We start from the raw sequence: 144179 nt of genomic DNA, 5'->3' as shown, positions 1-144179 counted from the left end.
GTCAGACGAGGTCGGCTCGACAGGTTCATTCGACGCCGGCCTGAGGGTAGAGAGGATCGACCAAGGGCCCTACCGCAGCCTGAACCGTCGAGGAGGGAAGAGCAGCCCAGAGATCGACCTCCAATTGGGATCATCAACTCCATCTCCGGAGGACCTTGACAGGAAGCTGACCTTCTACAGCCCTGGGATTTGAAAAACTTGTAAATGTATTGCGAATGATCCCGCTTTAAATCAAGATTCCTTTCAAACTTGCACATCTTTCCCTTTTTGGCATAGACTTGTAACGACAGGGGATACCCCATCGGACAATGAAAACAAACCCTAATATGGGCAAAGTTGAAAGTCTGATTACTTTTAGATCGAATGGGGGGAGAGGCCACACAGCGCCCATATGCGCCCCAACAGCCATGTTAGGGACAGGAGGAGAACCTCGCCCTAACATGAGCAAGGTCGAAGGCCCGGTTACTTTTAGATCGGATGGGGGGAGAGGCCACACAGCGCCCATATGTACCCCCACAGCCATGTTAGGGACAGGAGGAGAACCTCGCCCTAACATGAGCAAGGTCGAAGGTCCGGTTACTTTTAGATCGGATGGGGGGAGAGGCCACACAGCACCCATATGCGCCACCACAGCCATGTTAGGGACAGGAGGAGAACCTCGCCCTAACATGAGCAAGGTCGAAGGCCCAATTACTTATAGACCGGATGGAGGGAGAGGCCATATAGCGCCCATATGCGCCCCCACAGTCATGTTAGGGACAGGAGGAGAACCTCACCCTAACATGAGCAAGGTCGAAGGCCCGGTTACTTGTAGACCGGATGGGGGGAGAGGCCATACAGAGCCCATATGCGCCCCCACAGCCATGTTAGGGACAGGAGGAGAACCTCGCCCTAACATGAGCAAGGTCGAAGGCCCGGTTACTTGTAGACCAGATGGGGGGAGAGGCCACACAGCGCCCATATGTTCTCCTATAGCCCTGTTAGGAACAGAAGAAGAATCTCGTCCTAACCTGAGCTGAAACCGATCACATCAAAAATAGGGGAAGGACCTCGTCCTAACACCAATTAAGGTCCGGCCATTCGAGACCCTGCAAGAAAGAAGAAAACCTTCTCGGCGACCCTTCTACGCTACCGCGACTCCGTAAAAAGCTAGGGAGAACCCTTGCCTAAAAAAAAGGAGGAGAATGTGAGGGAACAGTGGCGGGCTACCCCAATAAAAAATGGAGGCCAAACTACACTAAAAGCACAAAGGACCTCATCTCCATGAAGGAGGAAGAGAAATTAAGATCTACGGTCACGAACAAAAAGGCAAATCAACACGGCAATGGCTAGAAACCTCCAAGTGGTGTCGATGCCGAACCAATCAAAAGCACAAGAAACTCGGTAATGACGACCTAATACAAAGATGAACAAGAAACCTTCGAACAACATCGACATCGCACGGGACAAAAATAAAAAAAGTCTGGTGCACGATAATTCAACACGACGTACGGGTAAGATAACAAAGACCTTTTCATTTCATTAGCAAAGTGTGCGTTACAGAGCCTGAAAGGCCAAAAAAAAAAAACAACAACAACAACGACAACAAACAGACAAGCGGCAAAAGAAGACACCTAGAAAGATGAAAGACAAAAAGAGCCCTAAGGGGGCCCGACTTCCTCCGACTTCAAACTTTCGGCTTCGACCCTCATCAGGGAGTGCCTTAAGCTCCCGACTTCTTCTTTCAATTCCTTCTCTCTCATTAGCATTTTCATATATCTCTGATGAAGCTGCTGGCTTTTGTTCTCCGCCTCTCGGTATCTTTTTCTCAGGACCTCAGATTCTGCCTCCGCATCCTTGACTGCCCGCTGCTCGTATACCAGCTAGATCTTCAATTGCTGCAGTTCGGCCTTCCCCTCTCCAAGGGCGACAGATAGCTCTTCTACGGTTCTTCTCAGGGATCGGAGTTTGTCGGGATCCTGAACAAGAGCAAACTGAGCTCCTTTAGCTAGCTGCCTTTGAAGGCGGGCAACCTCGTCGGTTGCCATCCTGAGCTTTCCCCTATAGTCATCCATCTGCTTGCACCCGCCGGCCCGGTATGTGTTATAGCTCACCTCGGCATCCTGGAGCTGTTGCTGAAGGTCGGAGAACTTCTTCAACCATTTCCGATCACAGTCGACTCGAGTCGAAAGCTGGGACGAGCTTCCTTCCAACTAGCTAATCCTCTCCTGTGTAGCCGACAGCTCCACTCTGAGAGAGCTGATCTTGGCAACTTGGGCCCAGGATCGGTCGCTGGCGCGCTTCTTATGTTCCTCGAGCTCCTTCTCAAAGTTTGCTTTTCTCCGGCTGTACTCCATGATTTCCTTCACGTGGAGGTTCCGAAAGTAGGTGGCCTCCGCGGTGGCCTCAGAGTGGCTCTCCCTCAACCTGCGAAGTTCGCCCTCCATCTCCTTTGACCCTTTTGTTAAATGATGAACTTTCTTCTTCAGACGTTGGATCGTAGACTTCAGTGGAATCTCCTGTGGCAAGGGAAGCGCTTCGACAGGACACTGCCATTGAGAGACAAAAGCGTCAAGGCGCGTCTCATTGCAGAAAAAAAAACAAAAAAAAAGGGGGAGCAAAGTGGAGAAGCCCTCCATAAGGAGGAACCCAATTTTATAGATTGAGTGTTTCTTAAAGACAAAAGAGAAAAGAAAAATTGCAATAAAAGAAAAATACAAGGTCAGAGGTCTCAGACCTCTGAAATAGGAGTTAGGGAGCTCGGTGTTCTTGGAAGGGGTGCTGCGGTGGCAGTGGCAGTGGGAGAGGGCCCGGCTTCGTCTGCAGATGCCTCATCCAAGAAGCTGAGGTCAAGCTCAGAAAATTTCTTGACCACCTTCTCTTGACAGAGCTCGAATCCTTTGATGAATGCTTCTTGGCCGAACTTGATGTTCAGGTCCCTCATCTCTGCAGAGGCCTTGAACTCCTTCACTGCTAAGACCCTAGCCTCCGAGATCAGAACCAAAATCTGCTCTGTCAAATTTGCGACCTTGACCTCCACCTTCCTCACCATCTCCTCCGAGGTCTGCTTTTCTTTCTCAAGGACCTCTTGGAGGTTGGCTAGCTCGGCAACCTTTTCTTTGAGGCGGGCGGCTTCGGCCCGATGACCGTTCTCCGCCTGGATGGCATCCCTCCTCACCCGATTCGTTGCCTCGATGTTGGCAAGGAGCTGGTGCCCGATCTACAAGGACGGCTAGGAGATCAGAATGAAAGTTGAGAAGCTAATTGAATGAAGGTGCGAGGGGAAGAAGGAAAGTGAATCTGTTCACCTCGAGGAAGGACCCTAAGGAGTCCCAAACCCACTGTTCGGGATCGACGCGAACGATCCTCTGGACGACTTCAGGCAGGATGCAGCCGTTGACCAATCGCTTGATTAGGTCCCTGTCATTAAAGGGATTCTCCCCCGGCTCTTCCTCGAAACCGTGGGACTCTTCGATGGTGGCTCGGTAGCTACTCACCCTGTGGGCCACCGACTTCCTTCTCCTCCCCCTCTTAACCCCTGGCACCTCCTCGAAGCGGGCCCCTGAAGCGGGAACCTCAGCGGGGGAACTCCTTGAAGAGGCCTGGGGGGCCGAAGGTTCAACGTCTGAAGGAACGTCGACCGTGAGGGCCGCTTGGGCAGGCGTGGCTGAGCTCATCTCCTCCGTTCTGGCATTCTTTGCCGATCCAGAGGCCGCGGTGCCTTTTCTTTTGTGAGCCTTGAGGCCCCTAGCGAGCATCCATGCTGCTTCGGAGTCCATTCCTAAAAAAAAAAAAAAAAAAAAAAAAAAAAAAGAGAAGGAAGAGAGAAAGGAAGAGATTAGTAATGGGGTGAAAAGGGAAGAAGTGACATGCAAAAAAAAAAAAAAAAAAATAGAGAAGCAGAGCAGGAGAAAAGAAGAGGAAAGGAAAGATGGGATACTCGCAGGATCCAGGGGGCTCAAGCCGATGTTGAACAAAAACTGCTCCTTCAGAAGGTTGGGAAGAGAAGGAGTTGAATAACTAAGAAGCTTTCGGGTGGCCTGAAGGTCATCCTCCCCCAGGCTAGGAGCCCGACGAACAGAGTCCCTCAGGGAGCCCCAAGGGGGCAATCCCAACCTCAAGGTCGGGCATTGGATGAAGAGGTACTTCCCCTTCCAGTTATGGATTGAAGAGGGAGCACCTTTCAGCAACCCCTTCTTGCCAAACTGGGGGGAGAAATACCACCAGTCCTTTGCCGAGGGGTGGTGCTTGAAGGTGTAAAAATACCTAAACAAAGAAAGAGATGGCTAAACTTCGACTACGTGGCAAAGAGAGAGGAACCCTATCAGAAACCTAAAGGAATTCGGCGTGACTGAAGCTAAAGAAATATCTAAAAAATGGAAAAGAATGACGACGAAGGGCGGAAGCGGAAGACGGAGCTCAGCACGGAAGGCCTCCTGATACAGGCAGAAACGGCCAGGTGGGGGGGTGCTAGCCCAATCGACGGGATCAGGAAGCTCCAGATCATACTTCGGAGGAACTCCATACTGAACCCTTAGCAGTAAAAGTTCATCCGGAGTCAGAGAACAAGGAATGGCACTCGACATAAAAACCGGGTGAGGCCCAGCCCTAGACGAAGGTTCGTCTACAGTATGGGGGTTCTGGGGGGCTGAGGCGGATGAACTCCTGGAACCACTAGAGGCGGAGGTGCCAGAAGATATTTCAAACAAGGACCCTAAAAATTCTGGAGAAAGCAGGCGAAATAAGAGGCGAAGGGTTCGCAGGAGACCAAACCAGGGGAATGTGGCGGAAGGAAAATGGAGGAGAAAGGGCACCTAGATGGCAAGAAGAGAAATGAAAGTTCCAGGACTAACCTAAGTCGCTCCGAAGGATGCAGAGGTGTGAGGACAGGGATGACTCGAAGAATGCTTAGGGCCAAGGGGGACGCCAAAGATGGTCAGAGCTCTCGGAGAAAAGGCAGACACCGACAGAACTTTCAGGCAGAATGAGGCTCCTGAAGGTGAAAAGGCGGGTTTAAATAGACCCTGGGATCCGGCGCTATAATGATCGCGAATCTCCCCAGGCCGACCCATGCTCGCCATGTATCCCACTCGCCACGATAGGCGGCTAAAAGCGGCTGACAGCTGACAAAGCCATTACTGCACCATACCTGGGCCAGCGCTCCAGTGGAAATTCTGAAAGGTCCCTTCGGATCGCCCCGATTTGAAAAGGCTCCAGCACGCGCGCATTAAATGCCAGAATATCTGAGGGCGACCGTGCACGGGGTTCAAGGGGACAACTTCGACTGTGAAAATCTCTCTGTACTTCCTTCATTCGAAACTCAAACTCGAAAGTAGGGGGACTGGTGTTGGGTATAAAATACACCCCAGCCAAAGTTCGTGACAAGAATGACCCTCCGGAGATTCTACCGACGTCCGACCTTCGACGACATCTTTCCGAACCTCTCCGACGATCGAGCCTCCGCAACGTTCCCTAGCTCTGTCGACGGATAAACCCCCACCAGTGTAGGCTGGATTCTCCATGACGGGCGGACTCCACCCAAGTTTCGGTGGTGGTCGACCAAATGTAGGTAGACTTCGTCCGGACTCCTACGGGAGCCAGACTTCGTCCCCGACTTCAACTGCAGGAAGACTTCGTCCGGACTCCTACGAGAGCCGGACTTCATCCCCGACTCCGGCTGCAGGAAGACTTCATCTGGACTCCTACGGGAGCCGGACTTCATCCCCGACTTCAACTGCAGGAAGACTTCATCCGGACTCCTATGGGAGCCGGACTTCGTCCCCAACTCCTGCTGCAGGAAGATTTCATCTGGACTCCTATGGGACCCGGACTTCATCCCCGACTTCAACTGCAGGAAGACTTCATCCGGACTCCTACGGGAGTCGGACTTCATCCCCGACTTCAACTGCTAGAATACTTCATCCAGATTCCTACGGGAGCCGGACTTCGTCCCTGACTCCGGCTTCAGGAAGATTTCATCCGGACTCCTACGGGAGCCGGACTTCGTCCCCGACTTCAACTGCAGGAAGACTTCATCCAGACTCCTACGGGAGCCAGACTTCATCCCCGACTTCAACTGCAGGAAGACTTCGTTCGGACTCCTACGGGAGCCAGACTTCGTCCCCGACTTCAACTGCAGGGAGACTTCGTCTGGAATCCTACGGGAGCCGGACTTCATCCCCGACTCCGGCTACAAGAAGACTTCATCCGGACTCCTACGGGAGCCGGACTTCATCCCCAACTTCAACTGCAGGAAGACTTCATCTGGACTCCTACGGGAGTCGGACTTTGTCCCTGACTCCGGCTGGAGGAAGATTTCATCCAGACTCCTATGGGAACCGGACTTCGTCCCCGACTTCAACTGCAGGAAGACTTCATCCGAACTCCTACGGGAGCCGGACTTCATCCCCGACTTCAACTGCAGGAAGACTTCATCCGAACTCCAACGGGAGCCGGACTTCATCCCCGACTCCGGCTGTAGGAAGATTTCATCCGGACTCCTACAGGAGCCGAACTTCGTCTCCGACTTCAACTGCAGGAAGACTTCATCCGGACTCCTATGGGAGCCGGACTTCATCCCCGACTTCAACTGCAGGAAGACTTCATCCAGACTCCTATGGGAGCCAGACTTCGTCCCCGACTCCGGCTACAGGAAGACTTCATCCAAACTCCTACGGGAGCCGGACTTCGTCTCCGACTTCAACTGCAGGAAGATTTCGTCGGGACTCCTACGGGAGCCAGACTTCATCCCCGACTCTGACTGCAGGAAGACTTCGTCCGGACTCCTACGGGAGCCAGACTTCATCCCCGACTTCAACTGTAGAAAGACTTCATCCGGACTCCTACAGGAGCTGGACTTCATCCCTGACTCCGACTGCAGGAAGACTTCATCCAGACTCCTACAGGAGCCAGACTTCATCCCCAACTTCAACCACAGGAAGACTTCATCCGGACTCCTACGGGAGCCAGACTCCGAGCTCCTGCAAGCGGTCTACTTTAAACTCCCACTACGAGCGGTCCGCATCGGATTTTCACGGCAGGCTTCGGCCAGACCCCTCGACAAATGACCCCCATCCGGGCTTTTACGGAGATCGAACTCTGACCGAACTCCTATAGCGGATAGATCCCGGATGAACTCCAGTAACCGGATCCCTCCAACGGACGAACCTCTTCAGCGCCATTCGACATCCACTGACCGATCGACCCCCCATCGAATTCTGCGTAAGACCAAGCTTTGTCTATGGAAAGCCTCTGACTGAGCTCATACAGCGAATGGCCCTCGCCTATAGTATTAACGCTCAATAGCACCCAATGATAGAAGGCTCGCCAGCAACATCCGAGCTCCTCTCAGATAGACAGCTACCCCTCTCCGCCAGACGCTTCAACCGAGCTTCGGCCGACAGGCCTGGACTCCCTGACAGGCCACGATAATGGCCACAACTCTGCTCCACTTCCTGCGATGGGTACCGTGCGGCTCCACCACTCCCTGGCAGGCCACAGTAATGGCCACGACTCTGCTCCACTTCCTACGAACAGATTCCACGTGGCTCCTCCACTCTCTGATAAGTTGCGACAACGGACGTCACTCCACTCCCCACGATAGGTTCCGCGTGGCAGGCCACGGTGATGGCCATGATTTCACTCCACTACTCTTCGTGACAAACTCCTCCTGACCCCGAGCGGCCCACTGCCAGACGGTTACAAACGTCACTATCAGTCTGTTGCACCCTCCGCCTATAAAAGGGGGACCCCAGATACGTTATTCTCTAAGCTCTAATTTCTATCCCAAAACTCTGCTAAAATTTTCGTTCGAGCACTCCATTCTTGTTGAGGTAGAGAACTGACTTGAGCGTCGGAGGGTCTTGCCGGAGTAACCCCAACTCTGGTTTAGACTTCCTTTGTAGGTCCCGACGGCGACCGTGACTCCCTCGACTCCAGCTTCTCCGATGCAGGCGGATTTTTGCACCAATATCTCCTATCTCCAATTTTTCATAGACCAAATAAGGTAGGATATTCACACTAGTCCCTAAGTCTAATAAGGCCCTGTCAATGATGGTTTCCCTAATAACATGAGATCATAAGAGTCTTAGATCTTTGTACTTGACAGGCATGTGGCTTGATAGATATGAGCTTACACTAGCCACCAAGAAGGCTTTCTTGGAAACATTGGTGGTCTTCTTCTTTATGCATAGGTCTTTGAGAAATTTGGCATATATGGGAACTTGTTGGATCATATCTAATAGAGGGATATTCACTTTCACTTATTTAAACATCTCTAAGATTTGATCCATATGGGCTGAGTATTTGTTGGACCTAAGTCTATTTGAAAAAGGAGCTACAGAATTGGTGGGTGATGTCTCGAATTGCTTAATTCCTGATGTGGATTCTTCAAGTGGCTTAGGTGGTTTGTTAATCTCTGTTGACTCCTTAGACTTATCTGGATCCTCAAACTCGATCTGATCGATCACTTGCTCATGAGGTGGTTTAGACAATAGTTCATCTTGATCTTCAGATATATTGACATGGTTGTCTACTTATTTTTCAGACCTTAAAGTGTGAATTGCATTTAATTGGTTGATCTGGGCTCCTTGTTGTGGTCCTTGATTATTCTGGGTCCTAGGATTAGCCTCGGATTGACTCGATAGTTTATCTTTTTCTCTTTCACTTACAGTCATGGCTAATTGACCTAATTGCATCTCTAAACGGATAATAGCCTGGGTGTTGGAAGTTAAAAGCTGGCTTGTGGTATGCATGAAGTTGTTCAGTGTAGTGTTGGTGCTAGCAGGTGATTTTGTTAGGATTTCCAGACTCTTTTCTAGCGAGTTAAGCCTTTGATCATTGCTGAAACTTGATGGGATATTTGATGATTGAGTGGGTCTGGGGTTCGGTTGAGTGAAAGCAGGTCTAATTGAGTTTGACCCTTGTGACCAAGAAAACTTGAGGTAGTTCCTCCATCCTGGATTGTATGTTGGTGTGTAGGGGTCATTTGTTGATCTTTGATAGGCTACGTTCATCTGTGCTACTTCATTCTCGGCTGGACCCATTATGAAAGGATATTCTTCCATCATGTGGTCTGTGGTATTACATCCATTGCAAGTTGTTGTTGCAACTTGGTTCACTTGGGTGTGTTCCTTGAGTTCTAGAGCCTCTATCTTATAGATCAAAGATGCGAATTTAGTCTCTTTAGCTAGGAAAGGTTGAACTTGATATACACCCCCTCTTGAAGGTGTATGTCTATCGGGTTCTGTAGTAATCTCCCATTGTAGGCTCTTTTCTGCTAGGTCCTCTAGAAATTGTCAGGCTTCTATGGGTTCTTTATTCATGAATTGATCCTAACACATTGATTCTAACATGGTTTTTGAGTTTGGGTCTAGTCTTTCATAAATGATTTGGCACAGCCTCCAAGTTTCTATTCCATAGTGTGGGCATTGACTCAAAAGATTCTTAAAACGATCAGAGCACTTCCAAAAAAACTCACCTGGTAATTGATAAAATTGATTAATTTCATTCTTAAATTTGGCAGTCTTATGGTGTGAAAATTTTTTTTTCAGAAACACTCTAACAAAACCCTCCCATAATGCGATGGATTGATTAGGAAGACTGTATAACCACTTTTTGACACTATCCTTGAGAGCAAAGTTGATCAACCTAAGTTTTACAGCATCCTCAGTGAGCTATTGAAGCCACATTATGGTGCATACTTTCTCAAATTTTCTCATAAAAATATATGCATCCTCGATTCTGGTGAATTTGGGAAGCATATTTATGATCTGAGGTTTAATTTCAAAATTAGCATCAGTTTGTGGCAGTTGGATACATGAGGGTTGGGCTGTCCCAACTGGATAGCAAAGATCTTTCAAGACCCTAGGTTCATGTTCGGGTTCACCCATGGTGGGCTTAAGGTCTACTGGACTCGATGCAAAGTTTGGATCTATGCTCACTAATCGACCAGATAACCTTGTCCACGAAGAAATTTGAGAATTTTTAGTTATTTTTATAATTTATTTTATTTTATTTTTTTTAAAGAAGAAAAAATAGATGAGAAAAAAATTCTAAAGATGGGGGCCTAGGGAGTCATAAATCTAGAGACGATAGAGAAGAGCATTTTAATTAGGGTTAATATTTGTAGGTTAATAGTCACGTTATATAATCAATGTTAGCTAAGGGTAACTCTAGATCTAGACAGCTCCTAGCTTGTTAAGGTTGCCTTTGAGCACTCCAGGTAAAAGACTAGCCACTCAACTGGCCAGATAAGTGTAAGGTCGGTGGGGGTCCCCCCGTTGCTTTTCTTAGACACCAATTGAGTTGGCCAGCTAAGTGAACGAAACCAATTAAATAACCATCTTCCTTCAGGATGTAGTCTTTGAACCACTTTTTTAGACACCAGTCAAACTGACTAACCCTAACCCGATCTTACTCTTAGGATCCCTTATCCTATTGAGCTCAAAAGTCCTAAGGGGCCAACGTCTAATTAGATTTAAGTTAAGGTTTAGGTCAATGCAATATGCAGGATGGTGGTTTGTGGGCCAAAGAAGGATGATAAAATCCCTACCTTATCTTGTTTAGGGTTTATGCCCTTAAGATATTTTATGGACTTATGTAATGCAAGAAGAAAAGATGACCATATTTGATAGTTAGTTAAGAGTAAATTGATTTGTTTTATTTTTTAGGTTTGGTGATTAAGTATCTAATTCCTTAAGTAGATTATAAGGCGTCAATGTAGAGATTTTTTTTTTTGAAAGAAAGTAAGTTTGACTAAAGAACTAGATAAGTTAGAAAGAAATTAAAAAGAAATTAATTTTTTTTTTTAAATAATCATGCCTAGATCCCTGACAACGGTGCCAAAATTTGATCGCTATCATAGGCGATCAAAAATAAAAATCAACTCAAATTATATAGATAGGGTGAGTCGGGATCGTCTCTATAGGGATTTAGGATGATTATCTTTTTCTTTCTTATGAAGAAAAAAAATAAAAGAGAATTGATTGCAGAAGGATTAGCAAGAAATAGAATAGTAAAAAATTAAAAGTATAAATTAAATTATGAAAAAAGATAATTTAGAGAAATAATCCAAAAATTTTGAATCCACCATGCAAAAAGATTTATTTTCTTCTTTTTTTATATTGTAATATTTAATTCTTATAATTATGGTATTAGTATAGTTTATCTCTAAGGGATACAAACTGTATCAGTAGATCACAGCTCGTCCTATTGGAGTATAAACTATCTAAACTCAATTACAGGATATAAGATTTAATCTGGCATACTATGATCTATCTTTTCTAAGCACGTACCGTATCCAGAGATCATGGCACATCAAGAGAAGGTATAGGCCGTGTAGGCTGGATCAATACCTCAGAAAAAAGTAAAAGGATATGAAATAAAAGTAAAATTTTATTACATAAAAATTAAATACAAAAAATAAAATATAAAAACCCATTTACAGATTCCTGGATTGAAGGGATTTAGCCACGCATCAAATTCTCTAGCTCCATAATCTCCCAATAATTGATCCCTAAAGCTCCTTGAATTTTTTTCTTTATTTTTTTCTTGCTTTTTCTCTGATTTTTTCTCCTCTCAAAGCTTATTCCTGGACCTCCTATTTATAGATAATTTTTTTATATTTTTTTGATAGGAAAAGGAGTCCTAAAACCTTTAGAAATTGTATAAAAATTCTTAGGAATTTTTCTGACCATCAGATTAGGCTTGGACCACCCAAATCTGATCAAAAATTAATGTTTTAATCCTTATCAGGGTCGAATTCAACCACAACCATTCAATCACACTTCAGATGAGATCTGGGCCATCGATCAGTGCTTCTGATCTCTTATTCAAAGTCAGGAGCATCCTCAGCCGTTGGATCTCTTGATGGATGAATGTGGATTGTTGGATCACATAAAATAGGCTTCCACCATCGTGGACCGCATCTGTGGACCACGTAACATTCCTATGGATCGTACCCTGGCTCTGTGGATCGATCGGTCTGTCCATCGTGCATCGGAGGCTATTTTTAAAATTTTTTTAAAGGTATTTTGGCTCCGTTTTTGCTCTGGTTTTCACCTGAAAAATTAAAAAAAATATACATTAAATTTTTCAAAAATTTTTCTTCATTTTGGTGCTTAAATTGGTTAATTAAATTAACATCTTATTTTTCATAAATATATCTAATTTTATATTTTTTTAAAATTAATTATTTTTCAAAAAAAAATAATAAATTCATGAAATTAGATTTTTAAAAAGATGTTAACATCATAAATTACTAAAATATCTATAATAAATATAAAAATATACCACTTATCAATTATTCATAGTATAAATATATATATCTTATGAGATACAAATTTGAAGTCTTTAAAAAGTTCCAATAATTCAAATATGAGGTAGAAAAATGAACTGAAAAATTCTTAAGATTCTTCGATCAGATTGAGAAGGTGAACATCTTAATAGAGAATTCTAGAATTATCTAAAAAAAATGACATAGTCTTACAATAGACTCTTCTAGGACAGCTCAACTCAAGAGGTGTCGGAGTGAAGAAATTGAACCCTATTGGATATGGTTCAGTCCATAATGAGCTTCACTAGTCTTTCTTTATATCTTTGAGGATATGCTTTACTTATTTATATTTATCTATTGAATAAAATTTTCTCTAAATCTATTCTTATCATGCCATATGAGATGTGGCATGATAAGAAACAAGTCTTGATCATCTTAAGATTTGGAGATATTCGGCCTATGTCAAGCAACTACAGATAGACAAGTTAGAGCCTAGGTCCTAAAGGACTCATTTCATTAGATATCGTGAAGAGTTTATGGGATACTACTTTTACTTCTCAGAGGATCACAAAATATTTGTGAGCTAACATGCTATCTTATTCAAAAAATAGTTTATCCAAAGTGGAGGTAGTAGGAGAAAAATTGAGCTTGAAGAGAGTCTCTAAAGAGCAACGAGTCATAGAACTTATAGAACCTGTTTAAGTTGAGCTAGTACATGCACTTTTTCTTCTTCTTAATAGATCAACTAGGAATTTTCATCCTGCTAAAAGATACTTAGGTATTCTGATAGAAAAAGTAGAGAAAATGCTCCTCATGGGAGATTGAAAAGATGGAGATGATCCCAAAAATCTACAACGAGGTGCGTCAGGCATCGACTTCGAGAAGTAGTTGGATGCTATGAAGTCAAAAGTTGACTCAATGCATTCCAATCAAATTTGAATTTTATTGGATCCACTAGAAGGTATAGAACCTATTTGATGCAAATGGATCTACAAAAGAAAGATAGGTTTGAATAAAAAAGAAAAAGACCTATAAGGCAAGGCTCGTGGTGAAAGATTATAGTTAACATGAAAGCATTGACTATTAGGAGATTTTTTTGCCTGTGGCTATGCTAAAGTCTATCCAAACACTGCTTGTTATTGTGGCATACCATGATTATGAATCTGATAGATAGATGAAAATATTATCTTTCTAAAGGATATCTTGAAAAAGATATCTATATGAAATAGCCTCTGGGTTTCACTTTCAATGATAAAAGTTACAAGGTATCAAGCTGCAAAAGATTGAAGCAAGCACCTCGGAGTTGGAATACTCATTTCAAGGATATGATCAAATCATTTGATTTCATCAGAAATGAGGAAGAGTCATATGTTTGTAAGAAGATCAGTGGGAGTACTCTCACATCCCTCATATCGTACATAGATGACATCCTCCTATTGGAAATGATATTTTCATATTGACTTCGGTTAAGATATGATTGTCTAAAGAATTATCCATGAAAGATCTTTGGAGAGCATGCTATATTTTAGAAATAAAGATCTATAGAGATAGATCTAAGAGGATGTTGGCCTCTTATAGAAGATGTACATAGAAGAGGTGCTGAAGAGATTTAGTATAAAAAACTCTAAGAGGAGATTGTTACCCCTTAGGCATGGGATTCATCTCTCCAAGAAGATATGCTCCAATGCATCTAAAGAGATTCAGCACATGAGCTAGATCCCTTGTGTTTCAGCTATAGGGAGCCTCGTGTATGCCATGCTATGTACACGACTTGATATAGCCCTTGCGATGATTGTTATGAATAGATATTAGTCAGATCCAGGCTAGAAGTACTAGATATCTCTGAAGAACATTCTTAAGTACTTGAGAAGCACTAAAAATATATTCTTAGTCTATGGAGGAGGAAAAGAGTTAAGGGTACAAGAATTCATAGATACAGACTTTTATGTCTGATGTTGCTAATAAAGAGTCTACATCAGGATTTTTTTTTGTGAAATGAGGTTCATTCTATTGGAAGAGTTCAAACAATCGATTATTGTAGATTCTACTATGAAAGCTGAGTATATCGCCGCTTTTGAGGTTGTAAAGGAAGCCTTCTAGTTCAAGAAGTTCATTGCAAAATTTGATGTCATGTCATCAGATGCCATGATACTATACTATAACAATAATAGCACCATAGCTCTAGCTAAGGAGTCCAAGTCTCACCAGACATCCTAAGATATAGAGTGATGATTCCATAATATACACGGCTATCTCGAGAAGAACTACATCAAGATGCAGAGAGTAGACTCCATGGATAACATGGTAGACCCACTAACTAAACCACTTTGCCAGCAGTTGGCTGGAGCATATCTTGAAAAGATGGAGCTTAGGTATATGTGTTAGATGTATACCCTAAAAGTCAATTGGACTGACATATTAATTATTTCTAAGACATAATTTCATAGGCAGCTCATTTTTATTCATATAGTATATGTGTCCATGAATCATCTAGAGAATTAATAAGATGATGATACATATTTTCAAGAGTTGAAAATTTGAAGCATATATTAGTGGTGGTTAATTCTTAAATTGCTCCTGATTGATAGATCATCATGAGGATGGTGATTGATCTGATTAAATTAGTGCACGAATCATTTTTCTATGGGTAGATGAGTCTCGAATCTATAGTGTGAGGATATTGAAGTGTGAGTGTAGATGTTTGTTAGAGAATAAATGTACTGAGTATGACCAATACGAGAAGTCACATAGATGTCTACTCACTTATCAGTGATTTTCTCAATAATGTAGTAGTATGAATAGTTCTTTGACCTGCGGTGTCTCGACTATTCACAATGAAGCCACTGTAGTTTGACTATAGTATAACTCGATCTCCTAACTATATGAAACTTTGAGGTGTATGTTGGCTGCAGTAGGTTAGTTGTAAATGTAGGGTGTACACTTAGATAGGATCTATCAATTTTGGTAGATAAGGAGTAGTCCTATGTGATTTATGAGACTGAGTTCAAAAGATCTTGGTCAGAACAGAGTGAATGATAGAAAAGTATTTTCATAGTTGTCATATAAGAACTCAAGTTGAATAAATCTTATATATAATAAATGATGGGATTTGATGAGTTTTCCATAACTTCCATCTTGTTGAAACTCATGATAGAAGAATTGAATCACACGATAAATACACTTAGAGATTTATTCCTTTTGTTCTGTTGGATTATCACTACATACTACTAGATGTCACTGATGGATTGTGGGATCGATGAGAATTATTTAGATAATCAAGAATTCTCAATTGGCTGAATTGAAAAGTGTTTCAAACCATTGAAAGGAGTTTTAATGATATTTTGATAGAGATTAAAATATATCTCACTATCAGATCGAATAGAACTTACGGGGTCTCACATAAAAGAGATACTGACTGATTGAATTGTTGAATTATGATTTTGAATTACAAAAAGATTCAATTATCAATATGATTGATGATCGGACTAATTTGTAAAAGTTACATGAGGACTTGCTAAGAGTTAGTAGTTGTAGGAGGACTTAATTATAATTATTGTTAGATTATTTGATCTGATCAAATAATAGGGTTGAGTCCTAATCAAATTAAATTTAAATTAAATTTAATTGATTTTGATTCAATTTTGAATCAGATTGGGTTTCATTGGTCTAAAGGGTTTAGAGAAGATCAATTGTTACTTATTATAAAACCTAAGTTAATTTGGATTTGGACTCAAACCAACTTGGGACTCTATTTGAAAAAGATATTGAGGAGTAGAAGGACTCTCCCTAACAAGTCATGCCTCATATGGGAATTAGCATGGAGAAAGGAGGGTGCACAAAGAGATGGGGCTACACTCTATCTCCAAGAGTCCATGCACCTCAAAACACTCAACCACAAATCCTAGGTTATTGGTTTAAAAGGTGATAAGAGGGGGCACCTCCACATGATAAGATCAAGAGAGATTGGAACAAAAAAGGTGGGGCATGAGAGAAGTGTTCAATGCACAAAAAAAAAAAAGATGAGGGTGCGGGTTGTTTGATGCCTCCTCCTTTCTTTCTAACATCCAAGAGTTGGTTGTTGAGGGGACACCTCCCTCTCTCTCTAGTCCAAGAGTTGGACATGACTTTTCTTTCTCTCTCTCTTCTCCACAAATGTCCAAGAGTTGGTCAAAAGAAAAGAGATTTGATCTCTTAATTTCCTTCTTCTCTAGATTCAGTCCAAGAGTTGGACGAAAGGAAAAAAAAAACAAAAAGGTGGGGCATGAGAGAAGGGTTCAATGCACAAAAAAAAAAAAAGATGAGGGTGCGGGTTGTTTGACACCTCCTCCTTTCTTTCTAACATCCAAGAGTTGGTTGTTGAGGGGACACCTCCCTCTCTCTCTCTAGTCCAAGAGTTGGACATGACTTTTCTTTCTCTCCCTCTTCTCCACAAATGTCCAAGAGTTGGTCAAAAGAAAAGAGATTTGATCTCTTGATTTCCTTCTTCTCTAGATTCAGTCCAAGAGTTGAAGAAAAAATATTTGATCTTTTTTTCTTCTCTAAATCTTCTTATTTTTTTGGAGAAGAGAAAAGGAAAAAGAAATCAGATTAGATCTGATTTCTTCCTCCTACTATAGATCTATTTGGTTCCTTTGAGAAGAGAATCAAAAGAAAAAAAAGATTCGACAATCTAAGAAACAATCTCTGTCAAAAAACTAGCACCCCGATGAGATCGAAATCTCTGGATCAGATCAATCTCGAGTGGATACTTGTAGAAGTCGGATACTTGTGTGGCTTTAATGGACCTTGAAGATATCTACGGATCATCAGATTGTGGCTTCAACAAATCTTGAAGATATTCACAGATCATCAGATCATAGTAAAGATCTATCCGTGTAAAGATAAAAATTATATTTTTATTTCTGTATAGATCTTAATCTTGTATGTATGATGATGCCTAATTTTATGTTGAGATATGATCTCTATGCATGCTTGATTAGATTAGATCTAACTAATAAAAACTCTTAATATCATTTTGACATAAGGTTGTCCTGACATAATGTTGATACGTTATGTTGTATGGTTATCTTAAAATGATGTTGAAAGTTTTTGAAAATTCTCTTTCACTGCATAATTAGTTTTTGAAATTTCTACATGCAATCAAAAATCCATATGATAGATTTTCTAATAGTGGTATCAGAGCCATCTTCATTATTGTAAGATTAAGATCTAGATTTTAGATTTAAAAATTATTTTCAAATCTACAATTATGAATCCTTATGGAAAGGAGATGGATATCAAGATCTAAATATTTATATTTAGATCTAAAAATTTGAATAATTAAAATTCATGTATAGATTTCATGATCTGAAAATTAATTTTTAAATTTGAAATTTAGATTATTTTATGTTCATGTATTATTTTCAAGTTCTAAAATTGTTTTAAGATCTGAAGATTTTGATTTCTTATGTTCATGCATCTAAAATTTGATATATACTTTTTGATGTGATGTGAATCTTGTTAGATCTAAATTTTATCTATATTATAATCATGCATGAGATGATATTCATAGATAGAGATTCATCTTGATGTGATCTGTGATGATATAGATATTTTCAAATTTGAAAAATTTGATTGAACATAAGACAAAGTTTTATAAATCAATCTAAGATAATTTTGATATAAGATTGCCCTAGCATGATGAGGCTCATTATGTGGTATGGTTGTCCTAGGGTGAAAAGAGATTGATACATAATACACCATAAGAAATTTAGCGTGAACATAAGGACTATATGATAGTTATGTGTGTATTTTTTATGGATACATGTAGTGATCTTCATGAATCACTACAAATCTTTGGAAAGGATTGTATCATGAATACACTTTAGATTGGTTTGTAATTTTGCAATATGTGGTGGTGGAAACCAATGGACTGAATCAATTTGAAACTTATTAATCAATTGGTGTCTAAGACAAGTGATAAAATGGTGATTACTTAATTAGGACTGTTACTTATGCATGGAGAGCCTCCCATCAATCTTGAACTTACCTGACCAATTTGATCGATTAAGTTTCTTTTGGGTGCCTAACATTGAGTTCACTACACATGTTGCATTTGCACCATGATTCCGATGTTGGTGAACCAAGTGAGGATCTTTCAATTGGATCCTTTGTAATTATAGATTTATATAAGATATAAATTAAAATAATTAAAAAAAGAGATCTAAATTAGATCTCCTCACATATTTAAGTCCAGCAATCTTCCACCGTTGTAGCTATATATATATATTAATTGATGTATAATCCAGGGGTGGTTATCTTTACTTCATTACTTTTTATCGATGATTTTTTACGGTATGGGTATATGTGTGAGACACAAATCTGAGGTCTCAAAAAGCTCAAAAAATTCAGATATGAGGTAAAGATGCGAACTAGAAAATCCTTAAGATTCTTCGGTGAGATCGAGGAGGTGCATACCTTAGTAGGAGTTTCTAACCCATCTTAAGACAAATGGTATAGCCATACAATGGACTCTTTTTGGTATACCTCAATTCAATCGGATGTTGGAAAGGAAGAAAGGGATCCTATTTGATATGGTCTAATCCATGATGAACACCACTGATCTTTTCTTATTTCTTTAGAGATAAGTTTTACTACTGAATAGTTTTCTCTAAGTCTATTCCTATCACACCGTGTGAGATGTGGCATGATGAGGATATCCAGCCCATGTCAAGTGATAGCAGGTGAACAAATTAGAGGTTAGGTCTATGCGAGCTCATTTCTAAAGTGTCCTAAAGAGTTTAAGGGATACTACTTTTACTTCTCAAAGGATTACAATATGATTGTGTTCCGACATGCTATGTTCTTGAAGAAATAGTTTATCCAAGATAGAGATAGTGGGAGAAAAATTGAGCTAAAAAAAATATCTCTAAACAGCAACAAGACATAGAACCTATAGAACCTATTCATATTGAGCCAGTACATGTAGTGCCTCCTTCACCTCATAGCTCGAGTAGAATCTTTCATCCTACTAAAAGATACTTAGGTATTCTAACAGAGAATGTAGAAAAAATATTTCTCATGGGAGACAAGGAATATGGAGATGATCCCAAAATTATTATGAGGTGATGTTAGGCATCAATTTTGAGAAGTGATTAAATATAATGAAGTCAAAAATTGACTCGATGTATTTTAATCAAATCTGGATCTTAGTAGATCCACTAGTAGGTATAGTACCTATTGGATTCAAATAGATCTACAAAAGGAAGAGATATAAAAGTAGAGACTTTTAAAGCAAGCATCTCAGAATTAGAATACTTGATGTGAGCAAATGGTTTGATCTCATCAAGAACGAGAAGGAAACATATATTTATAAGAAGGTCAAGGGGAGTATTGTTACATTTCTCATATTGTATGTAGATTTCATCTTCCTAATTGGGAATATGGTTTCCATACTGATTTTGGTTAGAATATAGTTGTTTAAAATAATTCTCCATGAAAGACCTTTGAAAAATATCTTATAAAAGTCTAAGAGATAGATCTAAGAGGATGCTAGATCTTTCACAGAAGATGCACAAAGAGAAGGTGCTGAAAGAGTTCAGCATGAAAACTCCAAGAGAAGTTTCTACCCTTTAGGCATGAGGTGATATCTCCAAAAGGTGTGTCCCAACATATTTGTGGAGATACAGTACATGAGCTAGATCTCTTATGTTGGGAATAGTGTCCCAAAGCCAATCGTCAGCCTGTTGACGGTTGTGCTCATTTTTGTATTTGTACATGAATTATGAATTAATAATAAATATTTTGATATTTTTCATCATAAAATATTTCATCTTCTAATGAACTCCTATGTTGTGGTGAAGTCCTTAGGACTATTTAGACTCGACAAAGGAGGATTTATCATTTAGTCCTTAAATCTGTTCGCGACCAAATGATACGTTGTTACCAAGGACGATAACATTTATCAAGCATAGGTCGTTGTGTGCCATATAGGTTGGTTGTCTTCTTAACCAATGAGTGTGGAGACACTGGTATGGCATACAGGTGAGATGTAAGGATACATCTGCACTGAATGTGACCAACTCCGGAGCTATTTCTGCTGTCAAGATTTGCTCCGATGGAATATGGGTATAAATATCCCTCCGATCTGAGACTGCCATGGTGACTTGCAAGAAACTCACTGCACTTAGGCACTGGACTACCTGAATTTTTAATTCAGTGACGGAAGGTTGCTGGGTGTAGTCAAGTACTTGACTTGTCGGTGCGTGTGTCAAGATGGGATTGACCACTCCAATTTAGGAGCTATGTATAGTCGTGTTTCAATTTAGTAAAATCTTAGCCAGGGTAGTCCTTGTGAGGAGTCACAGGACTGTTTGAGTTGAGCACGATTCGGATGATCCGATCAGGGTTGACAGTTTAATCCTGAGTCATCCTAAACACAGAGGTCAAAAGAATGAATTATACAGTAACCATATTCATGTAGGTTTTGAGTGTTGCGATTGTGACTCTTCGACCTATCAGGACGTCGGGTACCATTGCTAGATGGTCACTTCGATTAGTATAGAAATTGGTTCCTGTGCTACCGGCTTAGGTTCGAACCTGCGGGGTCACACACATTAGAGGTTCCTATCTGATCTGATGGCTGGTGTAGAATCCTACATGTTTGGGACTCAGTGATCGAGAATCAGGATTCTCTGATCATGAGTTCCACACATTATGGGTACTGGGGTCAAGAGTCCCATTGGTTGGGATTCTTCGATCAGGGTTACATATCGATGAATTCTGATGCCCGATTACCCATCAAATTTGGACTCAATATTTATGAGAGATTTTATTAGTGATTTGATCACTAATTAACTCAATTTGATTGATTAATTATTTTTGGATCAAGTCCAATTGAATTAGATTCAGTTGGGTTTGACCCGATTAGGTTAAGAGTTGATCTAATCATCGAGATGGTTTGGTCTCTGATTTGATCAGGAGTTGGGCTTAGTCAATTTTTGATTTGATTAGGATTTTATTGAGTCTAATTAAGCCTAATTAAGTTGGGTTTAAATTAGTCTAATTGGACTTAACTTATTTGGTTCAATTAGGTTGCTTTAAATATTGAAACCACCTTGATCCAATCTCCATGCGCCACCTCACTTCTATTGCACCCATTTGAATTCATGAGAAGGAACTTCTCATGAATTTTTTTCTCATGCCAAGCCCTCTCCATGCCCCACATTAATGTGCCAAATGAGTGGATAAGGATGATTGGTTGGCCATTCAAATTCAAAATAAAGTTTGAATTTGAATGGGCAATCAATCTTTGCGCCTTATCCCTTTTTTTTATGCCCCATTTATTACATGAGAAAAATATTTCTCATGAAATCACTCCATACATAATTTTAGCCATGCCTCACACCTTTAGTGGATAAGGGATGAGTTGGTATCCATTTGAATTCAAAATTTGATTTGAATTCAAATGTGTAATTACTCATCTTTATCTTTTCTTTTGGATAAGACGTTTGAGGTTGTTATAAAAGGAGGAGAAAAGTGGGGCGTGTAAGAAGAAGAATATTTTTGGAAAAAAAATTTTAGGGTGTGAGGAAGTCTTGTGCATGAGAAGAAAGTCCATATCCTTCCAAAAAAAAAGAAAGAAAAGAAAGAAAAGTGGGTGCAAGGTTTCCAGTGAGTTCCCTAGAGTTTTAACCTGGGGTTCGAAAAGTGAGAAAGTGAGCTACGAGTGTCGTGAGCCCACAAAATTTCAGAGAGATCTTCAACATCCTCTCAAACATGTCTGTTGATGATCCGAAGCATCCGAAGAATTGACAGACATCGATCGAAGGAGTTCGATCAGCATCGGCCGTCAAAAGGGCTCTACAACGAGCTAGCACTCGTGAGGAGTCGATCAGATCGGGAGCTTCATGTGGATGATCCACAAAGGTCAGACACGCTGTGTGGCTGTATCACGATGATCAGATTCTCCCAACGGCGATCAGCTTGCAGCGATCTACAATCCGCACAAAGGTATTGTGTTCTGAACACATTACAGTAAAGTATTTACTGTTCGAATTTAAATTTTAAATTTAAATGAATGCATGATATATATCATATTTAAATCCTAGTGTAGGATAAATTTATATTAATTAATTAGATTAATTAATATTTTTCTACTGTAAAATCATAATTTTGAAAAAGTTTTAAAATTACCATTTTATCCCTGCACTGATTTTCCCCACAAATGGTATCAGAGCTAGGTTCTTAGATATGATATATATATTTACATGCATAGATTAAGTTATAATCTAAAAGTTTAAATTTGAAATTTAAAATTCAAAATTCAAAATTTGAATTTTAAAAATTGTTCGAAATTCAAAATTCAAAAATTTAAAATTTAAAATTTGAAATTTAAATTTTGAAATTTGAAATTTGAAATTTGAAATTCAAAATTCAAAAATTTGAAATTCAAAATTTGGTTGAAATTTTAAATTTAAAATTCAAAATTTAAAATTCAAAATTTGAAATTCAAAAATTTGAAATTTGAAATTTGGAATTTATTTGAAATTCAAAATTTAAAATTTGAAATTTAAAATTTGAAATTGGTATATTTAGATATACTTGATCCAAGTAGCAAGTAATCGAATTGGGTTGGTTGCCATGGCCGTCCGGTCATAGGAGAAAAGCAGAGTTTAAAGGCCCTCTCCTCCCATTCGATGGGGTCTCCTATAGCGGTAGGGGTGCCGCTGCAATTATATCCCATACAGATGAAGCAGTGAAAGGAATTAATTGTAAAGGTTTAATTATAAAATTTATCATGAATGTATTAGATTAGATCTAAAGGAATATTCATGATTTATTTTGATTGAGTTATTTTCTGTTATGTAATTAGCAATAGGATTGTTATTCATGAAATGTGCTGATCTATTTGTGAAATGAGTTAACATATTTGGTGAACAGAAAATAAAATCTTTCAAATTTGAAAATTATTTTCGAAATGCCAAACCCTGACCCATCAGCCCAAATACTTAATTAAAAGAATTAAGTGTTGTCTAGTAGGTCTAGAATTGTGAATTAAGACCTAAGACAATTGTATAAACTTGTGGGTCAATGGGTTAGATGGATTAGGTCCATAATTGAGTTAGACCTAAGGTTAGCTTAAAGAAATAGACTAAATTAGAGTAATTGATCAAATCTAATCAAAAGTTGAATTAGATTAGGTCAAGGATACTCTAGACTCAACTCCAATAGTTGTAGTTGAATAGGTCCATGTCTTTAACTAGACCAAGATGGACTTAATTCATGGCTACACGGTGGAACCCTATTTACTAAGTTGATCAAATTAAAACTAATAAATCGGTTGGTGTCTAAGGTAAGTTTGGCAGTTTGACCAGTGGCTTTTAAGCGGGAGATACTTGTAGAGATTCGATCTCTGATGAGTTAATGGCTTATCCCCACCACTGATCTCACTTACCTGGCTAACCTGGTGAATTAGATTTTGATTAGATCACTTGGTGATTAGGGCTCACCCATGTTATTAGGTAAATCAGTTTGACTGATCTAGGTACTCCTAATGCCAGCTTTAATTAAACTCTTTTTAATCTGACTTGGTGAAGTCAGTGGGAGGATTGAAATTGATTGGATATTTTCTTCTCATCTATCCTTTAATAAAATCCTCAAAAATTATTAGGTCCCTAAAAATGATTAAGTTATATTGATAACTAAGTCATAGCCTCCCATTAAGTGAGTGATAATGAGTCCATTAGTTTAATAATCATTGGAGGCCCAAAGGTCTGGTGCTTATTGACTAATGAAATTATCATTCATAATATGATAATTTGGTTTGAGTCTTTCTGATGGTGGTTAGGTTGGCTGGCCAAAGTCGGGCCTGATCATTTATTGATCTGATTCACCAAATCAAATCATGTTAATGGTTGGACCTAACCAGATCTTTTCAGTGGAGGCCAAAGCCTACTGATTAGGTTCTGGGACAAAATCAATTACTAGAAGTTGTTTAGAGAAACAACTAGTTATGAACCTATCCATAGATGCACATGGGTTGACCAACCAAAGTTGGGCTCGTGTGTAGTCTGTGTGGATTCTAGTACCCACTAAGAAATTAAAGTAATTCTTCGAATTGGAGGTTGAGGCTACCAGTTCGTAAAAATACTGGGAGAAACTTTAGACTAAAGTTCAAGTCTTTAGTATTTATAATTTATGTACTAATAAAGGTCTGGTTTTCCTTTATGCAGCTATGGCCACTATCCTGTCGCTCCGGTCATTATTAGATAATGACAAGCTCATGGGATCTAATTTCGATAGCTGGTATCGAAAATTAAAAATCATCCTTGAGCATGAACGGATCCTTTATGTAGTAACGGATCCAGCACCTGAGGAGCCAGCCCCGAACGCTATAGGGACGGTCCGAGACACTTACCAGAAGTGGCTCAACGATCGCACCACCATTCGATGCATTATACTGGTGGCAATGAATGATGAGTTCAGTCGTAGGTTCGAGAACGCCCAGCCACAGGAGATGCTTCAAATGTTGAACGACTCCTTTGGCACGCCTGACGATGTTGAAAGGCACAAAGCTAGTTGTGCCATTTTCAATGCTTGGATAAGGGATGGAGCCTCAGTCACTGATCATGTACTATACATGATCGAAATGATTGAGCACCTAAGTAAACTAGGCTTTCCCCTGCATGAGCAGCTCGGTAAGGATGCGATCCTTAATTTATTGCCCAAGTCCTTCCTCTCCTTCCTTACTCATTTTCGGATGACAAAGCCTGCAGTGAACTACCACGGCTTGTTGGGGTTGCTGCAGAACTTTGAGAAGGATCACCAGCTCCATAAGGAGTCGGTGAATGTTGTGGGAGGGTCTTCTTCTGGTCATCGACCCTTTAAGAAAGGGAAGAAGAAGAACAAGAAGAAGAAGAATAAGAAGGTGCAGCTGCATGCTGGGATATCTGCACAGGGTCAGACCAAGAAGCGCAAGCCCGATCAGAGCCAGGTGGAGTGCTTCTTTTGCAAGAAGCAGGGGCACTAGAAGAGGAACTATCCTCTATACATTACCTCCCTGGACCCGAACAGGCCAAAGAAGAAGCAAGGTACTTATATGATAACACCTTCCAACTTTTTTATTTGTGATACTACTGCCTGGGTATTGGATACCGGAAGCCCTTATCATATTTGCAATTCGATGCAGGGTCTGCAGGTCAGTAGGAGATTTGATGAAGGCGAGAGATTTCTGAACGTTGGAGATGGAAGCAAAGTTCCAGTTCTAGCATTAGGAATCATGAACCTTGTAATCAATTCTCGAAACGTAATTCTGAGTGAATGTCACTATTGTCCAAGTTTTTTATTAAATATTATTTCTGTAGGCCTTTTGGCCATAAACGGTTATCAATTTTTAATAAAAAAAAATATTTGCAATATCATTTTGAATGGTGTTACAATGTTTGTTGGACAACTTAATAATAGAATTTACTTTCTATCACAACCTATTAATATGGTTCAAACCTCCGGTAAATGCCCTAGAATAGATAATGTGTCAGAAGTCTACCTTTGGCACTGTAGGCTAGGTCATATCAATAAGAACAGGATAACCAGATTGGCTCAAGAAGAAATTCTTGAAGTAGGTGATTGTGAATCACTTCCAACCTGTGAGTCCTGTCTTCTTGGTAAAATGACCAAATCACCTTTTACTGAAAAAGGTGAGCGAGCCAGTGAACTCTTGGGTCTGGTACATTCTGATGTATGTGGACCTATGAGCTCAAGTGCAAGAGATGGATATTTCTACTTCATAACCTTCACAGACGACCTATCGAGGTATGGGTATGTCTATTTAATGAAGCATAAATCGGAGTCGTTTGAAATGTTCAAACTATTTCGAAATGAGGTAGAAAAATAAACTGGGAAGTGTATTAAAACTCTTCGATCTGATCGAGAAGGTGAATATCTTTCCAATGATTTTCTGACATATCTTGGGGAGAATGGGATTCTCTCTCAGTGGACTCCTCTTGGAACACCACAACATAATGGTGTATCTGAAAGGAGGAATCGGATCTTGTTGGACATGGTTCGATCCATGATGGGGTTTGCTGGTCTATCGATCTCTCTCTGGGGATATGCGCTCGAATCGGCTTGTTACCTTCTAAATAGAGTTTCGAGTAAATCTGTAACCAAAATGCCATATGAGATATGGATAGGACGTAAGCCAGTACTCTCGCACCTTAGGGTTTGGGGGTGTCCGACTTATGTTAAATGTTTAATTACGGAGAAGCTTGGACCTAGGTCTGACAAGTATAATTTTATAGGGTACCCAAAAGAGACCAAAGGATATTACTTGTACCTAGCTGATGAGCAAAAAGTATTAGTCAGTCTTAAGGCAATCTTTTTGGAAAAGGAGTTCCTTGGTGCAGTGATTGTTGCCTCTAAGGTCGAACTTGACGAAGTTCGGCAGGTGAAAAAATCGACATTAGTTGCTGAACCTGAATGGGATTTGGTTAGAACAGATCCGGAGCCCATTGTTCAAGCACCCTTAAGGCGATCTGGTAGAGTACCACGTCAACCGGACAGATACTATGGTTTCTTGATCCGAGATGATGATCCTATCGAACTTGATGAAAACGATGAGGATTCGATCACCTACATGGATGCAATGCAGAGACCTGACTCTGAGAAATAGCTAGATGCCATGAAATTCAAAATGGAGTCCATGAAGGTCAACAATGTGTGGACATTGGTTGACCCACCCAAAGGAGTAAAACCCATAGGGTGTAAATGGATCTTCAAGAGGAAGAGAGGCACGGACGGAAAGGTGGAAACCTATAAAGCCCATCTATTTGCCAAGGGATATCATCAACATTATGGTATAGACTATGATGAGACATTTTCTCCTGTGGCAATACTCAAATCCATTTGGATTATGCTTGCGATAGCTGTCTATCTGGACTATGAAATCTGGCAGATGGATGTGAAGACTGAAGGAACCAGATCTAGGGTTTCAGGGTTAGATCTTGAAAAAGAGGATTAGATCTTGAAACTTTTTCAAGATCATACAGCGGAAGACTAAAATAAATCAAAATTTTTTTTTCTAAGATCAAAAAATCCCTAGATCTAAGATCCTATTATATGATTATTACATGGCATTAAATTAGAAATTAAAATATATAAATATAGCATGAACTACATGTTGATCATATCAACATATTTCTATACTACATCTAATGTATGTATTAAACCATAGATCAGATCTATTACCTTGCAAGTTAGACATTCTAACCTTGTTGATCTGGGCTTGAGGATGATGTTGCAAGCCGCACACGCATCCGACCTCTAGAAGTCGTCCACACGAGCCCACGAATCTCGATCAGAAGTCCTGCTTCAGGAAATCAGCACAGTATGCTAGTACTGCGCTGATCCTTCTTTGATGGTTGATCAGGTGCCTCCTTCTTCTTGATTTGGACTCTTCCAAGGATGGAAAGTAAAAGGAGGAGTTTCAGATCTGAGACACTCTCAGGAAACTCAAGATGGAGGGAGGAAAGATATGAAAACAAAAACCCAAGAAGAAGACCCTCTTCTTCTTCACGTTTTTCTCTCTAGACACCCAAACTTGTGTCTTTTATATCTCCACGACCCAAAGGTATTTCTCTTTGATTTTTGGATGAAACAAAGGTCTCTCAAATTTCTCATTTCTCCTAAAATTTTACGAAGAAACTCATCTTATATAGAGAGATATGATAGAGTCCTTGTCTAGGTCAAACACCTAGTCAAGGCTTATCCAAACATGGCAAGTTAAGGGACGCCCAACTCTTGAGCACCACCTTCATATTTTTGTGTATAGATCAATAGAAAAGGATGCACAATGTATATCCTAAAAGCCACAAAAATTCTAAAAAAAAATTGGATAAATTCGGTGCAAAATTGAAAGAGTTTTGGATTTCTAAAACTCTATCTCATAGAATTCGAAATCCAAACTTATTCCTTTTAGATTTGATCCAAACCACCTTCCATGTAAGAAAGAAGAGAGGAGACCTTTTGTGAATGTGGGAGAGATCTGAGAGAGGGCTTTTGTCGCACAAAATAAGTGGAGATTGGCGTTGAATAAGAGAGAGGGCGTGGAGAAGGCTTATGTGGCGCAAGGTGGAATCCTAGTCTTACTAGGATTCTGTCTTATGACTTGTTTTAATTTGGTTTCCCAAACCAAATTAAATCAAAATTAGATCAACCCAATTAAAATAGGTCTTAACCCAATTAAGAACTTAATTTAATCAGATTAAATTAGATTTAAATCTGATTTAATTTTCTAATCAAATTAGAAATTAGATTGACCCAAGTCCTAGTTGAACTAGGACTAGTTTTTCCTTGCACTTGGCTTATCCAATAAATCAATTGGACTTGATCCAATCAAGCCCAAAATAAATTTAATTAAATTATATTTAATTAGACTTAATCTTAGCCCATTGGCTTAATCAAATTAAGTCAATTAGCAATCGAATTGCTAATCGATCCTCCTGCAACACTTGCACTGGGTTAAATGTCAATCGTATTGATCATTTAATCCTAGAACGATTCTTAATCGTTGATCAACCATCTGATCGGATCATGAACTCTAATGTGTATGACCTCATAGGTCCGAACCTAAGCCGGTAGCATAGGAACAAATTCTTATACCAATTGAAGTGACCATCTAGCAATAGTACCCGACGACCGGATAGGTCGAATGTGTAGAACAACATCCTTAGAACCCATGCGGATATAGTTTTCATATAATTCATCCCCTTGACCAAAATGATCATAGGACACCCCAGAGTTCAACTGTCAACTCTGATCAGGTTGTCCACATTGTATTTCAAAATATCAAATCCATCTGATGGATTACCCTGGCCAAGGTTTTGCTAAATTAAAATACAGCGACTCATTCTTCTCCAACTCTTGGAGTGGTCAATCCCATCTCGATCACACTCTGACTTCGTAAGTACTTGACTGTGCCCAAAAGCCTTCCATCCCTGAATTAGAAATTCAGTTAGTCCAGTACTAAAGCACAGTGAGTTGCTTGCAAGTCACTGAGGCGATCTCAAGTCTAAGGGACACTTATACCTATATCCCATCAGAGACATTCTCGAGAGCAGAATAATCTGGAGTTGGTCACGTTCAATGACGATGTACCCTTACATCTCACCTGTATGCCATACCAGTGTCTCCACACTCCTTGGTTAAGAGGACAACCAACCCATTTGGCCTACAGCGAGCTATGCTCGAAAGAAGCTGTCGTCCTTATTAACAGCCTATCATTTGGTCGTGAACAGTTTTAAGGACTAATCGATAAATCCTCTCTTTATCGAACTTAAATAGTCCTAAGGACTTCATCATAACAACGGAGTTCATTAGAAGATGAAAGCTTATGATGAAAATGCCAAATATATTTTATTTATTAACAAATCAATTACAATACTTGGTTGCTCAACCGTCAACAGCTTGACGATTGGCTTTTTGGGACACATTTTCCAATAAAGACAGCTTTCCTAAATGGAGAGCTGGATAAAGAGGTGTATATGATACAACCTGAAGGATTCACATCCACAAATAGGTCTAAGGTGTGCGGGCTACAGAGATCCATTTATGGACTTAAGCAGGCATCACGGAGTTGGAACATACGTTTTGATAAGACGATCAAGACGAATAGCTTCGTTAAGAACAGAGAAGAGCCCTACATTTATAAGTGGGCTAATAGTCCAGTAGTAGTATTTCTTGTATTGTATGTGGATGATATTCTCTTAATCGGGAATGATGTCCCTGCGTTACAGGGAATAAAGATTTGGCTATTGTCACAGTTCTCCATGAAGGATCTGGCAGAAGCTTCCTACATCCTAGGGATGAGGATCTATAGGGATAGATCTAAAAGGTTGCTTGGTTTATCTCAGTCCACGTACATTGATACTATGCTGAAGAGGTTCAGCATGGAGAATTCCAAGAAAGGCTATCTTCCGATAGGCCATAGAATTTCTCTCTCGAAGAGGGATTGTCCGACAACACTTCAAGAGAGAGAGTATGGGTAGGATTCCATATGCTTCGGCAGTGGGATCTATCATGTATGCCATGACATGTACACGACCAGATGTGGCATACTCACTAGGGATAGTGAGTAGATACCAATCTGATCCAGGGGAGAATCACTGGAAGGTTGTTAAAACCATCCTGAAGTATTTAAGAAATACTAAGGACCAGTGGCTTGTTTATGGTGAATTGGACTTGAGACTTATAGGGTTTACAGACTCTAGTTTCCAGTCTGATCATGATGACAGCAAAAGTGTGTCGGGATTTATTTTTACCCTTAATGGTGGGGCTATCTGCTGGAAAAGTTCCAAGCAGCACACAGTGGCTGATTCAGTTTGCGAGACGGAGTATGTCGCTGCATCAGATGCTGCCAAAGAAGCAGTGTGGCTGAGGAAGTTCATCACCGAGCTCGGAGTAGCACCCTCCCTTGTTAGTCCAGTTCTGCTTTACTGTGACAGCTCTGGAGCCATTGCTCAAGCGAACGAACCAAAGGCACACCAGTGGACGAAGCATATTATGCACCGCTACCATCTCATCCAGAAAATTATGGATCGAGGCGACGTCGATCTTCAGAAGATCGATGAGAAGGAGAACTTGGCCGACCCATTCACTAAAGCCATTGCGGTGAAGGAGTTCGACAACTACAAGTCGAAGATGGGTATTAGATACTGCATTGATTGGCTTTAGGCCAAGTGAGAGATTGTTGGGAATAGTGTCCCAAAGCCAATCGTCAACCTGTTGATGATTGTGCTCATTTTTATATTTGTTCATGAATTATGAATTAATAAAAATTATTTTGATATTTTTCATCACAAAATATTTCATCTTCTAATGAACTCCTATGTTGTGGTGAAGTCCTTAGGACTATTTAGACTCGACAAAGGAGGATTTATCGTTTAGTCCTTAAATCTGTTCACGACCAAATGATACGTTGTTACCAAAGACGACAATATTTATCAAGCATAGGTCGTTGTGTGCCATATAGGTTGGTTGTCCTCTTAACCAATGAGTGTGGAGACACTGGTATGGCATACAGGTGAGATGTAAGGGTACATCTGCACTGAACGTGACCAACTCTGGAGCTATTTTTGCTGTCAAAATTTGCTCTGATGGAATATGGATATAAATATCCCTCTGACCTGAGACCACCACAGTGACTTGCAAGCAACTCACTACACTTAGGCACTGGACTACCTGAATTTTTAATTCAGTGATGGAAGGTTGCTGGGTGTAGTCAAGTACTTGACTTGTCGGTGCATGTGTCAAGATGGGATTGACCACTCCAGTTTAGGAGCTGTGTACAGTCATGTTTCAATTTAGCAAAACCTTGGCCAGGGTAGTCCTTGTGAGGAGTCACAGGACTGTTTGAGTTGAGCATGATTCGAATGATCTGATCAGGGTTGACAATTTAACCCTGAGTCATCCTTAACACAGGGGTCAAAAGGATGAATTATATAGTAACCATATTCATGTAGGTTCTGAGTGTTGCGATTGCGACTCTTCGATCTATCCAGACGTCGGGTACCATTGCTAGATGGTCACTTCGATTAGTACAGAAATTGATTCCTGTGCTACCGGCTTAGGTTCGAACCTACGGGATCACACACATTAGAGGTTCCTATCTGATCTGATGGCTGGTGTAAAATCCTACATGTTTGAAACTCAGTGATCGAGAATCAGGATTCTCTGATCATGAGTTCCACACATTATGGGTACCGGGGTCAAGAGTCCCACTGGTTGGGATTCTTCGATCAGGATTACATATCGATGAATTCTGATGCCCGATTACCCATCGAATTTGGACTCAATATTTATGAGAGGTTTTATTAGTGATTTGATCGCTAATTAACTCAATTTGATTGAGTAATTATTTTTGGATCAAGTCCAATTGAATTGGATTCAGTTGGGTTTGACCCGATTAGGTTAAGAGTTGATCTAATCATCGAGATAGTTTGGTCCCTGATTTGATCAGGGGTTGGGCTTAGTCAATTTCTGATTTGATTAGGATTTTATTGAGGCTAATTAAGTCTAATTAAGTTGAGTTTAAATTAGTCTAATTGGACTTAACTTATTTGGTTCAATTAGGTTGGTTTAAATATTGAAACCACCTTGATCCAATCTCCATGCGCCACCTCACTTCCATTGCACCCATTTGAATTCATGAGAAGGAACTTCTCATGAATTTTTTCCTCACGCCAAGCCCTCTCCACACCCCACATTTATGTGCCAAATGAATGGATAAGGATGATTGGTTGGCCATTCAAATTCAAAATAAAGTTTGAATTTGAATGGGCAATCAATCTTTGCACCTTATCCCTTTTTTTTACGCCTCATTTATTACATGAGAAAAATATTTCTCATGAAATCACTCCATGCACAATTTTAGCCACGCCTCATGCCTTTAGTGGATAAGGGATGAGTTGGTATCCATTTGAATTCAAAATTTGATTTGAATTCAAATGTGTAATTACTCATCTTTATCTTTTCTTTTGGATAAGACATTTGAGGTTGTTATAAAAGGAGGAGAAGAGTGGGGCATGTAAGAAGAAGAATATTTTTGGAGAAAAATTTTGGGCATTAGGAAGTCTTGTGCGTGAGAAGGAAGTCCATATCCTTCCAAAAGAAAAAGAAAGAAAAGAAAAAAAGTGGGTGCAAGGTTTCCAGTGGATTCCCTATAGTTTTAGCCTGGGGTTCGAAAAGTGAGAAAGTGTGCTACGAGTGTCGTGAGCCCACAAAATTTTAGAGAGATCTTCAATATCCTCTCAAGCATGTCTGTTGATGATCTGAAGCATCCGAAGAATCGATAGACATCGATCGAAGGAGTTCGATCAGCATCGACTGTCAAAAGGGCTCTACAACGAGCTAGCACTCGTGAGGAGTCGATCAGACCGAAAGCTTCATGTGGATGATCTGCAGAGGCCAGATACACTATGTGGCTGCATCGCAATGATCAGATTCTCCCGACGGCGATCAGATTGCGGCGATCTGCAACCGGCACAAAGGTATTGTGTTCTGAACACATTACAGTAAAGTGTTTACTGTTCAAATTTAAATTTTAAATTTAAATAAATACATGCTATATATCATATTTAGATCCTAGTGTAGGGTAAATTCATATTAATTAGTTAGATTAATTAATATTTTTTCATTGTAAAATCATAATTTTGAAAAAAATTTAAAATTATCATTTTACCCCTGCACTGATTTTCCCCACATCTTTTACTTTAGCTATAGGGAGACTCATGTATGCCATGCTATGTATATAGAATGATATATCTATTGCTGTGAGTGTCACAAGCAAATATCGATTAAATCCAAACTGACAGCATTGGATAACTATGAAAATATTTTTAAATACTTGAGAAGCACTTAGGATATGTTCATGATCTTTAAAGAAGAAAAGTTGAGGATATCAAGATTCATAGATTCAAACTTTATGTCTAATGTTCATGATAGAGAGTCTACATTAGGCTGTATTTTCTTATGCAATAAAGATCGATAAATTGAAAGAGTTCAAACAATCGATCATTACAAATTCTAGAAGCTGTATTTATCATTGCTTATGCAGTAACTAGGGAAGCCTTCTGGTTAAAATGGGTTTATTGTAGAACTAGGTATAATGTTATCAGATGGTACAATATTGTACTATGACAACATAGGCACCATTGCTCTAGCTAAGGAGCCCAATGTTAGATGTATGATCTGGAAAGCCAATTGTTGGCTGATATATTATAATTTTTCAGGATATAAGTTTGTACTTGATTTTTTAAAATTAAAAATTATGGATAATTATTTTTATTCTAGAGTAATGTGTCCTAGAATTGTTCAAGGAGTTAATGGTCAATGACACATATTCTCAAGAGTTAAGAATTTAAGACATATATCATTATAGATTAATTTTCAAATTATTTTCAATCGATAATCATCACGGGGATGGTGATTGAACCGACTAGACTAGTGCATGGATCACTTTCCTTTTTGATAGATGGATCTTGAGTCTACAGTGTAGAGATATTGGAGCAAGAGTACAGGTAGTTGTTAGAAAATAATGATACTGAGTGTGACCAAGAACGAGAAGTCACATGATAGCTACTCACTCATCAGTGACTTTTCGATGCTGTAGTTATGTGAGTGATTCTTTGACCTATGGTGCATCAATCTTTCACCTTGATAGTACTATAGTTTGACTATACCATAACTCAATCTTTTAACCATATGGAGTCTTGAGATATATGTTGGCTACAGTATGTTCATTATAGGAATTGGGTTGCAGTAAGATAGGATCTATCGGCCTTAGTAGTTGAGGAGTAGTCCTATGTGACCTAAAGAGACTAAGTCCATAAATGTATAGCCATAATTACGTGATTATGAAAAAAAATTTTCATGAGATTTATGATTAGACTCAAGCTAACTAAGTCTGACATATGACGGATGCTTAGAGTTTGACGAAATTTCATGACCTGCATCCTGTCGGGACTCTCGATAGAAGAATTTGATCGCACAGTAACTATACCTAGGGGTTCATCTTTTTGTTATATTGGGTTGCCACTACATACTATTAAATATCACTGATGTATTATGAGAACTTACTAAGATCATGTTTGGATCAACTATCCTTTTTGGGGGTGAGTTGGGTATGTTCCAATCCATCGAAAGGAGTTTCGGTGATACTGTGATAGAGATCACGATATGTCTCACTATCAGATAGAATAGAATCTGAGGGGTCATATATAAAAAGATCATGACCTGATTAATAGCTTGAATCATAATCAAATTATTAAATGAATTGATGATTTGAATCTAGAAACTGCTAATTTGTAAAAATTACAAATTTAGTAACTATTAATTGTTAGCATAAGGGACTTAATTGTAAGTATTGCAATACAATTGGATCTGATTAAATTATGGCTCAAGTCCTAATTAATTTAAATTAGATTTAATTTAATTGGGCTTGAATTAATTTAAGGCTTATTGGGTTTAATTATCTAAGTAAGGTTTGGATTTCAATCCTGATTGGATCAAGTTTGACAGTCTTTTCAAATTTGATTCGAATCGGGCTTGAATTTGATTTGAATTGAATCAAATTTGAAACCAAATTAAATTAGGAGCTTAAACCCATGTTTGATTGGGTTTCTTTCTCTTATCTGGCTGACTAAATGAAGATAAGGGTGTTGAAAGTCACGCCCCCTTCTCTCGCATGCATGAAAGGGTGAGAAGGCACCTCCCCTTGGGTGTTGGGCCTGTTCTTGATGGGGTTTGATCATAATTTTATTTTAAATTTAAATTTGAATAGATTAGGATCAGATCCTATCAGGTTGAGGCATTGAAAATTGAATTTTGTGTGACAAAATAAAAGAAGGGCCTGTGCATGCATGAGATACTTCTTGGGTGGTTTTCTGACTTGCCGCAGCATCTCAACGCCTCCCTCCTTTCTTCCACATCCCAACGGCCCACTTATTCTCAGATCTGATCTGAGGTCTAGAGAGAGAGAGAAATAGAAGAAGAAGGATTCTTTTTTCTCTTCTTAGCATCTGGTTCAAATCCAGATAGATCAGCATGAAGAGCTCGGGTTGCAAAGTTTTTTTTTCTTCAAGTTTCAGAAGAGGATCTAGATCCAAGTAAGGAGTGAGGCTTGCAAGGTGCTAGCACTTTGGTGGCCTCGGTGCTCCGATTAGATCATCTCCATGTGGATATCAGCAGAGGCCGAGCACTTGCACAGCTACATCAGAAATCCCAAGCATCCATAGGATCTGATCCAAGTAAGACAATGGAAAGCGATAAACATAACCAATTTTCTCTTCTAATTTTTATTTTTTAGATCTAATATATGTGATTTTATTTCATGCATAAGAACTAGATCCAGATGTTTTATGTTTTATATTAGATCTAAAATATATTAGATTAAATTATTTAATCTACGCTTTCACTAAAATTTTATTTTTGAAAAATCTACATGCAAGCATATAAAATACCTAAGCAAATCTAACAGTGGTATTAGAGCCAGATTTTCTTTTGTATGAAATAAAATCATTAGATCTGAAATTTATGATCGTGTATGTGATACATGTGATAGATCTGAATTTTATATATATGATACATGTTGTAAATATATATTTTTATGTATGTAATGCATGATATAAATCTAGATTAGATTGCCATCTTAGTAGCCTAGTACTCAAAATGAGTACATCATCATGGCCATCCGGTCATAAGATGAAGCAGGCATTAAAATTTTTCTCTTACCCAATCGATGGGTTCTTTTATGACGTGTAGAGGTGCCGCTTATGATGTCTCATGAAGAAGAACCGTGAAAAGAAAAGAACTTAATTTTCTGCAAAATTCTAGATCCAAAAATCTTAGGATCTTTTGTATTTGATGCATTTTAAGTTGTTTAGATCTGAAAATTATTTTCATGTCTAAATTAAAACTTTTAATAATCTATATTTGATTTGAAAAATTGAATCTGTGGCTTGCACGCCTGATGAGTCAACTCAATTTTTGTTGGAGTCGACTCGAGATCCTGATGAATCAGCTCAGTTTGTAAGTGAGCCGATTCAGTTGTGCAGGCTATGGCTATAAGGTTTCTGTTCGTCACGGTGAGCCGACTAAGTCTCAGAGTTGAGTCCACTCACTGTGATGAGTCGACTCAAGTCCAGAGTGAGTCGACTCATTTTTGTGGATAGAATATTGTATGAGATACAATCTAATGTAGTTTAGATATGAAATTATTTCAACATCTAAACTAAACCCATGTTCATAATGCACTTAATTAAGAATTAAGATATGAAATTAAGAGATCTAAAATTGAGAATTTATGATCTAAAATTCATTGCATAAAATATGGGATTTAGGGTGTGAGTTGAATAAATTAGGTCTAGTGATTGACTACTATTAGGTTCTTTGATTAGATCAGATTAGAACCCTTACTGATTTGAGCAGTTGATCAAATTTGATCAATTGTTTATCAAGATTAGGTCAAAAGGGCTCAAAATTGAGCTTGGTTGTAGTTGATCGTATCGATTCATATTTTGATGTGAATTGATTGACTCAAGACCAAATTTGGTTCAGTGGATTGAGCTCGATTAGCTAGGCTGACCTATTTGATTTTGATTGATCAATTGGTATCTAAAGTAAATTTGGTATTTTGATTGATGGTTTTTAATTAGGATCATGCTTAGTTGGCCAATTCATTGGTATCTAAGGCAAGCATCAGTAGACCCTTCCATCGATCTCACTTATCTGGTCAATTGGTTGATCATGTCTTGAGTAAGTTTGCTTGGTCATTCGAGTTCACCCATGCCAACTAGGTTGGATCAGACATGAGATGTGCTAACCTCAATCAAATTGATCAGGCATGAGATGTGCTGATTTGAACTAGGATAGATCAGACATGAGATATGCTGACCTAAACCAGATTAGTTAGTCATGAGATGTGCTGACATGAACCAGGTTAGTTAGTCATAAGATGTGCTGACCTGAACCAGACTAGTCATTTACATGAGATGTGTGCGACTTTGTAGAAGAGACCTAAATCAAATCTCCTTACTGAATATTAAGTCTAGTGGTCTTCCACTACTATAGATGTGTCGGTCCTTCTAGGTGTTGACTGTTCTCGGTCGGTTATAGTGGTTCAGTTGCATCGAGGAAGATGCAACTACTTTAGAGTATGAGATGCTCCAGGTAAGGATGGGGTTGGATCCAATAACTATTAGATGAAGAACTCAATAACGGCTTTATACCTGCTAGTGAGCGGTGGGTTTGACTTAACTAAGAAGTGTGGTCAATAACTGTTAGTTGAGCTCACATAACTTAGAGATTGAATCGCTGCAACATGCATGAGATGCATTGGATAAGAGTTATCCACCTATTGGTTTAGTATACCACCAACAACTATTAGGTGAGGTGCATACAAATCGGTGGGACCACAATACCCACTAGGAACCCTAGTCGCATAGGGGTTTTCACTTTTCAATCTGAGGAGTGTTGGGATCCAAAGAAATAATGGGAGTCTAATTTGCTTGTTAAAATTCTTAGAATAAATTTTAAAATATAGTACAAACATCCAACTAAAATCCTCTTCTCTCTTCAGTTCATTACTCAGCTTCAAACCCCATAGTGCGAACAGAGTCCAAATGGACTGGGACTCTCTCAAATTGCAATAGTTGCTAAATTATTTGATTTGATCAAATACTGGGATTGGATCCTGATCAAGTTAAATCGATTTAATTTGATTAGATTCAAGTTTGATTTTGACTTAGTCTGGGTTTCATTACTCTAATATGATTGGACTTAATAAGTGTTTGACTTATCTTGAAACCCAAATCTAATTTGATTGACCAAGTCCAAGATACAACTAATTGACCGAGAAGAGCTACAAAAAATTGGCTTAGGACTTTAGAATGGTTTTGAACTTTGGAATGGATTAGGAAACGTTCTAGACCAAGATTTTCTTGTGTTACCAAACCATCCTACCACTGAAATGTTCAGTACTTGAGAAACGGATGGATGATATCAATTAGGTTAGGCATTATATCTTGGTCTTAGTGCCAACATGAGGACATCAAGAATTTAAGGCTATGATAACTCACCTACAATAGTTGGATGGTGAGCAGAGCTGGATCGCACGTTGAATAGTCCATCCATGATCATTATTTGACAATGGTTAAGGACCCTATGAACTCAAGATGATGATGGGTGAGGAACTAAGTAGATTTATTCCAGTAGTCCTTAGTGGTTTATTTGGTTAGTTTATAGTAAATTGTCATATGAACGAGAATGATAGCGCATTATCGAAATTATTGAATATGTTGGTGATTGTGGGAAATTGTGTCCTAAAGTCAATTATTTGATGATTGTGCTAATTATAAATTGTATATGAATTAAACAATAATAAAAATTATTTAGCCTATTTATCATAAAGTTACATCTTCTAATGACTCCTATATTGTGATGAAGTCCTTAGGACTACTTTGATCGATAAAGAAGAATTTATTGTGTAGTCTTTAAACTGATTCATGATCAAATGATACATTATTACTAGGACGATAGCGATTATCTAGTGTAGATCGTTGTGTGCCATATGCATTGATTATCCTCGTAACCAAGTGGTGTGGAGATACTGGTATGGCATATAAGTGAGATGTACGAGTACATCTAATTAAATGTGACCAACTGCAAAGCACTCTGCTATCAAGAGTAGTTCGCAAATTGTATGGGTATGTGCCTCCGACCTGAGATCACTATATTGACTTGCAAGCAACTCAATATACTTTGGTGTCGGACTATCTAAATTTTTAATTCAGTGATGATAGATTTTTAGTTGCAGTCAAGTACTTATCAAGTCGATGCATGAGTCAAGATGAGATTGACCCCTCCAAATAAGTAGGAGTTAACACATCAATATATTTCAATTTAGTAAAATCTGGACTCGGATAACCTATGTGATGGATTTGAAAGATTGAAATATAATATTGATGACTATTTCAGGATTGAAAGTTAAACCCTAGGTCTCATTGAGCATTAGGATCAAAGGGATGAATTATATAGTAATCATACGTCAGTAGGTTCTTGAATGTTGCTTCGCCATCATTCGATCTATCCGGACATTAGGTCCCATTGCTAGATGGTTATATTGATTATTTTAAAAATTTATTCTTGTACTACCAGCTTAGGTTCGAGCCCACAGTACCATACTCAAAAAAAGTTTTTGACTAATCACATGGCTGATCAATGATGAAGAATCGTTCAATGGTGTAATCATCAATTCAATTGATGATTAACCTTAAGCAAAAATTATGATGAAATAATTTGCTAAGTGTTAGTGAATAAATAGAGGATTAGTTAACAATTAGATTGTTGATTAGCTCAATTTGATTGAGCAAAGAGGATTAGATCAAATCTAATTGAATAAGATTCAATTAGGTTTGACCCGATTAGGTTATGAGATGACCTAATCGATAAGGGTGAATTATTCATGATTTGATCAGAATTTTGGCTCAATTAATTTTTAATTGGATTAGAATTTGATAAAAAATTTATGAATCTAATTAGATTAGATTTCATCTATTTATTTGGGCCTAACCAAATATGATTTGATTTGGAGTCAAATAAGAAAACCAAGAGTCCATAAAAGATTGGACTCCTCTTCCCTTGCGCCACCTAATTTTGGACTCCATAATTCCTCATGCTAAAAGAAGTTTTGCATCAGATTTCTCCATGCCAAAAACATCAGATGTCACCCCTTCCTCTTAACGCCATATATGGATAGGTTTTGATAAGGGAAGTTTGAATTTGATTTGAATGAAACTCCTTATCAAGATGAGATTGGATCTTATCCCAACCACCTTCATGCCATGCCTTGTATTCCCTCTTATTTTGTGTGACATTTTGAGAGGGTTTTCACCATGAAAAATTAGATAAGATCTAATTTAGCATTAAGGGATGTGCATGAGAAATTATTTCTCAACGCAAGCATCTTAAACTATTTGGATATGGGCTTTTACATGTTACGTTATCTCCTAAAAACCTAACCACTTGTGGATGCCCAAATAAAAGAAATTTTTTCCTTTGTGTGTGCATCCAAGAGAGAGATCTAAAAGTGGTTTCCACAATGGGAAGGGTTGGGGTGTGACTTCTTGGCGTGAGAGAAAGAGGAGAGCCTTCTTCTCTTTGGGTGAGCAAAACCTAGGATTCTTTGATTTGTTCCTAAGGGTTTGGGAAGAGAGAAAAATAAAAGAGAAGAGTTCTCTTGTGTTCTTATTTTTTCACATCCTTTTATTCCTTCTCAGATATCCTTCTTCAACTTTTTAAAAGGTTCAGGAGATTTGAAGAAAGGATCCAGATCAATTAGCAAGATGGTCTTCACGCGAGCTAGCATTCCCGAAGAGACCAATTAGATTGGGACTTCGAGTGGACCATCCGTAGAGGCCGGACATGTTTGCAGTTGTGAGCAATCTGTGAGGACTCTCTTTACCATATTGATCAACAGCAACGATTGTCGACCCATACTCAAGTATCAAGTTTTAAACTCAAATTAGAAGTAGATTTGATCTACTGCTCACTTCTATATATGCAGATTTTATTTTCAGATTTTATGTGCCACATATCATATCATAGATCCTAGAGTAGATTAATTTATTGATCTAATCATATGCATGTTAGATTAATAAGATTAATTTAGTTGCTTTTCACTGTAATTTATTTTAAAAATTTTTAAAATAATATATGAAATCGCCTATATTTTTCAACAGTGGTATCAGAGCCAAAGTTCTTTATGACATGTTATATGTGTATATTAGATCTGAAATTAAATTTTATTTAGATCTGATATGTGACATCTTAGATCTGAATTTAATTATTGATTGATCATACAAACTAAAATAAAATTATCCTGCTGTAGGGTTTACCCATTACAGTAAAAGGGTTGTCCTAGTTTGTGCTGATCTTTGATAAAATCTAATTTTATATGATGTCTGTAATATTTTTGATCTGATTTAGATATGATCTAATATTGAAATCAGATCTGATATGATTTAGATTTGATATAAATTTTCTCATATGTGATATGATTTGATTACATGCCTAGTAGTCAAGTAATCGGATTGGACATTCTTAGCCGTCCGATCATAAGAGAAAGGAGGGTTTTAAGATCCTCTCCTCTCATTCTATGGGGATCTCTTATAGCGTGTAGGGTGCTATTTGTTCATGAAGATGAATCATAAAAAGAAAATAAATTATTTTTCTGCAACATCCTAAAATTAAAATCTTAGGATTGTAGTATGTGATACAAATTGTATGAAAAGTAGTAACATTTAATCTTAGTGATTAAAATTATTTTAATCATGAAAAATAAAATATAGAATCATAAATAAATTTAGATGAGATCTAAAATTGATTTATGATTGATTTTATTTCTGTTTACGTAAAATTATTTAGATTTAAAAATTTTACAAGCGTTGCTGTTTCTGTCTGCTGACTCGACTCATTTTGATTTGAGTCGATCCAATACCCTGGTTGGTCAGCTCAGCTTCCTACTAAGCTGACCCAGTTTATAAAGATAAAAAATAAATGTTATTGCTTATCTCAATGAGCTAACTAAGTTCAGAACTTAATCGACCCATTGTTGTGAAGTCAGCTCAGTCTAGGGGTGATCCGACTCAATTTTCAGAACTAAATGTTTATGCATAAAATTAATGTAAAGAAGTTTACAAATTGTAAAGAAGTTTACATATTAAAATTGATTCAATTAAAAACTTTGACCCATGTTAATGCTACACTTAATTGAGAATTAAGAGATGAATCTTTAGATCTAGAATTATGAAGTAAAGATCTAATGATATTGCATAAAACATGGGATATGGGTTAGCTCAGATCAGGTCCTTTCAATTGGGCTAGACCTAAGATTAGAATCAAAGATTTAATGGACTAAAAGAGTAGTTGATCGAATCTAACCAAAAATTGATTTAGATTAGGTCAAGAACACTCTAGATCAAATACAATAGTTGTAGTTGGTCAAGTCGATGTCTTTGGTTAGACCAAATGGATCTTGATCAACGGTTGAACCCAAGTCTATAAGCTGATCAAATTGAAACTAATTAATCAGTTGGTGTCTAAGATAAGTTTGGCAATCTTGATCAGTGATCATTAATTGGGAGCTATTCGCATAGATTAAGTCTATGGTGAGTTAATGGCATATTCCTCCCACCGATCTCATTTATCTGGCCAACATGGTGAATTATGTTTTGATTAGATCACTTAATAATTTGGGTTGACCCATGCTAACTAAAAAATCAGTTTGACTAATTTAGATATTCCTATTATGACTTGTCTGTATTCTCCTCATGACTTGATGAAGCCAGTGGAAGAATTTTGTGACTTGTCAGGTTGACCAACTTATCTTAGTCCTCTTCATGATTTGGTGAAGTCAGTGGGAGGATTTATGACTGATTGGATGGATCAGATGAAGCCTAATCTTCTTTGATCTGACTCGATGAAGTCAGTGGGAGGATTAAGAATAACTGGTCAAGTCTTTTCAATTAATTAAATCTTCTAAAATTATAAGATCTCTAAAAATGAAATAGTTATGATGATGACTAGATCATAGCCTCCCATTAAGTTGGATGATAATGGGTCCAATAGTTGGATGATCATTGGACGGCCCAAAGACCTGGTGCTCATCTGCTATTAGAATTATCATTCATAATATAACGACTCAGTCGAGTCTCTCTTATTGATGATCAGGATGACCAACCAAAATCAGGCCTGATCATTTGTGGTTTAATTCCTGAGTATGATCATGTTAATGGTTGGATCTAACTAGACTTCCAGTAGAGGCCAAAGCCTACTATTAGAATTTTAAGATAAAATTAATTACTAAAAATTATTTGATGAAATAATTGGTTAAGAACCTATCCATAGATGTACATGGGTGAGCCGACCAAAGTCGAGCTCATGTGCAATTGTGTAGATTCTAGTACTCGCTAAGAAATTAGGATAATTCCTCAAATTGGAGGTAGAGACTATCAATTTGACTAAAATAATAAGAGAATCTTTAGACTAAAGTCCAAATCTTTAAGCTTAATCAATTCATAAATATAGAGATTTTGTGTTTTTTTTTTAGTTATGGCTAGATGTCTGTTGCTCCATTCACTGTTTGACAGTGACTAACTTATAGGACCCAACTTTGATAGTTGGTATCGAAAGTTGCAAACAGTTCTAATGTACGAATGAATCTTATATGTGATTACAGATCTAGCACATTATATTCTCACGCCCAACGCACATGATGAAATCAAAGACACTTATCAGAAGTAGCTAAATGATCGAATCACGGTGCGGTATATTATAAAGGCAGTGATGAATGATGAATTTAGTTATAAATTCATGAATGCTAGCCAAAAAAAATCTTTCAAATATGGAAGGAGTTCTTTTGTCTTCTGCAGGGCGTTAGTCCTTGGAGAAAGGAAGGAAAATATAGGTGCAAGCATGTCGTGCTTGGGCTATGGAGTTTGAATTGACAAATGAGTCTTAGGTTAACCCGAGTCTAGTAGAGTACTTCATTTAGAAGAAGCTGGGATACTAGAAGAAAAATTGTTCTCTATATCCAGTTTTCTATCACCCAACAAGCTAAGGAAGAGAAATCAGCAAATGGTTGCTGCATATGGTGCTTATGTGATAACATCTGGTGATTTCTCTATCCATGATAATACTACCTGGGTATTATATATCAGAAGTTTGATTCATATCTGCAAATTATTTTAACGACTTCAGGTTAGTAAAAAGATTGAAAACAGCAAAAGTTTTTTGAATGTTGGAGCTGGAAGTCATGTTCCAGTTCTGACTTTAGGAATTGTTGGTGCAAAAATTTGCCTGCGTCGGAGAAGCTGGAGTCGAGGGAGTCGCGGTCGCCGTCGGGACCTACAAAAGAAGTCTAAACCGGAGTTGGGGTTGCTCTGGCAAGACCCTCCGACGCTCAAGTCAGTTCTTTGCCTCAACAAGAATGGAGTGCTCGAATGAAAATTTTAGCAAAATTTTGGGATAGAAAATAGAGCTTAAGGAATAACGTATCTGGGGCCCCTTTTTATAGGCGGAGGGAGCAACGGATTGATAGCGACGTTTGTAACCGCCTAGTAGTGGGCCGCTCGGAGCCAGGAGGAGTTTATTATGAAGAGTAATGGGGTGGAGTCGTGGCTGTCACCATGGCTCACCATGTGGAATCTGTTGCGGAGAGTGGAGCGGCGTCCGTTGTTGCGACTCGTCAGGGAGTGGTGGAGCCGTGCAGTATCCACCGCAGGGAGTGGAGTAGAGTCGTGGCCATTACTGCGGCCTGCCACGTGGAGCCTATTGCGGGGAGTGGTGGAGCCGCACAGAATCCATCGCAGGAGGTGGAGCAGAGTCGTGACTGTTACTGTGGCCTGTCAGGGAGTTCAGGCCTTTCGACCGAAGCTCGGTCGAAGCGCCTAGCGGAGAGAGGTGGCCATCCATCTGGAAGGAGCTCGGATATTGCTGGCGGGCCGTCTACCGTTGGGTGCCTTGAGCGTTAGTACTATAGGTGAGGGCCATCTGCGGTAGGAGCCCAGTCAGAGGATTTCTATAGATGAAGTTCGATTTTCGTAGGGGTCCGGACGAAGACTTCCTGCAGCCAGAGTCAGGGATGAAGTCCGACTCCCGTAGGAGTCCGAACGAAGTCTGCCTGCAGTAGAAGTCGGGAATGAAGTTCCGCTCCCGTAGGAGCCCGGATGAAGTCTCCTTGCAATCGAAGTCGAGGATGAAGTCTGGCTCCTGTAGGAGTCTGGATGAAGTCTACCTGCAATTGAGGGCGAGGATGAAGTTCGGCTCCCATAGGAGTCCGAACGAAGCCTACCTGCAATTGAAGTCGAGGATGAAGTCTGGCTCTCATAGGAGTCTGGGCGAAGTCCTCCTGCAATTGAAGTCGAGGATGAAGTCCGGCTCCCGTAGGAGACTGGGCAAAGTCTTCCTGCAGCCGGAGTCGAGGATGAAGTCTGGCTCTCGTAGGAGTCCGGACGAAGTCTACCTGCAGTTGAAGTTGGAGATGAAGTCCGACTCCCGTAGGAGTCCGAGTGAAGTCTACCTGCAGTAGAAGTCGAGGACGAAGTCCGGCTCCCGTAGGAGTTCGGACGAAGTCTACCTGCAATTGAAGTCGTGGATGAAGTCCGGCTCCCGTAGGAGTCCGTCTGAAGTCTACCTGTAGTTGAAGTCGGGGACGAAGTCCGACTCCCGTAGGAGTCTGGATGAAGTCTACCTGCAGTAGAAGTCGGGGACGAAGTCCGGCTCCCGTAGGAGTCTGGATGAAGTCTACCTACAGTAGAAGTCAGGGACGAAGTCCGGCTCCCGTAGGAGTCTGGGCGAAGTCTTCCTACAGCCGGAGTCGGGGACGAAGTTCGGCTCCCGTAGGAGTCTGGACGAAGTCTTCCCGCAGCCGGAGTCGGAGATGAAGTTCGGCTCCCGTAGGAGTCCGGACGAAGTCTACCTGCAGTTGAAGTCGTGGATGAAGTCCGGCTCCTGTAGGAGTCCGTCTGAAGTCTACCTACAGTTGAAGTCGGGGACGAAGTCCGGCTCCCGTAGGAGTTCGGATGAAGTCTACCTGCAGTAGAAGTCGGGGACGAAGTCCGGCTCCCGTAGGAGTCCGGATGAAGTCTACCTGCAGTAGAAGTCGGAGACGAAGTCTGGCTCCCGTAGGAGTCTGGGCGAAGTCTTCCTGCAGCTGGAGTCGGGGACGAAGTCCGGCTCCCGTAGGAGTCTGGATGAAGTCTTCCTTCAGCCGGAGTCGGGGACGAAGTCCGGCTCCCGTAGGAGTCTGTCTGTCATGAAGAATCTAGTCGATGCTGGCGGAGGTTTATCCATCAGCAGAACTTGGGAATGCTGCTAAGGCTCGATCATCGGAGAGATGTCGCCGAAGGTCAGACGCCGGTAGAATCCCTGAGTGGTCACTCCTGACACGAACTTCGGCTAGGGGAGATTTTATACCCAACACCAGTCCCCCTACTTTCGAGTTCGAGTTTCGAGCGAAGGAAGTGCAGAAAAATTTTCACAGCCGAAGTCGTTTCCTTGAATTCCGCACACGACAGCCCTCAAAAATCTTGGCATTCAATGCACGCGTGCTGGAGTCTTTTTCCGATTAGGGCGATCCGAAGAGTCCTTTCAGAATTCCCCCCGGAGTGTAGTCCTAAGCGCCACACCATAATGGTCCCACTAGCAGCTAGCTCTACATCACGGTGAGTGGGACATGTGGCAAGCGCTGGTGGACTTAGGGATATCCGCCACCATAACTGTGCCAGGCCCCGTCGCTTATTTAAGCCCCCTCCTTCCCTCCAGGGGCTTCACTTCGCCTAAGAGTTGACACCTTTCTTCTACCTGAGAGTTTAGTCACTCCATCGGTGCCTTTTTCGACTCTAAGCACTCTTCGCACCAGTCTTCGCCATCTCCACCGGCTCCCCGTCGCCTTCAGTCTTTCGAGCCCCTTCGAGGGGTTCTCCCACCGGGGCTTCTGCCCTGGAGGCCAACCTCGAGAGGATGCCATGGATCAAGAGGAGTAGGAGGGGGAAAACAGCGGCCTGCGAATTCTTCGACTGTCGAACTGTCACTGAGGGTTCCCACCGCCTCAAAAGGTGCTCGAGGGAGAATTCTTTCAACAACAGGGATTTAATAATGGAAACAATCGGTGAGCGCTTTCCTCTCGAGAATTTCGAAGTAGTTGAACGGGGTGACACCGGTCAAGGGGGCAGAGTTGTCATCACAAACTGTAGCGGGATTCTTGATGTCATCGGGGTCAAGGGACCAGAAGCGATCGGCGCTGACGGTGGGGCAGTAGAACTTATTGCGGGGATGGTGGAAGTAGCGCATGCCGACCTTGCCGAAGTACCTAGGATGGTGGTTGTCGTGGAGCACACGGTGGTGGTGCATGCCTCCGATGTCATCGCGGCCTCCGGGATGATCTTGTTCTTTCTGATGCAGGTTGTTGTCGCCGCTGCTGTCGCCGTCGCTGTCCTTTGAATTCTATCCCCCCCTTTTCCCCCTAGGGTTGGGGTTTCGGCAATGGAGCAGAGCGAGGTGGGGGGCGAGAGCCGAGCGGTTTATCACACGCATTGGAAAATACTGCTGAAAAGGATGGAGCCAGAGGGAGAAGTCGAGAGCTTGAAGTGGTCCCCAATGTGTTCCTTTTGAGTCTTGTAGTAATGTTCTTTTTCCTCGGCCCCCAGGGCCTTGTAACGTACACCTTGTTAATCAAGAATGAGAAGGAGATTTTGTTACTTCATCCGCACTTTGCGTCGAATTGCTGCCTGTCGAGCTTCTTTCATTTACCATTGTTATTGTTGTATTCCCTTCTTTTTCTTTTTCCTTTTCTTTTTTTTTTTTGACATCGTCCGGAGGTTACTGATCGTTGCCGCATCGGCTCGCTTTTCCAGTCATCCTTCTTCTTCAGCCTTAATGGCTCTGTAATGCATATTCAATAAATAATATGAGAAGAGAATTTTTCGCTACCTCTTTTACTCATGTGTTGAATTGTCGCTTGTCGAGCTTCTTTCGGCTTTTGCCTTGCTCGAAATCGATGCCGTTCGGAGGTACCCGATTGCCGTCGCATTGACCCATCCTTTCATCTATGGCTGTAGATTTATCCGGGGTCACTCGGGTTTGATGCCCCCTTTTAGAGTTCGAGCTCGGAGGTCTGAGCTTCTCGTCACCCTGAGGAAGTCATCTTATCTCGGACTTGCATTGAGAGCTTTCTTGAAGGCTGGGGATTTTGATAAGAACCCCAATCCTTGCTGGAACGAGGTTCTCTATATCTTTGATGCTGTTTGTTTTTCATTCGTCGCTGATGCAGTCCGTCGCTTTCCTTTTTAACTCCCCTCCCCTTTCTCCTTTTTTTTTCGAGTGAGGGTTTTCCTTCTGCTCTTGGTGGGGTTGCGGGAGCGCGAAGGGGCCACTGAGAAGGTCCCCTTTTTCCCATCCGATCTTGAATGACCAGACCTTAATTGGTGTCGGGATGAGGTTCTTCCCCTATTTCTGACGTAATAGGTTTCAACTCTGGTTAGGATGAGGTCCTCCTCTTATCTCTAACAGGGCTATGGGGGCATATATGGGCATTGCAGGGCCTCTTCCCCCATCCGATCTAAATGTAACCGGGCCTTTGACTTTGCTCATGTTAGGACGAGGTTCTCCTCCTGTCCCTAACGTGGCTGCGGTGGCACATATGGGCATTGCAGGGCCTTTCCCCCCATCCGATCTAAGTGTAACCGGGTCTTCGACTTTGCTCATGTTAGGACGAGGTTCTCCTCCTGTTCCTAACATGGCTGTGGGGGCACATATGGGCATTACAGGGCCTCTCTCCCCATCCGGTCTAAATGTAACCGGACCTTCGACTTTGCTTATGTTAGGACGAGGTTCTCCTCCTGTTCCTAACATGGTTGTGGGGGCACATATGGGCGTTGCAAGGCCTCTCCCCCCATCCGATCTAAATGTAACTGGGCCTTCGACTTTGCTCATGTTAGGACGAGGTTCTCCTCCTGTTCCTAACATGACTGTGGGGGTACATATGGATATTGCTGGGCCTCTCCCCCCATCTGGTCTGAATGTAACCGGGCCTTCGACTTTGCTCATGTTAGGACGAGGTTCTCCTCCTGTTCCTAACATGGCTGTGGGGGCACATATGGGTGTTGTAGGGCCTCTCCCCCCATCCAGTCTGAATGTAACTGGGCCTTCGACTTGGCTCATGTTAGGATGAGGTTCTCCTCCTGTTCCTAACATGGCTGTGGGGGCACATATGGGCATTGCAGGGCCTCTCCCCCCATCCGATCTGAATATAATCGGGCCTTCGATTTGGCTCATGTTAGGATGAGGTTCTCCTCCTGTTCCTAACACGGTTTGTTTCGATCGTCCTGTCGATATAGGCTCCTGCCAAGAGAGAAGACATGTGGATATAAGACTTTTATTAAAAATGAAGTTACCGGTAATACATTCGTAAATTTTCAGAGATCCATGGTCGTGGGAGGTCTGCTCCTCCGAGCTCCTTGAGGTAACAAGTTTCGGGTCGGACTACTTCTTTGACTTCGTATGGGTCTTCCCAATTTGGGGCGAGCTTTCCTCGATCTTGAGGTTGCGAGACGGTGGCTCGTTGAAGTACTAGATCTCCTGCTCTGAAGACTTTATTCTTGACCCGGGAGTTGTAATAGCGGGCAACTTTCTGTCTGTAGGCTGCCATCCGAACTTGAGCTACCTCCCACTTTTCTTCCAGCAAGTCGAGGTTGGCTTTAAGATCTTGCGAATTGTGATGCTCGTTGAATGCCACGACTCGTGCCAACGGGAGCTTGAGCTCAATTGGGATAACAACCTCCGTTTCGAAGGCTAGAGCGAAGGGGATCTCCCCCGTGGGCAGTCTTTAGGTAGTTCGGTATGCCCACAACATATGATAAAGTTTGTCTGCCCAAGTTTCCTTCGCTTTTTCGAGCCTTGTCTTGATCCCTTGCAGCAGAGTTCTGTTGGTCACTTCAGCTTCGCCGTTCGCCTGAGGATGGGCTACGGACGTGAAGTTGTGGGAGATGTTTAGGTCCTCACAAAATTCGATGAATCTCGCTCCCGCGAATTGCCACCCATTATCAGTAATTAGGGTTCTCAGTAGGCCGAACCTGCAAATGATTGACTTCCAGATGAAGTCTTGCACTTTAGCTTCTGTAATTTTCGCCAGCGGTTCGGCCTCAACCCACTTGGTGAAATAGTCAATCGCTACCAGGAGAAACTTCCTCTGCCCCAATGCCATGGGAAAGGGTCCAAGGATATCCATCCCCCATTGCACAAACGGCCATGGGGCACTCAAGGGTGTAAGCTCAGTGGCGGGCTGTCTCTGGATGTTAGTGTATCTCTGACATCGGTCGCACTTTCTGATGTATTCAATTGAGTCACGATGCATAGTCGGCCAGTAATATCCTTGGCGAAGCAACTTGTGGGAAAGGATCTAGCCCCCAGATGGCTTCCGCAGATTCCTTCATGCACCTCCCACAAGGTGTAGTCAGCTTCCGAAGGCCGGAGATATTTTAAAAGGGGCAAAGAGTATGATCTCTTGTACAACTTGCCCTCATAAAGGATGTATCGGGAGGCTTGATTTTTGAGCTTTCGAGCTTCTTTTGCATCATGAGGGAGAACCCCATCTCTGAGATATGCTATCAGTGGGTCGATCCAACTGGGCTCGTGGTCAATTTCCATCACGGGCCGCGATTCTTCCGTACTTGGGCACTTCAGAACTTCAAAGAGAACACCCTTGGGCAATTCAGCCGGAGCCAGCGTAGCCAGCTTGGAGAGAAGATCGGCCCTGGTATTTTTCATCCTTGGAATCTGCCTGATGTTGAAGCTACTGAAGGCGGGGACAAGCTCCTTTACCTTTTCAAGATACTTAGCCATGCTGTCCTCCCGTGCTTTGTAGTTTCTACTGACTTGTCCCACTACCAGTTGAGAGTCGCTGTGAACTTGGAGCCGATCTACTCCCAACTCTTTGGCGATCTTCAATCCTAGATCAGAGCTTCATATTCCGCTCCATTATTTGTTGTGGGGAACTCGAAGCGCAGAGCGTACTCCTCGATGATTCCCTCTGGACTGATCAAGATTAGGCCCGCACCTGTGCCTGACATGTTGGAAGACCTGTCCACGTAGAGGGCCCAAAAGCAACCAGGGGGGTCTGCTTCTTCTTCGGGGGAGTTCGGTTGGGGCTCCAGGCCGTCAATTTCGCCCTGTTCAGATTCGGCCTCCTCCGGGATAGTGCACTCCACTATAAAATCTGCCAATATCTGGATTTTCACTGCTGGTCTAGGTCAATAGTTGATGTCAAATTCTGTGAGCTCGATCGCCCATTTCACCATCCTCCCGGAGGCATCCGCCCGGTGCAAAATCACCTTGATCGGTTGGTCGGTGAGCAACATTACGGTGTGCCCTTGAAAGTAGGGTCGGAGCCTCCGGGCTACAATCAACAGGGCATAAATTAGTTTCTCTAATTTAGTATATCTGGTTTCGACGTCTCTCAACACGCGACTGATGTAGTAGATCGGCCATTGGATTTTTGCCTCTTCCTTGACAAGGACTGCTGCGAGAGCCATGGAGAAGACCGCCAGGTACAAAAATAGTTCCTCTCCAGGCTTGGGCTTCGCCAACAATGAAGGTGAGCTGAGGTAGCTCCTTAGCTCTTCGAACACCTGTTGGCACTCAGCGGTCCAACAGAAGTTCTTCGACCACTTGAGGGTTTGGAAGAAGGGTAAGCACCGTTCGACCGACCTCGCAACGAAGCGATTCAGGGCTGCTACCTTCCTTGTAAGGTGCTAAACCTCTTTTATCGACTTCAGGGTGGCCATCTCCTGGATGGCATAAATTTTCTCTGGATTGGCTTCAATTTCACGCCCCGATACCATGAAGCCCAGCAACTTCCCCAAGGTCACTCCGAAAGCACATTTAGTCGGGTTCAGCTTCATCTTATATTTTTGGAGGGCGCTGAAGGTCTCCTCGAGGTCGATGACATGGTTCATGAAAGATTTGCTTTTTACGAGCATGTCGTCCACGTAGACCTCCATATTGCGGCCGATCTGCTCCTTGAAGATTTTGTTCACCAGCCGTTGGTAGGTTGCGCCTGCATTTTTGAGACCGAAAGGCATGACCCTGTAACAGTAAAGGCCATGGTTAGTAATGAAAGCAGTCTTTTCTTCATCTTCCGGTGCCATCCTGATTTGATTATAGTCGGAGAATGCATCCATAAAGGTGAGAAGCTCATGGCCCGAGGTTGCATCCACCAGTTGATCAATTCTGGGCAGAGGGTAGCTGTCCTTTGGGCAGGCTTTATTCAGCTTTTTGAAGTCTATACACATCCTCCACTTGCCGTTTGACTTTTTGACTAGGACGACATTGGAAATCTAGTCAGGATAATTGACTTCTCTAATGTATCCGGCTTTTAAGAGTTTGTCCACTTCCTCGGCTATCGCTTTCTGCCTCTCCGATGCATGACCTCGGATTTCTTCTTTCATCGGTTGATGCTTTGGATCGACGGTCAGATGGTGCTCCATGACTTTCGTGTCAATCCCCGGCATGTCTGTTGGAACCCAAGTGAAAACGTCTGCATTCTTTTGTAGAAAATCGATGAGATGCGTCCGCACCTCTTCCCCCAGGTTAGAGCCGATCTTCACCACATGCTCTGCATTCCCGTTGTTCAAAGGGATCGAAACTAGATCTTTGATTGGGCCGCCCCTCTCCTCAGTGAGGTCATCATGGGCGTCCAGCCCATCAACTGGACAGAGGTCAGATTGGTCACTTCTTTGCAAGGCTATGTTGTAGTAGTGTCTGGCCAGGGCTTGGTCTCCCCTGACTTCTCTGACCCCCTGGTTGGTAGGAAATTTCAATTTCAAATGGTAGGTTGACACAACGCCCGGAGAGCGTTGAGGCCAGGTCGGCCGAGGATTGTGTTGTAGGCTGACGGTGCCTTCACCACCAGAAAATTCACCAGAGCCCTGGATTGTCTTGGATATCGACCCGCAGCTACGGTCAAAGTTATTACTCCCTCCATCAGGACAGCATCGCCGGTAAACCCTACCAGAGGGGAGCTAATCGGCCCCAAATGGCCGTCAAGGATGGACATTCTTGAGAAGGCGTCGTAGAACAAAATGTCGGCCGAACTTTCATTGTCGACAAGAATACGGCGGACATCGTAATTAGCTATATTCAAGAAAACTACAACTACGTCGTTATGAGGAAATGGAACTCCCCGAGCATCTTCTTCAGTGAAAGTTATGGATTCCTCAATCTTTTGCCGCTTGGGAGGTCCGGCCAATACGTCGGTCGCTCCCCATCGGGATTCTTCTGAGATGGTGTTGGCGAAATCCGTTGGAGGCCGATTATCTGACCGCTCCATGTCGGCGATCGTTGTCGGAGGAGGAGGAGCCTGAGAAACTGGAGGTGAGGCTGGAGCCTGAGATCTGGCCATAGAGGTCGTGGGTCACCGTGCGGATGCTTTGCGGGGAGGCATCAGGCGAAGATCTAGTGGGGGAAGGAGGAGAGGATGTCGAAAAAGATGACCGGAGGTGGTCCCGTTGAGTGCTCCTTTAAGAACAAGGGTACTGCGAAGACACGAGCCCTTCCTCTAGCGCCAATCCTGTTGGTGCAAAAATCCGCCTGCGTCGGAGAAGCTGGAGTCGAGGGAGTCGCGGTCGCCGTTGGGACCAGCAAAAGAAGTCTAAACCGGAGTTGGGATTGCTTCGACAAGACCCTCCGATGCTCAAGTCAGTTCTCTGCCTCAACAAGAATGGAGTGCTCGAACGAAAATTTTAGCAAAATTTTGAGATAGAAAGTAGAGCTTAGAGAATAACGTATCTGGGGCCCCCTTTTTATAGGCGGAGGGAGCAACGGATTGATAGCGACGTTTGTAACCACCTAGTAGTGGGCCGCTCGGAGCCAGGAGGAGTTTATTATGAAGAGTAATGGGGTGGAGTCGTGGCTGTCACCATGGCTCGCCATGTGGAATCTGTTGCGGAGAGTGGAGCGGCATCCGTTGTCGCGACTCGCCAGGGAGTGGTGGAGCCGTGCAGTATCCATCGCAGGGAGTGGAGCAGAGTCATGGCCATTACTGTGGCCTGTCGCGTGGAGCCTATTGCAGGGAGTGGTGGAGCTGTGCAAAATTCATCGCAGGAGGTGGAGCAGAGTCGTGGCCGTTACTGTGGCCTGTCAGGGAGTCCAGGCCTGTCGGCCGAAGCTCGGTTGAAGCGCCTGGTGGAGAGAGGTGGCCATCCATCTGGAAGGAGCTCGGATATTGCTGGCGGGCCGTCTACTGTTGGGTGCCTTGAGCGTTAGTACTATAGACAAGGGCCATCTGCGGTAGGAGCCCAGTCAGAGGCTTTCTATAGATGAAGTTCGATTTCCGTAGGGGTCTGGACGAAGACTTCCTGCAGCCGAAGTCGGGGATGAAGTCTGACTCCCGTAGGAGTCCGGACGAAGTCTGCCTGCAGTAGAAGTCGGGGATGAAGTCCCGCTCCCGTAGGAGCCCGGACGAAGTCTACCTGCGATCGAAGTCGAGGATGAAGTTCGGCTCCCGTAGGAGTCCGGATGAAGTCTACCTGCAATTGAGGGCGAGGATGAAGTCCAGCTCCCATAGGAGTTCGGACGAAGCCTACCTGCAATTGAAGTCGAGGACGAAGTCCAGCTCCTATAGGAGTCTGGGCGAAGTCTTCCTGCAATTGAAGTCGAGGATGAAGTCTGACTCCCGTAAGAGACTGGGCGAAGTCTTCCTGCAGCCGGAGTCGGGGATGAAGTTCGGCTCCCGTAGGAGTCCAGATGAAGTCTACCTGCAGTTGAAGTCGGGGATGAAGTCCGGCTCCCGTAGGAGTTCGGGTGAAGTCTATCTGTAGTAGAAGTCGGGGATGAAGTCTGGCTCCCGTAGGAGTCCGGATGAAGTTTACCTGCAATTGAAGTCGTGGACGAAGTCCGGCTCTCGTAGGAGTCCATCTGAAGTCTACCTGCAGTTGAAGTCGGGGATGAAGTCCGGCTCCCGTAGGAGTCCGGATGAAGTCTACCTGCAGTAGAAGTCGGGGATGAAGTCCGGCTCCCGTAGGAGTCTGAACGAAGTCTACCTGCTGTAGAAGTCGGGGATGAAGTTCGGCTCCCATAGGAGTCTGGGCGAAGTCTTCCTGCAGCCGGAGTCGGGGATGAAGTTTGGCTCCCGTAGGAGTCTGGGCGAAGTCTTCCCGCAGCCGGAGTCAGGGATGAAGTTTGGCTCTCGTAGGAGTCCGGACGAAGTCTACCTGCAGTTGAAGTCGTGGACGAAGTCCGGCTCCCATAGGAGTTCGTCTGAAGTCTACCTACAGTTGAAGTCGGGGATGAAGTCCGGCTCCCGTAGGAGTCCAGATGAAGTCTACCTGCAGTAGAAGTCGGGGATGAAGTCCAGATCCCGTAGGAGTCCGGATGAAGTCTACCTGCAGTAGAAGTCGGGGACGAAGTCCGGCTCCCGTAGGAGTCTGGGCGAAGTCTTCCTGCAGCCAGAGTCGGGGACGAAGTCCAGCTCCCGTAGGAGTCCGGACGAAGTCTTCCTTTAGCTAGAGTCGGGGACGAAGTCCGGCTTCCGTAGGAGTTCGTCTGTCGTGAAGAATCTGGTCGACGCTGGCGGAGGTTTATCCATCAGCAGAACTTGGGAATGCTGCTGAGGCTCGATCGTCGGAGAGATGTCGCCGAAGGTCGGATGCCGGTAGAATCTCTGAGTGGTCACTCCTGACACGAACTTCGGCTGGGGGAGATTTTATACCCAATAGGAATTATCGAGCAAATTTTTGATTCTAATAATGTCATTTTCGACGATTATCACTATTGTCCATTTTGGTGAATGTAATTTTCGTAAACCTTTTGATCAAAGATAGATTTACATTGTCAATATAGAATAATTTTTGTGATATCATTATAGATGATATCAAAATCATATGGACAACTAATAAATAGCATTTACAAATAGTCACCGCCTGTTAGTATATTGTACATAGCAAACAAACACCCTAGAATAGATAATATCATAGATGCCTATCTTTGGCATTGTAGGCTCGGTCATATAAACAAGAATGGGATCAACAGGAGATAATTATCGAAGTCAATGATTATGAATCATTGTCAACCTATCAATTCTATCTCCTTAGTAAGATGACCAAGTCACATTTTGCTGAAAAAGATGAACGAGTCAATGATGTTTTGAGTCTGATACATATTGATGTATTGGATCTACGAATATATTTACCATAAATTTGAATTATTTGAAATATTCAAATGATTCCATAATAAGGTAGAGAAACAAACTGGAAAGAGCATTGAAACGCTTCGGTCAGATCAAGGAGGAGAATATCTTTTTAGTAATTTTTTTGACATATCTAGAAGAGAATATGATTTTTTTCTTATTAGAATCGATTTTGTTAGATATAGTTTGATCCATGATGGGGTTTACAAGTCTGTCAGTCTCCTTTTAGGGTTATGCTCTTGAGACTACTTGTCATGTTCTCAACTAAATTTCGAGCAAATTAGTTGCAAAGACACCATATAAAATATGGACTAGGCATAAGCCAAGACTCTCTTACCTTGAGATTTGAGAGTGTTTGGTTGATGTCAAGCATTTGTAAACTGATTAGCTTGGACCCTAATCCGATAAGTATTATTTTGTAGGGTACCCCAAAGAATCTAAGGGATATTACTTTAACCTTGCAAAAGAACAAAAGTTGTTCGGCATTTTCTTTAGAAAAAAAATACCTTGATAAAAAAACTAATATCTCTAATGTAGAACTTATGAAGTTCAACAAGTAGAAAAATCGATATAATCTAGTGAACCCATAGAATTGGATTTGATTAGATCAAATCTGAAACCCATTGTAGAGGCATCATTAAGGAGATCTGATAGAGTACTGCATTTGTCGGATAAATACCTTATTTTCTAGGTTCGGGATATGATCTTGTTGAACTTGATGAGAGCAATGAGGATTTGATCACTTACATGAATGCCATGCAGAGGTCTAACTTTGATTAGTGGTTTGAAACCATAAAGTCCAAAATCGAGTCCATAAAAGTCAATGGTGTATGGAAACTCGTTGATCCACTCGAAAGGATAAAGCCTATAGGGTGTAAGTGGATCTTCAATAGGATCAGAGGGTGCAAACAAGAAGGTGGAGACCTACAAAGCTCATCCGATTTCCTAAGGATATCGTCAACATTATGATATTGACCATAATAAGATATTTTCTATTGTGGCAATGCTAAATATTTTGGAGTTGGAACATGCATTTTAATAAGTGATCAAAATGCATGGCTTCATTGAGATTTAAGAACCCAATAAATACAAATGGATTAATAGTTTTGTGAATAAATTTCTTATTTTATATGTGAATAAAATTTTTTTAATCAAAAATGACATTCCTTATATTACAAGAAATAAAAGTTTCACTGTTATTACTATTCTTCATAAAGGACTTGGAAAGAGCATCCCTCATCCTAGGGATGAAGATCTATAGAGATAGATCTAAGAGGCTACCTGGGTTATCCCAATCCATGTACATAGAATATTTATGAGTAGAATTTATTCTATCATGTATACCATGTATGAGATTGGATATAGTATATTCACTAGGGGTAGTGATGGATACCTGCAAGATCCGAGTGAGAATCACTGGTAAGTCATCCTCAAGTATTTGAGAAATACTAAGGACCGATGGCTCAATTATGGAGAATTTGACTTAAAACTTGTAGAGACTCTAATTTTTAGTTGGACATAATAATAAGAAGAATGTATTGGAATATATCTTTATCCTAAATAATGGAGCAATCTATTGAAAAAATTTCAAGCAGAATAATGTAGCCAATTCAATTTGTGAGATAGAATGCATTGCAGCATCCGATGCTTGCAAGGAAGCTATATGACTGTAGAGGTTTATTAGCAAGCTAGGAGTGGCATCCTCCAATGATGGTCCTACTGCATTGTATAGCATCCGAGCCATAGCTCATGCCAAGAAGCCGAAGTCCCATTAGCTTACCAAATATTTTGCATCGCTATCACCTTATTCAAAAAATTACGGATCGAGATGATGTTGAACTTTAAAAAATTAACGAAAAGAAGAATCTGACCAACTCATTTATTGAAACCTCAATATTTAGGAGTTTTAAGATGATAAATCAAAGATGGGTATATGATACTATACTGATTGGCTTTAGTTTAAGTGAAAGTTGTTGGAAATTATGTCCTAAAGCCAATTGTTTGATGATTGCACTAATTATAAATTATATATGAATTGAACAATAATAAAATTTATTTGGCCTATTCATCATAAGGTTACATCTTCTAATGAACTCCTATGTTGTAATGAAGTCCTTAGGACTACTTTGATCGATAAAGGAGGATTTATCGCGTAGTCCTTAAACTGGTTCGCAATCAAATGATATGCTATTACTAGGACGATAGCGATTATCAAGTATAGATCATTGTATGCCATATGCATTGGTTGTTCTCGTAATAAAATAGTGTGGAGACACTGGTATGGCATGCAAGTGAGATGTAGGAGTATATCTTATTGAACGTGACCAATTATGGAGCACTCTGCTGTCAAGAGTAGCTCACGAAGGGTGTGGGTGTAAGTGTCTCTTCGATCTGAGATCACTATGGTGACTTACAAGCAACTCACTGTAATTTGACATTGGACTATCTAAATTTTTAATTTAGTGATGGAAGATTTTTGAATACAGTCAAGTACTTGTCAAGTCAGTGCGTGAATCAAGATGGGATTGATCCCTCCGAATAAGTTGGAGTTAATGCATCAATATATTTCAATTTAGTAAAATTTGAGTCTGGATAATCCATGTAATGAATTTGAAAGATTGAAATACAATGTGCATAACTATTTCAAGGTTGAAAGTTAAACTCTAGATCTTCTTAAGTATTAGGATTAAAGGGATGAATTATACGGTAACCATACGCCAGTAGATTCTTGAATGTTGCTTCACCATCATTCAACCTATCCGGATGTTGGATCTTATTGCTAAATGATTACATCGATTAGTTCAAAAATTTAATTCTGTGCTACCAACTTAGGTTCGAACCTACAGGGTCATACTTAAAAGAAGTTTCTGACTGATCATATAGCTGATCAATGATTAAGAATCGTTCAAGGGTGTAATCGTTAATTCAATTGATGATTAACCTTAAGCAAAAATTATGATGAAATAATTTGCTTAGTATTAGTGAATTAATAAAGGATTAGTTAGCAATTAGATTATTGATTAGCTCAATTTGATTGAGCAAAGAGGATTAGATCAAATTTAATTGAATTAGATTCAATTAGGTTTGACCCGATTAGGTTATGAGATGACTTAAACGTTAAGGGAGAATTATCTCTGATTTGATCAAGATTTTGGTTCAATAAATTTCTAATTGGATTAAGATTTGATAAAGAATTCATGAATCAAATTAGATTGGATTTCATCTATTTATTTGGGTCTAACCAAATATGATTTGGTTTGGAGTTAAATAAGGAAACCAAGAGTCCATAAAAGATTGGACTCCTTTTCCCTTGTGCTACCTAATTTTGGATGCCACAATTCCTCATGCTAAAAGAAGTTTTAAGTGAGATTTCTCCATGCCAAAAATATCAGATGTCGCTCCTTCCTCTTAACGCCTTATATGGATAGGTTTTGATAAGAAAAGTTTGAATTTGATTTGAATGAAACTCCTTATCAAGATGAGATTGGATGTTATCCCAACCACCTTCACGCCATGCCATGTATTCCCTCTTATTTTATGCAACATTTTGAGAGGGTTTTCACTATGGGAAATCAGATAAGATCTGATTTAGCATTAAGGGATGTGCGAGAGAAATTGTTTCTCAATGCAAACATCTTAAACTATTTGGGCGTGGGCTTTTACATCTGGCATTATCTTCTAAAACCCTAACCACTTGTGGACGCCCAAATAAAAGGAATTTTTCCCTTAATGTGTGCATCTAGGAGAGAGATCTAAAAGTGGTTTCCACGGTGAGAAGGGTTGGGATGTGACTTCTTGGCATGAGAGAAAGAGAAAAGCCTTCTCTTCTTTGGGTGAGCGAAACCTAGGATTCTAGGGTTTGTTCCTAAGGGTTTGGAAAGAGAGAAAAATAAAAGAGAAGAGTTCTCTTGTGTTCTTCTTTCACATCCTTTTATTTCTCCTCAGATGTCTTTTTTCAACCTCTCAAAAGATTCAAGAGATTTAAAGAAAGGATCCAGATCAGTCAACAAGATGGTCTTTGCGCGAGCTAGCACTCCCAGAGAGACCGATCAGATCGGAGCTTCGAGTGGACCATCCGTAGAGGTTGGACATGTGTGGGGCTATGAGCAACCAGTGAGGATCCTCTTTATCATGTTCATCAGTAGCGGCAATTATCAATCCGTGCTCAAGTATCGGGTTTTGAATTTAGATTAGAAGTAGATTTGATCTACTGCTCACATCTATGCATGTAGATTTTATTTTCAGATTTTATATGCCACATATCATATCATAGATCCTAGAGTAAGTTGATTTATTAATTTGATCATATGCATGTTAGATTAATAAGATTAATCTAGTTACTTTCTGCTATGATTTATTTAAAAAATTTTTGAAATACATACATGAAATCATCTACGTTTTCCAACAGACCACTAACGAGACCTTGAAAAGCTCAAGGGGCTGTGTTCATGTTGTGAAAAATCTAGTTTAGCAGACAGTCTCTTGGAACAAGAGGTCTATGGAAGAATGAGCCAAGGAAGGATTTTCTCAAGGAGAAGACGTCAGGTAAGGAAAAGTATTTTCGCTACAGTACTGATGGCCACTCAGATGGGAATTATCTTCCTACCTGGATAACCTAAAGAAGAAGGGTGACATAGCTTGTGAAGGTATGTCAAATATGTTTGCATGTTGATGTATTCTGACAGTGAGAATGTCGTAGGATTTCAGAAAACTATGGATGAGATAAATCTAGGTATATATAGTACCTCAAGTAAGGTCATTTTGAAGAAGACATATACAAACTTGGAGACATAGTGAATTCTGAGTTTGTGGATCCTGTCTTCAAGAAAAATTGATCAAACTATCTCTTGTGGGATATGGAGAGAGGACCACTACATATAGGCCCATTTGATGGAAAATCCCTTGAGGTTCTTTGATGGGATTGAAGAGATGTATATCTTAGTAAAAATTTTGAGATTATCTCATATAAATAGTATAATCTCACGGTGGACTCCTCTTGGTTTACCTCGGCTCAACAGGATATCGGAAAGGAGGATTAGTACCCTATTGGATATGGTCTGATCTATAATGAGATTTACTCACTAACCCTTATTCCTTTAGAGACATACTTAAATCTGTTGAATAGGGTACTAATTGTACTTTTCAGTGGATCATAATATAATTGTGATCCATTATACCACATTCTAAAAAAATATTTTATCTGAGATGGTGGTAGTAGGAGAAAATTGAGCTCAAAGAGAGAGTCTCTAAAGAGTAACAAATTGAAGATTTGGTTGTACCTATTTATTTTGAGCCAGTTAGTGTAAGACCTCCACCACCTCGTAGATCTAGTAAGGTCTCCCATCTTCATGAAAGATACTTAGGGATGCTTTCAGAGAATGTAGAGAAAGTGTTCCTCGTGGGAGATAGGGATCAAGTAGTTGATCCTAAGATCTATGATGAGGCGATGTATGACATCGATTCCAAGAAATAGATGAAAGCAATAAAGTCAAAGGTTGACTTGACACATTCCAACCAAGTCTGACCTTAGTGGATCCACCAGAGGATATTGTATCCATTGAGTGTAAATGAATCTACAAAAGAGAATTAGATGTAGATGGATGTGAAAACTATTTACTTAATAGATATCTTAGAAAGATATCTAGAGCAACCTGTTGTATTTCACTTTCAATGATGGAGATCACAAGATCTGTAAGCTGCATGGATTCATTTTTGGATTAATGCAAGTATCTCGAAGTTGGATTGATGCGATCAAAATGTTTGATTTCATCAGAGATGAAAAGATACCTTGTGGATATAAGAGGGTCAGTGGGAGGATGAGATTTTTCTGATTGGGAAAGTCATTTTCATGCTGACTTTGGTCAAGAGTTGATTGTCAAATAGATCCTCTAAAAAGATCCAAGGTAAGCATCTTAGATTGAAGGTCTATGGAGATAGATCTGATAAGATGCTAGGGCTTTCACAAGAAAAGTATATAAAGGAGGTGCTAAAGAGGTTCAGTATGGAAACTCTGAGAGAGGACTTCTGCCCTTTAGGCAAGGTATGTATCTCTCCAAGAAGATGTGTCTAAATACATATGAGGAGATTTAGCTCATGGGTTAGATCCCTTATGCATCCTCATGAATGTCATGTAATGTACTTGACTTGATCTTGCAGTGACTATCATGAGCAGAAATCAGTCGAATCTAAGTGTACGGTACTGGATAGATATGGAGTAACCTTTAAGTACTTGAGAAGTACTAAGAATTTATTTTTAATTTTTGGATGAGAATTTTGAGTTGCATGATTTATAGATATATATGCTCAAATTTTGTCTGACACTGATGGTAGAGAGTCTACATCAGGATGTGTACAATGTTGAAACTAGTAGATTAAAAGAATTCCAAATAACCAATCATTGCAGGAAACTAAATTGATCATTTTTTTTTCAAAGGTGCTAGATAAGATCTTCTGGTCCAAGCATATTTATTGCAATTGATGTCATGAGATATCATCATAATGACAATATTGGCACCATAGCCCTTAGCTAATGGAGCCTTAGTCTCACCAGAATATCCAGCACATGAAAAAGAGGACTTTAAATAATATGCATCTACCTTGATATGGCAGATGTCAAGGTGAAGAGAGTAGACCCCATAGAAACATGGTGGACCCACTAACTAAGCCATCTAGCAAGCTAAAGACTAAAGTCCATCTTGAGAAGGTAGGACTTAGGTTTGGGCAAATTGGCTTTAGATCAAGTGAGAGATTGTTAGATGGGTAATTTGAAAAGCTAATTATTGACTGACACATTATAATTTTTTAAGACATAAGTTTGTACTTGATTTATTGAAATTAAAAAATTATGGATAATTATTTTTATTTTAGAGTAATGTGTCCTAAAATTATTTAAGGAGTTAATGGTCAACGATATATATTCTCAAGAGTTGAGAATTTAAGATATGTGTTATTATAGATTAATTTTTAAACTGCTCCTAATCGATGATCATCATGAGGACTGTGATTGATCCAACTAGACTGGTGCACGAATTGCTTCTCTTTTTAGTACTTGGGTATTTGATCTATAGTATGGAGACACTGAAGTGAAAGTACAGGTGGTTGTTAGACAACAATAGTACTAAGCATGATCAAGAATGAGAAGTCACATGGATGCCTACTTACTTATCAGTGACTTCTCGATGCTGTAGTGTGTGAGTAGTTCTTTGACCTACAGTGCATCAACTATTCACCTTGAGAGTGCTATAGTTTGACTATACTATAACTTGATCTCCTAGCCATATGAAGTCTTGAGGTGTATATTGGCCACAGTATATTTATTGTAGAAATTGGGTTGCACCAAGATGGGATCTATCAGTCTTAGTAGTTGAGGAGTACTCTTATGCGACCTAAAGAGACTGAGTCCATAAATCTATGGCCATAGTTGTTGAAAAATATGTCCCAAAAAGCCAATCGTCAAGCTGTTGACGGTTGAGCAACCAAGTATTGTAATTGATTTGTTAATAAATAAAATATATTTGGCATCTTCATCATAAGCTTTCATCTTCTAATGAACTCCGTTGTTATGATGAAGTCCTTAGGACTATTTAAGTTTGATAAAGAGAGAATTTATCGATTAGTCCTTAAAACTGTTCACGACCAAATGATAAGCTGTTAATAAGGACGACAGCTTCTATTGAGCATAGGTCGCTGTAGGCCATATGGGTTGGTTGTCCTCTTAACCAAGGAGTGCGGAGATACTGGTATGGCATACAGGTGAGATGTAAGGGTACATCATCATTGAACATGACCAACTTCAGAGTATTCTGCTGTCGAGAATATCTCTGATGGGATATAGGTATAAGTGTCCCTTAGACCTGAGATCGCCTCAGTGACTTGCAAGCAACTCACTGTGCTTTGGTACTGGACTAACTGAATTTTTAATTCAGGGATGGAAGGCTTCTGGGCACAGTCAAGTACTTGCAAAGTCAGAGTGTGATCGAGATGGGATTGACCACTCCAAGAGTTGGAGAAGAATGAGTCGCTGTATTTCAATTTAGCAAAACCTTGGCCAGGGTAATCCATCAAATGGATTTGATATTTTGAAATACAATGTGGACAACCTGATCAGAGTTGACAATTGAACTTTGGGGTGTCCTATGATCATTTTAGTCAAGGGGATGAATTATATGAAAACTATATCCGCATGGGTTCTAAGGATGTTGTTCTATACATTCGACCTATCCGGTCGTCGGGTACCATTGCTAGATGGTCACTTCGATTGACACAAAAATTTATTCCTATGCTATCGGCTTAGGTTTGGACCTATGAGGTCACACACATTAGAGTTCATAATCCGATCGGATGGTTAATCAACGATTAAGAATCATTCTAGGGTTAAATGATCAATACGATTGATATTTAACCCAATGCAAGTATTGCAGGAGGATCGATTAGCAATTCGATTGCTAATTGGCTTAATTTGATTAAGCCAATGGGCTGAGATTAAGTTTAATTAAATATGATTTAATTAGATTTATTTTGGGCTTGATTGGATCAAGTCCAATTGGTTTATTCGATAAGCCAAGTGCAAGGAAAAATTAGTCCTAGTTCAACTAGGACTTGGGTCAATCTAATTTCTAATTTGATTAGAAAATTAAATCAGATTTAAATCTAATTTAATCTGATTAAATTAAGTTTTTAATTGGGTTAAGACCTATTTTAATTAGGTTGATCTAATTTTGGTTTGATTTGGTTTGAGAAACCAAATTAAAACAAGTTATAAGATAGAATCCTAGTAAGACTAGGATTCCACCTTGCGCCACATAAGCCTTCCCCATGCCCTCTCTCTTATTCAACGCCAATCTCTACTTATTTTGTGAAACAAAAGCCCTCTCCCAGGTCTCTCCCACGTTCACAAAAGGTTTCCTCTCTTCTTTCTTACATGGAAGGTGGTTTGGATCAAATCAAAAAGGAATAAGTTTGGATTTCAAATTCTATGAGATAGAGTTTTAGAAATCCAAAACTCTTTCAATTTTGCACCGAATTTTTCCAAATTTTTTTTGAAATTTTCGTAGCTTTTAGGATATATATTGTGCACCCTTTTCTAGTAATCCATATATGAAAATATGGAGGAGGTGCTCAAGAGTTGGGCGCCTCTTAACTTGCCATGTTTGGATAAGCCTTGACTAGGTATTTGACCTAGACAAGGACTCTATCATATCTCTCTGTATAAAATGAGTTTCTTCATGAAAGTTTTGGAGAAGATAGATATTTGAGAGTCCTTTGGGAAAACCAAAAATTAGAGAGAAAGACCTTTGGGTCATGGAGATATAAAAGACACAAGTTAGGGTATCTAGAGAGAAAAACGAGAAGAAGAAGAGGGTCTTCTTCTAGGGTTATTTATTTTCATATCTTTTCTCCCTCCATCTTGAGTTTCCTGAGAGCATCTCAGATATGAAACTCCTCCTTTTACTTTCCATCTTTGGAAGAGTCCAAATCAAGAAGAAGGAGGCACCTGATCAACCATCAAAGAAGGATCAGCGCAGTACTAGCATACTGTGCTGATTTTCTGAAGCAGGACTTCTGATCGAGATTCATGGGCTCGTGTGGATGACTCCTAGAGGTCGGACGCATGTGCGGCTTACAACATCATCCTTAAGCCCGGATCAGTGAGGTTAGAGCGTCTAACTTGCAAGGTAATAGATCTGATCTATTGTTCAATACATACATTAGATGTAGTATAGAAACATGTTGATATGATCAACATGTAGTTCATGCTATATTTATATATTTTAATTTTTGATTTAATGTTATGTAATAATCATGTAATAGGATCTTAGATCTAGGGATTCTCTGGTTTTAAGAAATAAATTTTGATTTATTTTAGTCTTTCACTGTATGATCTTGAAAAAGTTTCAAGATCTAATCCTGAAACCCTAGATCTGGTTCCTTCAATAGTAGCATGATTATGAAAAAAAAATTTATGAGATTCATGATTAGGCTTGAGCTAATTAAGTCTAGCATATGACGAATACTTAGGATTTGATGAGGTTTCATGACCTGCATCCTATCGGGACTCTCGATAGATGTCACTAGTGCTTGATCACATGGAACTATATCTAGGGTTTCATCTTTCTATTCTACTGGATTACCACTACATGCTGCTAGATATCACTGGTGAATTGTGAGAACTCACTAGGATCATTTTTGGATCAACAATTCTTATTGGGATAAGTTGAAATTGTTCCACCCCATCGAAAGGAGTTTCGATGATACTGTGATGGAGATCATGGTATATCTCACTACCAGACAGAATAGAATCTAAGGAGTCATACAAAAGGAGTATGACATGATCAATACCTTGGATCATAATCAAATTATCAATTGAATTGATTTTTTAAATTTAGAAACTGCTAATTTATAAAAATTACAAATTTAGTAACTGCTAATTGTTAGCATAAGGGACTTAATTGTAAGTGTTGCAATGCAATTGGATCTGATTAAATTATAGATTAAGTTTTAATTAATTTAAATCAGATTTAATTTAATTAGAATTGAATTAATTTTAGGCTTATTGGATTTAATTATCCAAGTAAGACTTGGATTTCAATCCTGATTGGATCAGGTTTGATAGCCTTTTCGAATTTGATTCGAATCAGACTTGAATTTGATTTGAATCAAATTTAATTTGAAACCAAATTAAATTAGGAGCCTAAACCCATGTTTGACTAGATTTCTCTTAATTATCTGGATGACTAAGTGAAGAGAAGGGCACTGAAAGATGCACCCATTCTCTTGCACGTGTGAAAGGGTGAGGAGGTGCCTCCCCTTGGGCATTGGACGTCTTCTTGATAGAATTTAATCTTAATTTAAATTTTAATTTAAATTTTAATGGATTAGGATCAGATACTATAAGGTTGAGGCATTGGAAACTAAATTTTGTACAACATCCATAATGGAGAGTTGGAAGAAGAGGTATATATGATGCAACCTGAATGATTCACATCCACAGATGAATCTAAAGTATGCAAGCTAAACATATCTATTTATAGATTGAAGCAAGCTTCTCAAAGTTAGAACATACATTTTGATAAGATGATCAAAATATATGACTTCATTAAGAATGGAGAGGAGCCCCGCATCTATAAATGGGCTAATGGTTCTATAGTCATATTTCTTTTACTATATGTAGATGATATTCTCTTAATTGAAAATGACATCCCTGCATTACAGAATGTGAAACTCTGATTGTCATTACAGTTCTCTATGAAGAATTTGGAAGAAGCATCCTGCATCCTAGGGATGAAGATCTATAGAGATAGATCTAAAAGGTTGCTTGGATTGTCTCAATCCACATACATTGATACTATGCTGAAATGGTTCAGCATGAAAAATTTCAAGAAGGACTATCTACCGATAGACCAAAAAATTATTCTCTCTAAAAAAGATTGTCCGATAACTCTTCAAGAGAGAAAGCATATGAGTAGAATTTCAAATACCTCAACAGTGAGATCTATCATGTACGCTGTGACATGTATGAGGTCAGATGTGGCCTACTCGCTAGGGGTAATGAGTAGGTATCAGTCTAATCCAGATAAGAATTATTAAAAAATTATAAAAATAATCTTTAAGTATTTAAAAAATACTAAAGATCAGTGGTTAATCTATGGAGATACTGATTTTAAATTTATAGAATATACTAATTCTAGTTTTTAGTTAGATTATGATGACAACAAAAATATGTCTGGCTACATTTTCACTTCATATGATGGAGTGATCTACTGGAAGAGTTTCAAACAATATATAGTAGCTGACAGTATGCAAAGTAGAATACATTACGGCATCGGATGCTGCAAAGAAAGCTATTTGGTTGAAAAAGTTCTTTTGCGAATTTGGAGTGGTTTCCTTAGTTGAAGATCCAGTTCTACTATATTGTGACAGCATTGGTGCCATCACTCAAACCAAGGAACCCATGTCCCATTAGAGAACAAAACATACTCTACGATGCTATCATCTTGTTTGTGAGATCATTGATCGAGGTGATGTCGAGATACTGAAGATTGATGGAAAGAAAAATTTGACCGACCCCTTCACTAAAGCTCTCAGGACTAAAGAGTTCAATGATCATAAGTGAAAGATGGGTATTAGATGCAGTCCTGATTAGCTTTACTCCAAGCCGATGTTGTTGCAAAATATGTCCTAAAGCCAATTATCTATCTGTAGATGATTGTGCTCTTTATAATTTATATATAAATTATTAATGAATAAAAATTATTTTTGACAAGTTCATCATAAATGTGCATCTTCCTTTGAACTTTTATAATATGATGAAGTCTTTAGAACTATAATATAATCGATAAAGGAGGATTTATTGAATAGTTCTTAAACTTGTTCGCAATCAAATGAAACGTTATTAACAAGGACAATAATGTTTATCGAGTATAGGTTGCTGTGTGCCATATGGGTTGGTTGTCCTTTTAATCAAAGAGTGTGGAGACACTGGTATGGCATACATTTGGAGATGTAGGAGTATATCATCACCGAATAGTGACTCACTTATGGAGTGCTCTGTTATCAAGGGCAGCTCATGAAGGATATGAGCATAAGTGTTCCTCTGACTTGAGATCACCACGATGACTCACAAGCAACTCACTGTGCTTTGATGTCGAACTACCTATATTTTTAATACAGTGATGAAAAGCTATTAGGTACAGTCAAGTACTTGTGAAGTCGGTATGTGAGTCAAGATGGGATTGACCCCTCCAAATTATAAGAGTTAATGCATCACTATATTTCAATCCAATAAAATCTTAGCTAGGATAATCCTTATGATCTATCACAGGATTTAAAAAAGATTGAAATACAATATGGATGACTCATCTAGGATTGACAGTTCAACCCTCGATCATCCTGAGCATTAGGGTCAAAGGGATGAATTATGCAATAATCATATGTCTAAGTTATTGAATGTTGCTTTACAATTATTCGATCTATCTGGATATTAAGTATCATTGCTAGATGGTCACTTCGATTAGTACAGAAAATAGTTTCTATACTACCGACTTAGTGTTCGAACCTATGGTATCATGTACAAAGTCAAACAATGTAGAACAAAATTGATCTAATATCAATATGTTTAATTTGAAAGTAAGAGACTTGATTGAACATATAGATTTACTTAATTAAAAATTAAGTTATGGATTATACAGAATTAAACACTGACTATGTCTAATTAGCACTACACATGAGGTGCAGGTTTAATTTCAGGGATGAATTTGACCAAACTATAATCCAAAAAAATATGAGAGATTGGATTCAAGTCTTTATTACTTTAGATCAGATCTAATTTAATTAGATTTGATTTTGTTGAGGCTAATTGAGTTGGTTATCCAAGTTAGACTTGGACCTAAATCCTTGTTAGATTAGGATTGACAGTCTTTTTGAATTTTTAATTCAAATTGGATTTGAATTGAACCCAAATCTGAACCAAATTAGATTTGAAATACCTTATCTTAAAACCTTGGGTCTCTCTCTCTTTGTGGCTGACCAAGATGGAGGAGAGATGCTGAAAATTGCATCCCTCCCCTTGGGCGTGTGGCAAAGGGAAAGAGAGGTGCAAGTTGGTGCCTCTCCTTTCTTCTTTTGCATTCCTCGTGGAAAAAGAAATGTTTGGATTTGATTCAAACTTGAAGAGTCTTATTCCATGAAAAAACTTGATTTGGTTTAGGACTTCTTATCAATTTAAGAAGGGGTGCAAAGAAGGAAGAGAGCAATCAATCAAGGCGTGAAAGGCTCTCTCTTGGGTGTATGCATCCCCTTGGCGTGTCTTCTCTCTTGGCCGTGATCTCGAGAAGCAACTCATTTTAGGAACTCCTACAACCTTGATCATCTTTCTACTACACATCAAGGTATATTTCATAAAAAAATATGAAAAATTTTTAATTATAGTCTATTCAATTTTTTCTCTTGGCCATGCAATGCGGATCATATGTTTCCTTTAATTGGTATCAGAGCTAGGTTGTATGTCATGATTGTGTAGCTAATTTTTTATTTTTTTATCTAATTTTTGAACCAAAATTCTTGATGTGATTAATCCTAGTTTTAATTTGATATTTATTATATTTTTCTTATCTAATTTTGATTTGATTATTAGATCAAAATTAGTCCCTAAAAATAGTCTGTTAAAAATCTATTTTTAGCAAAATTTTTATGTAGATTTTTATTTTATTTTAAAATCTGATTATACATGGATTTAAATCTATTTTTGATAGATTTTGTGAATGTATTTTAATTCTTGAATTGATGTTTGAATCAGGTTCAGATCTGAATCTGTTTGATAGAGTTTCAGATCTATTTTGAGCAATGTATCTGCATATGTTTGATTATATCTTAAACTAGAACTTTTCTATGCAATCATACATACTTTTTGAATAGATTTTTTTATTTTTTTAAGATCTAAAATTAATGATTTATGTGATGATATGATTAAGGTTCTGATCTGAAAATTTTATGTTGTAATATCATGATTTAATTAGATTAGATAAGAATCTACAATTATTTTTTTCTGCGCATGTTTTGCATATGAGATATGTAGTGTAGATTTTTCTTAATAGTGAGTACTTAGATTGAGTTGATCACCATGGCCATCTGATCATAAGAGAAAGTAGGGATTAAAATCCCTCTCTTACCCAATTGATGGTTCTCTTATGGTAGTAGGGGTGCCACTGTGATTATATCTTATAAAGAAGAATAGCGAAAAAAAATTCTAGAATTATTTTAATCATAAATTAGTTTAGATTAGATCTAAAAGATTTATCATTAATTTTTTCTGATTTATGTAAAATATTTAGATCTGAAAATAAGTTTCATAATCTGAATATTAATGATATATGATGTAAGTTTTGCATAAAATCTTTTGTAAAATAGTTTCATAAATTAAAATAGTTTCAAAATTAAATTTTATATACTTAATTGAGAATTAAAATATGAAAATCAAAAGAATTAGATTTGAAAATTGAAGATCTTAAGACACCTCGTAAACTAAGGGGTGATGGGTTAGCTTAAATCAGATTATCTAACTGGGTTAGACCTAAAGTTAGAATTGAATATTGACTAAATTGAGAAATAGATTAAATCTAACCAAGAGTTGAATTAGGTTAGATCAAGATTTTTCTAGATCAACCTCAATAGTTGTAACTTGATCAAGTCTATATTTTGATTATATCAAATAGACCTGATTGTGGCTCAGTAATCGAGCCCGAGTTCTTTGACTGACCAAATCGAAACTAATCGATCAATTGATGTCTAAGATATGTTTGATAGCTTGATCGATGGTTTTTAATTAGGGATATGCTTACCTGGTCTGTGCGGTGTCAAAGGTAAGCATTGGCTACCCTCTCATCGATCTCACTTACGGACCAACTTAGTAGATTAAGTTTTTGATTAAGTCGTTGAATGATTCGAGTTGACCCATGACATTAAGGTTAATCAGTATGATTGATTCAGGATCTCTAAAAGCAGCTTGTTTCTAATCCTCTTCGATGACTTGATGAAGTCAGTGGGAGAATTTTTGAAATACTGGTTAACCTCTTCTTTTTGTTATAAACTAATTAATTAAATCTTTTAAATTATTAAATCTTTAAAATAAAAATATTATGGGGATAACAGATTCATAGCCTCCTATTAATGTGGATGATAATGGGTCCAATAATCTTGATAATCATTAAAGGCAACATATGCCTGATATTTATCTAATTTTTGAAATTATCATTTATAATATGATGACTCAGTTGTGACTCTTTGATGGATGGTCAGGTTGGCTGAGTTACACTCGGACCTAATCATTTGTCAATTAGATGCATTGAGTATGTTCATATTAATGGTTGGACCTAATCAAGATTTTCAATGGAGGCACCACACGTCTGTTGAAGAAAGGCTTGGGGCAAAATAATTACTAAAAATTATTTAAAAAAATAATTGATTAAGAACCTACCCATGGATGCACATGAATTGGTCGAGCCACACTCAGGCCTGTATGTAGTCCGTGTAGATTCTAGTACCTGCTAAAAAATTAGATTCCTCAAATTGTAGGTAGAGGCTATCAATTCATATAAAATAGTGGAAGAACCTTTAGACTAAAGTCTAAATCTTTAAGATTAAATAATTCATATACAAATATGGTTTTGATTTTCTTTTTCAGAAATGGCTAACATTTTATCACTTCACTCACTGTTGGACTGCGACAAGCTCATTGGATCTAACTTTGATAGCTGGTATCACAAGTTGAAGATCATTCTAGAGCATGAGAGGATTCTATATGTAATTTTAAATCCTACACTTAAGGAGCCTGCGGCCAATGCATATGGTATGGTGAGAGACACTTATCAGAAGTGGCTCAATGACCGTACAATATTGAATTGCATCATAAGGGCTGCTATGAATGATGAGCTTAATTGTCAGTTTGAAGATGCACAGTTTGAGGAGATGATTCAAAAGTTGAATGAGTCTTTTGGCATCCTTGAGGATGATGAAAGATATAAAACCTCTTGTGCCATCTTTAATGCCCATATGCGAGAGGGGGTATCAGTCACTGATCATGTATTGTATATGATCGAGCGGCTTAGCAAACTTATCCTTTCATTACATGAATAGTTAGGTAAGAATGCTATCCTCAACTCATTTTCTAAGTCTTACCTACCATTCCTTAGTCAATGCAGAATGACTAAGCCTGCAGTGAACTACCATGGTTTGCTAGGATTGCTATAGAATTTTGAGAAGGATAGCCAGCTCCATAAGGAGACGATTAATATGGTAGGTGGGTCTTATGTAGATCGTCATTCCTTTAAGAGAGGAAAGAAAAAGAAGGTGCAGAAGAATCGTGCTAGGGCTCCTAAGTCCAGTCAGAGCAAGAAGTCAAAAGTTGATAAGAGCCAGACAGAGTGCTTCTTCTGCAAGAGGCTGGGTCATTGAATGAAGAATTATCCTCAGTATCTGGCCTTCCTTGACCCCAACAGGATGAACAAGAGAAAGCAGCAATCTATTACTGGATCAGGTACTTATATGATAATCCTTTATAATTTCTTTATGTGTGATACTACTATATAGGTATTAGATACCAGAAGTTCAATTAACATTTGTAATTCATTATAGAGATTTTAGGTCAGTAGGAAATCCAGAGATAGCGAACGGTTTCTGAATGTTGGAGATGAAAGTCTTATTCTAGTTCTAGTTCTAGTTCTAGAAGCTATTCAATTTGTTTTTGAGTCTAGAATTATCATGTTAGATGATAATCATTATTGTCCATCCTTTTTGATGAATGTCATCTATGTAGGCCTTTTGATCAAAGTTGATTTTAACTTTTTAATAAAGATAATTTTTGTGATATCATTGTGAATGATACTACAATTATGCATGGACAAATCAAATATGGCATATACCTTCTATCATAGCCTGTAGGTGTAATGTACATGTCTAATAAATATCTTAAAATAGATAATATCAGCTATGCCTACTTTTGCATTGTCGGCTAGGTCATGTGAACAAGAACAGGATAAATAGGTTATCTAAAGAAGGAATCCTCGATATTGATGATTATGAATTATTATCGATCTTTGAATCCTGTCTTCTTGGTAAGATAATAAAATCACCTTTAAAAGAAAAAGATGAGTGAGCCGTTGATATTCTGAGTCTAGTACATAGCGATATATGTAGACCCATGAACACAAGTACTAAAGGTGGATTTAACTACTTCATTACTTTCACTGACGATCTATCGAGGTATGGGTATGTCTATCTTATGAAACATTAGTTCGAATCATTTGAAATGCTCAAATGATTCTATAGTGAGGTAGAAAAATAAATTGAAAAGAGTATTAAAACTCTTTGATCAGACTGAGGAGAATACCTTACCAGCGAATTTCTGACATATCTAGAGGAGAATGGGATTCTATCTTAATAGACTCTTCCAAGGACACCATAATATAATGGTATGTCAAAAAGGAGAAATTGAGCACTGTTAGACATGGTTCGATCCATGATGAGCTTTGCCACTCTGTCAATCTCTATCTGAGAATACGCTTTAGAAACTGCTTGCTATGTACTGACAAGATTCCAATCAAGTCTGTCAATAAAACTCCATATGAGATATGGACAGGACATAAGCCAGTACTCTCACACCTTAGTGTTTGGAGATGTCTGACTTATGTCAAATATTTAAAAATAGATAAGTTTGGATCCAGATCCGATAAGCATTTATTTATAGGGTATCCAAAGGAAATAAAAGGATACTATTTCTACCTTGCTGAAGAACAAAAGATGTTCATCAGTAATAGGGCAGTCTTTTTGGAAAGAGAGTTCCTTAGAGTAGGAATTGATGCCATTAAGATCAAACTTGGTGAAGTTCGTAAGATAGAAAATCAGACACCTTTAAGTAGAAATATAAAACTAAATTTGATTGGAGAATCAAATTCAAAGCCTGTTATAGAGGCACCATTAAGGAGATCTGATAAAGTACCACGTCAATCGAATAGATACTATGATTTTTTAATCTGAGATGGTGATCCTATCAAACTAGATAAGAACGATGAAGATTCGATCACCTATACAGATGCCATGTAGAGGCACGACTCTGAAAAATAGCTAAATACTATGAAATCCGAAATGAAGTCCATGAAGATCAATGATGTATGGATACTTATTGATCCATCTGAAGACATTAAACCCATAGGGTGCAAATAAATTTTCAAAAAAAAAAGAGGAGTGAACGCGAAAGTAAAGACCTATAAAGCCCATCTAGTTGCCAAGAGATATTATCAATGTTATAGTATTGACTATGATGAGACATTCTTTCCTGTGACAATGCTCAAGTCCATTCAAATTATGCTTGCTATAACAGCACACCTATATTATGAGATCTGGCAAATATATGTCAAAATTATTTTCCTTAATGGAGAGTTGAAAGAAGAGATGTATATGATACAACCTGAAAGATTCACATCCACAGACGAATCTAAAGTGTGCAAGCTAAATAAGTCCATTTATATACTGAAGCAAGCTTCTCGAAGTTAGAACATGCATTTTGATAAGACGATCAAAACATATAACTTTGTTAAGAATGGAGAGGAGCCCTACATCTTTAAATGGGCTAATGGTTCTATAGTCATTTTTTTGTACTGTATGTGAATGATATTTTCTTAATTGGGAATGACATCCCTGTATTACAGAGTGTAAAACTCTAGTTATCATCACAGTTCTCTATGAAAGATTTGGAAGAAGCATCCTAAATCCTAGGGATAAAGATCTATAGAGATAAATCTATAAGATTGCTTAGATTGTCCCAATCCACGTACATTGATACCATGCTGAAATAGTTCAGCATAAAAATTTTCAAGAAGGACTATTTACCGATAGGCCAAGAAAGTACTCTCTCTAAAAAAGATAGTCCGACGACTCATCAAGAGAGTGTGTATGAGTAGAATCTCATATACCTCGACAGTGGGATCTATCATGTACGCTATGACATATACGAGGTCAGATGTAGCATACTCGTTAGGGATAGTGAGTAGGTATCAGTCTGATCTGGATGAAAACCATTGAGAAGTTGTAAAAACAATCTTTAAGTATTTAAAAAATATTAAAGATCAATGATTAATCTATGAAGATACTGACTTTAAAGTTATAGGATATACTGATTTCAATTTTTAGTCAAATCATGATGACAGTAAAAGTATGTCTGATTATATTTTTACTTTATGTGATGGAGCGATCTATTGGAAGAGTTTCAAATAGCACACTGTAGCCAATTCAGTATGTAAAGTAGAATACATTGCGGCATCCGATGCTGCAAAGAAAGCTATTTGATTGAGGAAGTTCATTTGTGAACTTGGAGTGGTTTTCTCAGTTGAAGGTCTAGTTCTACTGTATTGTGATAGCACTGGTACTATCGCTCAAGCCAAGAAACCCAAATCCTATCAAAGAACCAACATATTCTGCATTGCTATCACCTTGTCTGTGAGATCGTTGATCGAAGTGACGTCGAGCTATCGAAGATTGATGGAAAAAAAAATCTAGCTGACTCCTTCACTAAAGCTCTCGGGACCAAAGAATTCGATGACCAAAAGTGAAAGATGGGTATTAGATATAGTCCTGATTAGCTTTAGTCCAAGTGAGAGTTGTTGAAAAATATATCCTAAAGTCAATGGTCTATCTATAGATGATTGTACTCTTTATAATTTATATATAAATTATTAATAAATAAAAATTATTTTTGACAAGTTCATCATAAATGTGCATCTTCCTTTAAACTCTTGTGTTATGATAAAGTCTTTAAAACTATAGTATAATCGATAAAGGAGAATTTATCAAATAATTTTTAAACTTATTCACGATCAAATGATACATTATTAACAAGGACAATAGCATTTATTAAGAGTAGGTCATTGTGTGCTATATGGGTTAGTTGTTTTCTTAACCAAGGAGTGTGGAGACACTGATTGATATACACGTGGAGATGTAGGAGTACATCATCACTGAATAGTGACTCACCTGTGGAGGATATGGGCATAAGTGCCCTCTGACCTGAGATCACCATGATGACTTGCAAGTAACTCACTGTGCTTTGGTGTCGGACTACCTATATTTCTAATACAGTGATAGAAGACTATTAGGTACAGTCAAATACTTATGAAGTTGGTGTGTGAGTCAAGACGGGATTGATCCCTTCAGATTACAGGAGTTAATGCATCACTATATTTTAATCTAGTAAAATCTTGATCAGGATAATTCTTATAATCTATCACAAGATTTGATAAAAATTAAAATATAATGAGGATGACTCATCCAGGGTTGACAGTTTAACACTAGGTCATCTTGAGCATTAGGGTCAAAGGGATGAATGATGCAGTAACCATATATCTAGGTTCTTCAATATTGCTTTACAATTATTTAACCTATTCAGACATCGAGTATCATTTTTAAATGGTCACTTCGATTAATACAGAAAATAGTTCCTATACTACCGACTTAGTGTTCGAACCTATGAAGTCATGCACAAAGTCAAACAATATAAAAAAAAATTGACCTAATATCTATATGTTCAATTTGAAAGTATGAGACTTGATTGAATATATAGATTTATTTAATTGAGAATTAAGTTATGGATCATACAGAATTAAATACGGGCTTTGTCTAGCTAGCATTGTACATGAAGTACAGGTTTAATTTCGAGGATGAATTTGATCAAATCTATGATCCAAGGATATATGAAGATTGGATTCGAATACTAATTACTTTAGATTAGATCTAATTTAATTGAATTTGATTTTATTGAGGCTAATTGGGTTGGTTATCCAAGTTAGACTTGGATCTGAATCTTAGTTAGATTAGGATTGACAGTCTTTACGAATTTGATTGAATTGAATTTGAATTGAATCCAAATATGAACCAAATTGGATTTGAAACACCTTACCTTAAAATCTTGGGACTCTCTCTCTTTGTGGTTGATCAAGATGGAGGAGAGGCACTAAAAATTGCACCCCTCCCCTTGGGCGTGCGGCAAAGGGAGAGAGAGGCGCAAGTTGGCACCTCTCCTTTCTTCTTTTGGATTCCTCATGGAAAAAGAAATATTTGGGTTTGATTCAAACTTAGAGAGTCCTATTCCATGAAGCAACTTTATTTGGTTTAGGACTTCTTATCTATTTAAAAAGAGGTGTAGAGAAGAAAGAGAGCAATCAATCAAGGCGTGAAAGGCTCCCTCTCTTGGGCATGTGCATCCCCTTGGCATGTCCTCTCTCTTGGGCGTGATCTCCCTCTTTGTTGTGGCATGTGGAGTCCTTCCAAAGCATTAAGATCAGATCTCAAAGCTCTTTCCTTCTTGCCTTCTCAAGAAGATCCTCAAGTTCTTCATCTCTCTCTCCTGTGTTGCTTGGCGTGCATGTGAAGTAGAAGATCTGCGCATCCAAATCTCATGAAGCAACTTATTTCAGGAACTCCTACAACCTTAAACATCTTTTCACTGCACATCAAGGTATGTTTCATAAAGGTTATTAAAATTTTTTAATTATAATCTATTCAATTTTTCTTCTGGCCATGTGATGCAGATCGCATATTTCCTTCATTAGGATTAGATCCTATCAGGTTGAGGCATTAGAAACTGAATTTTGTGCGACAAAATAAAAGAAGGGGGCTGTGTGTGCATGAGATACTTCTTGGGTGGTTTTTTGACTTGCCGCAACATCTTAATGCCTCCCTCCTTTCTTCCACATCCCAATGCCCCACTTATTCTCAGATCTAATTTGATGTCTAGAGAGCGATTTTAGAGTGAGAGAGGAAGAGAATAAGAAGGGTTCTTCTTCTTCTTCTTCTTGGCATTTGGTTTAGATCCCTATAGATTAGCGCAAACAGTTCGAGTTGCAAAATTTTTTTCTTCGAGTTTCAGAAGAGGATCTAGATCCAAGTGAGGAGTGAGGCCTACAAGGTGTTAGCACTCTGATGGCCTCCGTGCTCTGATCAGATCATCTCCGTGTAGATACTAGCAGAGACCAGAAACTTGCATGGCTACATCAAAAACCTCAAGCATCCGTAGGATCTTAACTGAGTAAGATAATGGAAAGTGGTTAAGCTAACCAATTTTCTCTTTTGATTTTTATTTTTCAGATCTGATATATGTGATTTTATTTCATGCATAAGAACTAGATCCAGATGTTTCATGCTTTAGATTAGATCTAAAATACATTAGATTAAATTGTTTAATCATGCTTTCGTTGAAATTTTATTGTTGAAAAATCTGCATGCAAGCATATAAAATACCTAAGCAAATCTAACACCCAGGTCTCATTAGAATTTCTAACACATAAGAGTGATAACTTTTAATCATTCATGACTATCTCGAGAAGTAAGACTTCGAGGATCAGAAAGTAGACCCCATCGAAATATGACGGGCCTACATACTAAACCATCTAGCAAGATCAAAGCACATCTTGAGAAGATAGAGCTTAAGTCTATGGCAAATTGGCTTTAGTGCAAATGAAAGATTGTTAGACATATATCCTAGAAGCCAATTGGTTGGCACATTAATTATTTTTAGATCATAATTTCAGATTTGACCTAATTAATTAGGGTAGTTAATTTTCATTCTTGTAGTATACATGTCTATGAATCATCTAAGAAATTAATAAGATGATGACATATATTCTCAGGAGTTGAGAATTTGAGGCATGTATCATTGGTGGTTAATTTTTAAATTACTTCCGATCGATGGATCATCATAGGGATGGTGATTGATCCAATTAGATTAGTATATGGATCAATTTTTTTTTGACTAGATGAGTCTCGAATCTATATTGTGGAGACACTGAAGTGAGAGTGCAGATATTTATTAGAGAATAAAGGTACTAAATGTGATCAATACGAGAAGTCATATAGATGTCTACTCACTCATCAGTGACTTTCTCGATGCTATAGTAGTATGAATAGTTCTTTGTGTTAAATGTATGATCTGAAAAATTAATTATTAGCTGACACATTATAATTTTTATGATATATTTTTATACTTGATTTATTAAGACTAATAAAATAGATATTTTTTATCTATTCATGTGTAATATGTCTGTGAATCATCTAAGGAGTTAATGGACAATGACGTATATTCTCAAGAGTTGAGAATTTGAGATGTATCTCATTATAAATTAACTTCTGAATTACTTTCTATCATTGAATCATCATGGAGATAGTGATGGATCTATTAAGATCGGTACACAGATTGCTTTTCTTCAGATAGATGAGTTTCGAATCTACAGTATGAGGACACTAGAGCGAAAGTGTAAGTGATTGTTAGAGAACAATAGTACTGAGCGTAATCAAGAATGAGAAGTCACTAAGATATTTACTCACTTATCAGTGATGTCTTGATGCTGTAGTTGTATGAGTAGTTCTTTGACTTATGGTGCCTCAACTGCTTATAGTGAGATTACTGTAGTTTGACAACACATAAACATGGTCTCCAGCCATTCGGAGCCTTACGGTGATCGTTGACTGTAGTAGGTTCGCTGTAAAAGTAGGGTATGCACTTATAAGAGATATATTGATTTTAGTAGTTGAGAAGTAGTCCTATACCACCTAAGAGATTGAGTCCTTAAGTTTGTGGCCACAGTAGCATGATAATGGAAAGGAGTTTTCATGAGATTCATGATTAGACTCAAGCTAATTAAGTCTTGCATATGACAGATGCTTAGGATTTGATAAGTTTTCATGATCTGCATCCTGTCAGGACTCTTGATAGATAAACTAAATCATACATTAACTACACCTAGAGGTTTTACCTTTAGTTCTACTGGATTACTACTACATATTACTAGATTGAAAGAAATTTATGATAGTGCAGTACATGCAATTAAAAAATTTTATGCAATAGAAATAATAGATTAAATAATTTAATCCTAATCACATGTATAAGATCTAATCTTAGACTACTATATTAGGATCTTTGATATAAAAAATATATACTTTAGATTTGAAAATAAAAATTATATCGATCTCATCGATGCTGAAATTCTATATCTAGCTATTAGATCTACCATAGGAATCAAAATAAGTTAGAGATCGTTACCAAACAAATTTTGATCTTGATCCTCTCTGATCTAACAGTTAGAGAGGGTATTCCTCAGATCACTCACAGCCACACGAAGTCATCTGACCTCTGTAGAAAAATCCACGAAGACTAGTACAGATCAGGGGCTCGGAGATGTTAGTCTGTGAACAACTTCGACAGCTGATTTTTTTTCTTCTTCTACAGGCACCATGGTGAAGGAACCAAATCTAGGGTTTCAAGGTTAGATCTTGAAACTTTTTCAAGATCATGTAGTGGAAGACTAAAATAAATCAAAATTTATTTTATAAAATTAAAAAATTTTTAGATCTAAGATCCTATTACATGATTATTACATGACATTAAATCAAAAATTAAAACATATAGAGAATAAACTACATGTTGATCATATCAACATATTTCTATGCTACATCTAATGTATGTAATAAACAATAGATCAGATCTATTACCTTGCAAGTTAGACATTCTAACCATGCTGATCTGGGTTTGAAAATGATATTGTGAGCCGTACATGCATCCGGCCTCTAGGAGTCATCCACACGAGCCCACGAATCTCGATCGGAAGTTTTGCTCCAGAAAATCAATATAGTATGCTAGTACTGCGCTGATCCTTCTTCGATGGTTGATCAGGTGCCTCCTTCTTCTTGATTTGGACTCTTCCAATGATGAAAAATAGGAGGAGGAGTTTTAGATCTGAGATGCTCTCAAAAAACTCAAGATGGAGGAAGGGAAGAGATGAACACAACAACCCTAGAAGAAGATCCTCTTCTTCTTCTCTTTGCTCTCTCTAGACACCCTATCTTGTGTCTATTATATCTCCATGCTCTAATTTTTTTTCTCTCTGATTTTTGGATGCCCCAAAGGTCTCTCTTTGATCTATCTTTTATAAAAATTTTATGAAAAAATTTATTTTATATAGAGAGATATGATAAAGTCCTTATCTAGATCAAATACCTAGTCAAGGTTTATCCAAACATGGCAAGATAAGGGGCACCCAACTCTTGGGTGCCCCCTCCTTCTTTTTATGCGTGGACCAATAGCAAAGGGTTCCTATCAAGTACCATAAAATCCATGAAAATCCCAGCAAAAATTAGAGTAAAATCAATGCAAAAAGAAAAAAGTTTTGGATTTCTAAAACTCTATCTCATAGAATTTGAAATCCAAACTTATTCCTACTTTGATTTGATCCACAACCATCTTCCATGTAAGAAAAAAGAGAGAAAATCTTTTGGGCAAAGTGAAGACCTAGGAGAGAATTTTTGTCACACAAAATAAGAGGGAATTGGCGTGGAATAAGAGAGAGGGCATGGGGGGCTTATGTGGCGCAAGGTAGAATCCTTGTCTTACTAGGATTCTATCTTATGACTTATTTTAATTTAGTTTCTCAAACAAATCAAACAAAAATTAGATCAACCTAATTAAAATAGTTCTTAACCCAATTAAAAACCTAATTTAATCAAATTAAATTAGATTTAAATATATTTTAATTTTTTAATCAAATTAGAAATTAGATTGATCCAAGTCCTAATTGAACTAGGACTAGTTTTTTCTTGCATTTGACTTATCCAATAAACTAATTGAACTTGATCCAATCAAGCCCAAACTAAATCTAATTAAATCATATTCAATTAGACTTAATCTCAGCCCATTGGCTTAATCAAATTAAACCAATTAGCGATCAAATTACTAATCGATCCTCCTACAACACTTGCACTAGGTTAAATGTCAATCGTATTGATCGTTTAACCCTAGAACGATTCTTAATCATTGATCAACCATCTGATCGGATCATGAACTCTAATGTGTGTAACTTCATAGGTTCGAACCTAAGCTGGTAGTATAGGAATAAATTTTTATACCAATCGAAGTGACCATCTAGCAATGGTACCCGATGGTCGGATAGGTCGAATGTGTAGAACAACATCCTTAGAACCCATACGGATATAGTTTCCATATAATTCATCCCCTTGACCAAAATAATCATAGGATACCTCAGAGTTCAACTGTCAACTCTGATCAGATTGTCTATATTGTATTTTACAATATCAAATCTATTTGATGGATTATCCTGGCCAAGGTTTTGCTAAATTGAAATACAGCGACTCATTCTTCTCCAACTCTTGGAGTGGTCAATCACATCTCGATCACACTCTGACTTCGCAAGTACTTGACTGTGCCCAAAAGCCTTCCATCACTGAATTAAAAATTTAGTTAGTCTAGTACCAAAGAACAGTGAGTTGCTTGCAAGTCATTGAGGCGATCTCAGGTCTAAGGGACACTTATACCTATATCCCATCAAAGATATTTTCGATAGCAGAATGCTCTGGAGTTGGTCATGTTCAATGATGATGTATCCTTACATCTTACTTTTATGCCATACCAATATCTCCGCACTCCTTGGTTAAGAGGACAACCAACCCATATGGCCTACAGTGACCTATACTCGATAGAAGCTATCATCCTTATTAACAGCCTATCATTTGGTCGTGAATAATTTTAAGGACTAATCAATAAATCCTCTCTTTATCGAACTTAAATAGTCCTAAGGACTTCATCATAACAACGGAGTTCGTTAGAAGATGAAAACTTATGATGAAAATACCAAAAATATATTTTATTTATTAACAAATCAATTATAATATTTGGTTGCTAAACCGTCAACAGCTTGACGATTGGCTTTTGAGATATATTTTTCAACAACTCCCACTTGTCCTAAAGCCCCTCGGCACAGTATCTAATACCCATCTTCGACTTGTGATTGTCGAACTCCTTTATCACCAGGGTTTTAGTGAAGGGGTCAGCCAGGTTCTCCTTTTCATCGATCTTCTGAAGGTCGACGTCACCTCGATCCACGATCTTCCAGACCAGATGGAAGTGGTGTAAAATATGCTTCGTCTGCTGATGTGCTTTGGGTTTCTTCGCCTGAGCTATGGCACCAGTGCTGTCGCAGTAGAGCAGGACCGGACCATCGAGGGAGGGTACTACTCCGATCTCGGAGATGAATTTCTTCAGCCACACAGCTTTCTTCATGGCATCCGATGCTGCGATGTACTCCATCTCGCAAACAGAGTCTGCCACAGTATGCTGCTTGAAACTTTTCCAGCAGATGGCTCTATCATTCAGAGTAAAGATATAACCTGATACACTTCTACTGTCATCATTGTCAGATTGAAAGCTGGAGTCTATGAACTCCACAAGTTTCATATATGACTCGCCATAAACCAACCATTGGTCCTTAGTATTTCTCAAATACTTAAAGATGGTTTTAACCACTATCCAGTGGTTTTCTCCAGAATCAGATTGGTATCTACTCACTACTCCTAGTGAGTATGCCACATCTGGCCTTGTACATGTCATGGCATACATGATAGATCCCATGGCCGAAGTATATGAGACTCTACTCATACGCTCTTTCTCTTCAAGAGTTATCGGACAATCCTTCTTAGAGAGAGAAATTTCATGGCCTATCGGTAGATAGCCCTTCTTGGAATTCTCCATGCTGAACCTCTTCAGCACAGTATCTATGTACGTAGATTGGGATAACCCAAGCATCTTTTTAGATCTATCTCTATAGATCTTCATCCCTAGGATGTAGGATGCTTCATCCAAGTCCTTCATGGAGAACTGCGATGACAACCAAACTTTTATTCCCTGTAGTGTGGGGATGTCATTTTTGATTAATAGAATGTCATCCACGTACAAGATAAGGAATACCACAACTGGACCATTTGCCTATTTATAGATGCAGGACTCTTCTTCGTTCTTAATGAAGCCATACGTTTTGATCACCTTATCAAAACGTATGTTCTAACTCCGAGAAGCTTGCTTCAATCCATAAATGGATCTCTGAAGCTTGCACACCTTGGACTCATATGTGGATATAAACCCCTCAGGTTGTATCATATACACATCTTCAGTCAGCTCTCCATTCAGAAAAGCTGTCTTTACATCCATATGCCAGATCTCATAATTCAGATGGGCAGCTATTGCAAGCATTATCCAAATAGATTTGAGCATTGTCATAGGAGAAAATATCTCGTCATAGTCAATACTATAACATTGACGATACCCCTTGGCAACCAGACAGACTTTATAGGTCTCCAGCTTTCCATCTGCGCCCCTCTTTCTTTTGAAGACCCATTTACACTCAATGGGTTTAACCCCTTCAGGTGGGTCAATCAATGTCCATACATCGTTGACCTTCATGGACTCCATTTCAGATTTCATGGATTCAAGCTATTTTTTGAAATCAGGTCTCTGCATTCAATCCATATAGGTGATCGAATTCTCATTGTTCTCATCGAGTTCGATGGGATCACCATCCTGGATTAAGAAATCATAGTATCTAGCCGGCTAATGTGGTACTCTATCGGATTGCCTTAATGGTGCAGGTACATTGGGCTCTGGATCTGATCTAATCAAATCCGACTCAGGTTTAGCTATTGGTGTCGGTCCTTCTACTTGTTGAACTTCATCAAGTTCAACCTTAGAGGCAAGGATTCCTTCACCAAGGAACTTCTTTTCTAAAAAGGTTGCCTTAAAGCTGACGAATACCTTTTGTTCATCAACATGGTAGAAAAAATATCCTTTGGTCTCTTTACGGTACCCTATGAATGTGCATTTGTCAGACCTAGGTTCGAGTTTATCTGTAACTAACTGTTTGATATAGGTCGGGCACCCCCAGACCCAAAGGTATGAAAGTGATGGCTTACGCCCTGTCCATATCTCATATGGAGTCTTAATTATAGACTTACTTGAAACCCTATTTAATAGATAACAGGCCGATTCGAGTGCATATCCCAAGAAGGATATCGATAAGCTGGCAAAATCCATCATGGATCGGACCGTATCTAACAGAGTCTGATTTCTCCTTTCAGACACATCATTATGCTGTGGTGTTCTTAGAGGAGTTCATTGGGAGAGAATCCCATTCTCTCCTAGGTATGTGAGAAACTCATCAGAAAGGTATTTCCCTCCTCGATCAGACCGAAGAGTTTTAATACTCTTCCCAGTTTATTTTTTTACTTTACTTCAGAATCGTTTGAACATTTCAAATGAATCCGACTTATGTTTCATCAGATAGACATATCCATATCTGGATAGATCATCTGTGAAAGTGATGAAGTAAAAATATCTACCTCTAGCACTTGTGCTCATGGGCCCACATACATCAGTATGTACTAGGCCCAAGAGCTCAGTAGCTCTCTCACCTTTTTCAGTAAAAGGTGACTTGGTCATTTTACCAAGAAGACAGGACTCACAGGTTGGAAGTGATTCACAATCACTGACTTTGAGAATTCTCTCTTGAGTCAATCTGTTTATTCTGTTCTTGTTTATATGACCAAGCCTACAGTGCCATAAGTAGATATTTGATACACTATCTAATCTAGGGTGCTTGCCAGTAAAATAGACCTTATCGGGCTTGATCTTTCTGGTCTGGCCCTGCACTGATGTCCCAGTCAGAACTTGCACCTTTTTCACTTTCTTCTTCTTGTTCTTCTTCCCTTTCTCAAAGGGTCGAGAACTAGAAGATGAACCTCCCACTAAGTTCACCGACTCCTTGTGGAGTTGGTGATCCTTTTCAAAGTTCTGAAGCAACCCCAGTAACCCGTGGTAGTTTACTTCAGGCTTTGTCATTCTATAATAAGTGAGGAATGGGAGATAAGACTTGGGTAGCGAGTTCCGCATTGCATCTTTCTCAAGCTGCTCATGCAAGGAAAAGCCGAGTTTGCTCAAATGCTCCATCAGCTCGATCATGTACAATACATGATCAGTGATAGAGGCACCATCCCGCATTTTAGCATTGAAGATGGCACAACTAGTCTTGTGCCTCTCCACATCATCGGATGTGCCAAAGGCATCCTCCAATACTTAAAGCATATCCTTTGGCTGAGCCATCTAAAATTTGCGACTGAACTTGTCGCTCATGGCAGCCAACATGATGCAGCACACCGTGGTCTGATCACTGAACCACTTCTGGTAAGTATCTCTGACTGTTCCACGTGCATTGGTAGTTGGCTCCTCAGGTGCAGGATCCGTTATCACATATAGGATCCGTTCATGCTCCAGAACTATCTTCAACTTTTGATACCAGCTACCGAAGTTGGATCCCACCAACTTATTATTGTCCAACAATGATCGGAGCGATAGGAAAGTGGCCATATCTGCACAAAAGAAAATCATAACCTAATTAGTAATTGATTCATTAAACCTAAATATTTAGACTTTAATCAAAAAGTTTCTTCCACTATTTTATTCGAATTGGTATCCTCAACCTCCAATTCGAAGAATTACCCTAATTCCTTAGTAGGTACTAGAATCCACTTAGACTGCACACAAGCCCAACTTTGGTTGGCTCACCCATGTACATCTAAGGGTAGGTTCATAAGCAATTGTTTCTCTAAATAATTTTTAGTAATTTTAATTTTGCCCCAGTCCCTAATCAATAGGCTTTGGCCTCCACTGAAAAGGTCTGGTTAGGTCCAATCATTAACATGACCATACTTGGCCCATATAGCCAATGAATGATTAAGCCCAACTTTGGTTGGCTAACCTAACCACCATTTAGAAAGATGTAGTTAAGAAATCATATTATGAATGATAATTCCATCAGTCGATAAGCACCAGACCTTTAGACCTCCAATGATTATCCAACTAATGGACCCATTATCATCCACTTAATGGGAGGCTATGATCTAGTTATCACCATAACTATTTTATTTTAAGGACTTAATAATTTTAGAGGATTTAATTGATTTAGAGGATGAGGTCAGATGAACCAGCTTATCATGATCCTCCCACTGGCTTCACCAAGTCAGCTTAAGGGAGACCATTAAAAGGGCTGGTCTAGGAGCACCTAAATCAGTCACACTGATTTATCTAGCTGACATGGGTCAGCTCGAATAGTCAAGTGATCCAATCAAAATATAATTTCACCAAGAGGCCAGGTAAATTTGATTGGTGGGAGGGTCTACCAAAGCTTGCCTTAGACACCACCAGAAATGGTCAGGTAAGCGGGCTCCCAATTAAAAACCATCGGTCTGGTTTACCTTAGACACCAACTGGTTTAATTAGTATTGATTGGATCAACCTAACAGTTCGTGCTAGATCGCTTAGCCAAGAATCAAGTCTATTTGGTTCTCGTTAAAGATATGGACTTGACCAACTACAACTATTGTAATTGATCTAGAGAATCCTTGACCTAATCTAAGACAACAATTGATTAGATTTAGTCAATTCTCTAATTAAGTCCATCTTTAATCTAACCTTAGGTCTAACCCAATTAATGGACCTAATTCCCACTAACCCATTAATTCAATGTGTTATGGTTTGTGTCTTAGGTTCTTCAATTCACAATCTTAGAACCTAATCAAAACAACTTCTTAATTCTCAATTAAGTTTTGTGCTGAGGGTTGGGGTTTGGTATTTTGAAAATAATTTTCATGTTTGTAAAATAATTTTATAACATGGTTCCACCAATCAAGTTGCATGTTTGATTCATAATCAAGATGCAAATAAAATAAACATGAAACTACTTTAGATCTAATCTAAATAAGTTCATGTAATTGAAACAATTTCAACTTTAAACTGCGCAAATTTTTCAAACAAAAATATGATGGTTCTTTATGCAGGTTATATTAACAAAAAAAATTTATTTAAGACTTAAATATCTTTTAAATCTAATAAATTATGAATTTAATATAGATAACATCTAACAAATTTATGATTAAAGATAGATCTACACGAACTAGGACAATCTTTGCACTGTAAGGGATAAACCTTACAGTAGGACAACCTTGCAGTTCATGATTGATCTAAAAATTTTAATTTTAAATTTAATAATTAGATTATAAATTAGATCTAATTTAAAAAATAATCTAAGCATGCATAAATAATCATGTAATAAACAACCTAGCTCTAATACCAATTGAAGGAACCAGATCTAAGATTTCAGGGTTAGATCTTGAAACTTTTTCAAGATCATGCAGCGAAAGACTAAAATAAATCAAAATTTATTTTATAAAATTAGAGAATCTATAGATATAAGATCTTATTACATAATTATTACATGATATTAAATCAAAAATTAAAATATATAGAGAATGAACTACATGTTGATCATATCAACATGTTTCTATGCTACATCTAATGTATGTAATAAACAATAGAATAGTTCTATTCTTTGCAAGTTAGATGTTCTAACCTTACTGATCCAGGCTTAAAGATGATGTTGCAAGCCACACATGCATCCAACCTCTAGGAGTCGTCTACACGAGCCCACGAATCTCGATCAGAAGTCCTGCTCCAGAAAATCAGCACAGTATGCTAGTACTGCGCTGATCCTTTTTCGATGGTTGATCAGGTGCCTCCTTCTTCTTGATTTGGACTCTTTCAAAGATGAGAAGTAGGAGAAAGAGTTTCAGATCTGAGATGCTCAGAAAACTCAAGATGGAGGAAGGAAAGAGATGAACCAACACCCCTAGAAGAAGACCCTCTTCTTCTTCTCTTTGCTCTCTCTAGACATCCTATTTTGTGTCTATTATATCTCCACACCCTAACCTTCTTTCTCTCTAATTGTTGGACACCCCAAAGGTCTCTCTTTGATCTATCTTTCACAAAAATTTTATAAAGAAATTCATTTTATATAGAGAGATATGATAGAGTCCTTGTCTAGGTCAAATACCTAATCAAGGTTTATCCAAACATGGCAAGATAAGGTTGGGCGCCCCCTCCTTTTTGTGCGTGGACCAACAGAAAGGGGCACCTATCAAGTGCCATAAAAGCCACAAAAATCTTAGAAAAAATCTGAGTAAAATTGGTACAAAAAGAAAAGAGTTTTGGATTTCTAAAACTCTATCTCATAGAATTTGAAATCCAAACTTATTCCTACTTTGATTTGATCCACAACCATCTTCCATGTAAGAAAAAAGAGAGAAAACCTTTTGGGTGTGGTGAAGACCTGGGAGAGGATTTTTGTCACAAAAAATAAGAGGGAATTGGCATGGAATAAGAGAGAGGGCTTGGGGGGCTTATGTGGCGCAAGGTAGAATCCTAGTCTTACTAGGATTCTATCTTATGACTTGTTTTAATTTAGTTTCTCAAATCAAATCAAACCAAAATTAGATCAATCTAATTAAAATAGATCTTAACCCAATTAAAAATTTAATTTAATCAGATTAAATTAGATTTAAATCTATTTTAATTTTTTAATCAAATTTAAAATTAAGTTGATCCAAGTTCTAACTGAACTAGGACTAGTTTTTTCTTGCACTTGGCTTATCCAATAAATCAATTGGGCTTGATCTAATCAAGGACAAACTAAATCTAACTAAATTATATTCAATTAGACTTAATTTCAGTCTATTGGCTTAATCAAATTAAGTCAATTAGCAATCAAATTGCTAATCGATCCTTCTGCAACACTTGCACTATGTTAAATGTCAATCGTATTGATCGTTTAACCCTAGAACGATTCTTAATCGTTGATCAACCATCCAATCAGATTATAAACTCTAATATGTATGGCCTCATAGGTCTGAACCTAAGCCAGTATCATAAGAATAAATTTTTATACCAATCGAAGTGAGCATCTAGCAATGGTACCCGACGGTCGGATAGATCGAATGTGTAGAATAACATCCTTAGAATCCATGCGGATATAGTTTCCATATAATTCATCTCCTTGACCAAAATGATCATAGGATACCTCAAAGTTCAACTGTCAACTCTGATCAGGTTGTCCACATTGTATTTCAAAATATCAAATCTATCTGATGGATTACCTTGACCAATGTTTTGCTAAATTAAAATACAGCGACTCATTCTTCTCTAACTCTTGGAGTGGTCAATCCCATCTCAATCACACTCTGACTTCGCAAGTACTTGACTGTGCCCAGAAGTCTTCCATCACTGAATTAGAAATTCAATTAGTCCAGTACCAAAGCACAGTGAGTTTCTTGTAAGTCACTAAGGCGATCTCAGGTCTAAGGGACACTTATACCTATATCCCATCAAAGACAATTTTGACAGCAGAATGCTCTAGAGTTGATAACGTTCAATGATGATGTACCCTTACATATCACCTGTATGCCATACCAGTGTCTCCACATACTTTGGTTAAGAAGACAACTAACCCATATAGCCTACAGCGACCTATGCTCGATGGAAGCTGTCGTCCTTATTAACAGCCTATCATTTGGTCGTGAATAATTTTAAGGACTAATCGATAAATCCTCTCTTTATTGAACATAAATAGTCCTAAGGACTTCATCATAACAACAAAGTTCATTAGAAGATGAAAACTTATGATGAAAATACCAAAAATATATTTTATTTATTAACAAATCAATTACAATACTAGGTTGCTCAACCGTTAACAGCTTGACGATTGATTTTTGGGACATATTTCCCAATACTTGGACACTCCAAAATGATAAGAGATCTGGAGGAGAAAGAGAGGAGGAGGAGAAGAGGCTCTGAAAACAAAAAATATATAAGGAAATTGATCATAGGATGTCCAAGAGAGGGGTCTCCTTTTTATAGACTAGGAATTAGGACTTTCCAAGAAAGGATGCCATGAATTAATGTCAAAACCCATTTTTGGCATCCCCAAAAATTTTAAAAAAACTATTAAGATATGAAAAAGAAATTTAGAGTCTCACATGCCAAAGAATTCCTCAAGAAAAATAAGAAAAAAAATAATATGGCTCCAATAGTATACCATAAATGAAAAATATTTTTCCTAGTCTGCATCTTATCTCTAATTCGGATCGCATTCGAATTAGGCAAGAGATAATATTATGACTCATCAGCTATAGCCAACCACCCTTATTGGATTCTCTCTCATGATGCCAAAAATCACAACCCAAATCCAATTACACGTGGAGAAATTGGCATGGATCTAGATATGGTGCAAAAGATAAGGATAGAGTCCTAGTCTGACTTGAACACTTCATTTCTAATTCAATTCTAATCTAAATCAAATTTGGATTAAAACCAATGATAGAAATGAATCTAATCTAATTAAAAATATAAATATCTCATCAAATTTCTAATCCAATTAAGAATTAGCCGAGTCCAAATCCTGATCGAATTAGGATCAAATTGTTTGATCATATCAATCCCAATCTGAGTCGAACTAAATCTAATTCAATTAGACTTGCTCCAAAGCTCTTTACTCAATCAAATTGAGTTAATTAATAATCTAATTACTAATTAATTTTCTATAAATGATAGAGTCTTAGTCCCAGTGGGACTCTCCCACAGAGTCCTAATCCAAGTAGGACTCTTCATCAGAGTCACAATCCAATTGGACTCTTTAGCCATCAGATCTGACCAAATCTTCTAATGCGTGTGACTCCATAGGTTCGAATCTAAGCCGACAGTATAAGAACAATATCCTATACCAATCGATGTAACCATCTAGCAATGATGACCCGACGATCCGATGGGTCGAAGTGTTGCAAAGCAACCTTCTAGAGCTAGTATGGTTATCGTATAATTCATCCCTTTGATCCAAATGCTCAAGATGACTTAAGGTTTAATTATCAACCCTAATTAAGTCATCCATATTGTATTTCAACCTTTTAAATTCATCCCATAGATTATCCTGGCCAAGGTTTTGCTAAATTGAAATACACTGATGCATATCTCCTACCAATTCAGAGGGGTCAATTCCATCTTGACTCACACACCGATTTGATAAGTACTTGACTGCACCTAGTATCCTTCCATCACTAAGTTAAAAATTTAGATAACCTGATACTAAAGTATAGTGAGTTGCTTACAAATCACCGTGGTAGTCTCAGATCGGAGGGATACTTAGATCCATACCCTTCACAAGCTACTTTTGACAGCAGAGTGCTCGGCACATGATCACGTTCGATGCGAATGTACTCCTACATTCTGTCTGCATGCCATAATAGTATCTTCACACTCTTTGGTTAAGAGGATAACCAACTCATATGGCACACAACGACCTACACTTGATATCGCTATCATCCTAGTAATAGCGTATCATTTGGTCATGAATAATTTTATGTACTTAACGACAAATCCTCCTTTGTCGATTAATATATATAGTCCTAAGGACTTCATTACAGTACAGGAGTTCAAAGATGATCAATTTATAATGAAAATATCAAATAATTTTTATTAATAAAATTTTATATATGATTTACAAGATGAGCACAATCGTTTAACGATCAGCTTTGGAACATATTTTCCAACAATTTTCACATGGACTAAATCCAATTGGTACAATATCGTATCCATCTTCGATTTGTAGTCATCAAACTCCTTAATTTTGAGAGCTTTAGTAAACGTGTCGGTCAGGTTCTCCCTTCCATCGATCTTCTGAAGGTCGACATCACCTTGATCCACGATCTCCCGGATAAGGTGATAATGTAGCAGAATATGTTTGGTGCATTGATGGGATCTCGACTCCTTGGCTTGAGCAATGACTTTGGTATTATCGTAGTATAACAAGACAAGACCATCAATAGAGGGTGCCACTCCGAGCTCGTCGATGAACTTCTGCAACCATATAGCTTCCTTCGCAGCATCAGATGTCGCGATATACTCTGCTTCACAAACAGAGTCTGCCACAGTATTCTGCTTGAAACTTTTTCACCAGATTGCTTCACTATTTAGGATAAAAATATAACCCGACACACTCTTACTATCATCGTAATCTGACTGAAAGCTGGAGTCGGTGAACCCTATAAGTTCAAGTCAGTTTCACCATACACAAGCCACTGATCCTTAATATTCTTAAATACTTAAGAATGATCTTTACGATCTTCCAGTAGTTTTCTCCTGGATCAGACTGGTACCTACTCACTATCCCTAATGAGTATGCCACATCTGATCTCGTACATATCATGACATACATAATAGAATTCACTATCGAAGCATATGAAATTCTACTTATACGCTCTCTCTTTTGAGGAGTTGTCAGACAATCTTCTTTTGAAAGAAAAATTTTTTGGTCTATCGGAAGATAGCCTTTCTTGAAATTCTCCATGCTGAACTGTTTCAGCATAGTATCTATGTATGTGGATTGGGAGAGCTCGAGCAGCCTCTTAGATCTATTCCTATAGATCTTCATCCTTAAGATGTAGGCTGCTTCTTCCAAATTTTTTATAAAAAATTATGACGACAGGCACACTTTTATTCTCTATAATGCAGAGACATCATTCTTGATTAAGAAAATATCATCCACATACAATATAAAAAATATAATTATCGAACCATTTATCTACTTATATATGCAGGGTTCCTCTCCATTCCTAATGAAGCCATACGTTTTGATCATCTTATCAAAATATATATTCCAACTCTGAGATGCTTGCTTCAATCCATAAATGGATCTCTGAAGCTTGCACACCTTGGACTCATTCATGGATATGAACCTTTCATGTTGTATCATATACACCTTTTCGTTCAGGTCTCCATTTAGAAAAGCTATCTTCACATCCATTTGTCAGACTTCGTAGTCTAGATATGCTGCTATCGCAAGCATGATCTGAATGGATTTGAGCATTACCATAGGAGAAAATGTCTTGTCATAGTCAATACCATAATGCAGACAATAATCTTTGGCAACCAAACGGGCTTTATAGATCTCCACCTTTTCGTCTGCACCCCTCTTCCTCTTAAAGACCCATTTACACCCTATTGGCTTTACCCCTTCAGGTGGGTCAATTAATGTCCATACATCGTTGACCTTCTTAGACTCCATTTCGAATCTCATGGCTTCAAGCCATTTATCAGAGTCAGATCTCTGCATTGCATCTATGTAGGTGATCGAATTCTCATCGTTCTCATCGAGTTCGATAGGATTTCCATCCCAGATCAAGAAACCTAAGTATCTGTCCGACTGATGCAACACTCTATCGGATTGCCTTAAGGATGTTTGTTCATTGGGCTCCAAGTTTGATCTCATCAAATCTGATTCAGATTCAATCATTGGTATCGGTTCTTCTATCTGTCGAACTTCATCAAGCTCGATTTTAGAAGCACTTATTTCTTCACTAAGAATTTTTTTTTAAAAAAAAATATGCCTTACTGCTGACAAACATCTTTTATTTAGCAGGCAGGTAAAAGTAACATCCCCTCATTTCCTTGAGGTACCCTATGAAATTACACTTATTGGACTTAGGACTGAGCTTGTCAATTTGTAATCGTTTAACATAAGCTGGACACCTCCAGATCCTAAAGTAAGAAAGGCTCAGCTTACGTTCTGACCATATCTCATATAATATCTTACTAACTGACTTGCTCGAAATATTATTGAGCACAAGACAGGCTGTTTCCAGTGTATATTCTCAAAAAGAGATCGATAGAGTTGCAAATCCCATCATGGATCGAACCATGTCCAACAAGGTTCAATTCCTCCTTTCTGAGATGCCATTATGCTATGGTATCCCTGAAGAGATCCATTGAGAGAGAATCTCATTCTCTCTTAGATATGTCAGAATTCACTGAAAAGGTATTCACCTCTTCAGTTAGACTGAAGAATTTTAATACTTTTTTTACTTTATTATGGAACCATTTGAACATTTCAAATGATTCGGACTTATGTTTCATCAAGTAGACGTACACGTACCTAGATAGGTTATCTGTGAATGTGATGAAGTAGCTATACCCTCCTCTAGCACATGTGCTCATGGGTCCATATACATCGATATGTATCAAACCCAGCACATCACTAGCTTGATCATTTTTTCTAGTAAAAGGTGACTTGGTCATCTTTCTAAGCAAACAAGACTCACAGGTAGGCAATGATTCATAATCATGTTTATCAAGAATTTCTTCTTGAGCCAACATGTTCATCCTATTTTTGTTGATATGACCTAGCCTACAATGCCAAAGGTAGGCATCTGTGACATCATCTATTTTAGGATATTTATTTGAAATATACATTACATTAGGCCCAGATACAATATAGATACCATTGTTCAACTGTCCACGTAAAATTGCAACACCATTCAAAATGATATCAAAAAAGTTTTTCTTTATTGATATTTTATAATTTGAGTTGGCCAAAAGGCCTACAGAAATGATATTTAAAAGAAAACTAAGACAGTAATGACACTCATTAAGAATAATATACTAAGACTCGAATACAAGCTTGATGATTTCTAAAGCTAGAACTGAAACTGATCTTCCATCTTCAATATTCAGGAATCTCTCATCTTGTCCAAATCTCCTAATGATCTGAAGAACCTGCAACAAATTGCAAATATGAATAGGGCTTCCAGTATCCAATACCCAGGTCATTGTATCTATAAGAGAGAAGTTACAAGGTGTTATCACATAAGTATCTTATCTAGCAACTGATTGTTTCTTCTTCTTTGGCCTGTTTGGGTCAAGAAAAGTGATATACTGAGGATAATTCCTCTTCTAGTGACCCTGCTTCTTACAAAAGAAGCACTCTGTCTGACTTTGATCAGCCTTAAACTTAAGTTTCTGGGACAAACTCCCAGCACTAGACACCTTCTTATGCTTCTTTTTTTTCCTTTTCTTAAAGGAACGAAGACTACCCAAAGAAGATCCTCCCACTAGTTCACTATCTCCTTGTAGAGCTGGTGATGTTTCTCAAAAGTTTGTAGCAACCCCAACAGACCGTAGTAGTAGACTACAGGCTTCGTTATTCTAAAATGACTGAGAAATGGTAGGTAGGACTTGGAAAGAGAGTTCAGGATCGCATCTTTCTCCAGCTGTTCATGCAAAGAAAAGTCGAGTTTTCTTAATTTTTTAATCTGCTCGATCATGTACAATACATGATCGATAACAGATGCATCCTTTCTCATCCGAACATTGAAAATGGTGCAACTAGTCTTGTACCACTCAACATCATCAGGAGTACCAAAAGAATCTCTCAACATTTGAAGCATTTCCTCTAGCTGAGCTTTTTCAAACTTTCATTTCAACTCATCGTTCATGGAGGCCCGCATGATGCAACAAACCGTGGTGTGGTCATTGAGCCACTTCAAGTAAGTATCTCAGATTGCTTCTCGGGCATTAGGAGCAAGCTCCTTAGATATCAGATATGTTATCATATAAAGGATCCGCTCATGCTCCAAGATAATCTTTAATTTTTAATATCAATTATTGAAATTCGATCCGATAAGCTTCTCACTATCCAACAGTGATCGAAGTGATAAATTTGAAGCCATATCTACACATACAAGGAAGAACACTAAAACTAATTAGTATATAAATTTATTAATCCTAAAGATTTAGACTTTAGTCTAATGGTCCTCCCACTATTTTATATGAATTGATAGCCTCTATCTTCAATTCGAGGAATTACCTTAATTTTTCAACAGGTATTAAAATCCACACAGACTACATATAGGCCCGAAGATGGCTCGATCAACCCATATGCACCTATGAGTAGGTTCTTAACAAATTATTTCTCTAAATAATTTCTAGTATTTAATTTAGCCTCAGATTTTATTTCAATAGGCGATGGGCCTCCATTGAAAGTTTCGATTAGGCCAAACCATTAATATAAACCTACTCAGTGATTCTATCTAATGAGTAATCAGGTCTGAAGATGGCTCAGTCAACCCAACCATCATTAGATAGTTCATCAAAGTCATCATATGATAAATGATAGTTCTATCATTCAGAGAGAACATCAAACGGATGGTGCCTGCAATGTCAATCAGAAATAATGGACCCATATCACTCACCTTAATGGGGGGCTATAATCTAGTTATCATTATAACTAGCTCATTTTAAGGACCTAATAATTTAGAAGATTTAATCGATTTAGAGAAGAGAGAAGAGAAGAAAAGATCAATCAGTAGACCATAATCCTCCCACTGACTTCATCAAGTCATTGAATCGGGTTAGGTCATGCTGATTGAACTGGCACCTAGATCATCATATTGATCAATCTTAATGGCTTGGGCTAACTCGAATCACTCAATGATCTAATCAAAATTCAGTTCACCAAATTGGTCAGGTAAGTGAGATCGGTGGGAGGGTCTGCTAAGCTTGCCTTAGACACCATCGAAATGGCTAGGTAAGCCATTTTCAATTAAAAACCACCGATCGAAATACCAAATTTACCTTAGACATTAATTGATTAACTAATTTTGATTTGACCAACCTAATGATTCAGGTTCAACCACTGAGCCACAATCAAGATCTATTTGGTCTAATCAAAGATATGGATTTGACCATCTATAACTATTATACTAGAGAAACCCTGATTAATCTAATTCAATATTTGGTTAGACTTAATCAATTTCTCTACATGATCAATCAATTCTTTGATTCTAACCTTAGGTCTTATCCAATTAAAGAAAAAGACCTGATTTGAGCTAACCCATGCCCCATGTTTTATGCAATGTTATTAGATCTAAATCACAATTCTAGATTCAATCAGCTTGATACTTAATTCTCAATTAAGTTTTGCATCAACATGGTTAAGGTTTCAAAAATAATTTTTCATGTAAACTTTTTACATCAAGTCATAAAATATTTTAGATCAAATTTAAATTTTTTATGATTTTAGATCAAAATAATTTTGACTAAACAAGATTAGATGTAACTAACTATCTTCGCAACTTGCATCACATACAACAACACCTAGGATTTCAAGATCTAGGTGCAAGAAAATAAGTTTTCTCTTTTCACTTTCTTCTTCATAGGACCTCACAGTGGCACCCCTACACGCCATGAAGAGTATCTCATTGAATGGGAGGAGAAGGTCATAAAATCCTACTTGCTCCTATGACCAGACGGCCTGAAGAAAAAACTACCTTTTTCCTTGTAGGATCTTCCAGATTTCATCAAATCTGGAGTGGAATAATTTAAAAAAAAAAATTATCCTACATTTATTTCAGATCTAAATCTCTAGATCTAATTTTATTATCTGATATTAATTTTAAAATAAATCTAAAAATATGAGGAAACATGAAATACCTCAAGGATAATTTGATTACCATGTAGATGATCGCAGCAAGCCTGAGGTTCTGATTTAGCCATGCAATCATCTGGCCTCTACCAATATCCACTCAGGTAGGATCTAGATCATCTTCTCCTCACAAATCTTTGCTCCAAAAATCAAAATTAAGTCTGATTAGGAAGATCTTCAAAAGTCTTCCTGAAGTTGGAGCAGCAGCCTGTCGAAGAAGTCCTATAGCCTTCCTGTTCAAGGCATCACCACGCCTTGATCCTTCACCAGATGGACGTCCAACTCCTTGGATATGAAGAGAGGAGAGAGAGGAGCAGAGGGGATGTGGACAAGTGGAAGGAAATCTCGTTTTGCTGGGTATTGAGCAAAATTTTTAAACCCTGGGCGCAGATAGGATTTATATAGACCCTGCTGCACTGCGCAGTGCCACATCATTCGATCAATCAAAAAATTCTATTTAATCCAAAAAAATTTTGATTGATGGAGTGATGTCATATGATCACATCAGATAAGAATTCCACCCTCTCTCCTAGAGTTGGCACCAACATTGGATAAGCACAAGGGAGATGGCGCCCAAGAGTCCATGTTGATCAAGACTCTCCATCCTTATCCACTTGGGGCACCCACTTTAATCCAATTGGTTTCATGCCATAATCTGATTATGGTGCCCAATTTAATGTGGATTTGGCATGTGGACACTCCATAAAAATCCTCCAATGGGCTCTTGCCAAGTGGCCTTCAGTTTAAGATCCATATGTCAACATTTGACAGATATCCTAAAATGAAAATGGCAGGTGACAGAAATTAGCAGGTGTTGTTTTAAATTCATCTCATGAATTAAGACAAAACTTTTCTGAGCTGGACAAGCTTCATTTAGACTAAGAGAAACCTTCTCAAGGTTCTCTGGGTGAGTCAAATCATATTTGGCTCAGTCGAGATGAAAAAGATTGTACGAGGAGAAAGTTAGGCTAAATCATGTGCTAGCACGATTTCTTTGAACCTAATTGGATCTAATCCAAATCAATTGGGCTAGCCCAATTGATGTCATCCAAATTCTAACCCTTGTTAGTATGACCCAGTTAGGTTCAATTCTGTATGGTAATGAGATATGTCATGATCTCATCGACATCATCAAAACTCCTTTCGATGGATCAGAACTCTTCTGATTCAGATAATTAGAATGATCGATCATCAAGATCATTCTAATTGCTCCCAAAATCTATCAGTGACACCTAGCAGTATATGGTGGCAACCCATTAGAACTGAAGATGAACCTCTCGGTGCAGCTACCTGTGTGATTGAGTTCCTCTATCATGAGTCCCGATTAAATTAGGGTTAAGGTGAACTCGTCAAACCCAACATCAGTCATATGAATCAATCGATTGATCCGAGTCCGATGTGAAACCCTAATGAAAAACTCTTTTCTATTATTTCACTCTGCTGTGGCCATGGGCTTAAGGACTCGATCTTTCGATCATCATAGGACTACTCCTCTCATCTATCGAGGTTGATAGATCCCATCTTGGTGCGACCTAGTTTCTACAATGAATATGCTACAGCCAACATACACCTCAGAATTTTGAATGGCTAGGAGATCGAGTTATGGTGTAGTCAAACTATAACACACTCAAGGTGAACTGTCGATGCACCTCAAGTTAAAAAACTAGACACACAACTGCAGCATCGAGCTAGTCATTGACGAGAAGGTAGACTTCTTTATGACTGCTCGAGGTGGTCACACTCAGTACTCTCATTCTCAATGAATACTTGTACTTCACTTTGGTGTCTCCACACCATAGACTCAAGACACATCTACCCTAAGGAAGCGATGTACACCAACCTTCCAGATCGATCACCATCCTCGTGATGATCCTATGGTCAGGAGCTGTTTATGAGTTAGTTATGTAAATTCATACCTTAAATTTTCAACTCTTGAAAATATGAATTGACATTTCTACTAACTCAAAGGATGTCTCACAGACAAAATATACATAATGTGATAGAAGAATAATTCATTTATTGATTTATAGTCAAAATTATAAATTTGTCCTTAAATTTATACAGGAATGTGTCAGCCAATCTGGCATCTAGGGCACACATCTAACAAACTCCCACTTGACCTAATGTCAATTGGCTACATATCTAAGTCCCATCTTCTCAAGGTGGGCTTCGATCTTCTACTGGCCCAATGGCTTTGTCAGTGGGTTTGCCACATTGTCTATGGAGTCGACTATCTTGACCTCGACATAACCCTTTTCGAGGTAATCACGGATCAGATAGAATCGCCGCTCGATATGCTTGGACTTCTGGTGAGACCTTGGCTCCTTAGCTAGGGTTATGGCACCATTATTATCGCAGTAAAGAAGGATGGCATCTGATGACATCACTCCAAGCTCCGCGACAAACTTCTTGTACCAGAATGCCTCCTTCGCAGCTTCCGATGCAGCAATATACTCTGCCTCCATGGTGAAATTAGCAATCATCGTCTGCTTGGAACTCCTCCAGCTAACTGCATCACCATTGCAAATGAACAGACTCCCAGATGTCGACTTTCGATCATCTATATCAGACATAAAGTCTGAGTCTGTATATCCCTGAATCTGGAGTTCTCCATTTCCAAAGACTAGAAACATATCCTTAGTCCTTCTTAAGTACTTAAGGATACATTTCACAGAAGTCTAGTGCTCTTAGCCTGGATTCGACTGATATCTGCTTGTGACACTCACAGCATGGGCTATATCAAGTCATGTACATAGCATGGCATACATGAGGCTCCCTATTGCCGAAGCATAAGGAATTTTACTCATGAGTTTAATCTCCTCAGGTGTGCTAGGGCACATCTTCTTGGAGAGATGAATGCCATGTCTAAAAGGTATTAAACCTCTTTTGGAGTTTTTCATGCTAAACCTTTTTAGCACCTCATCTATGTACAACTTCTGTGAAAGTCCCAGCATCCTATTTGGTCTATCTCTATAGACCTTAATACCCAGTATAAAGGATGCCTCTTCTAGATCTTTCATAAAGAACTCCTTAGACAATCATACTTTGACTGAGGTCAACATGAGAATGTCATTCCCAATTAGGAGGATGTCATCTACGTATAATACGAGGAAGATAACTGCGCTCCCACTGACTTTTTTGAACACACATAGTTCCTCCTCATTCTTGATGAAATCAAATATTTTGATTACATCATTGAAATGAGTATTTCAGCTTCGAGATGCTTGCTTAAGTCCATAAATGGATCTTTGCAGCTTGCAGGCCTTGTGATCATCATCACTGGATGTGAAACCAATTGGCTGTTCTATATAGATATCTTCCTCAAGATGTCCATTTAAGAATGCCATTTTCATGTCCATCTGCTATATTTCATAATCGAAATAGGCTACAACAGCAAGCAATGTGCGGATGGATTTTAGCATGGCTACAGGCAAAAAGGTATCCTGATAGTCAATGCCTTCGCGCTGACTATAACCTTTTGCTATGAGCCTAGCCTTGAACGTCTCTACATTCCCATCTGCACCTATCTTTCTCTTGAAGATCCATTTACACCCAATAGGTACAATACCTTCAGGTGGATCTACCAAGGTCCAGACTTGGTTTGAGTGCATCGAGTCAATTTCTGATCTCATTGCCTCTAACCATTTCTCGAAGTCGATATCTGATATCGCTTCGTCATAGGTCTTGGGATCATCACCATGAGCCCCATTTCTCATGAGAAATATTTTCTCTATATCCTCTTGTATAGTACCTAAGTACCTTTTAGGAGGATGGAAAACCCTAGTCGATCTACGAGGTAGAAGAGGTTGTGTTAGGACTGGTTCTAATTGATTGGGTTCTTTAGGTTCTTTAGCTCATTGCTCTTGGAAGATATTTTCCTTGAGCTTAATTATTCTTCCGATGCCACCATCTTGAATAAACTATTTTTTAAAAAAAATAGTATTTCGACTCACAATCATATTATGGTCTTTCAAAATATAGAAATAGTATCCTAATGACTCTTTAGGATATCCTATGAATCGAGCTCTAAAAGATCTGAACTCTAACTTGTCTGCCTGCTGTCTCTTGACATGAGCCGGACAACCCCAAATTCTGAGATGATTCAGACTTGGCTTCTTACCATGCTATATCTCATATGGTGTGGTAGGAACGATTTTGGATGGAACCCTATTCAATACATATATTGCTGTCATAAGACAATGTCTCCAAAGAAATTCAGGAAGGTCTGTGAAGCTCATCATGGAATGGACCATATCTAATAGGGTCCGATTTTTTTATTCTGAAACCCCGTTGAGTTGTGATGTTCTAGGTGGAGTCCATTAAGAGACTATGCCATTGTCCTTAAGATAGTCTAAGAATTTTTGACTAAGGTATTCACCTCCTCGATCTGATCGAAGAACCTTAATGGACTTTCCTGTTTGTTTTTCTACTTCATGTCTGAATTCTTTGAACCTTTGAAAGGCTTTAGACTTGTGTTTCATTAGAATTACATATCCGTACCTAGACATATCATCGGTAAAGGTAATGAAGTAGACATAATTGCCTCTAGCCGGCATATCAAATGGGCCGCACACATCCGTATGTACTAGGGCAAGTAGGTCTGTGGCCCTTTCCCCATGTCCTACAAAAGGGAGTTTGGTCATTTTGCCTTGAAGGCATGATTCACAAACTGGATATGACTCGAAAGTCAATGACTCAACAGCCCAAATTTTTCCAATTTGTTAACCCTGTCTTCTGCTATATGACCTAGCCTTAGGTGCCACAGATACCTATCATTTAGACTATCTCTAGGCCTTTTAATTCCTATGGCATTCACATTTTGCTCGATATTAAATACAGATACATTAATATGTAGCTGATAGAGACCGTTAATAAGAAAACCATTTGTAACTTTATTATTTTTATAAAATATGTTACAATGGTCCTTATGAAAGCTAATCACATAGCCTTCTTGTGCTAAACGTGAAACAGAAATCAAATTTCTGCTTGCTGTAGGCACATAATAACAATCTCTAAGAAATAAATCTAATCCTAATGGTAATCGTAGAGGGTAGGTTCCCACGATCACAGCAGCAACTCTTGCCCCATTTCCGACGCGTAGGATTATCTCTCCATCCCTCAGCCTCCTGCTCTCCTCAAGACCCTGCATAGAAGTGCACAAATAAGCACTAAAACCAGAGTCAAGCATCCAACTGGATGTAGAAGAAATCGTAAGATTAGATTCTAAAATAAGTATACCTTCAGAAGGACCATCCTTCTTGTTCTTCAGGATGGCCAGGTACTGAGGACAGTTCCGCTTCCAATGGCCATCTGATTGGTAGTGGAAATATTTTTCCTTTTCAATAGCCTTCTTCTTTGGTTCTGTCTTCTTCTTCTTTCCATCCACCTTCTGCTTCTTTGCAGACTTCTTTTTCTTTCCAAAAGACTTTCTCTTGGAAGAAATCTGCTCCACAGTAAGAATTGAGCCTTTTGAACCTTTCATAGAAAGCTTAGCCGTAACCAGCATGTTCATTAACTCAGTCAAAGTACACTGCATCTTATGCATATGAAAGTTCTTGATGAACTGACCGTATGCATCGGACAAGGACTGAAGGATCACATCAATCTGAAAATCCTTGTCAAGATGATACCGAGCTTCTCAAGCTCCTCAAGATCCTTGATCATTGTCAAACAATGATCTTGGACTGACTGCCCATCATGCATTTTAGCCTTAAAAAGTCTTTGACAGACTTGATACTTGGCTGCGTGACTTTATTCACCAAACAACTCTTGTAGGTGAGCCAACATTTGGCGGGTAGTCAAAATATTCTCATGTTGGCACTGCAAGTCATCAGACATTGCACCCAACATGTAGTACCTTGCTTTGTTATCATCATCCATCCACTTTTTCAGAGACGCTCTCTGTTCAGCAGTCGGACATACTGGCATGGCAGAGGGGTCCTGATCCAAGACATGAGTCAATTTTTTGAAATCCAGAATAATTCTATAGTTCCTCAACCAGTCCTTTAAATTGGGTCCAGTCAATCTATGGGTGTCTAGTATTTTGGTCAGGAGGTTTGAGGCAGACATGTTTCCTGTAGAGAGTCAAAAGTTTCTAGTTAGATTTTGTAATCAGACTTAACCAATTTATTTAGGGGTTTCATTTTTAAACAAATTAGGCTCCCACTATTTTCTCAGATCCCTACACTCCCTACGTAGAGATGTGAAAATCTCCATGATTAGTGATTTCTAGTGAGTGGTGCGATTTCACCGACTGGCTCATCACCTCACCTAACAGTTATTGGTGATGGGTCAACCGATGAGTGGACAACTCTTGTCCAATGATTTTCTAATCATGGTGCACCCAAAACTTGATCTCTAATTCATGAAGCTCATCGTGTCCGGAATATTGCTCCAATCCTTAGTTAAGTCAAACCCACCATTTCCACGAACTAGATTCCTGATTGGGTCCCTCACCATATTCGAAATATTGAGCCCAACCCATCCTCTAATTCGTAGCATCCAATGCCTAATGGACATGGTTGCATCTTCTCGATGCAATTGAGCCATTGTATCCAATCGAGAATAATCAACCCTGGAAAGGGCCCGCACATCCACAATGGTGGAAGATCTAGACTTAATATTTTTTTAGGAAGATTTGATTTAGGTCTCTTTAAACTTGGCTTGACATAGTCATAACAATTATGACTAACCTAGTGGTATAGATTAGTTTGAATTGTAGCCACCTCTAATCAAAACTGGGTCGACACATATGGCCAAGTAAGTGAGACCGGTGGAAGAGATATGCCATTAACTCGATAAGAACACATTCGAGTCGAGTAGCTCCCAATTAAAAATCAGTCGGTCGCATCTGCCCAACTTATCTTAGACACCAAATTGTCAAACCAAAACTAATTGGGTTAGCCTACAGTCCAGGCTCTAACCACTGAGCCAAATTAGATCTTAACTTGATTGAGTCACATATAAATGTGATTCAACCTTGACCTAGACTTAATCCTATTAGGTTGGTCAATTATTAGCTTTCATGATCCCACCTAACCAACTGTTAATTCGGTTTGATCAACCGCTAGACCTAATTGAGCTATCCAAGCTCGAACCCAATTTTATGAAAATGACTTAGATCTAAAATTCTTAATTTTAGATCTAATTTAATTTCATAAGCTTAATTCATTAATTAAGTCTTGGGTTCATTAACAAAATATGTAAAATAAATCCTAGGGTTTCAGGATTTAGGATTTTGCAGAAAAGTAAGTTTTGATTTCTGATTAAGGATGAATGCGCAGCACCCCTACATGTCATAAGAACACCCATTGAATGAGAGGAGAGGGCCTTTAAACCCTACTTTGTTCTTATGACCGGACGGTCATGAGGAACACCTTAATCAGAAATATAAATTTAACTACAAAACTAGTTATATCTAAATTTACATATCACATATACAATTTAAGATCTAACTAATACATACTTTGCATACATCTCATGTATCAAAAATTGATCTAATTAATATGCCTTCAGATTTAATACATCACATATAATATCTAAAAATTAAAATTTAAATTAAACTATTCAACATAAAATTTATTCTAGACAGTTACTAGAATAATTCTACAACTAGTCTAGGCATGCAACAGATCAATCTTATGTATTATCCAAATTTTTATTTTTTATTTTTTATCTGAATATAACATTTATATCATCAAAAAAATAAAAAATAAATTAAATCTAAATTATATTTTAATCTCATTAAAATATAAACTTACAAGACTATTCATAGATCAAACTATTCTTAGTCTAGTCATGCATCTCATGCATGTTAGATCTTCTCAGATTTAATTTTAAATATTTTAATTTTATATCCTATCATATCTGATGTGATATCTAAAATTTTTTAATATCAGATCAATTAAAATTAAAATCAGATGTAAATTAGATCTGAAACTGAGCCATCAATCTGGCTCTGATACCAGTTGAAGGAAAAATCATCTTTTTCTTTGTCGGATCTTCCAGATTTCATCAAATTTGGGGTGAAATAATTTAAAAAATATATATTTTATATTTATTTTAGATCTAAATCTCTATATCTAATTTTATTATCTGATATTAATTCAAAAATAAATCTAAAAATATGAGAAAATATGAAATACTTCAAGGATAATCTGATTACCCTGTAGATGATCGCAGCAAGCCTGAGGTTCTGATTTAGCCATGCAATTGCTTGGCCTCTACCAGTATCCACTCAGGTAGGATCTGGAATGTCTTCTCCTCATAAATCTCTGCTCCAAAAATTAGAATTAAATCTGATTAGGAAGATCTTCAAAAGTCTTCCTGAAGTTGGAGCAGCAGCCTGTCGAAGAAGTCCTGTAGCCTTCCTATTCAAGGTGTCACCACGCCTTGATCCTTCACCAGATGGATGTCCAACTCCTTGGATGTGAAGAGGGGAGAGAGAGGAGTAGAGGAGATATGGAGAAGTGGAGGAGAATCTCATTTTGCTGGGTATTGAGCAGAATTTTTAAACCCTGGGAGTAGACAGGGTTTATATAAACCCTGCTACGCTGCGCAGTGCACATCATTTGACCAATCAAAAAATTCTATTTAATCCAAAAAAATTTTGATTGGTGGAGTGATGTCATCTGATCACATCAAATAAGAACCCCACCCTCTCTCCTAGAGTTGGCACAAACATTGGATAAGCACAAGGGAGATGGCGCCCAAGAGTCCATATTGATCAAGACTCTCCATCCTTATTCACTTGGGGTGCCCACTTTAATCCAATTGGGCTCACACCATAATCTAATTATGATGCTCAATTTAATGTAGATTTGGCATGTGAACACTCCACAAAAATTCTTCAATGGGATCTTGCCAAGTGGCCTTCAGTTTAAGATCCATATGTCAACATTTGACAGATGTCCTAAAATGAAAATGGCAGGTGACAGGTAGCAGGTGTTGTCTTAAATTCATCTCATGAATTAAGATAAGACTTTTCTAAGCTAGACAAGCTTCATTTAGACTGAGAAAAATCTTCTCAAGATTCTCTGGGTGAGTCAAATCATATTTGGCTCAGTCGAGATGAAAAAGATTGCACGAGGAGAAAGTTAGGCTCAATCGTGTGCTAGCACGATTTCTTTGAACCTAATTGGATCTAATCCAAATCAATTGGACTAGCCCAATTGATGACATCCAGATCCTAACCCTTGTTAGTGTGACCCAGTTAGGTTCAATTCTGTATGGTAATGAGATATGTCATGATCTCATCATCGACATCATCAAAACTCCTTTCGATGGATCAGAACTCTTCTGATTCAGATAATTAGAATGATCAATCATCAAGATCAATCTAATTGCTCCAAAAATTTATCAGTGACACCTAGCAGTATATGGTGGCAACCCATCAGAACTGAAGATGAACCTCTCGGTGCAGCTACCTGTGTGATTGAGTTCCTCTATCATGAGTCCCGACTGAATTAGGGTTAAGGTGAACTCGTCAAACCCAACATCAATCATATGAATCAATCGATTGATCCGAGTCCGATGTGAAATCCTAATGAAAAACTTTTTTCTATTATTTTACTCTACCGTGGCCATGAGCTTAAGAACTCGATCTTTCGATCATCATAGGACTACTCCTCTCATCTATCGAGGTTGATAGATTCCATCTTGGTGCGACCTAGTTCCTACAATGAATATGCTACAGCCAACATACACCTCAGAATTTCGAATAGCTAGGAGACCGAGTTATGGTGTAGTCAAACTATAACACACTCAAGGTGAACTATCGATGCACCTCAAGTTAAAAAACTAGACACACAACTGCAGCATTGAGCTAGTCATTGACGAGAAGGTAGACTTCTTTATGACTGCTCGAGGTGGTCACACTCAGTACTCTCATTCTCAACGAATACCTGTACTTCGCTTCGGTATCTCCACACCGTAGACTCAAGACACATCTACCTTAAAGAAGCGATGTACACCAACCTTCCGGATCGATCACCATCCTCGTGATGATCCTATGGTCAGGAGCTGTTTATGAGTTAGTTATGTAAATTTATGCCTTAAATTTTTAACTCTTGAAAATATGAATTGACATTCCTACTAACTCAAAGGATGTATCACAGACACAATGTACATAATGTGATAAAAGAATAACCCATTTATTGATTTATAGTCAAAATTATAAATTTGCCCTTAGATTTGTATAGGAATGTGTCAGCCAATCTGGCATCTAGGGCACACATCTAACACGGCCTGGTGATTATCCAATCCGAGTACTTTGCTACTCAAAATATCTAATCTAAATAAATAATAATCAGATCTAAAAATAAACTAATTTAGATCTAATCTAAATCATAAATAATCAGATCTAATAATAAAAAATCAGATCTAAAGTCATATTAATTCATATCAAAACAACCTAGCTCTAATACCATTTGAAGAAAATTTACGGTAGTGCAATATATGCAATTAAAAAATTTTATGCAGTAAAAATAATAGATTAAATAATTAAATTCTAATTATATGTATAATATCTAATTTTAGACTATCACATTAGGATCTTTGATATTAAAAATATATACTTTAGATCTAAAAATAAAAATCACATCGATCTCATTGATGCTGAAATTCTAGATCTAACAATTAGATATATCATAGGAATCAAAATAAGTTAGAGATAGTTACCAAATAAATTTTGATCTTGATCTCCTCTAATCCAATGGTTAGAGAGGATATTCCTCAGGTCACTCATAGCTACATGAAGTCATCTTGCCTCTATAAGAAAATTCATGCGAAGACTGGTGCAGATCTGGGGCACGAAGATGCTAGTCTGCGAATAACTTCGATAGCTGATCTTTTTCTTCTTGTACAAGTACTTTGGATATTCTAAAGTGATAAAAGATCTAGAGGAGGAAGAGAGAAGGAGGAGAAGAGGCTCTAGAAATAAAAAATCTACAAGAAAATTGATCATAGGACATCCAAGAGAGAGGTCCCCTTTTTATAGACTAGGAATTAGGACTTTCCAAGAAAGGATGCCATGAATCAATGCCAAAACCCCTTTTTTTCATCCCTAAAAATTCTAAAAAAATCACTAAGACATGGAGAAAAAATTTGAAGTCTTACATCCCAAAGGATTCCTTAAGAAAAATAAGAAAAAAAATAATATAGCTCCAATAATATATCATATACAAAAAATCCCTTTTCTAGTCTACATCTTATCTCTAATTCGGATCGCATTCAAATTAGGCAAGAGATAATATTATGACTCATCAGCTATAGCCAACCACCCTTGTTAGATCCTCTCTCATGATGTCAAAAATCACAACCTAAATCTAATTAGGTATGGAGAAATTGGCATGGATCCAGATGTGGTGCAAAAGATAAGGATAGAGTCTTAGTCTGACTTGGACTCTTCATTTTTAATTCAATTCTAATCTAAATCAAATTTGAATTGAAACTACTGATAGAAATAAACCTAATCTAATTAAAAATCTAAATATCTCATCAAATTTCTAATCCAATTAGAAATTAGTCGAGTCCAAATCTTGATCAAATCAGGATCAAAATTTTCTTGTAATCGGAGTTGATCATATCAATCCCAATCTGAGTCAAACTGAATTTAATTCAATTAGACTTATTTCAAAGCTCTTTACTCAATCAAATTAAATCAATTAATAATTTAATTATTAATTAATTCTCAATAAATGATAGAGTCTCAATCCCAGTGGGACTCTCCCACAGAGTCCTAGTCCAAGTAGGACTGTTCACCAGAGTCACAATCCAATTGGACTTTTCAGCCATCAGATCTGACCAAATCTTCTAATGTATATGACCCCATAAGTTTAAACCTAAGTTGGTAGCATAGAAATAATTTTTTATACCAATCAATGTAACCATCTAGCAATAATGATCCGATTATTGGATGGGTTGAAGTGTTGCAAAGCAACCTTCTAGAACCTACTGACGTATGGTTATCGTATAATTCATCCCTTTGATCCAAATACTCAAGGTGACTTATGGTTTAACTGTCAACCCTAATTAAGTCGATCATATTGTATTTCAATCTTTCAAATCCACTCATGGATTATCCTAGTCAAGATTTTGCTAAATTGAAATACACTTATGCATATCTCCTACCAATTCAGAGAGGTCAATTCCATCTTGACTCATACACTGACTTGATAAGTACTTGACTGTACCTAATATCCTTCCATCACTAAGTTAGAAACTTAGATAGTCGAATATTAAAGTACAGTGAGTTGCTTATAAGTCACCATGATGGTCTCAGATCAGAGGGACATTTATACTCATACCCTTCACAAGCTACTTTTGATAGCAGAGTACTCGACACATAGTCACGTTCGATGTGAATGTACTCCTATATTCCATCTGTATGTCATAACAGTGTCTCCATACTCTTTGATTAAGAGGACAACCAATATATATGGCATACAATGACCTACACTTGATATTGCTATCGTCCTAGTAATAGCGTATCATTTGGTCACGAATAATTTTAAGGACTTAACGACAAATCTTTCTTTATCAATTAATATATATAGTCCTAAGAACTTCATTATAATATAGGAGTTCAAAGATGGTCAACTTGTAATGAAAGTGCCAAATAACTTTTATTAATAAAAATTTATATACAGTTTATAAGATGAGCACAATCATCTAACGATTGATTTTAGAATATATTTTTCAACATAGATGTCACTGGTGGATTGTAAGAACTCACTAGGATCATTCTAAATCGATGATCCTTAATAGATGTGAGTTAAAATTATTCTAACCTATTAAAAGAAATTTTAATGATACTATGATAGAGATCATGGTATGTCTCACTATCAGATAGAATTAAACCTATGGGGTCATACATAAAAGAGGTTGATCAAGTCATTTGATTGGATCAAGATCAAATTATCAATTGGATTGATAATTTGGATCAATTTATAAAAGTTACAAATTTAGTAACTGCTAATTGTTAGTATTAGGGATTTAACTGCAAATGTTGCCATGTAAATTAGCCAAATTAAATTATGAATCAAGTCTTAATTAATTTAAATCAAATTTAATTTAATTGGACTTGATTTTATTTGAGGCTAATTGGGTTTAATAATCTAAGTTAGACTTGCATTCCAATCTTAATTAGATTAGGATTGATAGTCTTTTCGCTTCATAGGGTATCCTAAGGAAATTATGGGATACACTTCTATCTTTCTGAGGATCACAATGTGATTGTGAACCATCATGCCATCTTTTTAGAAAAAAATTTTATCCAAGATGGAGGCAGTAAGAGAAAAATTGAGCTCGAACAAAAAGTCTCTGAAGAGTATCAAGTTCAAGAACCTGAACCCAGTAATGAGCCAGTAGATGTTGTACTCCTCCACCTCATAGATCAAGTAGGATCTCCCATCCTCCTGAAAGGTAATTAGGTATTCTTACAGATAGGGACATTAGGAATGGTCTCAAAATCTATGATGAGGTAATGTTAGATATTGACTCTGAAAAATAGATGAAAGCGATGAAGTCACAAATTGACTCAATGCATTCTAACCAAGTTTGATCCTTAGTAAATCCACCTGAAGGTATTGTACCTATTGGGTGTAAATGGATTTATAAAAAAAAATTAAGTCAGATAGTAAGGTAGAAACCTATAAGGCAAGGTTAGTTGCGAAAGATTACAGTCAACGCAAAAGCATTAACTATAATGAAATTTTTTCACCTGTGGCTATGCTGAAATCTATCCATATTCTACTTGCAATAGTAGCTTTTCATGATTATAAAATTTGATAGATTGATGTGAAAACTATCTTTCTAAATATATATCTTGAGGAAAAAATCTATATGGAACAGCCTTTAGGTTTCACATCTAGTAATAGTGATCATAAGATCTGCAAGCTACAAAGGTTCATATATGGACTCAAGCAAGCATCTCAGAGTTGGAACACTCGCTTTAAGATGTAATCAAAATATTTGATTTCATCAAAAATGAGGAGGAGCCGTGTATGTATAAAAAGATTAGTGGGAGTACTGTCATATTTCTCATATTGTACGTAGATGATATCTTTCTGATTGAGAATGATATTCTCATGCTGACATCGATGAAAGTATGGTTATCAAAAGAATTCATCATGAAAGACCTAGGAGAAGCTTCCTATATTCTTAGTATAAAGGTCTATAGGGAAGATCTAAGAGAATGATAGAACTCTCACAGCGAATGTACATAGAAGAGGTACTGAAGAAGTTCGGCATTAGAATACTCCAAGAGAGGTCTCTTATCCCTTAGACATTGCATTTATCTCTCCAAAAAGATTTGTCTTGACACACTTGAGGAGATCCAGTGCATGAATAGGATCCCTTATGCTACGGCAATAGGAAGCCTCATGTATGTCATATTATGTACATGACCTGATATAGCTCTTACCGTGAGTGTCACAAGCAGATATCAGACGAATCTAGGTGAAGAACACAGGATTGCTGTGAAAAATATCCTTAAGTGCTTGAGAAGGACTAAAGATTTGTTGTTTATTTTTGATAGATGATCGAAGCTAAAAGTTGAGGGATACACCGATTCGACTTCATGATTCATTTTGATGATAGAAAGTCTACATCCGGGTGTATCTTCTTGTGTAATAGTAGTGCGATTATCTAAAAGATTTTCAAGCAGTCGATCATTGCAGATTCGATTATGGAAGTCGAGTACATTGCCACCTCTGAAGCAACTAAGAAAGCCTTTTGGTTCAAGAAGTTTATTTCGAAGCTAGGTGTGATACCATCAGATGCCATTGTACTGCACTGTGACAACAACGGTACCATAGCCCTTGCTAAGGAGCCCAGGTCTTATCAGAAGTCCAAGTATATAGAGTGGTAGTTTTACATCATATGCAAAAATCTCGAGAAAAAGTTCATTGAGATATAGAGAGTTGACTCTACGCAAAATATGGTGAACCCGCTAACCAAGCCTCTCAGCTAGCAGAAGATCAAAGCTCATCTTGAGAAAATAGGTCTTAAAGTATATGGCTAGTTGGCTTTAGGTCAAGTGGAAGTTTGTTAGATTTGTATCCTAGAAGTCAATTATTGGCTGACATATGTTATAATTTTAGGGCTTAATCTTATACTTATAATATTTTATTATCAATAAAAGATTTTTTTATTTCAATCATATTTATGTGTCCATGATTTATCTTACAAATTAATAAAGATAATTTTTGTATATTCTCAAAGTGTTGAAAATTTGAGACATATATTTATTAGTGGTTAGTTTCCAAATACTTTCGATCAAAGGATTATCATGGAGGACAGTGATCAAACCATTCGAGAACAATGCATGATTCACCTCCCTTATGAGCAGATGAGTCTCAGATCTATAGTGTAGAGACACTGGGATGAGGATGTGGATGGTTGTTAGAGAACAACTTGTACTGAGCGTGACCAATATGAGAAACCACTTGGATGTCTACTCACTCATCAGTGGTCTTTTTGATGCTGCAGTGGTGTGAGTGGTCCTTTAACCTGTGACGTCATCAGCTATTCGCAGTGAGGCTATTGAGTTTGACTGCACATTTTTTTGATCCCTAGCTATTCAAATTCTTGTTGTGTATGTTGGCTACAATAGATTCAGATTCGCTGTTTGAAGTAGGATGCACCTAGATAGAATCTATCGACCTTGATAAAAAAAGAGAAGTCCTATACAATTTGCAAGACTGAGTTCAGAAAGTCTTGACCAAAGCAAGTGTGAATACTAGAAAAGAATTTCTACGAGATTCACAAATGAACTTAAGTCAAGCCAATCTAGCATATAATTGGTGATGGGGTCTGATGAGTTCTTCATGACCTCCATCAAGTCGAAACTCTCGATAGAAGAACTGAATCATATAATAACTACACCTAGAGGTTCACACTTTCATTCTACTAGGTTGTCACTACATACTGCTAGGTATCACTGATCGATTGTGGGACTCATCGGGCATTGTCTTGATGATCGATGACCCTCGAAGGGTAGAGTTGGAATTATTCCAACCCATCGAAAAAAGTTTCGATGATATTATGATGGAGATCATAATATATCTCACTACCAGATAGAATAGAATCTATGGGGTCACACATTAAAGGATTTAATCTTAAATTTATCAATTGAGTTTATGAAGTTCTAATTGGATTAGGATTTATTGAAATTCTATTGGGTTTAAGAGAACCATGCTAGCACATGATTAAATCTAATTCTTCTCAGGACTTCGATTGGATCAAGTCCATTGTATTGAACCTAATCTAAATCTATTAGAATTTAGTTAGGCACTTAATTATGAGCCTAAGAGGATTAGATCATGTCAATGAGTTGGCAATCTAATCTCCTCCTTATCTCCTTGATATTTCTTTTTGAAGTGAGAAATTGATGGAAAGAAGAGATGGTGCCTCTTTTCTTTTTGGAAGGTCCAAGGGGCGCCAACCTCTTGGAATGGAATGAGGAAGAGAGAGGGGCCCACCCCCTCCTCTTGGTTTGGTATGGAAAGAGAGAGAGAGAGGGGCCACACCCCCTCTCTTGCATGAAAAAATCCTAGATGGGTGCCAAGGGTTGGTGCCCCAAACACTTGCCTCTTTTAATGAGGGGTACCCAATCAGTCTGCTTATTTTGATTGGGACACCCCATCTATTTGCCAAAAGATGTTAAGATCCTACCAATTAAGTCTAATTTTAATAAAAAATAATCAAATTAAAAAGATAAAAATTCTTATAAGATATGGACTAGCCTTTTTAAGTTGATTGGTTCTTGATTTTGATCAAGGAAAGGTCTATATAAAAAGATAGTCTCTTAGGGTTTCAATTAATTGAATTTTGTGAATTCAAAACTCTTTCTCTCTCCTCTCCACACCTCATTCTCTCTCCCTTTTTTCTTTCCCATGCCCCAAGGTTGGGTGTCCATCTTCCACATGCCAAGAGTAGAGAAGGATCTCTTCTACAGCAAGGAACAAGGAAAAGAAGGCTACAGTTCAAGGATTGAAATTGCAGTCAAGATTAATTACTGATCAAGGTTCAAAGAGGCAAAGATCCTACTTAGAGAAGAAGGATCTACCATGAGAAGAAAGATTCAAGGTTGATCTCGGTAGATACCTGTAGAAATCGGACACATATGCGGATCAAGGACCATCAAATCTGAGATCATCGAAAGCAGTATATTTTTACCCGCACAAAGGTACTGAGATTTGATCTCATCTTTAATTTTATTTTCAGATTATATACATATCTTTATTCCTAGCTTGGGTAGGATTAGATGAGATCTAATACATGTGGGGTTAAAGGATTTAATCCGATTAATTTTTTGTTATTTTTCAAAAAAAAAATTGAAATCTATGCATGCATCCTACTCGATTTTCTAACATGTGGATACCCATAAAGGCCAGGCATACGCGTGGTTGCAAACAGAATCAAGATTCGATCTAAATTCGGCTCGTAAGTGGATAGTGATCCCAATGTAAGATTTCAATCATCTTTATTTTTATTTTCAGATCTATAATCTGATTTTATCATGCATGTTGGATCCCTTTTAGGTGATATTAGATGAGATCTAGGGCATGCAATAGGTTAAAGTTTTTAGTCTATGCTTTCCACTGTGTTTTCATGAGATAAAAAAAATTTCGCATGTTGAAATCACCTAAGTCCAATAGTGGTATCTGAGCCACAGATTTTTAACATACATGAAATAGATTTAGATTTGATTTCTATTTTTTATCTGATAGTTATGATTAATAGAAATTGATCTTTTGCTGATATAAAGTTATCCGGATATAGGGTTAACCCCCTATATTGTAAAGGTTGTCATAGCACAAGATTGATCAATTTTGAAAATAGTTTTTGAAATGAATTAATCAATAACTATAGATCTAAAAATTGATATATAAGATATATCATGTTCCATATTAGATCTGAAATTAAAATGATTAAGGTTCGCATCGAACTGCTATAAGATTATACTGGTATAAGGTTTATCCCTTATACTATAAAAGTTGTCCTAGTATGATGCGAACGAGTTTTGAAAAATATTTTTAAAATATTTTAATTATTATTTTAGATCTGATTTTACATGTATGTGATATGTGCTTAGTTAGTTTTAGATCTAGAAATCATATATGTGTTACATATTTTGTAATTTTTGGTCTAAAACATCATATATGTGATATATGAGATTAGGTTTAGATCTAAAATTATTTTGAGATTATAAACCATTAATTCATGCAATGAAACATAATCTAAAAAATTATTTTTAGATTCTAAATTTTATGTTTATGTATGAGGGTATAGGTTGAACAATTAGATCTAGTGATTAGACTACAATAAGGATGATTAATTAGATTAGGTTAGAACACATTATCGATTTTGAGCAGTTGATCAAACCTAATCAACGATTGGTTAGGAATGGGTCAAAGGGTTTCAAAGTCAAGTTTAGTTGTAGTTGATCATATCGATTCATATTTTGACGTGAGTTGATTGACTTAAGATTAAATTTGGCTCAGTGGATTGAGCCCGAGTAATTAGGCTGATCTATTCAATTCTAATTAACCAATTGATGTCTAAGACAAGTCTCGATTGATAATTTTTAATTACGAGCATGCTTACCTAACCATTTTGATGGTGTCTAAGGCAAGCATCAGTAGACCCTCCCATCGATCTCACTTACTTGACCAACTTGGTCGATTAAGTTTTGAATAAAGTTGCTTAGTCATTCATGTTCATCCATGCCGACTAGGATCATCAGACATGAGATTATGCTAATCTGAATCTGATCAATCAAACATAAGATTGTGCTGACTAGATGAGATCTGAACCTAAATCTCTCTATAAATATTAAGTCCTAGGTCTTCCACCATTGTAGATGTGCAGGCATCCTACTAATGTTGATTGTTCTCAGCTGCATACAATGGTTCAGTTGCACTAGAAAGATGCAACCACCCTATTAGCATCAGATGTTACTAGATAATGATGAGGTTGGGCCCAATATTTTGGGCATGGTGAGGGACCTAATGATGGCTTTACCTATGCGTTGAATGGTGGGTCTGACTTAACTAGGGATTGGGCCAATATTACGGGCATGTTAAGGCTCCATGACTTAGAGACCAATTGATGCATCATGCTTGAGAAGCATTGGACAATAGTTGTCCACTCATCGATATACCGTAGCTTAATATTTTGAGCACGATAAAGTATGCATATATCGATGGGACCGCAATACCCACCAAGAATTCTAATCACATAGGGGTTTCCACATTTCCATGGGGGAGTGTGAGAGATCCATGAGAATAATGGGAGTCTAATTTGTTTCTTCCCTAGAATAAATTTTAAAATCAAGTACAATCATCTAAATTGAATCTTTACTCTTCATAGTTAACCATGTTAGCCTCCAACCCATTAGCCCGTATTCTCGAGTCCAACCAACTAGTTGGCCTAAACTACAAGGACTAGTTTAGAAATCTTAAAATTGTTTTAAGTTCAAAGAAGTTGGGCTCTGTGCTCGACTAGGACCCCCCCATTCTACATGACCATCCAAGGGTCCGTCAGATAGCAACACATGAAAAATGGATGGAAGATAATAATAAGGTGAAGTATTACATATTGGCTTTGTTGTCAAATGAATTGCAGAGCCAGCATGAGGATATGCCTACTTCTAAGGCCATGATGACTCACTTTCAAGAGTTGTATGGTGAGCAGAGCGCACTGCATACTTTGAAGTATCTAAAAAGCTTTATAATACTAAGATAAGCATGTTAGACTCCGATCACGTAGTATAATATGGATTTCAAAATTTTTTAACATGCATAAAAAGAGTTTTAACACTTAAAACCAGCATATCGGAACTCAAACCTTAGAATCACTTTGTAGAATCCAATCAAACCATTCAAACATGCAATAGGATAGATATTATACTTCTTAAAAAAGATAATCAGATGATAAAATAATCTTCATAAGACTCTAAAGTAAAATCCCTCCAACGGTGATCCATACAGAAGATGATCGGGTCCTTTCCAACTGAAATAGCACTGCAGCCTTTCTTCACAAGAACGCTGCCGATGTCTTTCTCCAAAAATGAATCGCACCACTACCTATTTGCCTTTGATTCTTCCACTAAAACTATGCTAAGAATCTCTTCTCAAGAGATCTCACCATTTAGAATTTGATTTTGTACTCCAACACATGAAAAAATCAAACCCTAGGTCAAGCAGCCCTCACTTGCCTTTTTCTCTCTTCTCTTCTCTCTTTCTATTTTTTTCTCTCTTCATTTACTTAATTTTTTTTAAAATTTTTTTACTTAATCTTCACTTATCCCATGCCTAAATGTTAGGATATCTGCTCCAAAATCCATAGGGGGCATCCCCTATAAATAGAAAATGAAGAGATGCATGGGCTTCCCAAGGGGTGCCAACTCTTGGTGCTCCACCTTCTCACATGAGGAAATGAATCCTCATGCAAGAATAAATGGTGTGAAGGAGTCTCAAGTATAGAAAAACTCCTTCTCTTCCACATTGATAAATATCATATATTAATGGTGTGTGAAAGAAATAAATAGAGTGAAAAACAAAGAGATGTATTAAAAGAAAGACTCTTCTTTTACCACACCCATAAATTTTAGCATTGAATTCAGGTAGGTGGCATGGAGAACCTCTTTACAAATGAAACACTTCCATGTAAAAATAAGAAACCAATTAAATATAGACCTAATCTAATTAGACTCAAATGCAACAGGTTAAGTCTAGCTCAAATACTTTGAACAAACCAAATTGAGAACTTGGATTAACACAATGTGCTAACACATCAAATTAACCCGTAGAACTTACAATAAGATCAAATAAAATTGGATCAAGATTAAAAAATTTTAAAGTGTGTGATCCATTGAATTTCAAATCTAGCCAGCAGTGGATCCAGACTCTTGACCTAACCCTAATCCGATTAGATTAGGTCAGCCCAATTGTATCAATTAATCAGAACTCTTTCTAATTAATTTTTGAATTAAACTTATCTAATTCTTGCAAATCTACAAGTCAAATTTGACATCTAGCAATGTGTCATAACTATCCGAAAGAGATGGAATTTGTTAAAAATACTAAAATTATCCTTCAGTGATAAGTTATCAAGCAATTCAATCTTTCAGCCATACAACATCCCAAACGAGCAATAGGTATAGAATCATATCAAAACCAAATACTCATCTATATATTTTTCGATCAGAAGGTGATAATTCAGTTGATGATATATTAAAAATCTCTTACTAGTTATCATCCTGCTTTGGCCAAAGATCTGAATCATCGATCTATGAGATCACATAGAATGTTTGCTCCACTTATTAGGAGTGATCGATCCCTCATTGATCACTCACTATCTCTATGCATATTTCATCATATCTAGATCACCCCACATAAGGATCAGAGAATCAAGTTAGAGAATAAACCAAAATATGGATTCATGTACACAAGATACTATGATGATCTCAGGTCTAAGGATCACTTGCACAACTTTCACCAGAAAATAACCTGCTGACATGCAAATAAAGCTCCATCAGATGTTCTCTCATAGATCAATTTAGTAAACTCATTCTCTAATGAGCACACATATTCTTGTATTAGTGTCATACAAAAGTGACTGTGAGATCAACCACCCTCTCCATTGAGCATACACAGGATATGCCAGTCTTACCGGTATCATTGATTTCCAACTCAATGAACCAACGACTGAAAATATTTTAGATCAGAACTATCGAAGATTTGGGTCTCACTGGCATGATCTCATTATGGCCCTAAAATCATTGTCCTAATCTATGGGATTCATTATAATCTTGAACAAGTATAAGATGCAACATATAATAAATCAAAGATGTCTAACTTTATTAATAAATAATATCAAATACATGAGTTTGGGAGATAAAATATAAAATAAATATTCTATCGCATCACAGATACGATTGGCTTGTAGGATATTATTCTTTCAATCTTCCACTTGTACTAAAGTCAATCACCTCTATACTTGATATCCATGTAATCTAGGTGGCTGTCAAACTGCTGCAATGATAAGACCTTAGTGAACGGGTCTACTATATTATTCTTCATGTCAACTCACTCAACGATCACATCGCATCTTTCGATTATTTCCCAAATGAGGTAGAACTGCCTTAGGATGTGCTTGGATTTATGATGAGACTTTGGTTCTCTAGCTTAAGCAACTGTTCCAGTATCGTCACAATAAAGAAGCACTGGTTATTTAATTCTAGAAATCACACCTAACTCTGAGATTAACTTCTTCATCTAGATAGCCTTCTTAGCAGTCTCACTAGCAGCTATATACTCAACTATAGTATCTAAATCAGCAATAGTTTACTATTTGAAACTTTTTCAACTCACTGCACCACCATACAAGATGAACACATACCTAGATATGAATTTGCTATCATCCAGATCAGATTGAAAACTAAAATTAGTAAAGCCTTCCAGGCTCAAATCAGATCCACCATATATAAGAAAAATATCTCTAATCCTTCTCAAGTACTTGAGAATATTTTTCACAGCTTTCCAATGATCCTCCTCTGGATCTGTCTGAAATCTACTTACAATGCACAAAGCATAGCCACATCAGGCTTGGTACACAGCATAGCAAATATAATCGATCCTACAGTCGAAGCATAAGGAATAGAACTCATTCTATTTCTCTTTTTAGGTGTCTTAAGAGACATCTTCTTAGAGAGTTGTATGCCATGACTCATAGATAAGTAATCTTTTTTACTTCTTTCCATGTTGAACCTCTTCAAACAAGATTTATGTATCTAGACTGGGATAAGCCAAGTATCTTTTTTGATCTATCCCTATAGATTTTTATACCAAATATATAGGATGCTTCACCGAAGTCATTCATGAAAAACTTTTAAGATAGCCATGTTTCGATCGATTGCATCATAGGGATGTCATTCCCAATGAACAGTATGTCATCCACATACATGACTAAGAAAATAATGGCACTCCAATTAATCTTCTTATATACACATGGTTCATCCATATTTTTGATAAAGTTAAAAGATTTAACTATCCTATCAAAATAGATGTTCTAACTTCTCGATGCCTGCTTTAATCCATAAATAGATTTTTTTAGCTTGTATACTTGATTTGTCCTCCCACTGAAAATAAATCCCTCTGACTGAGTCATATAGATTTTTTTCTCAAAATTTTTATTGAGAAAAGCAGTCTTGATATCCATCTGTCAGATCTCATAGTCATGATATGCAGCTATAGCAAGCATAATCCAAATAAACTTGAGCATGGCTATAGGCAAAAAGGTTTCTTCATAGTCAACACCTTGCCTTTATATGAAACTTTTTGCCACTAGTCTGGCCTTATAGGTCTCTACCTGGCCATCTACTTCAATCTTTTTCTTGAAGACCTATTTACAGTCTATTAGTGTCATACCCTCAAGCGCATCAGCCAAAGTCTAAACTTGGTTGACGTACATGGAGTCCATTTCGGATTTCATGGCCTCAAGTCATCTGTCAGAGTCACTACTTATGACTACTTCCAAATAGATCATGAGATCATCATTCTTAAGGATTTTTGATGAGTTGTCATTCTCAATGACAAACCCATATCTGAGTGGTACATTACGTACTCTATCTGATCTTCGGAGAGGAGGTGTGTATTGTGGCTATGCCTCAATAATGGGTACATCAAGTTAAGGATCAATTTGTGGACTCTCCACATATTGCTTCTGGATAGACTGTAGGTCTTGAACTTCCTCAAGTTCAACTATCCTCCCACTATCCCCTTCTTGGATAAACTATTTCTCCAAAAAAGTGGCATGCCTACAAACAAATATTTTTTCTTGAGTAGGATGGTAGAAGTAGTATCCTATACTCTCCTTAGGATAACCTACAAACCTGTATTTATCCGACCTAACACTTAGCTTATGTCCTTCAGTATTCTTGATATAAGCAAGATAGTCCCAAATCTTAAAATACTTAAGATTATGCTTCCTACCTCTCTATATCTCATATGGAGTACTAGGCATAAATTTATAAGGTATCCTCTTTAAAATATGTATGGCAGTCTCTAGGGCATGACCCCAAAAAGAGATCGAAAGATCTATGAAGTACATCATGGACCGCACCATATCTAATAAGGTATGCTTCCTCTTTTTCATAGTACCATTTAATTATGGAGTGTAGGGAGGAGTTCATTGAGAGAGAATTTTATATTCTTTTAAATGATCAAAAAACTCATTAATTAAGTATTCGCCTCCTTGATTAGATCAAAGAGTCTTGATACTCTTACTAGTTTGTTTCTCAACTATTCTTTGGTACTCCTTAAACTTATCAAAGGCTTTGGATTTGTATTTCATTAAATACATATATCCAAATCTAGATAAATCATCAGTAAATATAATATAGTAGGAGTATCCACCTCTGGTCTGAGTCGACATTGGACCATAAACATAAATTTTTACTAGGCCTAAAATGTCACTCATCCTATCTCTATGTCCAGTAAATGGAGTCATGGTCATCTTACCCAGGAGACAATATTCACAAGTTTCATATGATTCAAAATTATAAGAATCAAAAATTTTTTTTTTGTATAACTTGTTAATCCTTGACTCATTGATATGATCAAGTCGGTAGTGTCAAAGGTATATGACATTCACATCTTCTCTCTTTCTTTTCTTCATTTGATTAATATGAAGAATATTATCATTAAGTGACAAGAATAAAATACTATTATTAATAAAAATATTTCCATAATATTTATTAGAAAAATAAATAGAGCAACTATTATCCTTTCTTCTTATTTTAAAATCTTGTTCCAGTAATATAGGTATAGAACTAATATTTCTAACAATGTTAAGGGCATAATAACAATCCTTCAATTTCAAAACTTTGTCTGAAGATAACTTCAACAGCTTGATTCCTCTGACTTCAGCTTGAATGGACTCTCCACTAATGCCGAACAGTATGAAGTTACCTTCATTCAGACTCCTTATATCCGGCAGACTCTGTAATGATTTGCAAAGATGTGAACCACAGGCGATATTCAATATCCAAGAATCTGAAGTTGAAGTACCTAATGATAAGTTTGTTTATATCATATACAAATCTTTAGCAATATTTACTTTCTTATACTTCAAACTTGTAAGATAGTCCTTCCAGTTCCTCTTCCAGTATCCTTCTTTGCCATACTGATAATAAGTACCTTTGACGGAGACTTTCTTCGACTTTTTCTTAGAGATGCTAGCCTTAGGATTCAACTTTTTCTTAGAACCCTTCTTCCCTTTCTTCTTGGAGATCTTATCCACAAGAAGAACTGAAGTCTTTGCACTCTTGAAATGGCTCTCTACTGTCTTCAACATATTGAGCAGCTCAGACAGGCTGGAGTTTAGTTTGTTCATATGACAGTTTATGACAAATTGTGAGAAAGAATAAGAAAGTGATCGTAGGATTGATCCTGACTAAGCTCACTATCCATTACAAAACCCAACTATCCCAAACGAGCGATCAGATCAATCATCTTCAGGATGAGTCTACACAGACATGCTTTCACTCATCTTGGCATGAAATAACTGCTTAGATATCTCATATCTAGTGGTCCAACTTTATTCTCCATATAACTCTTTTAGATTAAGGAGTATGGAGGGAACATCCATGCCTTCATGTTGCCTCTAAAGCTCATTGCTCATAGAAGCAAGCATGACATATTTGACAGTCACACTGTCATCTTGCCATATCTTGTATGCAGCCTTTTCCTCCTCAGTTGCATCTTCACCAATCATATCGAGTGCAGGGGTATCCAAATATAGGGAATTTTTTTTTGTATGAGAATAATTCTCAGGTTTCTCAATCAGTCCACATAATTGAGTCTGATTAACAAGTTGGCATAAAGTATGCCATGTAGTGAAAGTGAGGATGCCATTATACAAATTAATCTATAATAACAAAGAACCAATATAAGCAGACAACTCATGATGATATGCACAACTAGATTAGATCTTTTATCTAATTATTATTTCTATTATTTTATCGAATACTATATCCCTCTCCTATGATAAACGAGAAACCCTATTGATTTTCTTAGTGGGGTTGAGATTCTAATTCCTCACAAAAGGTCTTGTGGTTACACAATAAATTTTCATGAGTTCAAAAGTAGAAAACTTCTTTCTAATTGTATCTCATGCAACTCTCAACATCTTTCTGTCTTTAAAACATTCATAGCCTTATGGTTGCACAATAAACTATAATATTTTAATCAAGTTTGTCCCTTCATTTTTGTACAGTTATATCTGAATAATACTGCTTTTGTGGCTGCATGATAAAGCAACATATCCAAAATGCTGTAAGCATCAAATATGCACTAAGACAACCCTATATCAATCTCCATAATAAGCTTTGTGGTTGCACAATAAACTCATTATAGTTCTTGACATGATATTGGCTTAACATGAAGGAAGGCGCATATAGTGTCAACATTACTAAGCAATCCAAACTCGAAACTCAATAGACTAAATTGGCCAGATAAGTAGGCAGGAGGCTCTCCGATGCTTTTCTTAGACACCAACAACTTGACCAGATAAGAAAATGGATCTAATTAAATAACCACCTTTAACATTTTTCTAGATATCAACTAATCAATAAATCCGACATTTGATTAGCAAGTGAATCCTGATACTACAACTTAATATAATTTTTAATGAAAATTTTAAAATAGTCTCTAATACATTCTAACACTTACATCATATATAATATATATATAAAAATAATGAAAATAATTTTTATGCACCATATCATGCTATATAACATGCTATTCAAGTTGCAATATCATTCATATAACTATGCCAAAAATTATGATTGCTAGAATTTTGCAAGGGTGTACTTTGGTTCAACACTTGAGCCAATACCATTTGACTATGATCTAGACTCAATCTTTTGGTCCAATTCATATGTCAAATTTGACTTAAGTCAACAAATTGAATCAACATCCAAACTCTACTCATATTAGGCTTGACCAAGTCAATAATAGGCTAGAAACAACACACCCTAACAAAATTGATTCAAACATCAACCTATCATGAATAATAAAATTTTTAAATTATGATAAATTTAAAATTTAACAACTAAATTTTAAAGTCATACTTGAAACATGATCAAAAAATAATTTTTTATTTTAACATCGATGCAAGAAATTGATAGAATATTTTGGCATCATATGAATCAGATCACATCCATACTACAATAATAGCACCTGTTTGATTGAATCTAACAAAGGTAGCTCTGATACCACAGTTGGATTTTGATCATGCAACAAAATATAGATTTTAAAATTTTTTAATATACATAAAAAGAGTTTTAACACTTAAAACCAGCATACCGGAACTCAAACCCTAAAATCACATTGTAGACTCCAATCAAACTATTCAAGCATGCAGTAAGATAGAAATTATACTTCCTAAAGAAGATGATCAGATAGCAAAATGATCTCCACAAATCTCCAAAGTAGAAGCCCTCCAATGGTGATCCACACAAAAAATGATCAAGGTCCTTCCCAATTGAAATAGTGCTGCAGCCTTTCTTCACAAGAATGCTGTCGATGTCCTTCTCCAAGAATGAATCACAGTACTACCTATTTGTCTTTGATTCCTCTACTAGGATCACATCAAGAACCTCTTCTTAAGAGATCTCATCATCTAGAGTTTGATTTTGTACTCCAACATATGAAAAAATCAAACCCTAGGTCAAGCAGCCATCACTTACCTTTTTCTCTCTTCTTCTCTCTCTTTCCATTTTTTTCTCTCTTCTTTTACTTTATTTTTTTTCAAAATCTTTTTACTTAATCCTCACTTATCCCACACCCAAATGTTAGGATATCTACTCTAAAATCTATAGAGGGCATCCCCTATAAATAGAAAATGCAAAGGTGCATAGGTCTCCCAAGGGGCGCCAACTCTTGGTGCTCCACCTTCTCACATGAGAAAATGAATCCTCATACAAGAATAAATGGTGTGGAGAGTCCCAAGTATAGAAAAACTCTTCCTCTTCCACACCCATAAATATCATTTGTTAATGATGTGTGAAAGAAATAAATGGAGTGGGAAATAATGAGATATATTAAAAGAAAGTCTCTTCTTTTACCACACCCATAAATTTTGGCATTGAATTTAGGTGCGTGACATGGAGAATCTCTTTCACACATAAAATACTTTCATGTAAAGGTAAAAAACTAATTAAATATAGATCTAATCTAATTAGGTTCAAGACAACAGGTTAAGTCTAGCTCAAACACTTTGAACTAATCAAATTGAGAATTTGCGTTAACACAATATACTAGCATACCAAATTAACCCTTAGAACTTATAATAAGTTCAAATAGAATTAGACTAAGATTAAATCCCAAAGTGTGACCCATTGGATTCCAAATCTTGCCAGCAGTGGATCCAGGCTCTTGACTTAATCCTAATCCGATTAGATTACGTCAGTTCAATTGTACCAATTAATCATAATTTTTTTTAATTAATTTTTAAATTAAACTCTTTTAATTCTTATAAGTCTACAAGTTAAGATTGACATCTAGCAATGTGTCATGACTATCTGAAAGAGATAAAATTTAATAAAAATATCAAAATTATCCTTCAGTGATAAGTTATCGTACAATTCAATCCTTCAGTCATACAACATCCCAGATGAGCAATGGATATGGAATCATGTCAAAATCAAATGCTCATCTATATGTATCTTGATCAAAAGGTGATGATTCAGTTGATGATAATTAAAAATTTTTTTCTAATTATCATCCTACTTTGATCAAAAAATTTTTGAATCATCGATCTATGAGATCATATAGGATATTCGCTCCCCTTATTAGGAGTGATCGATCTCTTATTGACCACTCACAACCTCTATGCATATTTTATTATATTCAGAATATCCCACATAAGGATCAGAGAACCAAACTAAGGAATGAACCAAAATATGGATTCATGTACACAAAGTACCATGGTGATCTCAGATCTAAGGATCACTTACATAACTCCAATCAGAGAATAATCTGCTGACATATAAATAAGACTCCATCAGATGTTCTCTCGTAGGTTAATTCAGTGAACTCATTCTCTAATGAGCACCCACATCCTTGTATTAGTATCACACATAAGTGGTTGAGAGATCAACCACCCTCTCCATCAAGTATACATAGGATGTATCTGTCTTATCGGTATTATTGATCTCTGACTCAATGAACTAACGATTGAAAATATTTTAGATCTGAGCTATCAAGGATTTAGATCTCACTGATATGATCTCATCATGGTCCTAAAATCATTATCCTAATCTATAGAGTTTATTATAATTTTAAATAATTATAAGATGCAGCATATAATAAATCAAAGATGCCTAACTTTATTAATAAATAATGTCAAATACATGAGTTTGAAAGATAAAATATAAAAAAATACTCCATCGCATCACATATGCGATTGGCTTATAGGACATTATTCTTTCAATCTCTCACTTGCACTAAAGCCAATCATTTCTATACTTGATGCCCATGTAATCTAGATGGCGGTCAAACTGCTGCAATGACAAGGCTTTAGTGAACGGATCCACTATATTATTTTTGGTGTCAATCCACTCAATGATCACATTGCATCTTTCGACTATGTTCCAAGTGAGATAGAACCGCCTTTGGATGTACTTGGATTTATGATGAGACTTTGGTTCTTTAACTTGAGCAGCTGCCTCAGTATTGTCATAATAAAGAGGTACTAGTTATTCAATTTTAGAAATCACACCCAACTCTAAGATGAACTTTTTCATCCAGATGGCCTCCTTAGTAGCCTCACTAGCAGCTATATACTCGACCTCAGGGACTGAGTCAGTAACAGTTTGCTGTTTAAAATTTTTCAACTCATTGCACCACTATACAGGGTGAACACATATCCATATATGGATTTGCTATCATCCAGATCAGATTGAAAATTAGAATCAATAAAGTCTTTCAGTTTCAAATCAGATCCACCATATATAAGAAAAACATCTCTAATCCTTCTCAAGCATTTGAAAATATTTTTCACAGCTTTTTAATGATCCTCCTATGGATCTGTCTGAAATCTATTTACAATGCCCAAAGTATAAGTCACATCAGGCCTGATACACAGCATAGCATACATAATAGATCCTACAGCCGAAGCATAAGAAATAGAACTCATTCTATTTCTCTCTTCAGGTGTCTTAGGAGACATCTTCTTAGAGATTTGTATGCCATAACTCATGGGTAAGTAACCTTTTTTACTTCCCTCCATGTTGAACCTCTTCAACACAAAATCTATATACCTAGACTGGGATGAGCCAAGCATCTTTTTTGATCTATCCCTATCGATCTTTATACAAGTATATAGGATGCTTCACCCAAGTCTTTCATATAAACTTTTGAGATAGCCATATTTTGATCGATTGCAACATAAAGATGTCATTCCCAATGAGCAGTATGTCATCCACATACAAGATCAAAAAAATAATGATACTCCCACTAGTCTTCTTATACACACATAGTTCATTCATATTTTTGATAAAGCCAAAAGATTTGACTATCTCATCAAAATGGATGTTCCAACTCCTCGATGCCTGCTTTAATTTATAAATAATTTTTTTTAGCTTGCATACTTGATTTGCCCTCTTACTGGAAATAAATCCTTCTGGTTGAGTCATATAGACTTCTTACTCAAGATTTTCATTGAGAAAAGTACTCTTGACATCCATTTGCTAGATCTTATAGTCATGATCTGTAGCTATAGCAAACATAATCTGAATAGATTGAAACATGACGACAGGCAAAAAAGTTTTTTCAAAGTCAACACCTTGCCTTTGTCTAAATTTTTTTATCACTAGCCTAACCTTATAGGTCTCAACCCAGCCATCTGCTCCAATCTTCTTCTTAAAGACCCATTTGCAACCTATTAGGGTCACACCCTTAGGTGCATCAATCAAAGTCCAAACTTGATTGACATACATGGAGTCCATTTCAAATTTTATGACCTCAAGCCATCTGTCGGAGTCACTACTTATGACTGCTTTCGAATAGGTCGTGGGATCATCATTTTCAATGATATGTGATGAGTTGTCATTCTTAATAACAAATCCATATCTGAGTAGTACATTATGCACTCTACCTGATCTTCGGAGAGGAGGTATGTGTTGTGGTAGTGCTTCAATAAATGGCACATTAGGTTGAGGATCAACTTGTGGACTCTCCACATGTTACTTTTAGATAGACCGTAGGTCTTGAACTTCCTCAAGTTCAACTATCCTCCCACTACCCCCTTCTTGGATAAATGCTTTCTTCAAGAAAGTGGCATACCTACTAACAAACTCCTTTTGTAGAGTAGAATGATAGAAGTGGCATCCTATACTCTCCTTAGGATAACCTACAAACATATATTTATCCGACCTAGCACTTAGCTTATGTCCTTCAGTATTTTTGACATAAGCAGGATCATCCCAAATCTTAAGATACTTAAGATTAGGCTTTCTACCTCTCCATATCTCATATGGAGTACTAGGCATAGATTTATAAGATATCCTATTTAAAATATATGTGGTAGTCTCTAGGGCATGACTCCAGAAAGAGATCCAAAGATCTGTGAAGTACATTATGGACCGCACCATATCTAATAAGATGCGATTTCTCCTTTCCATAATACCATTTAATTATGGAGTATAGTGAGGAGTCTATTAAGAGAGAATTTTATTTTTTTTTAAATGATTAAGAAACTCACTAATTAAGTATTTGTCTCCTCAATCAGATCGAAGAGCCTTAATACTCTTATCAGTTTATTTCTCAACCATTCTTTGATACTCCTTAAACTTATCAAAGACTTCAAATTTAAATTTCATTAAATAAACATATCCAAATCTAGATAAATCATCAATAAATATAATGAAGTAGGAGTATCCATCTCTAGTTTGACTCGACATTGGACCATAAATATTAGTATGTACTAGGCTCAAAATATCATTCGTCCTATCTCCATGTCCAGTAAATGGAGTTTTGATCATCTTACCTATGAGACAAGAGATTTACAAGTTCCATATGATTCAAAATCATAAGGATCAAAAAATTTTTTTTTGTATAACTTATTAATCCTTGACTCATTGATATGATCAAGTCAGCAGTGCCAAAGGTATGTGACATTCACATCTTCTCTCTTCCTTTTCTTCATTTGATTAACATGAAGAACATTATCATTAAGTGACAAGAATAAAAGACCATTATCAATAAAAGTATTTTCATAATATTTATTAAAAAAATAAATAGAGTAACTATTGTCCTTTCTTCTTATTTCAAAATCTTGTTCCAGTAACATAGGTATAGAAATAATATTTCTAACAATGTTAGGGACATAATAACAGTCCTTCAATTCTAAAACTTTGCATAAAGGCAACTTCAACAGCTTAGTTCCTACGACTTCGGCCTAGATGGACTCTCCACTAGCATCGAACAGTACGAAGTCACCTTCATTCAGGCTCTTTATATCTTACAGACCCTACAACGATTTACAAAGATGTGAACCACGGGCAGTATCCAATATCCAAGAATCTGAAATTGAAGTACTTAATGATAAGTTTGGTTGTATCATATGCAAATCTTTAGCAACGTTTGCTTTCTTGTGCTTCAAACTTGCAAGATAGTCTTTACAGTTCTTCTTCCAGTGCCTTTCTTTGTCTTTCTTTGTCATATTGATAACAGGTATCCTTGACAGAGACCTTTTACGCCTTCTTCTTGGAGATGCTAGCCTTAGGATTTAACTTTTTCTTAGATCCCTTCTTGCCTTTCTTCTTCAAAATCTTATTTATAAAAAGAACTGGATCCTTTTCACCCTTAAAATGGTTCTCTGCTATCTTCAACATATTGAGCATCTCAGACAGGCTAGAGTTCACTTTGTTCATATGATAGTTTATGACAAACTATGAGAAGAAATCAGAGAGTGATTGTTGGATCAAATCTTGACTAAGCTCACCATCCATTGCAAAATCTAACTATTCCAGATGAGTGATCAGATCAATCATCTTCATAAAATGAGTCTGCACAGATGTGCTTTCACTCATCTTGGTACTGAACAACTGCTTAGATATCTTATATTAGTAGTCTGATATTGTTCTCCATATAATTTCTTTAGATTAAAGAATATGAAAGAAATATCTATGCCTTCATGTTGCCTCTGAAGCTCATTGCTCATAGAGACAAGCATGACATATTTGACAGTCACACTGTCATCTTGCCACATCTTGTATGTGATCATTTCCTTCTCAGTTGCATCTTCACTGATCATATCGAGTGCAGGGGGATCCAAAATATAGGAGACTTTCTTTTGTGTGAGCATAATTCTCAGGTTTCTCAACCAGTCTACATAATTGAGTTCAGTCAACATGTTGGCATTAAGTATGCCATGTAGTGAAAGTGAGGATGCCATTATGTAGATTAATCTACAATAATAAGGAACCATTATAAGAGGACAACTCGTGATGACATACACAACTAGATTTGGTCTTTTATCTAATTGTTACTCCCACTATTTTATTGAATATCATAGCCCTCTTCTATGATAAATGAGAAGTCTTATTGGTTTTCTTAGTGGGGTTGAGATCCTAATTCCTCACAAAAGATCTTATGGTTGCACAACAAACCTTCATGAGTTTAAAGGTAGGAAATTCTTTTCCAATTGCATCTCATGCAACTCTCAGCATCTTTCTACCTCTAAAATATTCATAGCCTTGTGGTTGCACAACAAACTATAATATTTTAGTTAAGTTAGACCCTTCATTTTCATACAGTCATATCTGAATGATGTTGCCCTTGTGGTTGCATAACAAAATAACATATCCAAAATACTGTAAGCATCAAATATGCACTAACACAACCTCACATCAATCTCCATAATAAGCCTTGTGATTGCACAATAAACTTACTATAGTTATTGATATGATATTAGCTTATCATGGAGGAAGGCACATGTAGTGTCTACGTCACTAAGCAATCCAAACTCAAAACTCAATAGACCAGATTGACCAGATAAATAGGTGGGAGGCTCCCTGATACTTTTCTTAGACACCAACAACTTGGCCAAATAAGCAAACAGATCTAATTAAATAACCATCTTTAACACTTTTTTAGGCACCAACTGATCAATGAATCCGACATTCGGTTAGCAAGTGAATCCCGACACTACAACTTAATATAATTTTTAATGGAGGTTTTAAATTAGTCTCTAACATATCCTAACACTTACATCATATGTAATATACATAAAAAAAGAATGAAAATAATTTTCATGTATCATATCATGCTATATAACATGCTATTCAAGTTGTAATATCATTTATATAATTATGCCAAAAATTATGATTACTAGAATCATGCAAGGGTGTACTTTGGTTCAACACTTGAGCCAATACCATTTAACTATGATTTGGACTCAACTCTTTGATCCAATTCATATGTCAAATTTAACTTGAGTCAACAAATTAAATCAACATCTAAACCCTAATCATATTAGGCTTGACCAAGTCAATAATGGGCTAGAAACAATACACCCTAATAAAATCAATTCAAACATCAATATACCATGAATCGTAAAATTTTAAATTATGATAAATTTAAAATTTTACAACTAAATTTTAAGGTCATACTGGAATCATGGTCAAAAAATAATTTTTGATTTTAAGATTGGTGCAAAAAATTGATAGAATATTTCGGCATCATATGAATCAGATCACATCTATACTACAACAATAGCACTTGTTTGATTGAATCTAACAAGGATGGCTCTGATACCACTATTAGATTTCAGTCATATAGTGAAATATATATTTTAAAATTTTTTAACATGCATAAAAAGGAGTTTTAACACTTAAAACCAGCATACCAGAACTCAAACTATAAAATCACCTTGTAGACTCCAATCAAACCATTCAAGCATGCAATAGGATAGACATTATACTTCCTAAAGAAGATGATCAGATGGAAAAATGATCTTCATAAGGTTTCAAAGTAGAAGCCCTCCAATGGTGATCCACACAAGAAATGATCAAGGTCCTTCTCAATTGAAATAGTACTGCAGCCTTTCTTTACAATAATACTGCCAATGTCCTTCTCCAGGAATAAATTATATCACTATCTATTTGCCTTTTATTCCTCTACTAGGACCATGTCAAGAACCTCTTCTCAAGAGAGCTTACTACCTCAAGTTTGGTTTTATACTCCAACACATGAAAAAATCAAACCCTAGATCAAGCAGCCCTCACTTGCCTTTTTCTCTCTTCTTCTCTTTCTTTCTATTTTTCTCTCTCTTCTTTTACTTAATTTTTTCCAAAATGTTTTTGCTTAATCCTCACTTATCTCACACCCAAATGCCAGAATATCTACTCTAAAATTCATAGGGGGCATCCCCTATAAATAGAAAATGAAGAGGTGCATGGGTCTCCTAAGGGGCACCATTCTTGGTGCTCCACCTTCTCACATGGGGAATTGAATCCTCATGCAAGAATAAATGGTGTAAAGGAGTCTCAAGTGTAGAAAAAACTCTTCCTCTTCTACACCTATAAATATCATATATTAATGATATGTGAAAGAAATAAATGGACTGAAAAACAAAGAGATGTATTAAAAGAAAGACTCTTCTTTTACCACACCCATAAATTTTGGCATTGAATTGAGGTGGGTGGCATGGAGAACCTCTTTGACATATGAAACACTTACATATAAAGGCAAAAAATCAATTAAATATGGACCTAATCTAATTAGGTTCAAGACAACAGGTTAAGTCTAGCTCAAACACTTTGAACTAACCAAATTGAAAACTTGAGTTAACACAATGTATTAGCATATCAAATTATCCTTAGAACTTATAATAAGTTTAAATAAAATTAGATCAAGATCAATTTTCAAAGTGTATAACCCATTGGGTTTTAAATCTAACCAGTAGTGGACCCACAAGTCTGATTGACGTCTTGCAATGTGTTATGACTATCTGAAAGAGATGAAATTTAGTAAAAATATTAAAATTATCATTCAATGATAAGTTACCATGTAATTCAATCCTTCAGTCATACAACATCCCAGATGAGCAATGGATATAAAATTATGTCAAAATTTAATGCTCATCTTGTTGGAAATAGTATCCCAAAGCCAATCGTCAGCCTGTTGACGGTTGTGCTACTTTTGTATTAGTATATAAATTATAAATAAATAAAAATTATTTTAATATTTTTCATCACAAATTGTTTCATCTTCTAATGAACTCCTGTGTTGTGGTGAAGTCTTTAGGACTATTTAGACTCGACAAAGGAGGATTTGTCGTTTAGTCCTTAAACTTGTTCACGACCAAATGATACGTTGTTACCAAGGACGACAATATTTATCAAGCATAGGTCATTGTGTGCCATATAGGTTGGTTGTCCTCTTAATCAAGGAGTGTAGAGACACTGGTATGGCATACAGGTGAGATATAAGGGTACATCTGCACTGAACGTGATCGATTACGGAGCTATTTCTGCTGTCAAGATTTACTCTGATGGGATATGGGTATAACTATCCCTTTGAGCTGAGACTGCCACGGTGACTTGTAAGCAACTCATTGCACTTAGGCACTGGACTACCTGAATTTCTAATTCAGTGACGGAAGGCTGCTGGGTGTAGTCAAGTACTTGACTTGCCGGTGCGTGTGTCAAGATGGGATTGACCACTCCAGTTCAGAAGCTATGTACAGTCATGTTTCAATTTAGCAAAATTTTGGCCAGGGTAGTCTTAGTGAGGAGTCACAAGATTGATTGAGTTGAGCACGACTCGGATGATCTAATCAGGGTTGACAGTTTAACCCTAAGTCATCCTATACACAGGGGTCAAAAGGGATGAATTATGCAGTAACCATATTCATGTAGGTTCTGAGTGTTATGATTGTGACTATTCGACCTATCCAGATGTCGGGTACCATTGCTAGATGGTCACTTCAATTAGTACAGGAATTGGTTCCTGTGCTACCGGCTTAAGTTCGAACCTGCGGGATCACACACATTAGAGGTTCTTATCTGATCTGATGGCTGATGAAGAGTCTTAATAGTTGTAGACTATGAGTCCTACGTGTCTGAGACTCGATGATCAAGAATCAGGATTCTCTAATCACAAATCTCACACATTTTGGGTACCGGGATCAAGAGTCCCACTGGTTGGGACTTTTCGATCAAGATTTCATATTAATGGACTTTGATACCCGATTGCCCATTGGATTTGGACTCAATATTTATGAGAGATTTAATTAGTAATTTGATCACTAATTAACTCAATTTAATTGAATAATTATTTTTGGATCAAGTCTAATTGAATTGGGTTCAATTGGATTTGACCCGATTATGTTAAGTGTTGATCTAATCGTCAAGATGGTTTGGTCCCTGATTTGATCAGGATTTGGGCTTAGTCAATTCATGATTTGATTATGATTTTATTGATCCTAATTAAGCCTAATTAAATTAGGTTTAATTTAGTCTAATTGTGCTTAAGCTATTTTGATTAGGTTGGTTCAATTAAGATCAAACCATCATTTGAATTTAACTCCCTGCACCATCTCACATATCTGCGCCCATTTGAATTCACGAGAAGGAACTTCTCGTGAATTTTTTCTCATGCAAAGGCCTTCCCACGCCCCACTTTTGTGTGCCTTGTGGGTGGATAAGGATGATTGGTTGGTCATTCAAATTCAAAAGAAAGTTTGAATTTGAATGAGCAACCAATCCTTGTGCCATATCCTTATCTTCTTTAGCGCCCCATATTTTACATGAGAAAATGTTTCTCATGAAAACACTCTACGCACAAATGAAGCCACACCCCTTCTCTTCTCACACCCAAGTGGATAAGGATGAGTTGGTTTGCATTTGAATTCAAATTTGATTTGAATTCAAATGTGCAACCACTTATCTTTATCCTCTCACGCGAATAAGACACGTTCGATGTTGTTTTAAAAAGAGGAGAAAGGTGCGGCGTGCATAGAAAAATTTTGAGAAAGAAAGTGAGGTGTGAGGAACTCTTGTGCGTGAGTAAAAAGTCTAAAACTTTCGAGAGAAAAAGAAAGAAAAGAAAGAAAATTGGGTGCAGGGTTTTTCAATGGGTTCCCTAGGGTTTCAGCCTGGGGTTCGGGAAGTGAGTTAGTGAGCTACGAGTGTCGTGAGCCCACCAAATTTAAGGGAGAGTATCTTCTACCTCTCAAGCATATTTGCTGATGATCTAGAGCATCCATGGAATGGACAAACATCGATCGAAGAAGTTCGATCAGCATCAGCCGTCGAAAGGGCTCTACAACGAGCTAGCACTCGTGAGGAGCCGATCAGACCGAGAGCCTCGTGTGGACGATCCACAGAGGCTAGATGCACTGTGTGGCTGTATTGCAGTGATTAGAGCCTCCCGACGATGATCAAATTATGGTGATCAACTATCCGGACAAAGGTATTATGTTCTAAACAGAGAACAGTAAATTATTTACTGTTCAAATTTGAATTTTAAATTTAAATGCATACATGTTATATATCATATTTAGATCCTAGTATAGGATAAATACATATTAATTAATTAGATTAATTAATTATTTTCACTATAAAATAGTGTTGCTCCTTGGATTGATTTTGATGATTACAAAGCATTTGAAGGGGTACTAATGATTTTCGCTTGAAAAAGACTTATTGCTTTTCAGGGGCAAAATCATAATTTTATCAAACCCTGATTTGAAAGCATCAAGTGATAGAACAAAAGATTTGTGATCCATTGGCAAAAATTTTATTATTTTTGAACTTGTATTTTGAAAGATTTTCATATTTGAAAAATATGAGTCGACCCATGAGTCGACTCATGGCACATGAGCTGTTTGGCACGCGATTTTTTTTTGACTGGCACAGACTTGGCACACCCTGTGAGTCGACCCATGAGTCAACCCCCAAGGCATGAGTCAACCCATGAGTCGACCTCTGCTGTTTTTAGGCCAATTTTACAGAACCTTGCTTCTCTTTTGAAATTCTGTTGTTTTTCCACAGAGGTCGACCCATGAGTCGACCCATGAGCATGAGTCGACCCATGAGTCGACCCCTGTGACGGGAATGTTCCGCAACGGCTAGTTTTTAACCCATTTTAAGTACTTTTAATGCTCATTTAATGTGGTCTAACGGCTCTATTTCAGCCCAAATTATTCTCCACCATTCCTTAAAGCTATAAAAGGGACAAAAAGGTGGGAATCATCAAGTAGAATTAAGAAGAGATATTTTCAACAAGAAGATTTCAAGCAAACTTTTCAGTCCTAAGCAAGAGCTCACTCAAAGCATTCAAGAAGTTTTTAATTCAAGCTCACCAACTCCTCAAGTGCACATTCAAGTCTCCAACCACCTTGAGGAAATCGAAAAGAGCTTCTTCTCTTTCAATAAAGTGTATTTAAAGTCTCATTCACTCATTAAAGGAGCTTCTTTTGTATTTACTGTGCTATTGATTGTTATACTCTATTTAAGCTATTGTTTTTGTTTTGGAAGGGTTCCAAAACAAGGGAAGGTTGATCCGAACTTTGAATCGGAGTGTATTGGGTTGGTTTGTACCCGAAAAATAAGTGGACTAGCTTGGGATAGCTAAAGTTGGAGTTTTCGATGTTTGTATTCAGGTTGAATACAAGTTAGTGGATTGAAATTCTCAAGTAGGAGCTTGGGGAGTGGATGTAGGTGCAAGGTTGGCACCGAACCACTATAAATCTTTTTGTTTATGTTGTACCTAATTGCTCTTCTCTAGAACTTCTTCACTCTCTTATATTCTTGTTTTTAATCATTAGCCTTGAATCAACTATACTCTTCTTATATATTTAGCTATTGTTAAACATTTTTCATAAGACATAAGTTAAGTTTAAAATTTTTAGAAATCCAATTCACCCCCCTCTCTTGGGTTGCATAGCTAGGCAACAAGTGGTATCAGAGCCCGATGCTCTAACCCTACTTTGATCTAACCAATCAAAGAGCCAAAGATCTATGGCAACTCAAGTCGGCACTTCTCTAGTCGAGGGGCAGTCCACTAACCGACCTCCACTTTTCAATGGGTCCAATTACACCTATTGGAAAGCTCGGATGAAAATCTTTATTCAAACACTCGACTATGATATGTGGAGTATCATAGTGAACGACCCTCACACACCCACTAAAATTATTGATGGTGTGGAATCAGCCAAATCCGAAAAAGAGTGGGATGAGTTTGATAAAAAAATGGCCCAATTAAATGCTAAAGCTATGAATATTCTATATTGTGCTCTTGATGCTAACGAATTTAATCGCATTTCAACTTGCTTGTCTGCTAAAGAAATATAGGATAGGTTAGAAGTAACCCATGAAGGAACCAATCAAGTAAAGGAGTCCAAAATTAACATGCTCGTGCATAAATATGAATTATTTAAAATGGAGCATGATGAGTCCATAACTGAAATGTTTACTCACTTTACTGATATTATAAATGGTTTAAAGAGTCTTGGTAAGTCCTATTCTAACAGTGAGCTTGTAAGAAAGATTCTCAGATCCTTACCAAGAACTTGAAAAGCCAAAGTGACCGCCATCTAAGAAGCCAAGGACTTGAACATTCTACCCTTGGAAGAGCTTCTTGGATCATTGATGACACATGAGCTGAGCATGAAACAACATCAAGAGGAAGAAGTCAAAAAGAAGAGAACAATCACCCTCAAATCCACAGCTCCACCAGATGAAGAAACTGATGACACCGAAAATGAAGAGCAGGATGAAGAGATGGCACTCATTACCTAAAGGTTCAAGTAGTTTTTGAGAAAAAAGAAACAAGGGATGAGGAAGAGTTCATTCACAAAAAAGGAACAAAGCAAAGAAAAGGATAAAGACCAACTCCTCATCTGCTATGAATGCAAAAAATTGGGACACTTCAAGTCCGAATGCCCACAACTGAAGAAGGGTCCCAAGAAGTACAAGAAGAAGATCATGATGGCCACTTGGAGTGGGAGTGATGACTCAAGCTCCGAAGAGGAAGACTCGACTGAACAAACCAACCTGTACCTTATGGCACATGAAAATGAGGTAATTTTCGAAACTCCTAGTGACTTTACATTTGAAGAACTACATGAAGCATTTTGTGATTTAATTGATGAACTAAAGAAACTAGGGATAAAGAATAAAGATCTAAAATCAAAAAATCAATCTTTACTGAAACAAAATGAAAGCACTTCAATTGAAAAATCCACCCTGCTTCAAGAAAATCAAAGTTTAAAGAATGAAATTGCCAAGCTAAAACCAATAGTCAAAAAATTCACCTTGAGTTCTAATAAACTTAATATGATTCTTAAAAATCAAAAGGCCGTGTATGATAAGGCTGGACTTGGCTATAACCCCTTGAAGAAACAAAAGTATCTGAAAAATATCTATGTAAACTCTTCAAGTAACAAGTTTTCTAATATTATTTGCTTCAAATGTGGTAGAGTAGGATATAAGTCATACACTTGCTTCTCTAACAAATCTGCAAACTCAAATGTAAAGAAAATATGGGTTCCAAAAGGAACCATTATGACTAACCAAAAAGGACCCAAGAAAGCTTGGGTACCTAAAACAAAAACTTGACTTTTGCCTGCAGGTGTGTCTAGCATCCCAAGGAGGAAATAGGAAATAGTATCTTGACAGCGGATGCTCGAGACACATGACTGGTGATGAATCCCAATTCATCACTCTTGATGCTAAGAATGGAGGGATGGTCACCTTTGGAGACAATGGCAAAGGAAAGATCATCGGTATAGGTAACATTGGTATCACTCCCTCCAAATACATTGAAAATATTTTGTTAGTAGATGGTTTAAAGCATAATTTACTAAGCATTAGTCAATTTTGGGATAAAGGATATAGAGTTATTTTTGAATCTTCTGTTTGCATTGTAACTAGTCCTATTAATGATGGCATTAAATTTGTTGGACATAGACATAGTAATGTTTATATGATAGATTTGAATGATCTATCCAAGATAAACATGCAATGCCTAGTATCTTTGAATGCCAAGATTAATGAGACTAGTTGGCTTTGGTATCGTAGACTTGCTCATATTAGCATGCATTCACTTTCAAAATTAATTAAGAAAGAATTGGTTCTTGGTTTGCCAAAATTGAATTTTGAAAAGGATAGAATTTGTGATGCATGCCAACTAGGTAAACAAACAAAAGTTTCATTTAAATCTAAAAATATTGTTTCAACCTCTAGACCTTTAGAGCTATTGCACATGGACTTATTTGGACCTACTAGAACTACTAGTCTAGGAGGAAAATGATATGGTTTTGTAATTATAGATGATTACTCTCATTTTACTTGAGTTTTCTTTTTGGCACATAAGGATGAAACTTTTCAAGTTTTCACTAAATTTTACCGAAAAGTCACTAATGAGAAAGAATTTTCAATTCAAAATATTCGAAGTGATCATAGAACTGAATTTGAAAATCAAGACTTTGAAAAATTTTATGATGAAAAAGGAATAGGCCATAATTTCTCTGCACCTAGGACACCCCAACAAAATGGGGTAGTAGAAAGAAAAAATAAAACCTTGAAGAAATGGCCCGTACCATGCTATGTGAAAGTAACCTTTCAAGATATTTTTGGGCGGAAGCTATTAACACAGTATGTTACATCTTAAATCATGCTTTGATTAGATAAATTTTAAAGAAAACCCCCTATGAGCTTTGGAAAAGAAGAAAACCTAATATTGCATATTTTCATATTTTTGGTTGTCGATATTTTATATTAAATAATAGTAAAGAAAGACTTAGAAAATTTGATGCAAAATCAGATGAAGCAATTTTTCTTAGTTACTCCTCCACTAGTAAAGCTTTTAGGGTTTTTAACAAAAGAACCTTAGTAGTAGAGGAGTCTATACATGTTGTCTTTGATGAAACTAACGATCTTCCTTCAAAGAAGAATGAAGGTGTTGATGATGCAGATCCTCTTATAGAAGGAATGAAGGAGATCACTCTGAAAGATTCTACAATTCAAGATGATGAGGAACATGAAGACAAACAGGATGAGGAAGGTGAAAAACATCAAGAACAACCTCAAGGTACAAATGACCTACCCAAAGAATGGAGGTACGTTCACAATCACCCTAAGGAGCTAATTATTGGTGATCCTATGCATGGGGTAAGAACTCATTCTTCACTTAAAGATATATTCAATCATTGTGCTTTTGTCTCTCATCTTGAACCTAAAACCATTGAAGAAGCTGAAAATGATTATAATTGGATTAATGCAATGCAAGAGGAACTTAATCAATTTGAAAGAAATAATGTATGGACTTTAGTATCAAGACCTAAAAATTATTCAATAATTGACACAAAATGAGTTTTTAAGAATAAAGTAGATGAACATGAAAATGTAATAAGAAATAAAGTAAGATTGGTTGCTAAAGGTTATAATCAAGAAGAAGGAATTAATTTTGATGAGACCTTTGCACCTGTTGCTAGATTAGAGGCAATTAGACTTCTACTTGCATATGCTTGCTTTATGAAATTTAAATTATTTCAAATAGATATCAAAAGTATATTTTTGAATGGATATATTGCTGAAGAAGTCTATGTACAACAACCCTCAGATTTTGAAAATCATGCTTTTTCTAATCATATTTTTAAATTAAATAAAACTTTATATGGTTTGAAACAAGCACCCAGGGCTTGGTATGATAGGCTAAGCAAATTTTTACTAAATAATGATTTTTCAAGAGGTAATGTAGACACAACCCTTTTCATTAAAAGAAATCAAGATGATATATTAGTTATACAAATATATGTTGATGACATTATTTTTGGGTCTACTAATGAATCTCTTTGTCAAGACTTTGCTAAGCTCATGCAGGGGGAGTTCGAGATGAGCATGATGGGAGAACTTACATTCTTCCTCGGACTCCAAATCAAACAAACAAAGAAAGGAATCTCCATCACCCAAAGCAAGTACACAAGAAAATTACTCAAAAGATTTGGAATGGAGAACTCCAAAGCAATTGGCACACCCATGAGCCCTTCATGTAAGCTTGACAAGGATGAAGAAGGTAAAAGTGTAGACTTAAAATATTATAGAGGTATGATTGGCTCTCTACTATATTTAACTGCAAGTAGATCTGATATCATGTTTAGTATCTATCTTTGTGCTCGATTTCAATCTAATCCTAAAGAATCTCACTTGAATGTTGTTAAAAGAATCCTTAAATATTTAAATGGTACTCAAACTCTAAGATTATGGTACTCTAAGGACTCATTAATTGATTTAATTGGATATTCAGATGCTGATTTTGCTGGATGTAGATTAGATAGAAAAAGTACTAGTGAAACTTGCCAATTTCTTGGAGTTAACCTAATCTCCTGGTTTAGCAAGAAACAAAATTTGGTAGCACTGTCTACGGCCGAGGCCGAATACATTGCAGCCGGAAGTTGTTGTGCTCAAATCTTGTGAATTAAGCAATAACTCGAAGATTTTAGTATCAAACTTAATGAAACACTCATAAGATGTGATAACACTAGTGCCATAAATCTTACTAAAAATCCAATTCAGCATTCTAGGTCTAAATATATTGAAATCAGACATCATTTTATAAGAGAACATGTTCAAAATAAAGATATAATTCTTGACTATGTTTGTACTGAAAAATAATTAGCCGACATCTTTACAAAGGCCCTAAGTGAAGATAGATTCTATGATATTAGGAGAGAACTAAGAATTCTTGATCCATCTGCTTAAATATCTCTCTGATTCCAAGGAATCAATGTCAAAAATTCTTTGAACTCAATTCTCATCATTTCTCTTGGACCTAAAAGCTCAAAATTATCATTCTCATAACTGTTCATAGAGCAAACATCCTTCTCCCAGAGTTTAGAATTCTTTTGAAATTTGTTCATCATTTTCTTGAAATTTTGTGAATCGTGAGTCGACACCCTAGGGTCGACCCAATGGCATACTTGCAATTTTCGGCCAAAATCCCACGGGTTCCTCTCCTTTTTGATTAAAATCCCATTCATGAGCCGACCCACTCCATCTTTGTCTTCCTCCCTCCAAAACCCAAAGTCCTCTTCTTCTTCCTCTCCAAATCCAAGGTCT

This window comes from Elaeis guineensis, chromosome 15 (genome assembly GCF_000442705.2).
Source record: "Elaeis guineensis isolate ETL-2024a chromosome 15, EG11, whole genome shotgun sequence".
In the NCBI taxonomy this organism is placed as follows: Eukaryota; Viridiplantae; Streptophyta; class Magnoliopsida; order Arecales; family Arecaceae; genus Elaeis; species Elaeis guineensis.
Note: the sequence above shows the minus strand (reverse complement) of the source record.